Source organism: Nannobrachium achirus (assembly GCF_963921795.1).
Source record: "Nannobrachium achirus genome assembly, chromosome: 2".
NCBI lineage: Eukaryota > Metazoa > Chordata > Actinopteri > Myctophiformes > Myctophidae > Nannobrachium > Nannobrachium achirus.
In genome coordinates, this window is record NC_137811.1 from 15,543,521 (window position 1) to 15,687,699 (window position 144,179).

Consider the following 144,179-nt stretch of genomic DNA (forward strand, 5'->3'; position numbering starts at 1 on the left):
AAATGAACGGTTTTGGACAAGGTCGGTTTTCACCCAACAAAGGCGATATGATATGGACAGAGCGGCTTAAAGTGATACTAGTGGTAACCCCCACCCTTCTCTCTCTCTGTCTCTGTCTCTCGCAGTGTGCTGAGTTGCAGGGTTTCGTCCGTCCGTTGCTGGACTTGCTGAAGGGCCTCAAGAGAGGCCGTTTTGACCGCGGTGAGCATGGACCCTTTGTAAATGTACATTCTTTAGGCATTTAGCAGACGCACTTTATCCCGAGCGACTTACAGTAAGCTAGGTCAGTGTTTCTCAAATGGGGGTACGTGTACCCCTAGGGGTACGCGGAAATTGCCCCCCAAAAAAGAAAAATAGAAGTATAAATACGTACTCAATTATTTAACTATTGTTCATAGTTAAATAATTGAGTACAACTGAATTAGGAGGGGAAAAACATGTACTGTTATGTTTAATGATGACACATGGAGACATTTGATATGAGTCTGAGTTGCTAACCCAAATTACATGGTAACAGCCAGGCAACTGGGATGTGTTTTAAAGTTGTTTGAAAGTATTGAAGTTATTGATGTGAAAACCGTTTGAAACTTCACTCCATTCCTTATTTGTGATTTTATATTTTTGAAATAGCATCATATACCACTATTTATTTATATTTAATTACAGTTTTATACCACTATTTATTTATATTTAATTACAGTTTTATAAGCAAAATGTTGTTACAGGGAAAGGGGGTACTCAAGCCAAAAAAGATTGAGAAACACTGAGCTAGGTATAAACACATGCCGTCACAGTGTAGTAGCCTCAGTCAACTAGCATCACAGGTAAACCAAGAACCCAGCATCGGTCTTAACCATATAATACCCTGAGACAATAACCTGTATGTAGAAACTATTGGATGCCAGGGGAACAAATGCACCTGGCATCCTATAGTTTAAATATCCAGGGTCTTCAACAGGGGGTCCGGGACCCCTATAGGGGGTCCTCAGAGTTACTCCAAATCTTTGTGTGATAGAAACCTTTTTCTCTTTCTTCATATTAACCACGTGCACCCCAGCGTCCTTATTCTGAGAACTTTAGCCAAGAATTGCAGATCTACAAGCTCACAAATAGCAGATCTACAAGTTGTGAGCTTGTAGATCTGCTGTTTTTGGTAAAGAGGTTTGGTGTAGAGGGGGAAAAGAGCAGACTGAGTACATAGTGAAAGGTCATCTTTACAAAGTAGGCCTATTGACAATATCTGAAAACACAAATTGACATGAATCCAACATACACTGATGATTGTGCTGTCAAACAATGAAACTGTATATGGTAATCTCTGAAAAGGTTGTGGGGGTCCCTGCTTCATCTCTCTCTCTCAACTAAGTGGTCCTTGGCCTGAAAACGTTGAAGACCCCTGGTTTATATAGTCAACACACCCTGTGGCTGCTAGATAAATGGATAGACAGACAGTCAGACATTGATGTTTAGTTGATATGTCCATATGAGTTATGAGATATGAGTACAGTTAATGCATGGTGCAGTACAGTGGTGGTGTGTATTGCCCGAGAATATTGATCCAGTCTGCTGCTGCGTGCGGGAGTGTGTTGCAGGCATACACATAGCATCACTGTGTGTGCACGGCGGATACAGGAGTAGACGCTGACTCTGTGGTCTTGTGGTTGACAGGTCTGAGCAGCCTGCAGCAGACAGAGGCCATGGACCGAATCCAGAGGATAATTGGGGTCTTACAGCGACCCAACAGTGGGTAAGAACTGAACCGACCGATCGATTGACCGATCAATGAATCAGCCAATCAATCAATCAATCAACCAAGTCACTGGTGGATAGGGCTGTCACAATTATGACATTTTACATTAACTGTCACTCAAATCATTGTGATTAAAGATTTAATTGTGTTTTTTGTCGTTCACAATTTACATTTCTGTTCGGCTTGTAGGCTTTGAAGTTGCACATGGCAGATATGACACATAACTTAAATATACAAAGAAATGACTGACATATATGACAACTTTATACTTAAAAAATAACATTGATAGTGGAAATAGCCGATCTACGCGACGTGTTGTGAGCTTGTAGATCAGCCATTTCAGAAAAAAATAGAAAATATATGGACATTTTTGAACGTGTAAACGATTATTTCAAATTAATTGTGATTAGACGAGTATGTAATAATTGTGACAGCCAGGCCTACTGGTGGATTTAGCTTTTGCTCATCATGTCTCTCCGTCTGTCTGTCTGTCTGTCCATCTGTCTGTCTCTCCTGCAGAGAGAAGTACCTCAACACCATCCTGAAGGTGGAGATGATGCTGAAGAACTGGTTTCCTCAGGTGCCCACAAACTCCGCCCTCTCGGCGGCGGCGGCGGCAACCGCGCCCCCCGACCTCTCGCAGCTTGGCGGCGCCCCGGCCGACTCCGCCCCTCCTCAAACGCACAGGGACCAGCGGCACATCCCCGTCAAGGTGAGGGGAGCGCCACACTGAGCGACTGAGCGACTGACTGACACACATGAGCTGCAGGTTTTCATAGTAAATGAACAACAAAAACGACAAAGTTGACATGACGTTTTTTGTGTGTTTGTTTGTTTGCAGAAACGCAGGCTGAGCTGGACGGGAACGGACACGCCCTCCCCCTCCACCTCCCCGGTTCCCGCCAAAAAACAACCTCGCCGCCACGGAAAGGAGGACGAGGAGGACGAGGAGCATGAGGAGGTGGCGGAGGAGACGACGCGGGAGAAGAGAGAAGGAGAGACTCTGTCGTTAGGAAAGGACCCGGGCCGGGCCGGACAGACGGGCCGCACAGAGAGGACTACAAAGGAGGAGAGGACAGAGGAGAGGACAGCGGTCCCTCTATAGGCCGGTTCAGGCCGGTTCAGACTGGTTCAGGCCGGTTCAGGCCGGTTCAGGGCCTCGGAGCCCAAGTTCTCTAAGAGGCCCTGGAAGGCTCTGACACAACTGGCAAGCTGTATCAAACTCACCCCATGGTCTACAAAATGGCTGCAGTCGCACCGGAGGCAGTCAGTTGGACGCGTCCAAAACCTGACGCATTCTGAAACCTTCCGAAAACGAGTTGGAGCGACGCAGAAAGCAGAGCGTCTTATTTCTATATGCGTGTCAGTGACGCTTTCAGTGTGTCGCGGCCTTAACGCGGATCTTTGTGTCCAACCGCACTGTCTTGTCACCATACAAACACCCCCCCCACACATACACACGTCTCTACCCCTCTGCTGCTGCATTTCCACCCCTTGGCCAGCGGGGACAGTCAGTGCCATCTCCTCCACCATGGTCCCTTGTGAAGCCCCTCCTCCAAACCCACCCCCAAAAACCAAAACACGCCAATCAGGGTTGGCCAGGCCTTTGTTGTTTTTGCCGTTGTTGCCGGGCAACAAGCAGGCAGAAGGACGCCAGCCGAGAGACAACGATGCCTCAGCAAAGCATCATGTCAGGTGGGCGGAGACAGTCTCCTCCTCCTCCAATCACAATCGAGCCTTCCTGGCGGCGGGTGTTGGCCCCGCCTCCCTCTCGCAGCTGATCCGGCGGGCGGGTTGTGGACACTGTGGACAGATTTATATGGATCATGATTATTATGATTTATACCCGGGGTTCTCAAAGTGGGATCCTTGAGGGGGGTCCTGGGGGGGGTCTCCAGATTGTTAGGAAGCTAATGGAACCTTACAGGTCTGTAACTCTTTAGAGTGTACAAATGGAACCAATGGACCCGTTTGTACACTCTCGTAGAGTTATTTGGGTCCTTGGCCTAACAATGCTTACCAAATCAGGGGTGCTTAAAGTTAAAGGATTACGTCACCACTTTTCAACCTATCTTCATATAATAGGTCCTCACTAATGTTCTTAATAAAATTGCAAAAAATAATAAATAAAAGAATCTACTCGGTCCAAGTCTCTTAGGAGAGCTGTGGGAAGTTCAGAAATCCATAGTCTTGTGACATCATCAATGGGGAATCCAAGCTAATAGAAAATGCAGGCTTTCTATTCCTGAAAAGTTAAGTGGAAGCTATTGTTCTCGCGATCAATCAGTCAAACGATGATGTCACAAGACTATGGATTTCTGAACTTCCCACAGCTCTCCTAAGAGATTTGGACCGAGTAGATTTTTTTCCCCCATTTTTTTCCCCATTTTATTATGAACATTAGTGAGGACCTATTATTTGAAGATAGGTTGAAAAGTGGCAAAGTCCTCCTTTAAATAAGTTTGAGAACCACTCATTTCTACCACTATGATGTCATCCTAAGACCACATACGTAATGGTTGCTTAAAAAAACGGTTCTATAATGATAATCATCATCACCATTGTTCCATATAAACACAAAGTATTTGCACAGTGAGTTCTGGAGCTGAGAGGTCGGTGAGAAACACTTAAAGCCAAGAGACGCTGTTTACAGAAATCTATTGATCGGTCGAGTTTATCCAGTTATCTGACTTGACGATGAATAGATTTCAAACTAATATTTGAAATGAGTTTGAGGAATCAGAACATTTGTTTGGGAACATTGTAGCTGCAACTTGTTTTTAAAGGAAATACGCCTGTTCACTCTGCTTGATAATATCGCAAATTAACAATTTAATTGAACACTGATAACCATAGTAAACCTGTCCCTATTTTGGGCAGGTTTGTAACATTTTCCAAATTCTTTCAACGTTTTCCCCCTTTTTTTTGTGTGTTATTGAACTGTTTTTGGCTGTTAACTGACTGGGGGAGGGGGGCGTCGGAGTGACGACGTCACCCGGTCTGCAGATACAAACCAAGAGCGAGCGGTGACTCAGCAAAGACACTCTGACCATTTTAACAAGGAAACCGTTTGGAGAAAACAAAGATGAATGTTGTCTCGGCGTGACAAACGTCACAAACAAACACACGCACGCGCGCGTGCAAACACGCACAGACAAGCTGCGTTTCGTTCGAGGACACTGGGGAGGGTCAGGACATGACGTGACCTGAGCCGGATTCAAACCTGTGACCTGGCGTTAACGGGACGGCGCTCCTCCAAACCCAAACACTCAAGTGTACAAGAAGTAAGGGAACTTCCAAACTGACTTCAGATCTGTGCAAAAAGGATCTGTATAGGACTCACTGCGGGACCCCTGACATCTATCAGGGACCTCCTGAACGCCAACAGGCGATGGTTAATTTATTCATGTAAAATCATATTTATTACTGTTTGTATTTATTTGAACTGGCAGCTTGATGATCACCGCTGTGCACTGTAGATGATAATGTGGGTGACGGCTGTTTCATATTCACTAATATTTTACATCAGTGGTTCTCAATCTCAACCTGTGGGTCGGGACCCCCAGGGGGGTCCCCTGATGATTAACTTAATGTGCAACATTGTTTTCTCACTCAACAGTAAACAAACCAACATAAAGTTTAAGTGTAAAGAGGGTATCTACACATTTCTAAAGTGACAATTTAAGGACTTTTTTAATACCTCTAAAATGACAAAAACATTGGACAAATTGTCAAATATTAGAGGCAGAAATTGTTCTATTTTCACAATAGAACCGTCTTATACAAAATGCAATGCCTCAACTCTCCCCAGTTAAATTATGATTATTTTGGGGGTCGCGGCCTGAAAAGGTTGAGAACCACTGGTTTACATTAGCGTGGCGGGGGAAACTATACGCAGACAGGAAGTGACTTGGCCTAAATGCTGTGCCTTCTACCCAAACAGAACGTAACTTCCTCCTGCTCTGAAATGCATTCAGTTCTGATTGTATTTTGTACGCGTACGGCACGTCCCTAATAGCAAAAAAAGAAGAGTAAAGAAATGTGTTTCAAAATGTGCCCAACAATTAGGTTTCGTATGAAACCCCTGTTTATTAAGCTCTGGAAGGGAGTACTCCTTCCTATGGAAGGCGCTGTGCTCTGAGCACAGCGCCTCCCATAGGAAGGAGTACGAACTGGAAGAGCGCAAATAAACATGATTGTGTTCTGAGTGGCCAAACTTGTTTAACCACTTTCAACCTCTCATCCATATTTTGGGCATGTCGTTGTATAGGTGAACAATTTCAGGAACAAAGTCTAAAATATCAGAACTACAAGCTCTCGTGAGCTTTTGGACTGTATTTCCGCTGTTAATCGTACAACAAATTCTTGATGAATTGAGTACAAGAGTCCACAATGGGAACATTCGTGGTTAAACACAGTTTAGTCCAACATAATGTAGTTTTCGTTTGTATATTTTGAAACATATTCTCATTCTGCTGGTGTCTGTTGACACCGTTCGATTTTATACTGGTCTGTTCTTCATTGCAACCTGACTCTGCCTCGGAACCATTGGTTCATATTCCTGTAAACATCATACACCAGTTTTATTTTATATACATTACACATTGTGCTTGTTTTATATATGCTAGACATGTTTCTTTTTGTATTCCTTAATTCACTCGTCTTCTGCTGAAAAGAGGAGGAGTCTTGATCTGCACTCAACTTCTGAGAGATATACTTGAAAGAATACACGCAGGGAGTAACAAATAAGTGCATATATTAATGAACCACTTTGAACCTGGTGTCCCTCTTAAAAAGAAATATATAAAAAAATATGTAAAGTACAAAATATTGGTGCATTTGTTTCCAAAAAGGGCAAAATTGTGTAAGGAAGAAAAATATATAAAATTGTCATACTTTTCCAAGATTCTCCGAATTAGCGAAAACTCGAAGCTCACAAGGCGTCGCGTCGCCATTCTGGATATAGGGCTTAAGTGGTTAAAAGCATGCTCTCTCGTTCGGTGAATATAGTGTGGTATTACCGTATTTACCGTAATGGTAGAGCACGTTTTGAATTTTTTTGCACGAACATCATGTGCTGCTAATAGTGTGATTGAGATCTACTGTACATAAACTTTGATATGATATGTTTTATCTTTGTTTTTTGTTTTTTTTATAAACATAGTGTTGGGTTCTAGGGAGGTGATTGGAAGGAATATTTGCTATGTATAAATACATTTACACATTTGAAACTTGGAGATACAAGGTTTCTGCCCGACAGTGACGATATATGAAATAAGGGTCCTCTTCATGACATCCTGGTGTCATTAAGTATCAAGTTTATGTGCAGAATCATTGAATCAATACATTGTTTTGTTTATTTGTCTGTTTTTTTGGGTGAAGTATCCTGTTTATTCTTGACACACAGCTTCCGTTGGCTGACTTTTATTTTTTACTTTATTTTATTTTATGGATGTTTTAATTTTCTTCATGTTTTCTACTTTATTTCGACTGGATATGAAGACGATGACAATAATAATGATGATGATGATGATGATGATGATGATGATGATGATAATTATGTATGTTTAAATTTAAAATGTATTTTATCTGAACTGTCCTCCTTTCTATCCAGGCTTCCGCCATTATCTCCTCTCTCTCTCTCTCTCTCTCTCTCTCTCTCTCTCTCTCTCTCTCTCTCTCTCTCTCTCTCTCCTCTGCTGTCCTTGTCCTCTTTCCTGCATCTCTCCACACATCTCTTTTTTTTTCCATGAACAAAAAAGGCTGTTGATAAGATGTCACATTTTGTAATAAAAGAAAAGCCAAATATAAAAAAAAAGGATTATTTAAAAGCAAACAAAAGACCTTTGGTTGTTTTCGTGTGTGTGTGCGTGTGTCGTGTGTGTGACAGATGTGTGGCGCAGTGGGGTGCAGATTTGGGGTCTGTACATTGTGTAATGAGTGTGTGTGTGCCATTTTCTTTGGGGGGTGGGGAGGCTGCAGAGCCTCCATAATCTGTGTGTGTGTGTGTGTGTGTGTGTGTGTGTGTGTGTGTGTGTGTGTGTGTGTGTGTGTGTGTGTGTGTGTGTGTGTGTGTGTGTGTGTGTGAGTGTGTGTGTGTGTGTGTATGTGTGGTAGTAGTAGTATTGTTGTTGTTGTTGTTGTTGTGTGTGTGTGTGTGTGTGTGTGTGTGTGTGTGTGTGTGTGTGTGTGTGTGTGTGTGTGTGTGGTAGTAGTAGTATTGTTGTTGTTGTTGTTGTTTTTGCTGTACACACACACACTCCACGCAGCGTCACGTGGCTAAATGTTATGTAATAAAAGAACAATATGTACCGTATTTGTATAACAACATCATTGTGCAGTCATTTCGGTTGTACATTGATTGATTGAAGACTTTATTAGACCTTTGCATAGGAAAAAGTACAGTTTCATGATGGTACAGTTCACTGGTACAAGGTCTACTAAAAGGAGATCCTAGAAAAGATTATAAAGCTTATTTCCATGGGAAACCATTGAAGTATCTCATATAACATTGAATGACAGACGGATAGAACACAGTAGGCTACTATGCAGTAGATATAGTCAGGAAAAAAAGGGGAAAACAATTAAAAAATTTAAAAAATAAAAACATACAGTAGGTAAATACAACATACAGTACATGCAATACGGTAATAATGTCTAACAACAGTGGATTGTGAACGTGTTTTTCTGGAGGCTACATTTTGGGAGAGCAATAGGCTTTTAAGGATGGGTGGGGTTAACACACACACACACGCACGCACGCACGCACGCACGCACGCACGCACACACACACACACACACACACACACTGCTACTACAGCCAGCCATAAAAGCAGGCCTGCAGACACGTGCTCATCTCGAGTGCTGACTGGCTGACACACTGACTGAAACTACGGCCCAAAAACAAGACCACCTCCTCCCTCTCTCTCTCTCTCTCTCTCCCTCCCTCCCTCTCTCTCTCTCTCTCTCCCTCCCTCTACTCCCTCTCTCTCTCTGTATCCATGCAGATTTGAGCTGAGAGGAAGAGGAGCTACTTCCTCTGCCTTCCTTTCCTTTACCATGTACAGTAGAAGGACCCATTACTGTTACTACATTACTGTGCTATCTATCTACTGCATACATGGGCAACTGGTGGCCCGGGGGCCACATGCGGCCCCCACCTTCACTTAATGTGGCCCGCAGGTTAATATCGGAATACTGAATATATTATTGATTTCAGCTGTTAGAATTCCAAACATGACCTGCTTTAATTCCGTCAGCCTATCTTAGTAGCTTAATGACTAGAATAGTAGTATTAAAATGTCATTTTCTGTCCAATGTATTTGTATTTAGGTTCATAAAGTTAACATGAGTATAGAACTAAATGCGTTTGAAATTAAATCAAAATGTTACATTTCAGGATTCCAATTAAGAAATAACAAACAATAATTCGGGATTCCAATTCAAAAGAAGCAAAAATTGCCGATCTACAAGCTCAAAACACATCGCCGCGCGTGATGCATTTTGAGCTTGTAGATCTGCTATTTTTGCTTCTATTTTACGCAATACTAGAATGACAAATTCAGTAGAACGTAGCAATAAGCAATGCGGCCCTCTGGAGTGAAGGTGGAAATATAGAGGACCTCGCCATCATCAACGTTGCCCACCCCTGATCTACTGTATCTATCAATCTATTATAGGGATGGGTTGGCAAGTTACCTCACGATACCATACGTATCACGATACTTGGGTCACGATACAATTGTATCACGACATATTGCAATGCAACACATATTGCGATATATTGCGATGTATTGCAATATTCAACAGAATATACATATTGTTTTTGTAGAGCTTAAAATCCAACTTGCCACCTGGGTAGTCAATTGAGTCAAAGCCATTTAGATTTCATTAAAACCTTCCATTTTCATTTATTGAACAGCAGTGGAGTGTCAGGACTGGACTTCTACTGTTGGTTTCTATGCACGGAGACAGATTGTTTTTACTCCAAAAGTATTGCGATACTAAATGATCTATTATCTATCTACAGTATGTGTATTTCTAGCTCTAGTAGTTCTCTCACCTCCCTTATTACCCTCCATCCCTCGCTCTCCTTATATTGGCCTAGTATATCATCACTGTCGGGAAGAAACCTCCACGTTTCAAATGTGTATGTTTTTTTTTCGTAAATCAAAGCCCTGCTTCATCATTCAAAAGTGTCGCGCAAAGGTAGTGAAAATAGCAGACAGGCACACAACGCCTCACCGATGCGAGGCGTTGTGTGCTTGTAGATCGTCTATGTTCACTACTTTAACTCTGAACGGTTTTGGACATACAAGGTTTCCACCTGAAAAGCGACAATATGTACCATAAATACGCACACACACTTACTGGGGTGATAATTTGTGCATCGCCTGCTCACAATCGCATTTGCACCTTCGAGATAACGAGTGAGTTGTTAATTGAAAGGGGTGTGGCGTGGGGAGATGCAACGCTTGTTTCTCTCTCTCTGTCTCTCTGTGCAGGAACGTGCAGAGAATGTTAGAGAGGCAGGGGCTGAGATTTCTAAAAGAGCCTTTTGGTGGAAATATCAAAAATAGCAGACATCCAAGCTCACAACGTGTCGCGCTGGGACGCGCCGTGAGCTTGGAGGTCAGCTATTTTCGGTGCGTGATACCACACTGAGCTAAGAATAATCAAGTCAATACTGGAGATATGGCGTAACGGCCAGTGTTGTAGTGCTAAATTTGGAAGTGTGGGCAAGCACACACGCGCGTCGATGCGCGTGAACGCACAAAGCGTCGATGCGCGTGCACGTAACGTTTTGGGTGGGTTAAAACAGGTCCGCTAATCACTAGTGCAGGCGCGTCAATGCGCGTGCGCGCGACGTGAGAGAAGTGTGGGCACGCCGTGCCCAGCCCACGCGTGTACGCCCCACTACATCCCTGGTAACGGCATGGATTTCTACATTGGTCTGGAGAGGGCACCTTTTACAGATGGATAAAAGGGCAGGGGCTCATGCCAGTTTTGATGTCTACATAGGCCTATACGTGACTGCCCCTGCATATTTCTCTAGTAGACTACTACCACGTACAGTGGGCAGGTGTGGGACGACCCTTGTGAGTCGTGATCGATGCCCATGTTGTGTTGGCACCCCATTTCAGGCTCTTTTGGAAGAGTGTGTGTGTGTGTGTGGGGGGGGGGGGGGGGGGGATCATGGAATCAACTCTGGAGGGTGGATGGAGATTAGCCTAGCACAGATAAACTAGCCACCCATGTTAACACAAGGGAGGGATAACTGCAGTGTGAGATATAGTATGGCTACGCCAGGCTAAATGGAGATCAGTTAACCCATACATGGGCAACTGGCGGCCCGGGGGCCACATGCGGCCCCCTTGCGCCCACCTTCATTTAATGCACATCTACTAGCCCACTGTGGACCCCAGAGCGCCTCCCAGTGGGCTGGGAGGGGCTGCCTCAAACAATTGAACCACTTGAACTCCAGCATCTGTTTTCAGGCTAGGGATCATTAGCCAAGTGTACACAGGAGGGGGACAAAAGTGGTCCAAGAGAAGAGACAACTCCGGTCCAGTTTATCAAGTCATCACATCTCACTCGAAAGTGACCAAAATTCAGTCTACATGTAGGCTACATTATGCCTACATCTCAGAAAGGATTAAGAGCACAATAGGCCTACAAAGCCTTTTGAAATGCAGAATACTGTTGTATAAATAAGTATCACAATGATTTGGGTATGTGGGATCATTTTGACACAGGTGGGCCTTAGTTACAACCTCCTATACCTTCACTGCCAACCAAGTCAAACCTCACTCTGCTCAAACACGCCCTCTGCTGGATAAACTGCAGGCGGCAGGACATTTATTATAGCCAATGATGGATACTTGTTATTTAATCGATATGGATCTTTTACTCAGTCAGTGCTGTAATGTTGATATATTTGTGACACGTGTGTGTGTGTGTGTGTGTGTGTGTGTGTGTGTGTGTGTGTGTGTGTATGTATGTGTGTGTGTGTGTGTGTGTGTGTGTGTGCGTGCGTGCGTGCGTGCGTGCGTGCGTGTGAAGAACTGGTCCTTTTGTTCCACATGACTATGTCATCAGGAAAACAGAGAACTGAATCGTATCTTCAAGGACACATGTGTATCTGATGGATGTGTGTGTGTGTGTGTGTGTGTGTGCGTGCGTGCGTGCGTGCGTGCGTGCGTGCGTGCGTGCGTGCGTGCGTGCGTGCGTGCGTGCGTGCGTGCGTGCGTGCGTGCGTACGTGCGTGTACGTGCGAGATATTTGGGGCACAGTGAAGCTCACAGTCTCATTTCATCAATTTGTGTTTGGCCTCAATTTGCTACTGCTACTGAGGAGAGGAGAGGAGAGGAGAGGAGAGGAGAGGAGAGGAGAGGAGAGGAGAGGAGAGGAGAGGAGTAATTAATTTAACATATTTAGCTACATCCTTTTTTATGTCCTGCAAATCTCTGATTTGATTCAATATGAATTATACATCAAATAAATGATTCATTTGTGTAAACCTTCATGCCATACATGAATATTACAGATCATCCTGTCCAGGCGTGGGATCTAAAAAGGAAGCCTATTGGATAATAACATTTTGCTGTCTTAGAATTTGCCCATAACTGTTAGTCACTTGCCTTGAAAAACAGTGTGCATGAAATCAATGTAGGGTATGCAAGCAAGAGAACATGAGGAGGAAAAGCAGAAGTAACATTTTCATCTAGCAATCTAGTGGTTAAGATCAAACCACAAGCGGCATGCTGATTCAAACAGGACCTCTATGAAAAAGACACTGAGAGATGCAAAATACCAATAGATATAAATCTTAGCTCATGGTATCTGACATCCACATCGGTATTACCAGTAAGACGCCCTAAGGGCGAGAAGCGACCTCTCCCTAAAGGCACATGGGCGGGCAGGGACGTGCTGGGCCCCTGATTCAGCCCGGGAAAAAGAGTTGGAGAGGCCCTCATTGCGCGCTATAGAGAGAGATCTCTCTCTCTATAGAGAGAGATCACTCTCTATAGCGCTGCTGCTAAACCTTGTATGTCCAAAACCGTTTGTTTTGTATTTATCCTTTTTAAAATGATTTAAACTAGTGAAAACAGCCGATCTACAAGCACACAACGCCTCGCACCGCGAGGCGTTGTGTGCTTGTAGATCTGCTGTTTTCACTACTTTTGTGCGACGGCCTTGTATGACGAAGCAGGGCTTTACTTTGCGAAAGAACGTACAAATTTGAAACTTGGAGATACAAGGTTTCCAGCCGACAACGACGATATCCTTCTGCTGAGCTGGGATGAGGTGATGTCAGAACAGGTCAGCTACCGTATATTGTGATGTCAGAAGCGTGACAAAGAAGAGTGTCAAAGAAGAGTGACAAATTAATGAGTGATTTTGAGTGACGAGTGACAAAGAGGAGTGACAAATAAATGGTTATTAACCTGGTGTTCGGAATGGAGATGTGTCGGAATGGAAACCCGTCACCTAATAAATGAGTGATTTTGAGTGACAGACAGGATGAGGCTGGAAATGGCAGCCATGCCAGTATTTCCAGGATCCAGGTGTGTTATCTGTTTAGCAAGGCTACTATTTATTTTCATGGATGGAGAAGAACGCCCGCACACTGTATGCTCCAAAAACGTACTTTTATTAGATTAGATTAGATTAGAGTTTATTTGTCATTGTAACAATACAGTACAGGTACAGCAGGCACAGTTTCATTTGTCAACGATCAACTCATTTACAAAGAACAGTACACATACAAGTACATTCACAGTACAACGAAATGTATTTGTGCATTTAAGGGTGCACGGCTGCTGCCATTCCACGGCGCTGCCAATATAGCCCTTTCTTGCTGGAAACTGCAACGTTTCGACTTTACGTCTTCATCAGGCAAAAGTTTTGCCTGACGTAAAGTCGAAACGTTGCAGTTGCCTATAATAAAAGTGAGTTTTTGGAGCATATAAACAGTGTGCGGACGTTCTTCTCTTCCATTATCTGATACCTTGATGTCCAGCACCTGGCCTGAATATAGGCTTGAGATGTGCACACAATCTTGTCTATGTACTATTTATTTTCAACCACAACTACTGAGATGAGACAGTGGCGCAGTTCCATTCAATGAAGAAAGGGAATTTGGAAAGTCACTTTATTACAAACCATACTTAATTTGACAAGAATCAGGAATCAAGACCCTTCTCCAACCTAGAAAAATGGAACTGAAAACAACTGCAACGTGCGCAGTAACTTGGAAAGACCACATCAGACAAACAATTTGACTCGATTTTTCCGCACCGCGCGGCGTTGTGTGCTTGTAGATCTGCTGTTTTCACTACTTTTGTGCAACGGCCTTGTCTGATGAAGCAGGGCTTTGCTTTGCGAAAAAAAAATTGAAACTTGGAGATACGAGGTTTCTGTCCGACAGTGACGATTTACTTTGTTGGCCGCCCAGCCCCCAAAATGGAACAAAGGCCGACTTTTTATTTGTATTTTTTTCCTAATGGCCAGCCTGGACCGGCCGTTCGGGAGTTGTCCCGCTTTTCCCAATGGCCAGCACGTCCCTGGTGTGCCTTGCATGTTTTCCTCTGCCGTCGGTGTGTGAATGGGTGCATGTACCGGTAATGCACGCTGTATGAATGCAACAATGTTGTAATCAGCATTTATACGAAATCAGCATTTTCATATTGATGAATATCCGACCCAGTGTACGTGTCTACATCGCTCCTCCCCCTCCCCCCACCCACCCACCCACCCACACACACACACACACACACACACACACACACACACACACACACACACACACACACACACATGGTTTCCTGTAGATAAAAAAGCAGACTTAAAAGCAGTACCATTTGAGAAACGTGACATACCGATATTGCTTTAAGGCCATCCTGAATAAGGTATGCTATATCATTTCATCGCTTTTCACCTACATAACACTTTTGTTAGTTCTGTGCATAAACTTAAACATAAAGAAAATGACTTGTATAATAATATAGGGCAGGCTATGCTTTGACTAACAACTACATACAGGTACAGGACACTGCAGATGTTGCTATTATTGATAGTTATGTTACTAAGATTATTACTGTGATACTATTACTATATTTGTCTATTAGGATGTATATTTTATTTCATTTCTGGTGCACCATTTACTTTGACTAAAGTACTGAATTTGAGTAGGCCTACTTTGTCCACCACTGGTCACTGTATATCTCGCTAGTCACCTGCTGTGAAACTTCAGTACGGTGTTTTAAGTGATAGGCTTTTGAAATCTTGCTTGAAGTGTAGATAGATTGATTGATTGATAGATAACAGAAAATAAAGCAATAAAATGTGCAGTGGAAAGTAACTAAAAACATTACTTTGAGTTACTTTTACTTTACTTGAGTATTTCCATTCTTTTGATAATTTATACGTCTACCGCACTAAAGTCAGAGGCAATTGTTGTACTTTTTACGTCAATAGAAACTTCAGTTAATAGTTACTTTGCATATTTGAACTCCAGCTACCCTATAAAGGGTCATGTCACTTTGTAGAGGTTTGGGTTGTGTATTTACTTTGCCATGATGGAAAAAACAAAAGAAAGTTGCTCCATTGATTAGAAATTGATAATTCAGAATATGCTCCTAATTGACTTACATTGTACGTTGAAACAGCACTCAAAGTCATTCTTTTAGCCTGTAAACAGACACAAACAGACAGTATAAAACATCACACATTACAGTATTTTTTTTTTTTTTAAATAAAAAAAATGTTGAATTCCTGTTGATTTCACAAGTTGTGGATCCAGATCCACGGATCCATTCTGGATTTTCCTCCCAAGAAAAATAGGCAATGGGGTCCTTGACCTGTAAAACGTTAAAGACTCCTGAATTATTACATAATACTGTATATCGTCGTTGTCGGGTGGAAACCTTGTATCTCCAAGTTTCAAATGTGTACGTTCTTTTGCAAAGTAAAGCCCTGCTTCATCATACAAGGCCGTCGCACAAAAGTAGTGAAAACAGCCGATCTACAAGCACACAACGCCTCGCGGTGCGAGGTGTTGTGTGCTTGCAGATCGGCTGTTTTCACTAGTTTGAATCATTTTTAAAATGATAAATGCAAAACGAACGGTTTTGGAGGACATACATGTTTTTCACCCGACAACGACGATATAAGGAAAATATTAATTATATGAAGATAAGGCAAATGGGTGACGTACTCCTTTAAGTAAGAAATCTGAGGACTACAACCACCACTGTGTCCTGCACCACCATCAGGCCGAATTTGGCAAAAACCCATTTTTGTACACTGCTCCAACAGATTCTGGCCTAAAATCACGCAAAGCGGTACACAGTATCTCTGAAGTCATGTCATCAACATGTCCTTCCCATATTCCCTCCTGATTGACTACAATTGCCTTCTAAGGTTTGTGTATGCGACGTGACGGTCGCTTATCTCCCGATTAGGGAGTCTTACTGGTTTGAATATAAATGTAATGCTGATGTTGTTTCCACCCTTCCCTTCAGAATGCTACTGGGAGCTGGCATCCGCAGAAGCCTGGTGCTGTCTGTCTACAACGTCACCTTTGTGCTGGGCTTCCCAGCCAACGTCTTTGCCCTCTGCATCTTCCTCAAGAAGGTGAGCAGGCATGTGCAAACATAGACATCAAAGGGGGCTTGCAGCCCCTGCCCTTTTGTCAGTCTGTAAAAAGTGCCCTCTCCAGACCATGAATGTAGTTTTTTGGCCCTACTCTTATCCATACCAAACTTTGCACACACACTCCTTGGCTGGCAAACCACAACCCCCGCCCCTGATTTCTCACATGCCCCTCTTCTAACGCCACCATGAGGTTGCTTTTTGCAGACAACATTATTGTGTATACATGAGACTTGACAGTCGCTTATCTCCAGATTAGGGAGTCTTACTGGTACTATGGTGAAAGAAATGCAAATACCCTCTTTCCTTGCCATACCTGAACTCCTGAACTTGAATGCAGCATCTTATGTTGAAAGAATTGCCCTCTCTGTGAAAAAAATCAAGCGGCGAAAATAGCCGACCTCCAGGCTCACAACGCGTCACGTTGTGAGCTTGGAGGTCTGCTATTTTGGATATTAAATGTCAGCCCCTGCCTCTCTAACATTCTCTGCTCATTCTCCCTGAAGGTGAGACAGAAGGCCAAACCCATTGACGTCCTGCTCCTCAACCTGATCATCTCCGACCTCCTCTTCCTCTTCTTCCTGCCCTTCAAGATCCACGAGGCCGTGGACAACATGGAGTGGAACATGCCAAAGTTCCTGTGTCCGCTGTCCCGCTTCGTGTTCTTTGGCACCATTTACAACAGCATCTTGACTCTGACCGCCATCAGCGTCGACCGCTACCTCGCAGTGGCCTTCCCCGTCAAGTACAAGCTACGTAAACGGCCTTTGTACGCTGTGCTGGCCAGTCTGTTCTTCCTGGTCCTAATTTTCACACATGGCGGTATCGTTTACATCGTGGATTCGCGTTCTCAGTCTAACCGCACCACCGATCCAACAGATTCGATCAAGCGGGTTTGTTACAAAGGGATTTCACCACAGCGACTTGACGTATTGTTGCCCGTGCGATTGGAAATCTTCCTGGTGTTTTTTTGCGTGCCGTTTCTCACGTGCAGCTTCTGCTACATCAGCTTTGTCCGAGTGCTGTCCCGGAGGTCCAAGATCAACTCCAAGACGCGCTACCGGGCGATCGGCCTTGCCTTGGCGACGCTGGTGGAGTTTGTCGTCTGCTTCGCTCCGTACAACCTGTCCCACGCCGTGGGGTATGCACACTGGAACAACCCCTCGTGGCGTGAGCTCGCCCTCCTCACTAGCACCTTCAACGCCTGCCTGGACCCGTTTGTCATCTACTTCTCCACCACTGAACTCAGGAGAGCGTCTAGAGTCCTTCTAGAGAAGAGACTGGGGAGGCTGCGGTGTTGTCCCTAAGCTCTGCACTGCCCCTGGATGTCCAGCTCAGGACACCTAGGCAGGTGCAGTTATGAAAAAAAAAGCACCTAACCCCAAACAAATTGCAACAAAAGGTTTCTTAACTGTTTTGTGTAGTATTAGGTGTCCTTAATAACATACTAAAAGTCTACCAAAGTCTGACCACTGGAAAGGTGTCATTTTCAAGATGGCGTCCAGGACGGACAAACATTCATTAAAATACTCTAACTCCTTCATTATTTACCCTAGACAAGTATTTTTTGTGTCAAACCCTATGTTTATGTGGCCTAGGAATTCATTGGACTTGTCCAAATTGCAGAAATACAATTACATAATTCTGAAATCCAATAGTGTGTCTGTGACTATTAAAACCGTTTCAAGTGACCTAACTTAATATGTATTAAATACCATTATTTCTTTACATTTGTGTTTCACTTGAACAAGACTGAAATGTCATAGTTTCACCCCTACTGTACATACTAGATTATTTCTTTTTCTTGCAGACAAGCAAAGTGTCATCTTGTAGGGGCAAAACGTGAACAACATTAAATAGATTTTCAAAACAACTTTCTGATATATTAGGAAGGTGTGTATTCTAGGAACAGTATGAGTGTGCAAAGAGGGGTTTTGGTGAGCCTACTGCAATTGTCTACTGGGTGCCTATAGGCAGAGGTGGTGAATAAGGCCTAGGGTGCAGAGTATGGGGATGGGGCCGGGGTGGGTGAAAAGATAGGCGGGCTCTCGTCTAAGAGTTTAGTGGACCTATAAGGAGCCCTTCAGGTGGGTGTGGGCGTAAGGGTATCTTGATAGCTCCCTGGGCACTTGGAGCACTGAAGTGCAAAGTACATGAGTTCTCTCCTCCCCCATGTCAGAGGGGGAAAAACAACAACAACTGGCTCAGATATGTCCCATTGGGCTATGTAGTGGGTCACTTGGAAGCCCAGGACGAGTGCCCATAGGCGGTAAGAGAGAATGGGGCGTGTCATTTCCTGGTGGTGGTGGTGGTTCTTAGTGGTGCAATAGCCAAATGCCAATATGCAAACTTCCATCCTCACAATTGGGTTCGCTTTAAGAAACACTCCATGCTTAGCTTAACTTTGGTGAGACTACAATTAGTTATGATGTGTGAGACAGCTGGGTTGTTATGTGGAGGAGGCTCACAGCTCCTCCAAAAACAAATTAGCATTTGACACAAACCGGATCACGCTGGAGGATGGAGTGAGGAGGAGGCAAGTATGGTATTAGAATTAAGATCATGCATTTGGCCGACAGGGGTGTCACCTGGCTTATTGATAGTCCCACTGGTTCCAAGTGGCCCTTCGAGTCATGATAGGCCCTTGTGGGTGGGTATAGATAATGAGGAAGGCCGGTTCCCGGTGTTGGTGGTTGTAAAACCACCATGTGGAGCATGACTGTGTGGCAGGCTGACGGGTGTTTCCCTATTACTGGCTCACAGGAGAGTCAGTGTCTGGTTGTTTGGTATTTTTCTAAGACCATTAATATTAACAGGAGCCCAGTGACTCAGAGGGTGCTTGGCTGTTACCCTCTCCAGTTAAAAAGCTGAGGTGTATGCAGAAAGCAATGCTTGTCTGTCAGATAGCAGCAAAGACACAGCCTTGCGTTGGCCTTGAAGTTGGTTAGATGGGAAGACTTGGAGCACAGCGTGTCATGAGCTGTCCCAGCTGCACTCTTACTGCTAAAATGCTCCAGAAAAGACATTTGTGACAAGTCAATCTGAACCCTATCCGTGCCACACTCCTCAACTACTCCTGCCAAGACCCAGTAAACACCTAGGTTGTGACAGCACTGACCTCCACTCCCTCTCCAAGCCCATGATGGCCCAGCTTAGTCCTCAAGTATGGAGCTTTTCAGATAATGTAAAGGGGGTAAGGGGACATCACAGGATATCCCAGGCTTCCAGCCCCCCTCTTAACCTACACCTATCAGAACCTACCTGTACCCACCTGAGAGCCACCACATCCCCTCTACACTCCCACACTGCCCCCCTCACTGATCGTCACATCATTCACCCCTCATGCTCCCTTTTCCGCCCAATGTGCATTCTATCCCTGCTACACACATCCACTCCCCCCCGGGGGGACTCTCCAGAGGTAACAGTTTTGTGACTCTCAGTGGTTTCAGTGCAAAACTAATGCTTTTAATGAATTCATAATCATGAAGTAACTCTAGTTTGACTGATCACAAGCTACGTACTGGGGTGAGAATTACAATTCTTTAGATTTTTCCTGTATAAGGTTTCAGCACCCCAAACATTCAGCATCTGTCACAGGTTCCCCTAGGGGAGTTATATTTATTTATTTTTATTTTTTATGCGATACTAGGCACCTTATCAAACACAATGCTGAAGACATTTCTTGGTAAGGAATTTGTTCCCAAATGTGTATATTTATTAATGACTATAACACGGCCGCCCTGTTTTTATTAATTTCACAGTACCTCACAGTAATAACAAATGTATTCCTCATTGGTATCAAAATAAATCTCCTGAAAGCTTTAACACTGTTAATTATAACTGAAATCATCAATACTGGACATTATGGCACATGGAAAAAGGAGAAACGTCCAATTACATTCGGGAAATCTTCAAATTTAACATAAATATGCTTATAACCTCATTATAACCAACTGTTTTAAAATAATTGTACTGTATTTATATGCTAATTGGATTCCTAGATCATCAAAATATGAGGTTTGACACCACAAATATTTGTCTATGATGAATAATAAAGGAATAATGGTCTTTTAAGGAACTGGCGGCAGCCATCTTGAAAATATGCATTTCTAGTGGTCAGATTTTGGTAGACTTTTGATATGTTATTAAGTACACCTGATACTACAATAAACCATTAAGAAACCTTTCGTTGCAATTTTTTGGGGGTCAAACCATATCTGCACCCGGTTTTATTGGTGGATGGAGACAATATGGACAGCCCTTTAACCTACAGTATTGTGGGATTCTCTATGAATCCTTGAGGAGTAGTGTGCTTTGTGAATGGACTATGTTGTATAAAGTACAGCCCACACAGCCAGTCTTGAAATATAGCCGACATTAAACCTCAAATGCTGATGCTGATAATAATTGCATAATTTTTTACTGGTGTGGCAGTGGCTCAGGAGCTAAAGCGGGCCGCTTGGGCCCCCTCAGTGTCCTTGAGCTAGGGCATTCACCAAATATTCGAATATTCGAATATCAAAGTCGCTATTCGATTCACCAAAGTCGAATATTCGCTTATTTTTATTTTTTCATTGTTTTCTCTTTAAAAAGAATATTGTTTATAAAGCTAGTTTATAAAGACTAGAAAAAAGCCCCCTGCGGGGGCCTGGCCCCTTATGTAAAAGTCCCCTGTACTCAAGAGATGGATACAGTCCAGAGGGCAGCTAAGCAATACAAATGTAGGATAGCTCAACATTAAATATGCAGTTTGTTCCAAAATGCAAAATGGTGTAAAATGTTGAGTCTGTAAGATATATGCAATAGTTTCAGAAATACAAACCCCTCAGGTACAGGGTGGCCTGCTCTGTTTTGGCTGGGTGGGTTATAATAAGATAGAAAAAAAGCACCCCCTGGGCGTTTGTTTAGGTGGCATGGGATGTGTAGTGTAGTAGGAAAGGCAAAGTTAAATATTATGTTGAAATAAAGTGTACAATGGTAGGCCTACTGTTGAATAGTTTTTTTTTTAATTATGAAGTTGTTGTAGAACATGGAATGATTTTGGCATCGGTAGCCTAATACTTTTGTGCTTTTACTCAAGTAACACATTCGAACACACACGTTACTTGTAACAGAGTACTTTTACCTAAGTAGAAACATTTCAGTACTTTTCCACTCGCAGCGTCAACGGACGTTGCCGTGAACTATAGAAAACGGTGCCTGCGATGTTTTGATGTTTTAAATCATGTTTATGTCATTTCTACACAGATGTTGTTTGTTTTAGGTAATTTCTACACACGTTGTTGTTCATAGCCAGAGCCGTTTCTGGGCCCATGGGGGCCCTAAGCTTGATTCTGCTATGGGGCCTTCCTGCGGGCGCGAGCGTAGCGAGCGCCCGCGAAAAAATAGGCCTAATATTTTTTATCAGTTTTTAATCCATTTTATAATGGAAATATATATATATATAAAATATATATATATAAATGAATAAATAAAAAACTACAACAACAGGCAACGTATTTTTGCTATGTTTGAAAAATAATAGGCCTAATATTTTTTATAATTTTTTAATCCATTTTATAATGGAAATATATATATATAAATACAAATATATATATAAATGAATAAATAAAAAACGACAACAACAGGTAACGTATTTTTGCTATGTTTGATTTGTTCTTTTCTTATTTAAATAAAAAATTGAAAACTTCCCCATGGGGTGCTGGAACACCTGCAGCACCCCTAGTTCCCACGCACTGGCAGAGTCCTGCACAGTGGCCACTGTGCCAAATTCACTTTCACTTTCAGCGGTGTGGATGCTCGGAAGCAAAGAAAGTCACCACACTTTGATTTGATCATTCCTTAGTCAATTATGAAGGGATTTCAAAAATTAAAACGTCTCCATATTGCTTGGGAAGTCTACTTTGCAGAGAAACCGTGGCCTTTGCGATTCGCTAATCGCGGGATTTCGCATCGTGATTTCGGTTTGAAAACGATTAACCATGCAGCAGTACTTATTTTCTGCAGAAGCGCACGCCAGCGCACACACATACACATTGATTGATTGCTTGCTTGCTTTATAGTTTGCATAAAAAGCAGAAAGTACACACACGTCACACACACAGTACGGGTCCTAACAGGTCCTCTTGGGTTATATACATGATGATTACAGTCCTGTGTCCGGAGTGTTCCGAGGGAAATGCGACTATGCGCACAGAAAGACAGAGTGGAACAGTTATTGTGGGATTAATTATGACACATGTGGGCACATGACGAAATTAGATAGGTCCTTTGTTGCTAGTCATTGCAGGAAAGTCAGAAAGGGTAAAGTAGAAGGTTTAAAGCACGCTATTCCTATCATATGTTATACTGTGCCGCTGCTCTCTCTCAACTGCCCCCCCCCCCCCATCTCCTCCATCTCTGCATCTCTGCTTGCAGGCAGTGTTTGTTTACGCCCATTTGTGACGTGAATCGCGTCGTCGGTCAACTATGGCTTGTGCAATATAAGGCCCAAAAAAAATTAAACATTTTGGCATTATATGAGAAGTAGAGACACATCTGAAGGTGATAAAGTTGATGTTGGGCAAGGTACATGCGTTATTGATTTTTGTATTATGTTTTTTAGACAATTGAACAACTGCTGAACGTGGAGTTACAGATGGAAACACACACAAACACACAAACAAACACACTATTTTTTGGGGCGATTCTAATAAAGGTGTGGGATAGGAAGTCATAAGAATGAGTTGTCAATGCCCCTGGTGGATGAATTTGTTAATGCTTTATACGAGGGGTTCTCAAACCTTTATAGGCCGTGACCCCCAAAATAAACATATTTGAACTGGGGACCCCCACCCTGACAAGCATTCGGTTCCGCAGATAAATATTGTGAAAATAGCAGATCTACATGCTCACAACGCGTTGCGAGGCGTTAACACACAACTGGGCCGGGCTCACACTCACACATAGAGATGAAGCTATAGGTGCCCCATACATCCCCCCTCTCCCCCTCCCCCTTCCCTGTGGCATGTCGCATGACTTCTATATAGGAAATGAATTGAAAACGGATGCGCCTCCCCCCCACCGTGTTCGACAGGCGCCAAGTTGTTGCACGCTTATGTGTCAGTGGAAGTGGGGCCTTGCATGTTTTCCTCTGCCGTCTGTGTGTGAATGGGTGCATGTAATGCACATAAGCGCTGTATGAATGCAACAATGTTGTACTCAGCATTTATACAAATTCAGCATTTTCATAACGATGAATATCTGACCCAGTGTACGTGTCTACATCGCTCCTCCCCCCACCCACCCACCCACGCGCACGCACGCACACGCGCACACACGCACGCACGCACGCACGCACGCACGCACGCACGCACGCACGCACACACACACACACACACACACACACACACACACACACACACACACACACACACACACACACACACACACACACGGTTTCCTGTAAATACAATAGATAAAAAGCAGACTTGAAAGCAGTACCATTTGAGAGACGTGACATACCGCTATTGCTTTAAGGCCATCCTGAATAAGGTATGCTATATCATTTCATCGCTTTTCACCTATATAACATTTTTGTTACTTCTGTGCATACAGCCATACACTTGGCTGTATGCAGCCAACAATTGATTGATTGATAGATAGATAAGAAATTTGTGGCGGCAAGTAAATAAAAACATTACTATGAGGTACTTTTACTTTACTTGAGTATTTCCATTCTTTTGATAATTTATACTTCTACCACAATAAACTCAGAGGCAATTGTTGTACTTTTTACATCAATACAAGCTTCAGTTAATAGTTACTTTGCATATTTGAACTATAATACAAAATCCAAGTACCTATAAAGGGTCATGTCACTTTGCAGAGGTTTGGGTTGTGTATTTACTTTGCCATGATAAAAAAAGAAAAGTTGCTCCATTGATTAGAAATTGAAAATTCAGAATATGCTCCTAAATGACTTACATTGTACGATGAAACAGCACTCAAAGTCATTCTTTTAGCCTGTAAACAGACACAAACAGACAGTATAAAACATCAGACATTCCAGTATTTGTTTTTTTAAATAAAAATGTCGAATTCCTGTTGATTTCACAATTTGAAGTTGTGGATCCAGATCCACGGATCCATTCCAGATTTTCCTCCCAAGAAAAATAGATAATGGGGTCCTTGACTCCTGAATTATTACATAATACTGTACATTATAGGAAAATATGAATTATGTGAAGATAAGGCAAATGGGTGACGTACTCCTTAAAGTAAGAAATCTGAGGACTACAACCACCACTGTGTCCTGCAAACCCCATTTTTGGACACTGCTCCAACAGATTTTGGCCTAAAATCACGCAAAGCAGTACACAGTATCTCTGAAGTCATGTCCCATTTCCCATATTCCCTTCTGATTGACTACGATTGCCTTCTAAGGTTTGTGTATGCGACGTGACGGTCGCTTATCTCCCGATTAGGGAGTCTTACTGGTTTGAATATAAATGTAATGCTGATGTTGTTTCCACCCTTCCCTTCAGAATGCTACTGGGAGCTGGCATCCGCAGAAGCCTGGTGCTGTCTGTCTACAACGTCACCTTTGTGCTGGGCTTCCCAGCCAACGTCTTTGCCCTCTGCATCTTCCTCAAGAAGGTGAGCAGGCATGTGCAAACATAGACATCAAAGGGGGCTTGCAGCCCCTGCCCTTTTGTCAGTCTGTAAAAAGTGCCCTCTCCAGACCATGAATGTAGTTTTTTGGCCCTACTCTTATCCATACCAAACTTTGCACACACACTCCTTGGCTGGCAAACCACAACCCCCGCCCCTGATTTCTCACATGCCCCTCTTCTAACGCCACCATGAGGTTGCTTTTTGCAGACAACATTATTGTGTATACATGAGACTTGACAGTCGCTTATCTCCAGATTAGGGAGTCTTACTGGTACTATGGTGAAAGAAATGCAAATACCCTCTTTCCTTGCCATACCTGAACTCCTGAACTTGAATGCAGCATCTTATGTTGAAAGAATTGCCCTCTCTGTGAAAAAAATCAAGCGGCGAAAATAGCCGACCTCCAGGCTCACAACGCGTCACGTTGTGAGCTTGGAGGTCTGCTATTTTCGATATTTTCACCAAAAGGCCCTTTTAGAAATGTCAGCCCCTGCCTCTCTAACATTCTCTGCTCATTCTCCCTGAAGGTGAGACAGAAGGCCAAGCCCATTGACGTCCTGCTCCTCAACCTGATCATCTCCGACCTCCTCTTCCTCTTCTTCCTGCCCTTCAAGATCCACGAGGCCGTGGACAACATGGAGTGGAACATGCCAAAGTTCCTGTGTCCGCTGTCCCGCTTTGTGTTCTTTGGCACCATTTACAACAGCATCTTGACTCTGACCGCCATCAGCGTCGACCGCTACCTCGCAGTGGCCTTCCCCGTCAAGTACAAGCTACGTAAACGGCCTTTGTACGCTGTGCTGGCCAGTCTATTCTTCCTGGTTGTAATTTTCACACATGGCAGTATCATTTACATCATGGATTCGCGTTTGCAGTCTAACCGCACGACTGATCCAACAGATTCGATCAAGCGGGTTTGTTACAAGGGGTTTTCACCACAGCAACTTGATTTGTTGTTGCCCGTGCGATTAGAAATCTTCCTGGTGTTTTTTTGCGTGCCGTTTCTCACGTGCAGCTTCTGCTACATCAGCTTTGTCCGAGTGCTGTCCCGGAGGTCCAACATCAACTCCAAGATTCGCTACCGGGCGATCGGCCTTGTCTTGGCGACGCTGGTGGAGTTCGTCGTCTGCTTCGCTCCGTACAACCTGTCCCACGCCGTGGGGTATGCACATTGGAACAACCCCTCGTGGCGTGAGCTCGCCCTCCTCACTAGCACCTTCAACGCCTGCCTGGACCCGTTTGTCATCTACTTCTCCACCACTGAACTCAGGAAAGCATTTAGAGTCCTTCTACAGAAGAGACTGGGGAGGCTGCGGTGTTGTCACTGCCCCTGGATGTCCAAGGGAGGGGACCACCGAGCAACGCAGAATGCAGAAAGCTCAAATGACGTGTCGACTACTACTTTCACTTCCGTTTAGCCTACTGCAGTGGTTTTCAAATTTCAACCCTTTTTTATTTGTTATTTGAGCCACGGGGGACTCTCTCCATTCCGACATGCCAACATATCTTCTACATTCTCTAATTGTGTAGACGTAATGCAAATGTCTAACAATAATGATTGCTTCTGGGGTCCTCTGTGCATTTGGTTTCACTTAACGCTCTCAAAAGTTGAAGATCTATAAGGGTCCATTTGGTAGCCAACTCTCCATAATTTAGATGGGGACCACCTGGAACCCCCTCAAGGAACACTGGTTGAGAACCACTAAAAAAAAAAAAAAAAAAAAAACAAGCGTGAATGTATATATTATAAGATTTCTCGTGACTTTCTCCTCAGCATTCTCGGTGACGTCACCACCTCAGCAAGGCTAGTCCACAAGGTGCAAGCTGGTATATAAAGGACTGTGTCATTTCTTGTTTTATAATCAAGTACATTAATCATTGTTGTTATCATTTTACATTTTAGTTTTGATCTCTTCCTCAACTAGATGTTTGGGCCGCATAGCGATGTAGCACACCGCCAATCTGACTGATATGCCCATATATGGAGATCTCTGTATCTGTCAATTAGACACTGAGCTAGGACCACACATATGGGGTTATCGGTATCATTTGGGGGGATTAATTCTCATAGTGATTTTTGGGTAGGTATACACCTCTAGTGATAGGAAAAATGTGATAGCCTTGCATCTGTGGTAGCTTTCTCTGTGCTATCTATCCTTTTATAACAACATGCCAAAAAACTGTTTGGAATATTCTACTTCAAACTGATGGTTCTCTCTTATTATTGATCCTATCTCTTTGAAATAATATGGTTGGGATAAAGTTCAGACTATATATAGTCCAGTAAGGTGGTTAAAATTTGCATATATAGAATTGTTCTTTATTACAGGCAGTGACATATAGTGACGATATAATTATGTCATAATACTCTGAGCCAGGGCCCCACATTTGGGGTCATCGGTACCATCTGGGGGGGAATGATTCTCATAGTGACTTTTGGGAAGTTATATACATACCTAGTAGCTACTAGGAAATATGTGATAGCCTTGCATCTGGGGTAGCTTTCTGTGTTATCACTTCATTTATAACCACATGCCAAAACACAGTTTCCAAAATCCGAATGAAGCATTCAACTTCAAACTGATGATTCCCCCTTAGTATTGACCCTCTGTCTTTGAAAAATGACAAGGATAAAGCTCAGACTACATGTTTTTCATTGTACGTTGACATGCACGTCCTCAGTCATTGTAGTTCATTGTCAGACTGCATCTGTTCTACAGCTTGTTGGAAAACTTAAAGTTGCAAAAGAGAAAGATGAACGATGAATGCTTTGAAAGAATAGTGAACTAGTCTAATGCTTTAACTTCCCATTTGATGAATGCCAAGCAGCCTAACCTTAACTGATGTAACGTCAACAAATGTAAGAGGAAACTCAATACAATCACACTGGTGAATTTGCATCTATCAATGGGAAGGTCTGTTAATCATGAATAATGACTTCTTCATTTCTTACAGGTTGTTTAGGACATTATAGCCTCATTGTAAAGGTCAGGCCACACAAATAATGTTCCCCTGGAGACTGTTGTGTTGCTGCCCATGAGCAAACACAGACTGAGACAGTAGTGAAGGGAATGAGAATTAATATTGTTCTTTTCACTAAAACGTTAAGGTGTCTACAACATCAGGGGTTTTCAAAGTGGGTGACAGGGCACCCTGGGGTGCCGTGACGGCAGTCCAGGGGTGCCGCAAGATAATTTAACATGCATCCCACCGGGTTGCACAATTACAGAGCTGTTCTAGCTGATCCCAGCATACCTGCAATGTGTCAACAATTGTGTCATGTCAATCGTAAGGTGAATACTCTACATGTTGACCAGTGACCATAGCTGCTGCCTGCTTGGACACCTGGATAAGGAGTGATAAGGTGTGAGAGACCTTGACCTGACCTTTAGCACATAGGCCTAAGACTGACTGGCAATCTTATATTTACAATGGGCTTATTGCCGCATCCCACTTCCACGCCCCCTTTACATCCACTTCAATTCATAGGTAGTCGTCTAGGGCGTAAGGAATACCGCCCCTAACCCTATGCCGTCCGCTCATTCGCTAGAGAGCAAGAGAGAGAGAGAGAGAGAGAGAGAGAGAGTCTCAGGTTACAAGAGGGAAGGGGGGGGGCGCTGCACAGGGGAGAGAGAGAGAGAGAGAGAGAGAGAGAGAGAGAGAGAGAGAGAGAGAGAGAGAGACACTCAATCGCTAGCCGAGAGCCTGTATCTTACAAGAAGTTCGCGGCCCTTCGGGCCACTCACCTCTAGAGTTCACAGCAAGATACTGTCTGTCTGTCTGTCTGTCTGTCTGTCTGGCCTATTACAGTAACAATAATAACACAATTAGGCCAAAACTTTTTTTTATTCAAAAAAAAAAAAAAAATTATTCAAATTTTCTTTTTTTTTTTTTTCAAAAAACATTTTTTTTTAAACTTTTTTTTTTAATTAAAAAAAAAAAGCGGGCGTGGACTCTATATGTGAGCGGCCCGAAGGGCCGCGAACCTCTAGTTGAATATATAACATTAGAAATAGATTCTACACCTATGAACCCCCCCCCCCCCCCAGGTCCCCATATGAATCACGATAAGTTCACAGATTCCCTCACACAACTGCAATACAATTGGTTGTTTTTACATAATTTAGTACAATGGATCATCGCAATACAATGGATTTTACAATAAATAACTATTAAGACACTGCAGGGCGACATGCAACCGGCGAGGTCGCGCCATGTCTTGGCCATATAGCCAGTGATGTATATCAGACCAGTTACCCATATATGGAGACTCCTGGTACCCATATATGGAGATCCATGTACTGTATATGGAGATATGCTGTGAGAGCCCAAACATGCTTACTCAGTTATTCGTTATGTGAAAGTCCTATGACGTCTATGACATCTGACATCATACATACAATCCCTTTTATGCTCATACATGGAGATCCCTGTCTGTAGAACCAGCCACACAGATATGGGCTGTCTTGGCCATATATGGATTCTGTTGGTGTGGTATGTGGCTGATGTGGCCTCCATACATGGGCATTCCCATATGAAGTCCTGTTAGATATGGGCTTAATATTGATGACATTAGGGATCTCCATATGAGCATAAAAAGGATTACGTTAGTGGTTCCCCTGACATCACAGTGATGTCAGAGCATGATGTCAGGGCGACAGACCCATAGACCTGTGACACACAGTGATGTGTCAGGGGAACCACAGTGTCAGGCGTGAGTTACGGACAAGATGTGCCGGTTTTCATAGTTAACTGCGACCTACGGTCGCAATAACTGATGGTAATTTCACTAATTCAGACACATTCCTTGAACCCTAAAACCTCGGGTTAGATAACCAATACCACCTTTCTATATTTGAACAGCATCATAACGCTAAGCTCCAGTCAGCTATCTTGGATGCATCTTGAAAATGATGGCTTTATAAGTCATATAAATTCCTACATTTTTAGTATGTTCTTAAGCATGCCTAGAGGTCCCAGAAGTAGTTGAATAACATTTGTATAGGGGGGTTAAGTAGTATGTTTTCATATAATGACCCATGTAATTTTTGCCTATAAAAATAAAATGCATGATAGCACCCATAAAGCTAGCACTGGTGCAAGGCTATCACATATTTTCTAACTCTAGACATGTATACAGTACCATGACAAAAATCACTATGAGCATTAATCCCCTCAGTTGATACCGACCAACCCCAGTGGCTCACCAGATCAGATCATCAAACTCAAGTCATAATTCTTGTACATAATCTAGTCTATACTGTATCCTTGTTTATGTATGTCTGTTGCAACATGAATTGCCCATTTGGGACATAATAATAAACTTGACCTTGACAAAGCGATGCAACATGAGCTTGTAGATCAGCTATTTAAACTGTTTTTGAAACAATTAAAACATTTTGACTATTGACTATTTGTGACAATATTCTTATTTTTTTAAACTTTAATAGATGTATGACAACTTGACAAGTTGGACTGCATCTCAAACAGAAAAGGCATTTGACACTGAGTGCACCTTTTACATTCTTTCTTTTCCTTATTTCCTTTTTAGCAATTGATCTTTTTCTTCTTATTCACCCGTTTTAGTGCCATTTTAGTTGTCTCACATTGAGGGGTAGGATCGGGGGCCATCACACCCGCAACAACTGCTTAACAAACACTGCTCCAGGACCAAGAATTGAGCCGGAAAGCAGGGGCGTCAATTGGTGGGTATGGCAGGGGTATGCAGCTGCCATACCCTGGGTCCAGGGGGGGAAATAAAAGTTACTTTTCCATGAATGTCTCTTTGTCTATCTGTGCTGGTTATTATAAATTATTATTATAAAATAACTACAAATGCAAAATTTAACAAAATGGTCACTTTAACAAAGTATTATAATTATATTCTCCACACTCGTATTCTCCCCATCTTGACAAAATGGTATATTCCCAGGTTCTGCAGGTCAGCTGCATAGGTGCAATGCATTATTGTTAATTGTGGCACGTTTACTAACAAGTTTAGCTGCACTTGAACAACCGTTCCAGGCCAACATCCAGGCTGCCATATACAGCCCAAGAAACTGTAGAAACGGGGGGGAAAGAATGTACTTCTTAACATAAATGTATCATGCCTGTTGCTAAGGTATGGCAACATGACTGGTGTCTTGCACGCGCGCAACACCAGTCATGTTGCCATACCTTAGCTTTTTCTGAACTGACGCCACTGCCGGAAAGATCACTGACTCCTCTTACTCCGATCAGCACCTCTTCCAAAATAGCTTCCAGCAAGAGGTATTCATCAATCAAGACTGCTTCCCAGTGGCAGTGAGGCTCACAAACAAGCTGCTAATGCCCCACACTGACAAACCCTTCATTCAGCTTCAAAATGATCACTTAATTCAAAAAGAATCGGGTTTAGTTCAACAAGAATCAGGTTTTACCGTGTGTGCTGGTTTCCCAATTGGTCTTGGGCCTTAAAGTCGAAAACCACCCATTTTCAATATTGAACTATGTCATTAATATACCTTAGAGCAGGGGTTCCCAAACTTTTTTGGCTCAGGGCATCCCTACAAATACCTTTTTCATCCGAGGCACTCCTACATCATCTTAATGAATGTAGGGCTTGCCTTTTCACTCCTGACACCTTATATGTGTGTCAAACAGTGATAGCTGAGTGGTTAGTGTCCACACCTAGGACTCCGGAGGCCCCAGAGGCCGCAGGTACGATTCCCCGCTCCAGCTATCACTGCTCCCCTTCCCCCTTGCGCTCCTTGTGGGCATCACTGGGTTGAGTTCAGCTGGGTTAAAGCTGATAAAAAAAAAAAAGCAGCTGGGTTGGGCTGTGATATCTGAATTTCCCCTGCGGGATAATATAGGTAAGTAAGCAATTTACCCCGAGTGAGAGGACATTATGCTCTGATAATGTCCTGTGTGAGGGGGTGATCGGACGAGGCGAAGCCGAGTCCGATAACACCCTCACACAGGACATTATCAGAGCATAATGTCCGACCCCGAGTGGTAAATAGCTTTTCTACCACTTTTTCCCTTATACATGAAAGAAAACACATAGTTGTAACTTGCAAGGATCTTAAGTTACAATCATTATTGCCTATAAAACTTCCGTGAGACAGCAGATAGTTCCACCAACAACATCTTCTACTCACCAACAGATGGCGCCAACTCCATACTAATCCATGCGTCTAGCTTACAGCTAAGCTAACGTCAGTTAGAAGTACCGTTCCGGCCGTAAATAGAGGCTGTTCGCTTCCAGAAAGGCATAGGTTCAGAGAAAAGGGGCTTTAAAGTTGGCGGATTGCATTGGATCCAAATAAATCGGCGACTATAGCATGCACGTTAGTAAACATAGGACCGTTGCCACGGTCATTTGTTGGTTGGGGGAAAGGTGTTCCGACTACCTCCTGAAGTCCCCGGATGTACACTGAGGCGCATTGATCTCGGACAAGTCCTCACACAACTTTGCGGCAGTTGTTCTGTCATAACCTCCGGAATTTAGCCAATCAGAATCCAGTATTTGAACACGTGACTCGAAAAAGTGGTAGAACTATCATTATCATATCATATGTATGGCACATTTTAGCAAGGAAAACATTAAGATAATGTCTATTTTGGTTAGAACTGACTGAAGATTTAAAATTCAAGTTTAAAATGACCCTTAATAGTTGTTTTTAATTTGTCCAAATAAATTCCAAATATTATCAAATGATCTCGCGGCACCCCTGGACTGCCGTCACGGCAGGGTGCCCCGCCCCGTCACCCACTTTGAAAACCCCTGCCTTAGAGGAGTTGTGTGGAAATACAAAAAAAGTCCCCCCCCTTCTGTGTTGCCTAGAACTGGAGGATTGATTTTGGGTATTGTACATAAGTACACCATGATGATATCACACCGATGATATCACACAAGTGGTTTTCCCCTTTAAGCTAGATGCAGAATAGACCCACATTTTTAACTTATTCTTTTTTTTAAAAACATTTTTAACTAAACTCTTTGCTTCTGGGGTCCTAGGAAAAAAATATTTTGAAATGGGATCCACTGCCAAATACATATAATTTTTGACTTTTTGTTTGAGTGGTTAACGACCCCCAAAATGATATGTATTTGGCCGAAGAACCCCACTATTTTGTTCCAGGGACCCCCAGAAGCAAATATTTGCATTATAAATGTTCACTCTGAATTTGGGTCTTGCATTAAAGGAGTAGTTCACCCCCAAAATGTTGCCATGGAGACTTGAGTTCAATAATATTTTTTTGTATTCGTTGCATTCTTAAGACAAAGTATTGATTATAGTAAATTGCATTTGAGTCCCCATTCAGGCCCATGCATTTGTGTCCCCATTCAGAATCAATGGGGGTATAATCAGTTTTTTTAACTTTTTTGTCTTAAGGGTTAGGGTTAGGGTTAGACAAAATGCAACAAATACAAAAAATATTATTGAACTCAAGTCTCCATGGCATGACTAATCAATAGGAAAAAAAAACATTTTGGGGGTGAACTACTCCTTTAAGCTAGATGCAGTAGTAGATACACGCAGCTCAGACCTGTTGGCAAACAAAAGGTTGCGGTTTTACCTCCTGCTTCTTCTGCCAGAAGATTATCAGTAAGATTAGGACCAATAGCAGGATGACACCAATGGCCACGGGCAGTAGAGGGATGTTGGAAAACAGTGAGAGGTTTAAAAGCAGCGTTCTCATCTTTGACGCGGACTCATCATCGATCGTTCCCATCAGATTGACAAACATTACAGGGAAGATTGTCTCTTTGATGTCTTTCGTGTCGGGGAAGTCTTCCATTCTCTTCAGGAGGATGTTGACCTGGCCTCTAACACCGGCACGGATCGGAATCCCCGTCGTCGGCTGAAGGTCAACGTACGTCCCATGCTCCTCCTTGCTGGGGTTCATCCCTTCAACGGCGTCAACGTATTTGGTATCCGCCTGATAGAAATGGGGCCACGACATCACGACGGGAACGCCTTTCTGACAACCGCTTACTTTGAGCACGCCGTTGCCCAGGCAGTCGCCGGCGGGCACGCAGAAGCCCTCGTTGGCGGGGTTGTCTTTGGCGTTCATCAGCATGTCCGCTGGCGGGGAAAAGCGGTAAGCGTGGATGCCTTTCACCTCCACGTCTTCCACGTAGCCCAGATGGATGGACCTGCAGAGGTCTGCAGCGAAGACGTGGAGCAGCTCGTTCCTGGAAACCAGCGGGTGGAAGAGCGAGCCGTCCGTGCCATTGATCATGTTGCTCTGTTTGGACGACCAGCACGACATCTCCCTCTTGCCGTTCCACGTGTCAATCTTGGCAAAATCCATGTAGTCGCGCTCCCCGGTGTGGAAGACAAACTCTCCCTCAAGAGTTCCATTTCTCTTCCACATCAGGCCAAAATGGTCGTCCACCTGAGGCTTCACGGTGCGGATACGAGACAGCAGGGGGTCCTTGTAGCCCCACAGCATCTCATGGACGGTACGTGAAGTGAAGAGGTCGATGTCCATCCTGTTCATCCCAAAGGACACTAACTTACGGAGAAGGTAGGGGTAGGAATCTAGCTTATTCATCACAGCCACGTAGGGGATGTTGACAGTCCTGACAATGTCAACCTCTGGGTCACCGGACGACTTCTCAGGGACAAAGACATAGTTGTCGCGGATATGGGTGGAAATCTTGCCGTTCTCCAGGAACTTCATGTTCTCCTTCTGACTGTATACTCTGTAAGTATAGGGCCCGATCTGCCGGACAGCTGCCTTCCCACCAGCTGCGAACACCTCAGGATTGGTCACGTCGAAGAAGTAATGCTCCTTGTATACTGCAGATTCCTCAGGCATGTTCTTCCACGACTCAAACACTTGGCTCTTTTCCGTCAGAGTTATTTCCTTTTTTACACGGTTGTGTATCATTGTCTGGACGACTTGTGTTCGAAGCAGAGTGATCCCCACACTCAGGAAGATGGCACACAATATCCCAGTGGTGGAAATGGCACATGCTCTCCAAGCCATGATGTCTCCTTGAACTAGAAAGGTGCAATTCTTGGAAATTGTGAGTGTGGTTGCCTATTTATAGGCTATACGTGATGTCACCGTGATGTCACACCAGTACTTGATGGCTATACGTGATGTCACCTTGACAAGCTTACACCACTCAAACATAATGGACTCAGGGCGACAAGCGACCTCGCCCTTTCGGGCAACAGTGATGTGGACTTCAGGGCTGTGGACATCAGGGATGTGGACATCCGGGATCTCCATATATGGGCATAAAAGGGATTTGTTCCCCTGGCATCACAAGGATCTCCAAATCTCCATATATGGGCATAAAAGGAATTTGGTCCCTCTGGCATCACAGGGATCTCTCTAATAGGGCATCATTAATATTGATGACATCAGGGAACTCCATATATGGGCATAAAAAGGATTCTGTTAGTGTGACATCACAGTGAAGCCAGAGCGTGATGTCAGAGCGGCAAACCCATTCTGGTAGAGTGGTTCCCCTGAGGGCGAGGTCGCGCCACAGTGATGTGGACATCAGAGATGTGGACATCATGGCATGTGGACATCAGGGATCTCCATATATGTGGGCATAAAAGGGATTTGTTCCCCTGGCATCACATGGATCTCCATATCTCCATATATGGGCATAAAAGGGATTTGTTCCCCCTGGCATCACAGGGATCTCTCTAACAGGGCATCATTAATATCAATGACATCAGGGAACTCCATATATAAAAGGGATTCTGTTAGTGTAACATGACAGTGAAGCCAGAGTGTGATGTCAGAGCGGCAAACCCAATCTGGTAGAGTGGTTCCCCTGACATCACAGTGACATCAGAGCATGATGACATCATGAGGACACATTTTTACGGTCTATGGGTTTGCCCATAGACCCTATACATGTCTACACGCGAACAAGCTGTGACGCTTCTCATGGTAAACTGCGACCTTCGGTCACAATAAAGTCTTGTACCATTCCTCCATTGAACTCAATGGACTGATGGCTGGATGGCTATACGATAGGATGATCACACAATAGACACGAACTGGTCTGATGTCATACACATTACATACTGTTACCATGCATGCCTAACAACACCAATTTGTGCAGGCGTCTTTGCAGTTTGTCCAATGTTCGTTAGCAGTGAGACAGTGGTTCTGTGCCGTCCTGGAGAACTTGTCTTCTGTCCTCTTTGCCATCCTTCTTTAAACTACTTGGGAACGATGCAAGTTGGAAACGATGCGAGTTGGGGCAATGCAAGTTGGAAATGCACGCCCCACCCAGTTATGCAATACTCGTAAACATTGTCAAAGTACCTGTTGTACTCGTCTGTGAGTCCATGTAACGTTTATGCCCGTATATGGAGATGTCAGTATTTGTCTGTCTTTCCCTATTATACCCAGACACATCCCTGATGTCATCAAATTCAGTATTATGCCCATATATGGGCATCGTAGGACTAAGTCTGTGCGTGTCAGTGTGACGTAAATCGCATATGTGCCCACTGCCCATATATGGAGATCTCTGTATCTGTCAGTCCTTGGCCCTTTTATGCCCATATATGGAGATCCCTGATGGCATCAGTAGGATGGGCATATTGGTTGGATTGGCGGTTCTCCAAAAAAAAAGAATAATAAAAGAAAAAGAAAAGTTTCGTACAACTGCACATACTGTCATATACCCATAGGCATATATAGTATACTATACGGGCACATCGCGAGGTTCTGGACAATCGGTCTATGCCTAGATAGGGACATCCCTAAGAGACGCCGAGACCCATGTAGGCCAATAGGGTCTTACAGCACATGCAAGGCTGGTTCTACAGACTCCCACTTTTGCACACGGATAGCTCAGATTTGTGCCTTCTTAGCTGCTTGCCCTGTTGTTACTGTACTTGCACAATGTACAGTTGTACGAAACATTTTTATTTCTTATTTTTTTGTAGAACCGCCGATCCCACCAATATGCCCATATTGGGCAAATAGTCCTATACTACTGATGCCATCAGGGATCTCCATATATGGGCATAAAGGGGACAAGGACTAGCAGATACAGAGATCTCCATATATTTACGACACACTGACACGCACAGATCCTACGATCCAACCATATGCCCATATTGGGCATATAGTCCTACTGATGCCATCAGGGATCTCCATATATGGGCATAAAAGGGACAAGGACTGACAGATACAGAGAGATATCCATATATGGACTGATGGGAACATACAGTATGCGACTTGCGTCACACTGACACACACAGACTTTCACATAAATGGCCGTTTATGGTCGTATTTACAAATTATTTAGGAGGTTTCGTCCCAAGCACTTTTTACTACTTTCCATTGGTTCAATATTATTTTAACCAACACTCAGCTGTAAAGGGTGTTCACTGTTCAATAGCCCTGATTTAGCCAAAATCAAAAACCTCAAAAATGGTGTCTGTTGGCCAGACACTAGACAGTGACGATATCCACCTATATGCGGCAGTCATGAGCAAAACACACACAAACCCACAGTCTTGTCTGTCAAAAAGAAGACTCGTGTTGTTGTTCATTTCCGCTTCCGGGTAGCTGGTGTGAATGTGTGTAAAACGTCGTGGTAACGAAAGAGAGCCAAAAGTTTGTGACAAGAACTTATTCACTTTTTGAGTTTATTGTTTTAAACCTCTCAAAGCAACGACATTCAGCTCCATGTTTATGAACAGCTGAACGTCGAGACACCTTAACACACCGTCTGCAGGGTGAGTGCAGTAACAGTTATCTGCTGGTGTTAGTTAGCAGCGCCCTGCTAAGGCGTTAGCATGAGGCGTCAATTGGGTATGGCAAGCTATGGCAGCTGCCATACCTTGGCTACAGGGGAAAATAATAACATGTACTTTACGCGCGCGCAAGACACCAGTCATGTTGCCATACCTTAGCTTTTTCCGAACTGACGCCGCTGCAAGTTAGCATGCTGTGGAGCTTGGTTTGGCTAACAGGCTAGCTTTGGACAAAACAACAAACTCATTATGGACGTTTACTGTAATTGTCGTTGTCGTTGGTGTTTGTTTACTGTTTGCTGTCGTTGTTACACCATTTGGCACCTTTAATAGCCTCAGCAGCGTGAACTTGTCTCTCTTTGTGGTTTAGCTCTGGAATGTCTGATATTCCATACATGGAATGTAAACACATCCATAGAGCGCTGGTTCTCAAACCTGTTCATGCCAAGGAGGACCCCCATTTGAAAAGATATGCCAGGGACCCCCATACAAGATGATGTTAAGGCTCTAGCAGTGATTCATTTCTAAACAATTTAAAATTTCAAGGACCCCCAGTTGATATGCATTAGGCTACCTACGGACTCCTAGTTCTATCTCTGATACACCAATTTATATTGTAATAAAATCAATGTTAATTTAACCCTAAGAGTGTAAAGGGGTCCATTTGGTTCCATTTGTGCCCTCTCAGTTAGACCCATATGGTCCATTTGGTTCCTAGCTATCTATCATTTAGCTGGGGACCCCCTGGAACTCCCTCGAGGGCCCCAGGGGGGTATTCCATTTCCCACTTTGGGAACCACTGGTTCATTATCCCTCGAATGTCTGTGATATTCCATACATAGAATGTAAACACATCATGCATTTCTGTATGATGATGATTTTAAGTATGGACCCCCAATAACTCTCAAGAGTGTACACAGTGGAACCAAAAATGAACCTGCATTACATGATCTGCATTACATGTGTGAGTTGTTTCAGAAAATGTTGCTAGACTACTGCTGTTATGAATTTACTGCATCTCAGTTCTCACTTTATCAGATTTAACCGCCACATGTGCCACACTATGAAACATCCTTATTACTATTGATTAATTTACATCATAATCTGATCCTGAATGAAAAAAACAAGTTATGAATAAGATAAGAAATAAACAATGTTTTCATTCAGGAATCAGATTATAAACGATATCGACTGTCGGGTGGAAACTGTCCAAAACTGTGACTTTTCTGGATTCAAATTCATCCCGCCACGCTTTGAGCTTGTAGATCTGGTACTTTTGATGCTTTTGTGATGCTTAGTTAAGTATGATCTGTCAGGCAGAGGTTTATGCCTGACTGACAGCTACGATAACTTTTCATTCAGGATCAGATTATAACACTGTTTTTGTTCAGCATCGGATTATAAATTCTTGTTTTGGTTCAGGATCAGATCATGACATAAAGTGAATATGTTTTGGTTCAGGATCTGAGGATGTCCCTGCCGAAGCGAGAGGTGGAGGAGCTGAGGCCGTGGGTGGAGCGCACAGTGAAGAAGGTCCTGGGCTTCTCGGAGCCCACCGTGGTCACTGCAGCTCTACACTGTGTGGGAAAGGGTCTGGACAAGAGGAAAACCACAGGTCAGTGGCTCTGTTTTCTCTAGTTCACTGGGTCAGTGGTTCTCAACCTGTGCCCGGGTTATTTTGGGGGGTCCACAGGCCCAGATGCTTAATGTGCAACATTGTTTCCTCACTCAACAGTAAACCAACATGCATTATTTTTAAGTGTATACAGGGTATCTGCAGTTTCTGCACATTTCTAAAGTGACAATTTAAATAATTAAGACATTTTTAGTGCATCAAAACAAAGAGAACATTAACGCCTCGTTATGAGCTTGTAGATCTGCTATTTTCACATTATATATTGGTGGAACCGAGGCAAGCAAAATGTTATGCTCCAACTCCTGCCATTCCAAGTGCTTGTCGGTGTGGGGGTCCCCAGTTCAAATATGATTATGCGGGGGGTCGTGGCCTGAAAAAAATGAGAACCACTGCACTTGGTGGCTGTGGCGTGCACTGACACTGAACCTCCAAGTGCTGCAGATGAGCAAGTTGCTGTCTTGTATGGTTTCCTCCATCGTTGTGTTGAATGTGTAATCAATGCGCATTGTAAAGTGCTTTGGATGGATATGTGTCATATTATATAAATACCGTCCGTTGGAAAGTGCTGGCACGGGTGGACTTGCCGATTCATCATCATCACGCATCCACGTGCACACAATAGTGATCCCTTAACATGGAAGCCAACGGTCTTTCTCATCTTTGATGTCCATTTTCTCCAAAAAACACTTTTGATGCCAAGGATGGCATTGGATTCTCGCTAAAATAGTACAAGCTGAAAGGCATCGATCCGCCATTACTGTTTACGCTTTGGACGACAAGACTTCCGGGTAAATCTCAAAATCAAGTAGGAATTGTGAGCGCAATCTACTTCCGGCCTTCAAAATAAGAGACTGGCCGCGGACGGAGCAGGCGAACGGCAGCTTGGACTTTTAACCCTTTCATGTCTGGAGCACTAAATGGGTTAAGCCAAGGACATTAACCCATTAAGACCTGAGGCTGATTATACAAATGCCTTCTAAACCAGTAGTTCTGACACTTTTTCGTGCCAAACACTTTCAAGATTTTATCAAAAACAGCAGATACACTGTACAAGCTTGCAGCGCGGCACAAAGTGACTCACCATGAGCTTGTATATGTTTTCATTGAAACCAAACCCCACTCTAACTCCATGTCACTGGTTGTTTATCATCTTCTTTTTTACCTTTCTCACCTCCAGACCAGCTCCGTCCGTTCCTGGACGACTCAGCAGGAGGGTTTGTAGAGCGGCTGTTCGAGGCCCTGGAGGAGAGCCGTGGTGCCCGTGGCAACCGAGGAGCCGGAGACAAGAACCGCAAGAGAGACCTGAAGGTAAACACCCATCGCCACGGTAACCACAGTGGATGAGGACCTCAATGTAAAAATCACAGAGCGATCGATGAACAAATGTTATTGGCCGGAGTGATACTCTGGCTAGTGTATCCATGCTGAGCCATGGACTGCTAGCGCTTGCTCAGGGTATTCCTATACCGATACCAGTGTCGGAAAAGCTGCCAATACTGATATGTGATTTAGTGGTTAGATCAGGACCCCCATAACTCTGAGCGTGTACAAATTGTACACTCCCCTCAAGGAACCTATATACATACATAGGTAGAGGCCTCGTATAAGCCCTTTGGGCTTCTTGCCTCCTCCTAGCACTTTAATAGTTTTTCTGTTTTGGTGGAATATTGTATTGTTTAAAAAAAATGTGCTGAATAGAATAAAATAAAATAAAATAAAACCCAGGGAGTCTCTGAACCTCACTCTGAGAACCACTGTGTCCTAGATGTTTTTAATTACACACTGGTATCGCTACATCTCTAGTAATAAGTACAAGGATCAGATCCTAGATCAGCGACAGTACACTCCACCAATGGTACAGAATGTAAGTTTGAGTAATGTTTTCTTGCCTTTGTTGAGGATGTTTTCGGAGACGACGCTGAGCTGGGCTCGGTGAAGGAGGCCCCTGCAGAGGCCAGCGACCCGCCGGTGACCAAGAGGAAACGGGTGCCTCGCTTCGAGGAGGTGGAGGAGCCGGAGGTCATCCCCGGACCCCCCACGGAGAGCCCCGGAATGCTCACCAAGATGCAGGTAAACACACACACCTGAACCTAATACAGCCCCCGAGTGAATCACTGGTCTTTAGATTTAGTCGTGCCACTATTAGGGCTGTCACGATTACAATATTTGTTGACGTTTAATTGTCTTACAAATAATAGAGGGTATGCGCGTGACATCATCATACCAGGAAGTTATGCAGGAACGCCTACTGAGTGGCAAAAAACTACTTTCTGGCCTTGACAGCTCATACATCCAAACAGAAAGTCATTATCTGATTATATTAAACAACATTAAATGACGTTAAACTCATTTTGCTACTCACTTTGCCACTCGATTTGCCACTCGATATGCCATTCACTTTATGCATGCGCATACCCTCTATTGAGTTTGAACGACCTTAATTGTGTTTTGGGCATTGAACATAAAAATAACATTTGCATTTGCCGTTTAGGCTTTGTAATAAAACATTGCACAGGACATTTGAAAATGTATTCACATGTTTCAACACGGAAACGACGATTATGCAAAATAATTGTAATTAGACGATTATGTAGTAATTGTGACAGGCCTAGCCTCTACTGATGTAGCCTGTCAGTTTAGACCATGCGTTGTTTTATTGTTGTGGCACAAATATGGGGAAAAAATCCCTGTTTAACTTGGTGCTGCTGGCTGGGGTTGGGGACATGGAGTGCATCTCTCCACTCCGACATGTCTCCTTTCCGACATGTCTCCATTCCGACACTAACCCTATCTCTAACCCTAACCCTAAACCTAACACATATGGGAGTGTCGCCACTCCGACAATAAGAAGTCAATTTCGGAGTGGCGACATGTCGGAATGGAGAGAGCCTCCCGGGGACATGGGGTGCATTTTTAAAACATTCTCAGTTGAATAAGGATCTTAGTGCGGTGTGAATGTCCGGTGCTGAATGTTTGACTTCCATCATAAGACGTTCCTCTCTGTGTTCAGATCAAACAGATGATGGAAGCGGCGACCAAACAGATCGAAGAGAGGAAGAAACAGCTCAGCTTCCAGGCTCCTGCTCCTCCGGTATGCACTGCTCTCATGGATTCACGTGTTCAGGTGCCACGAGTCCACGGCTGATTTCAGTCACAGATCCTTCTCAAAAAATTAGAATATTTTGTAAAAGTAAATTCTCTTGAAACTTTCATATATTTCTTGAAACTTTCATATATTCTAGATACATTGGACATTCAGTGAATTATTCCAAACCTTTTTTTTTGTTAAAAATTTGATTTTTTTTATGGCATACATCTCATGAATATCAAAAGTCCATATTTCAAAATACTACAATATTACACGAGACCACTCAAAACAAGGATTTATAATAGAGAAATGTCAGCCTTCTGAAGTCAGAGTAGCTTGAAGTTCAGTGGGAAGTTTCCGAAGTCGGTTATGACTTGGGGTGCTATAGCATCTGCAATGCTTTTTCACACAATATTCTAATTTTTCGAGAAGGATCTGTATATTGGGGTTACCTGGGGTTAACCCTGTTAATAAACACGCAGCTGTGAGTTACGATCAGATGAAGCGATGTACAGAGGGGGCAGAAACTTTTGTTTTGTTTTGGAATTTCGTCTCTTGTCTCTCCTCTCTTCCTTTTGTCTCCCCTATCCTCCTCGTCTCTCCTGTCTCCTTTCTCTCTCACCTCCTCTTAGATAGATAGATACCTTTATTATCCCACAGGGGAAATTCAGTTGCCCAGAGGCAGCACAGCAGTTTAAGGTTACAAGTTACAAAGAAGTAAGAAAAAGAAAGAGTGCTGTAGTGTACAGTCCAAAGAGCAAGCACAAAAAAAGAAAAACCTAAAGTGTCGAAAAGCTATTGCAAAAAAAGGAGAATATATACTTAAAGTGACCACGAAACATTCAACGCTCATAAGTGACACGTCACACACACAAAAAGCAATACTCAAAGCTCTTTTCATCAGGCCTCATCATAAAACAACTGAACGTATTAAAGGTGCTTCATCAACAACGGAACTCAACGTATTAAAGGTGATACACCATGCATTTAAAAAGTATTTTTGTCATATTGTTTATGTCCCAAAAACGTTTTTCAAAAGGTTTGAGGCTAAATTACCACTCCTGAATAGAGAGCCTCTCTCATTTTTGAATGGCTCTCAAAGCATTTCAGCTGCAGTACCACCTTTGGCCTGAACTGCGCCACACCCCCAAAATCTTCTTGAAAAAAACATTTTTTTTTGGGAATTTTTTTTTTGAAGAAAAAAAAATAATATATATATATATTTTTTTATTTATGATGACGTCACAATCGGCAGATGACGTCACAATCGGCAGCAAATCTGGATAGCCTGTTATGAGAACCCGTGGGATACTTTTAACCTTCGCCTTCTCAAAACCAGAGAAAGACACAATGGTCAGAAATGGGACTTTGTGAGGATAGAAGGTGCTAGTGGGACCCCAAAAAAAGGTTTTAAAATAGGAAAAGTGAAATTTCATGGTGTATCACCTTTAAAGGTGCTTTGTCAACAACGGTTAACATGCCTCTAACAACAATGTCATCGGCTCTCCCACAGCAGCGGCTGCCCCTGCCCACCCCGCATCCCATGATGGACGCGCCCCCCGTCTCCAGGCTCCTCCCCCCTCCCTCGGGCGGCCCGCCCGGGGCCGGGGCTCTGTCCATCGCGCCGTCGCAGGCGGCCACGTTCATGAACGACGCCATCGAGAAGGCCCGCAAGGCGGCCGAGCTGCAGGCGCGCATCCAGTCCCAGCTGGCCATGAAGCCCGGCATCCTGGGAGCGCTGGGCAACACTGGACCGCACAACCTGGTGGCCCTCGCCAACCTCCACGCCATGGGCATCGCCCCACCGTACGTATGCCCTATAGCAGGTGTTTTCAAACTGGGGTGCCGCAAGATAATTTGATCATATTCATATTTGGAATTTATTTGGACACTTAAAAGCATATCGTCACTGTCGGGTGGAAACCTTGTATGTCCAAAACCGTTTGTTTTGTATTTATCATTTTAAAAATGATTTAAACTAGTGAAAACAGACGACCTACAAGCACACAACGCCTCGCACCGCGAGGCGTTGTGTGCTTGTAGATCTGCTGTTTTCACTACTTTTGTGAGACGGCCTTGTATGATGAAGCAGGGCTTTACTTTGCGAAAGAACGTACAGGTTTGAAACTTGAAGATACAAGGTTTCCGCCCGACAACGACGATATTTAGTATCATTTTAAACTTGAAGTACAAAGTTATTTTCAGTCAGTTCTATCCAAAATGGCTGTTTTCCTTGCAAAAAAATAAGGCATAAATATAAGGTGTTGGGAGTGAAAATTATGAATATATTGTAGGGGTGCCTCAGATGAAAATAATATTTATAGGGGTGCCCTGAGCCAAAAAAGTTTGGGAACCCCTGCCCGATAGCAGTGTTTCTCAAACTTTCACATTTCAAGCTCTCCCCTTAACTCTGACAGTGTACAAATTTGGTTCCATGTGTACACTGTCAGAGTTACAGACTTGCATGGGTCAATTTGAGAACGACTGCCCTATAGGACTAGCTTAAACAGAGTTAGAAAGACACTAATCATGCCTATTTGATATAGAACATGCATACTTAAATGATTAAAGTATGCATGCTGTGACAATAAAGTTGTCATAACACCGTCACAGGTAAATGTGCGGTGAAGCTCTTAGTTATGAAAGCTTTCACGTTACAGATGCAATTTCTATAGATTGTAAATCTACAGATGAACCTTCTAGAGCATATTAAACATACAGATAAGCATTCATTAGAGATGAATCTGCTATAGTAATTAAAAGTACAAACCTTGTAGATTAAACAAAATAAACTAGGGGTTAAATTTAAACCTTGTATAGAGATTAGAGACTAGATAGTTACTAATCATAAAGATATCGCTGTTATAGAGCGTATAGGAGCAGATAAACCCTTCTATGAACATAGATGGGTTAGCATGAATAGACAGGGCCTTTGTTTAAAGTTGGGTTTGGTCAGATTGTGATTGTGAACTTTCAATGGCTGCATGTGCAGGTATATTCCACTTGCATTCTCATTCAGAATGAAAATGCTCATGTAAACACCTCAGAATGGAGTAGAATATCCATTCCGAATGAATTTTCATTTGGTTTTGGAGGGGCGGTATATACAGTTTGAATCAGAATAGACTTTTGTTCAGGTTCCATGTAAACGTTTGGTACTATGAATCTCTATTCGGAATGAGCTTATTCTGAATGAATACATGTTGTGCATGTAAACGCAGCCAAAGAATATGACAACATTGTAATCAGAATAACCTCTGGGTGTGTGTGTGTGTGTGTGTAGTAAAGTGGAGATAAAGGAGGTGAATAAACCAGCTCCTCTCATCCTGGATGAGTTGGGACGGACAGTCGACGCCAGCGGCAACGAAGTGGAACTCACGCATCGCATGCCCACGCTTAAAGGTACACGCAAACAGACGCACGCACACACACACACACACACACACACACACACACACCCCTCAAGTTCAACGCTTTGTTGTCCATGGTGTAATTAACCCATTTAGAACGGGTACACATTATAGTGTATCATTATTTTATGCTTTAACTATTGAAAAATAGCAGATATACAAGCTCACAGCGCCGCGCTGCGAGCTTGTAGATCTGCTATTTTTGAAAAATCGTGAAAATTAGAATTTTGACCCGATTCTATTAAGTGTCTTTTGAATCCTTCTAAGGTTTATTGAAAAAGCTATGTTTCTATGTCAGCAATCTGGCAAGCCATCGTCAAAGAAAAGGTCCTTTTCACTTAAATGGAGCTCAGTTAGTCTGTTCTTGAGAGACTACTATGTCAGTGGTTCTCAAACCTTTTCATGTGAAGGACCCCCAAAATGATATTTATTCGGCCACGTATACATATATTCAATACATATATTGAAAGATTTGCACACATTTTCACGACTTTTTCAAAAATAGCAGATCTACAAGCTCGCAGCTTGTGAGCTTGTATATCTGCTATTTTTCACTGGTTAAAGCATTCAATAATTCTTGGCCTAAATGGGTTAATGTGTGTATGTGTGTGTAGCTAACATCCGTGCGGTGAAGAGAGAGCAGTTCCGCCAGCAGCTGAAGGAGAAGCCGGGGGAGGACCTGGAGTCGACGTCGTACTTTGACGGGCGCGTGTTCATCACCCCCGCCCAGCGGCCGCGCAAGGCCTTCAAGTTCCACGAGCAGGGGCGCTTTGAGAAGATCGCACAGAGGATCCGAACCAAGGTTAGATACCTAGAACGTGTCTGTGACGCTGCTTTCTGAGCCCCATGGTGTTTTGTACTCGGTGCGGGGCAGCAACCAGAAGCCAATGAAGGGAACACAGAACGGAGGGGGAAACTTAAAAATCAAGAGAGGTTGAAGACCAGTATTCAAAATTAGGGTTGAGATCCTATAGAATTTTAACGATTCTGGTTCCTTATCCGTCCAATTCCTTAACACTTCCTTCATTTAAATAAGAATATATAATTTTGGCCTTATATTATAATTTTTGATGAACACAAATTCAATCAATACATATAGTAGTGCATACATGTTATTGAAGTGAATATAGATATAGATATTTATTAGTAGTGAGTTCCATGGACCCTCTGGCTTACTTATGGACCCTTACAAGTCTGTAACTCTGAGAGCATAAAAATGGAACCAAATGGACCCGTAAGGTGGTCCTTGAAATAAAAAGAAAAAAAAAGAAAATCGCCTGTATTGTAATTGAATTTGCAGACGCGAAGTCCACAAACCAGCTCCTGACAGTGATAAAATTTGTTCCGGAGGTTCCAAATGTGATGGAAGTGATTCCTTTTTCCTCAATGTTGGATGAACTTGGATCCAGGTTCCTCCGGAGCTGGATCCCACTACCCCGATTGAAATGTTAAATGTCTTCCAATCTAAATTGTGCGTTCTCAGGCCCAGTTGGAGAAGCTCCAGACAGAGATCGCTCAGGCTGCCAAGAAGACGGGCATCCAGGCCTCCACCAAGCTGGCTCTGATCGCCCCAAAGAAGGAGCTGGGAGACGGGATGGTCCCCGACATGGAATGGTGGGACTCCTACATCGTGCCCTCCAATGTAGAAATGTAAGACCATCTCATGGATGAAAGCTCTCAGTCACCACAAATGATTTCAGTCATTTTCCATAGAAGCCAGCATGGAAGGATGTTTGCGCAGCGAAAATAGCCATATCTACAAGATCACACATTGCATCACTTAGTCCTCACCACTGTCTACCAACATTTTGACTGATATTTCCTTTGAAAAGGTGCCAAACCTTGAAGAGATATTAATGATTTCGTGCTTGTGGGGCTTTTCCGCCTTTTATTGATGGTACAGTTGGTAGACAGAAAACGGAGAGAGACGGGGAGCTACTGGTATCCCTCAAACCACCGGTGCTCATGAAAGGGAATACAATTAGCAAAAGAGGACAAAATGTGCCACAGAGGCACAAAATGTGGTATGCGCCTGGACCGCTAGGGAAGTCTGTTTGGCAAGCAACACCATGGTTTGGTGTGTACTGATTGAGTGTAATGGTTTTCCGTGTTGAATGTCTCCTGAACAGAAACTCTGAGACTTCATTTGTTGACCTGGAGCTGCATGGAGTCACCAACCTGGTGGAACACCCTGCTCAGATGAGCCCCCCTGGTAACACACACACACACACACACACACACACACACACACACACACACACAGAGGGTGTGTAACACAGCATATCGTCGTTGTCGGGTGGAAACCTTGTATGTCCAAAACCGTTCATTTTGTATTTATCATTTAAAAAAATAACAAACTAGTGAAAACAGCCGATCTACAAGCACCCACCGCCTCGTGTTCACTACTTTTGTGCGACAGCCTTGTATGATGAAGCAGGGCTTTACTTTACGGAAAAAAACATACACATTTGAAACTTGGAGATACAAGGTTTCTGGCCGACAGTGACGATATGCATAGTCTACTTTAATTAAGTTTTGTGTGTCCACTTTAAATAACCGTCATTACCGTCGTCAACCAGTAGGTGTCCTACTAGACACACAGACACGGTGCATTGCATTATACAAGTGAACAGATCCAATCCAGTGCTAGGGTATGCAGCCTGATGCAAACAGGAAAAAAAGCAGAAAGATTGGTGAGCACAGGGTCTGTAGCAGCGGTAGCCTGACACTCAGCCTGAATTAACATTTCGTTTCACTTCATTATTCAGTCTGAACTCGGTTCCGCCTACGGCGTTTGCAGGGATGGGCGTTGCCAAAAAGAGGCAGTCTTCAGCGATTGGTTCACCGACCAACACATGACATAGTGTTGTTATGTGTGACTGGCTAGTGGCTAGCCTGTTGCTTGCTAGTGCTACTTGCTAACCAAAGAAACAGTCAGAATAGGAGCACTACGAACTAGTAATCAAACACAACATAACATGCCTGCTACTGGTGTTTCATAGCGAGATCGATACGATCGCATTTTACCGCAATTTACCGCATTTTATCGCGACGCGATGCGCAGTACGGTACGGCGGCGGCGCTGGTGTACTTGGAAACACACATGAGTTCTGGGAAACCCCCACCCACGCTGATCACAAGACGCTGATTCACGGCGCTGATTCGCCGATCGGATTTTCAACCGAGGCAGGCCCTCCTCAATGAGAGCGATAGACCTGAATCGCCAAACAAAAAAAATAAAGGGGTGTGGCTAGCGATTCAGGGTCTGGAACTAGGCTATAGCAGCGGTACTCGGACTGAAAAAGATTTTTGGGTTCCCCCCCTGATGATTTGCTTAACTCGACAGTAAACGAACCTACATACAGTATAGGAGTATACAGGGTGTCTGCACATTGCACAATTTAAGACCTTTTTGTATACCTCTAAAATAAATGAAAAGACCATTACTGCATCAAAAGTAATCAACAAACTATTCTTTGAAAAATGGGTAAACATTGGCCAGTTTGTGAAATATTACATTAAAAGGCAAAGAATTAGAAAATAGCAGAACTACAAGCTCACAATATTTATCTGTGGAACCAAGTCAAATGAAATGTAATGCCTCAACTCCTATGATTCCAAGTGTTTCCCCTATTCAAGTGATTACTTTGGGTGGTCACAACCTGAAATGTTCAAGGAAGCAATACGGGTAATACTGTAAAGTTTGTTTCTGTTTGACATTACTTGGACAGTATGGTGAAGAAACATGCAGAGCAGGTTGTATAATGCTTTTGTACAGTAATAAGTTTAACAGAAGATGGGGGATGTAACGGATGTAATTCCATCCGTGTACATTGATGTGTTGTTGTGTGTTGTTGTGCAGTGGACACAGACGTGCCGGGGGGTGTCACTCTGGGGGTCTACCTGACCAAGAAGGAACAGAAGAAACTGCGGAGGCAAACCAGGAGAGAAGCACAGAAAGAGCTGCAGGAGAAGGTCAGACTGGGCCTGATGCCTCCTCCTGAACCCAAAGGTACGCATGCACATAACTAGGGGTGGATATTGGCAAGAATCTCGCGATGCAATACGTATCACGATACTTGGGACACGATGCAATAGTATCACGATAAATTGCAAATCTTTGCGATATGATACTATTGCGATATATCACCTGCTCTAATGTTGTTTTTTCGTCATTCGCAACGATTTTCTCGAGAGACCTCACTCACTGAACCATGGGAAGGGAAGTAGCTACGTACAGCGACATCTAGAGGCAGAAGAGTGTCAGGACCGGACTTCTACCATTGGTTCCTATGCAGGGGAACATATTCTATTTCCCTCAAAGTATTGCGATACTATGGCCTGAAGTATCGATACAGTATTGGCAAATAAACTATGGCGATGTATTGCCATATCGATTATATTGCCCACCCCTACACATAACTGTACACGTGCACACGTCATCCATAGCTGGAAGGTATGCACGTACATACAGTACACTCGTAACTCAATATGCATACACACCAGTGTTGTATATCAAACCTTTGTCATGATTACAACTAATGAATGATTAAGAAAAATAATGTTGTGGAAAATAGCCGGTCTTCAAGCTATGTGGTGTGTTATGAGCTTGTTGATCGGCTATTGGCACAATCTTTGCAAGTATTATAAAGGGTTAAGTGGTTAATCAGAATAAAGGTCCATTCCCACTGGGCCAGATAACAGATAAAAAAAATCTTTCTCCACATAATTTTTCCATTCAAGTGGGTGGTAGATACAGATAAAAAAAATATCTATCACAGATAAAAAAGAATATCAGTGATGGATTTCTTTTTTATCTGTATCTATCATCCACTTAAATGGAAAAATATCTGGAGAAAGAGATTTTTATCTGTTATCTGGCCCAGTGGGAATTGGCCTTAATCCTTTTAGGTGTGTTTAAAATAAGAACATTGTATAGAATTGTTTCGACGACACGTCAGAAAAAAAATAATACTTTCTTCTCGATTATTCTCTGTAAGTCTGTTATTATCTATTTTTTGTTTTGATATATTTTCCGTTAATTGTCCAGCCCTAAATCACACACACTGAACACATGATGACATGATGTTGATGTTTTCTCATGTGTCGTCAGTGCGTATCTCCAACCTGATGAGGGTCCTGGGAACGGAGGCGGTGCAAGACCCCACCAAGGTGGAGGCTCACGTCCGAGCGCAGATGGCCAAGAGACAGAAGTCAGTTCCTAATAATTAACCCATTTAGGCCTAGAATTATTGAATGCTTTAACCAGTGAAAAATAGCAGATATACAAGCTCACAGCGCGGCACCGAGTGCCGCGCTGCGAGCTTGTAGATCTGCTATTTTTGAAAAAGTCGTGAAAATGTGTGCACATCTTTGAATATGTGTATTTTCAAAGCAAACGTTTGTAACTCAAAGTTTGCGTCTGGGTGGTCCCTGGAACTAAATATTTTGAGATGGGGGCCAAATAAATATCATTTTGGGGTCCTTCACATGAAAAGGTTTGAGAACCACTGACATAGTAGTATCTCTAGAACAGACCAACTGAGCTCCATTTAAGTGAAAATTACCTTTTCTTTGACGATTGCTGGCCAGATTGCTGACATAGAAACATAGGTTTTTCAAAAAATCTTAGAAGGATTCAAAAGACACTTATAGAATCGGGTCAAAATTCGAATTTTCACGATTAAAAAAAATAGCAGATCTACAAGTTCGCTGTGAGCTTGTATATCTGCTATTTTTCAATAGTTAAAGCATAAAATAATGATACACAATAATGTGTACCCGTTCTAAACGGGTTCAAGCAATGTTACACAAGAGGGCGTGCGTTAACGCCATTATTGGCATGACACGTGATGAGGTCAGGATCGAGGCGGAGCATCACTGAAGTGCCAATAATCAGGATAAAGCTACCCCTGAGTGTAATATTGCTATTATACAACTGTTACCATCAAAATAAAACATATTGTCGTTGTCGGGTGGAAACCTTGTATGTCCAAAACCTTCCCTTTTTGTTATTTAAAAATGTTTTAAAATACTGAAAATAGTCGAGGCGTTGTGTGCTTGTAGATCTGCTATTTTCACTACTTTTGTGTGACACTTTTGTATGAAACCTTCCCTTTTTGTAATTTAAAAATGTTTTAAAAAACTGAAAATAGTCAAGGCGTTGTGTGCTTGTAGATCTGCTATTTTCACTACTTTTTGACTCTTTTGTATGATGAAGTAGGGCTTTAATTTACCCAAAGACATACACATTTGAAATTTGGAGATGCAGGGTTTCTGCCTGACAGTGACGAATATACAAATGTATTCATATTCATGTATTGATAAAACAAAGATTGAAATTCCTTTTGGAATGACCAAACCTGCCTACAAATGATCTCATTGGAGACACTGCAATGGTACCATCTTTATACTATAGACTGAACATGGGTAAAGCGCTGATTTATTTCATTGTTGACTTCCATAACCTTCCATAATGTTGTATCATGGTCCCGCCAGGGCTCACGAGGAGGCCAACGCAGCTCGTAAACTGACCTCGGAACAGCGCAAGGAGAAGAAGGTGAAGAAGCTAAAGGAAGACCTGACGCATGGGGTTCACATCGCTGTCTACAGGTCAGTCCATTGACATCTCATCTGGGTGCGTTCAGGCGCTCATGTGCGTGAACACACGCTCATCTCTGTGTGTGTGTGTGTGTGTGTGTGTGTCACTGTTGTTTTTGACAGCAAATTTTGATTTAGTTTTAGTCATAGTCTTTTGAATAAAATGTCATTTAATTTTAGTCATAATTTAGTCATCTGAAAAGTTTTAGTTAGTCTAATTTTAGTCGACTAAATCTACAGTTGATTTAGTCAACTAAAATGTATTTTGGCAGGCCTTGATGGCATCGTAATGACTGATTTTACACTTGATTGCGTGCTGAAAATAGCCGATCTACAAGCTCACAACGCGTCGCAGCGCGACGCGTTGTGAGCTTGTAGATCTGCTATTTTCAGCATGCAACACCTGAGAGAAAATGACTCTCTTCAGAATGAGTCCCTCCCTAACGTTTTAGTCTAGTTTTTATTTTGTTGACGAAATTGTCAATATATTCAGTCTTAGATTAAGTCATCACAGCTTAGTTTTTATTTCGTTTTTATTTAGTTTTCGTCAGTGAAAAAAAAAACTCAGTCGACAAACATTTTTCGTCATAGTTTTAGTCGACAAAATCAACATTTGTGTTTGTGTCTCTCTGTCTCTCCAGGATTCGTAACCTTCATAATCCCGCTAAGAAGTTTAAGGTGGAGGCCAACGCCAACCAGTTGTACCTGACGGGAACCGTGGTTTTACACAAAGACGTTAACATCGTGGTGGTGGAGGGAGGTGAGTTATTATCAATGTATGAACATGTGAAATTGTGAACATGTCACTCGTCTCTTCATTAAGTGGACTTTATATCATTAAGTGGACTTTATAATCTATGAACACACAAAACTGTGAACACGTGAAATTATTAACATGAATCTATCGCATGAAACCGACTATGAACACATAAATCTCTTGATACATGAAACGCGTATATTCGAGTGATACAGTAATACATTAAAGTTGTTAAAAGTAATCTACTGATGTTAGATTACACTAGTCAGTCGTATAGATAGACGCATACATAAATAAATGTAGCCGTTAGTTTAATGTGCGATTGTTTTTGTCTGAAGGTCCCAAATCACAGAAGAAGTTTAAGAGGTTGATGTTACATAGAATCAAATGGCCGGAACACACCTCAAAAAGAGATGGTAAGTCTTTAATATAATTTATCCATTCATTATGTTTTAGTATTTTAGTTGATGTCCATAATTGATTTATTAATTCGTTTTTTAGCTGCTTGCAAAGCACTTTGTAAATATTTAAGAAGTCCTGTACAAATGTGTGTGTGTGTGTGTGTGTTTTTCAGATCCAGACGCCTACGATGAAACCAAGAGAAACAACAAATGCTGGTTGATTTGGGAGGTGAGAGGAGACGTGCACGTACAAACACACACACGTGACACCACACATACATACGTGCATACGTGCATATTTACATACTATGTTGTCGCTTGTCATGTGGAAACCTTGCATGTCTGACCGAAATGTTTAAAGGACAACTCCGCCCTAAATCACTTCTAGGCAAATTTTCCTACTTATATTGATCCCAAAAGACAAAAGGTCTATTAGGCCTAATAGACCCCATGGACAGTCTTTTGGGATCAATATAAGTAGGAAAATTAAACTAGAGGTGATTTAGGGCGGAGTTGTCCTTTAATTGCTTCACTTTCTTTTTTATTTCTAAAATACACACATTGTGAGCATGCATATGAGCCATTGTTTTACTACTTTTGTGCGACACTGGAGTATGACAAAGTAGGTCATTGATTTACTAACAGACAGAAAAATGTGTAAATAATGGAGATACAACTTTTCTGCCTGATAAAGGCTATTACAAGTACAACATTTACGTTGACAATTGCCATTCAAATCATTGTAATTATCGATTTGTTTTTATCGAACATTGGGACATTTGTCTTAATCAAAGTGCACAATGCAGATATGACAAATAATTATTCACACATTTAATCATTTATACTTTACAATTGTTTTAAATAGCGGAAATGGCTGATCTACAAGCTTACAGCATGTTGTATTTTATTGGGAAACGTATTTACATTTTTAAACATGGTAACCATTATGATGAAATAATTGCGATTACCTCAAATAATTGCGATTAGGCAATCATGTAATAATACATGTACACATGTATTATTATATTAACTGTGTGTGTTGGGTTGGGTTTTTCCTCCCCAGGGAACAGCCAAGGAGCGCAGCTTCAGTGGAGAGATGAAGTTCAAGCAGTGTCCCACAGAGAACATGGCCAGAGAACATTTTAAGAAACACGGAACGGAACACTACTGGGACCTGGCTCTGAGCCAGAGCGTCCTGGAGGGCACCGACGACTGACGACTTCCCCCCACCCCCACCCCCGTCAAACCACACCCCCTCCAGCCGCACCCCGACGCTCAACCAAACGTTCACCCCCTGCACCAACACACGCCGGACACCTTCCACTGAAAACCACCCTCGTCCTGTTAACCCATTCAGAACGGGTACACATTATTGTGTATCATTATTTTATGCTTTATCTATTGAAAAATAGCAGATATACAAGCTCACAGCGCGGCACCGAGTGCCGCGCTGCGAGCTTGTAGATCTGCTATTTTTCACTGGTTAAAGCATTCAATAATTCTAGGCCTAAATGGGTTAAACCCAGAGTTATCCTTGGGTGCACGTGGCTCGTCTCGCACGGAAGATAGACACGAGGCGGCGCAACGGCTTGTAGATCGTCTGTTTTACGTGCACAGCCCAAGGCACGCAGCCACGTATAAATCAGTCATTAGTCTGCAGCATAGTCCAAAACAAAGTCAAACTTTCTTTTTATTTAGGGCTGCCTATTTTCGTACTATTTTATCGATTTGTTTTGATTATTTGAATAATCAAGAAGCATGTTTCTCTTATTATGTTTTATATCAACAGCTTAACTATTCTCTCCCCCCCATTTTCAGCAGGACTTGCCGAAACGAACAAAGTTCCCTGTGGACAGAACTGTTCTCTAGTCGCTGTGGCTCACCTCGAGTTCTGAACCACTGTATACGATGCTGAAAGAGTGATTTTTACCACAGCTCTCCTCTTACATCAACCTCCTTGATTGATTACTTTATTAACAATTATGCATGAAGCAATACTAAAAGGATAAAACACAAAAAAAGCCTTGATGGCTTGATTCCATTGTGGACCTCCAACTGAATTAACGGGTTTAATGCATCTGCTTCATTGTTTCATGTGGTTAATTGCCTTTTAGGTTGTGTTTGCAGTCACATGGAGTGTGTACAAATGTAACCAAGTGGGCCCTCCCTCCCTCACAGGTCCATTTGGTTCCATTTGTGCACTCAGAGTTATGGGGGTCCTAGAAAAAAATTGACAACTTCAAAACTGTCCGCATTGAGAGCCTCTGCGGTGGTGTTCAAGTTACTCAGAACATCTCTGAGGCGACACATTTGTCGTTTTGGTTCATATTGACCTGCCAGAGACGGAAACCGTTTGACTTGTGTTTTGGAGTATGCTGCAGCCATTAGTCTGCAGACGGGCACACAGACGTATGGCGAATCACAAAGCACTGGCCAACGATCGATGCATATAAAACTGCATATAGAATACAGCACCCCACCCTCCCACCGTGGCTCCTGGAAGCGTTGGTGCGTCTGTAGCTTCCACCTGCAGTCCCACAGACTGACGATACATAGGAAGACGTGTGTATAAATGCTCGTGTGTGTGTGTGTGTGTGTGCGTGCGTGCGTGAGAGCGAGAGAGGCAGGCAGGGTAGTTTATTTTTCAGCTGCTTTGCGTCTATTTTTTCCAATATAACTAAGCCTGACAGGTTGTTGTAAAATTGCTTCGTCATGAGTCATGACTGTTGATGAAAACCACACTGCCCTGTCTGTGTGGAAAACGACTATTATTATTAGCACTGTTTCTTTTGTTATGTTGAGGTTTATAGCTGCAATCCACAACTTTTTAAAATGTGGGTACATTGGTCATGGTGTTTTTATATCGTGCAACTGCGGTGGCTGTAGTTGGTCTACCTGCTCTTCAAAGTGTATAGCCTGTGATTGGGTACGACCACTACTGGTTGACTAGTGTTATTGCACAAAGCTCAAAATACAACATCCTCTGCCCAAACGGGCTTCGCGCAGCAATGGAATTCTCCGTACTCGTGTGGGTGGGGTAATCAGGGTTCGAATACCAGGTTGGACATCAAAAAAAGGTTGCAGATTGCAGCTTTAACATAACATCACGTATAGGCCTGTATTAACAGATATCGAATAGGGAAAGAAGTGGAGCAGTGTTTTGCATTTTATCGAAACGCAACCATAAAAAAAAGAAAAAAACCTTTTTGAATTTGTTTAATATAATTTGACACCATAGAAATGAGACTTGGTGATCTTTGAGTTACAATACATGAGAGGTCTTCTGTCAGGCAAACAGTGCATTTTGTCCCTTTGATGTATTCGCTGTATGTTGATACGTCTCCAATAAACACTTACAGAAGAGAACAAACTCCTTTTCATGTTTTTATGTGGCAGGGTGCGTTATGATGATGTAATGATTTAATGAATGATGTCAATTTCATTTTTTCCCCCCCACATGGAATCACAATGAGTTGTGACCTTGTAGATCGACTACTTAAGTATATAGGCTATGGGGCTTAAGTGTGTTTTAAAACAAATGTCTCAAAATTCAATGGAAGGATTGCCATTCAAACTTGAGTGTAAAGGGTGTGGGCTTACACATGCATGTGTAATGCCCATAGACTGTAGAAGTTAATGATATGAGTAAGCCCACAACCTATCCTTTAGCACCACCTGTAGGCCAAAGTCTCTACTTGATCGTCCTGCAGTTGAGAGCTTTTTGATGTGTTGTATATCACTTCAAGGGATTTAAATATTTGTAGGCCTTATGCATTTTTCTGTGGTTGAATCTTCACCTGTGGTGGCAGAAGTAAAGTGCTAAGTACAAGTAGCAATACCACAAATGTAGAAATTCTCTGTTACTAGTACAAATAAATTGGCATCACAATGGTACCTACAACACCAAATGTAAAAGTTGTGCAGAATGGTACTTTTAAAAATCATATTCACTGGATTGTTATAGTAATGCATTAATGTGTTCCTCACCTTAATGGTGCATCAGGTAGGCCTAAATATGGGCCTAGTTTTAATTGTGTTGCATATATATTCTACATATTTTACTTTGATGCTGTGTGTTTTCCCAGATGGATCTGCTTCATTTGTTTTCTCACTCAACAGTAAACAAACCAGCATACAGTATACTAGTGGATACAGGGTATTTGCAACAGTAACAATGTAGGGACTATGCTTAAAAAATAGAAGGTGTTGACATTGTCAACACTTTTTTTAATTTTTTATATCAAGTACAAACAATTGTTTAAAAAACGAATTAACTAAACAATTGTTTAGTTAATAGGCTAATGCTATAGTTAATTAATATAGCATAAAAGCAGAGTTGAGGGGTCGATCTGGAAGGAAACCCCCCTCAACTCGAACCACTGCTTGTTGTAAACACGGGGGGTCGCCATAGAGTTATGGGGGTCGCCCGTCCATAGATATATATAAGAAGGCGCCCGTCTACTACTATTACTCTTCCACTCCCGCTCCGTCCCGGACATTATCGCGGGACTTCCCTGCCACAGACATTAGAGATGGGATTTATGGTTCTTTGGAGTGAGCCGGATCTCTGGGATCTGTTCCTTTCAAAGAGCCGTTCCAAAAGACTTGCTCATTCTAGTTAGTTACTAGTTTAATACTTTGTAGATTTACATTATAATTACAAATTCACTTCAACCCTATACGTTTCAGCTATATAGGCTACATTTCCGCCATTTGTTGCGACACATTGTGAGCTTGTAGATCTGCTATTTTCAAATTATTATTCTACATTTTTTTCTACATTGGGCACTAACGGTGAAATGGGACATTCTGCATATTTTCTACTATTGGTAGACTATAGTATTTTGGGTGCATTTTGATACCGATACTCTTGTACTTTTACTCAAGTAGGCTACATTGTAATTCCAAACTTCTACTTGTGGCAGAGTATTTCCACGTTGCAGTATTGACACGTTTACATAAGTAAAGAATGTTTTGTACTTATTCCACAACTGTTAATTTACAAAATGAACGGCTCTCTACTGCGAAGTGCGAACCCATCGTTCATTTCAAAGAGCCGTTCAAAAGACTCGATTCGTTCGCGAACGTCCCACCTATAACAGACATTCACCCCAACAGAACGGTCGCCTCAACTCAAGCAAGCCAGCCAGTGAGCCAGAGTAGAGCCAGCCAGGCTAAAACAGAAAGATGGCTGCCGGTTCTGGAGCAGCAGCTGCGGCGGCCGCCTCGATCGGCCCCGCCGGTGCAGCAGCAGCAGCATCGGGGCCCCGGAGCGGCGGAGGCACCGCGGCCCTGGAGGCGTCGCTGGACCGACGGCTGCAGGGGGTCTCCAACACCATGGAGTCCATCCAGGGCCTGTCCACCTGGTGCATCGAGAACAAGAAGCACCACGGCCTCATCGTCCGACACTGGATGAAGTGGATCAAGAAATGTAAGTCCCGATCATAGAGTATATACCGATCGCTCTCTCTCTCTCTCTCTCTCTCTCTGCCGTGATGCTAACATGCTAACGGCGGCTAGCTGCGTGGGATAAAAAATAGCCGATCTACATGCGCAGAGCTCTGGTTCATGGACCAGAGCTCTGGGCTTGTAGATCGGCTATTTCTTCCTACCCCAGCCTGGCGCTTTTAGCTAACGGAGCTAACCCACACGCATATATAAACACAGACATTTAAAATAAACGCCTAGCTAATTATATTGTGTTATAATGACTTTATAGAAACGTATTAAACGTGGCCTCTAGTCTGGGACCTCTTAATAATCCTCAAAGGAAAGGCGATCAGAGCAACATATTAATTAAAGAAAAAATCTCCCGCAATTATTTTGATATGTATTCATTACCAGATCAGTCGATCAATAAATCAATCGACCTTAATAGCGCTGTCATTAAACCATTGCAGCATGCAGACTGCAGAATAGACGTAGACGATTCAATGCAATAACAAACAACACTATTAGGAGCTAGGATCAAGACTATTTACAAATAATACAAGACTGTATTTTGATCGAGGCTGACTAACTTTTGTATTTGACTATGCCTATGATAGATTCTGCTCATTTTAAAATAAATATATAAAAATACAGCTATAGTCTTGATCCGAGTCTAATTTAGAGCATGATGCGATGGATGTTATGAAATTTGCTGAGGAAGGGGGCGGGGTAAGGTGATGTTTATCACTTTGACCCACTGACCGTGGCAGATGACTACAACAAGATCATATTTACTAGTGTGATGTTGACACACGCACACACACACACACACACACACACACACACACACACACACACACACACACACACACACACACACACACACACACACACACTTTCACTCTCTATGCTGGAATTGTAGGTGGTAAGTTACACTTTAATACATGCCTACATGGTACTAGTTAAGCTGTTATTGTAATAGTGTTAGGGGTACATGGTGATGGTATAAGGTTTTATTGTAATGGTGTTACATGGTAAATAGCAGGGTGGCAGTGTTGCTGGTATGTTGTGATTGTGGTTGGTTGGTAAGCTTGTCTATGATTACCAGCCACTTTCACTTTGGGAGATGTAAATAGATATTTTTTACACACAGTGTCACTGTGTTTCTGATTTCACCGTTTATGCAGAAATGTGTTGGGTTGGGTATTAGACACATTACAAACTCAAAGTCAGTTATTGCTGGATGGCTTCTTGAAACAGCATTTACGGTGGAAGACACTTTGTTTGCGTGTTTGCAGCTGACACAGTTTGCTCTGATAGAAGAGGCCAGAGCCAGCCATGCAAAAAGAGTGTGTTAATAATATCCTCATTATCCTGTATAGATTTGCTCAGTGCTTCAGATAAGGAAATAGTTTGCAGCCTCTATCTTTCTTTCAACTCTGTATAATGCCTGCATATCTCCACCTTCCTCTCTTTCTGTCTAGGAAGCAAACACGCAAGTGCACATATCACACGCGCACATCGCACACACACACACACACACACACACACACACACACACACACACACACACACACACACACACACACACACACACACAGCATTCTTCCAATTTGACCATTATGTACTGTAGATATATTGCAGGGAAATGTATTGGGCAAATTGCAAACCCTTGCATTAATTGCAGGATTTGTATTATTTTGCAGAAGGTAAATGTGGCACACAATACGAGAGAGATGGTTTATGGGTGATATGGGTCTGTTTTCTGTTCTGGTCTAGTTTGAATATCGATTGTGTACAGACACGGTTGAGGTAGTTCATGTAAAAGTTGTTTTTGCCGGTATGACTTTGCAAGTTGAGTTGTCTATAAGAGGGGAGGGGTGGTCTGGGTGTGTGTGACTGTGTGTGTGTGTGTGTGTGTGTGTGTGTGTGTGTCTGTGTCTGTCTGTCACTAATCTCTCAAACGGATGGATCAGGCTGTCAGTAGGCCAAGTCTTAATAAAACTAATTTCTTTAAAGGACAACTTTGTTTTTTTTAGGCTGCATATTTTAGATTGTAATCAGAGAAAAGAAAATATGAATGAAATGTTTGCATTTACGGCTTTCTATTGTTTTAGCAATAAAACAATTATTAATGTTCAAGGACAGATGTGACTTATGGGGGCTAGTAGTGTTATACTGTAAATAGTAATAAAGAAATCGCCAGCTTATAGTGTCTAAAAGACATATTTAACCACTTGTATGCATGCTCCCAACAACAACATTTTTTTTAACTCTTCTTGATTTTTCTCTAATTACAATCTAAAATATGAACCCTTGTTGTTAAAAAACAAAGTTGTCATTTAACCTTTTTAGTGGGAGTCAATGGGACTAAACCTTGCAAACCTCGCCCAAAGTTGACATTATCTTGTCTTCATAACCTCATGATGTCATAATAATCTCTAATGAAGACTGTGGTTGTACTGGTCAGCTTCTAGTGACCAACAGACAGTAGTAGACTGTGCTTGTACTGGTCATCTCCCAGTACAACAGTAGAAGACTGTGGTTGTACTTGTCAGCTCCCTGTACAACAGTAGAAGATTGGTTTTGCTCTCAGTACAACAGTAGAAGACTGTGGTTGTACAAACAGTGGTCTGTAGGATCATTTTCTAAGAACACAATCAATAGTTGAAGCCCTAGTCCACAGTTCAGTTCAGATGTTGTCTCTTCTTTGGAATTAACTTTCTAGTTGCATGAGTGAAGCTGATTTGGTTTTGGTAAAACGTGGATGACATTTGGTATTGTATTCCTGAAAATGTACCCCCCCAGTGAGACCCCTGTTACTAAACAATATAGAGTGATCTCAGAACATAGAGCTAGTTGGTATTTATCACTTATTCTTTTGAACACAACCACTTTAAAACATTGAATTGGAATAAATATCTGGTGCTGGCAAAATCTTCTGGTAAAACTAGTGGCACCCAAGTGCAAACACGGAGCATCACCGGTACATGGCAGTCATGACTCATCATGACAGTGCGTCTCGACTATAAACAAGCTGCTGTTCTATCAACCAAATGCCTAAAAAGCTCTTGTATGCGTTCTGGTGGAGAAAGACAGAACTTTGTATTGGGTGAGAGACTGTAGGTCATTATAGCAAGAGGGAGAGAGTATGTGTTGTTGAACAAACTGCTTCAGAGCAATGTTGATGAGAAACTAAGAGAAAGGTGAAATAAATATATATTTATTGCGTGGAAATGGAGTGTCCAACTATGATGGAAGTTAAAGTGGTATATCATTGCATGATTATTGCAACATTATAATCAAAGTTGTACTATAGGTGGAGCCTGCTACTGCCTAATGAATGGTAAACACTGTGTGAGAGAGAGAGAAACTGTGACAGCCCACACAGGCTGGCAGGTTGTTTGTCCCAAAAATACACATTTAGGTACCTCCAAAAGTTGACATGCTTATAGACACCTCGTGTGATCATTCATTATGTAGCGGTATATATGAACGACTCTCCCACTGCCTGTGCAGGCATGTTATGTTAACAATTTTGCTGCCATTTTAAACATAGCTGTAGTAAGCAGCTGCCAAATTGTCCTTACCTTTTAATGTGGGCACGTGCACGCATAGTGCATGATCTGTGCGCGACTCATGTAGTAGATCGGTAGACAAGATGACCGCTTTCGAATAAAAAGAAATCCATTGGAATAGACAAATCCGTTGCCAGGCTGTTACCCCTGCTGTATCCGCCGGTGTTGCATAAGAAAACATTGGAAACGGCCAGTTGTGCGCTATGGTAACACGTGGACACGTAAGCGCACATAGCAGACGATATGTGCGCGGATCATATGCCAGGCGGGCACAATAATCAAACAGCTATCAAATAAATAAAAAACGCGTTGTAAACAGATGGAACGGAAGCTATGATTGGGCCTTGGACAGGATACGGAAACCTAGATCCGGTCAGAACCGGAAATACGGCAGGATACAGTTAGGAGGCGGGCCTAAGACTCCGAAACGGCTATATACAGCGATCATACTTTTAATTGTTTCATAATGATTAAAGCTAATTACATTTCCGGGAACGACGGGCATCGCAGCGTGGTACAGCGGGAAATCAACGGTTTCGACAGGGATCGCGGGAAATGAGTTAATGTATCCTGGCTTTACTGAATAAACATTCTATGGCAGGGGTCGCAACACTTGTTCTCCTATAGCCAGAACGGTGTGATTGAGGCGACATGCCCCTAGGTGAGTAGGTGTACACAACACAAAATGACATATAGGCTGCAAGAGCAGCAAGAATAAGAGGAAGGATTATAAGGAGGTAATTTGCATTCAGAGATGTGAGGGGACCTAAATTAACTGACTACAAATTTAAACCATGTTCTAAAATGTCTCTCTCACACTTATTGTCAATTTAAAAAAAAGTTGATAGTTAAAAGAATGTTTCTGGAACTCTGTGACAGACCTTGCCTGGTTCCAGACCATAGACCCCGCCCACTCTCAGAGTGGACTCTTTCTCTGGTCTGGAGCTGAGTACAGGAATCGGCTTTAGCAACCCAAAAATTCGGCTGCTCCAATGAGCGCGGGGGTTGGGGGGTGGGGGGTGGGTCTAACGAATATCCAATCAGCGCAGCAGTTGAAACGATTTCAAACGAAGTTCACACACGACAGGCACACGCACACATACACACACACACACACACACACACGCACGCGCTGAGTTCACAAGCTGTTAATGTTGATTACATGTTTCTGGTCGCAGTTCTGTGTGGAAGCAGTCACTGGCACAGACAGAGACACACACACAAACACATACACCGCGGCCGTGCATCGCGATCACCGTGTGTCGCGAGCACGATGCGTCGCGATCACTCGCGCGCGGTCACGCACGCGCACGCTCGCAAAGTCCCTCCCCCGTAAATCATTTAGAATAGGGCACAGCTTCAGACTAAAGCGTGAGCTGAGTCTGAAATCAGGCTATGACAGACCGCCTTACGGCTATACATTTGTGGGAGATGCAGAGAATGAGCAAAACTAATTTTGCTGAGCTGTAACAACATTTCTTCCTGGCCGGGTTGATGGCTAGTAGCTACACTACGTGTTCAGCCTGCTTGAGTGAGCTAAACATTTACCCTGCATTTGGTTCCATTTGTACACTCTCTGAGAGTTGGTTTTAGCTTGGCTGTTCATTTTTTTTAAATCTTGAAATATTTTAATTTTTTCAACACAACTCTTCTCTTCCTGGGGTCCTTGGCACAATACATTTTCAGATGGGGGTTTGCAAATCTATATCAATTTGTACACGAAACAGTTTGAGAACTACTGCTTTAGAAGCAAGAGAAATGGCACTCCAAAAGTCTAAAGAGGAATGACGTCTGTGTTCTAATGTCCAGTCTGTGTATATGGTGGTGGTATTCTTTTTGATTTTTCTATTGATGTGTCTGTTAGTGTCATGCTATATGCATAGCAGCCATATTGGAGGGAAGTTGGGTCTCTTCTCAGTTCTAGGGCTTCTCTACACACCCTTTAGGGGTCATTTGGAACCCCCAAGAACCATGAGGGTCCCTGGACCACACTTTGAGACCCACTGGTGTAGCAGAGTGTTTCCAGTGAGCCAACATGCACAATATCAGCACCCTGACTCTGTTTGACCAGAATGGAACAGCGCCTTCATTAGTATTATAGAGGGTATGCAGATACTATGCACGTGACATCATCATCATACCCGGAAGTAGGAGCACCTATTGAGTGGCAAAAAACTACTTTCTGGCTTTGACAGCCCATACATCCAAACAGAAAAGTCCTATCTGATTGCATTAAACTATGTTAAACGACGTTAAACTCACTTGGCCTCTCGATGTGCCATTCACTTTATGCATGTGCATACCCTCTATAGGTGATACCTGTAGGAACTGAGAACAATAGACCTGACTTCTTTCCAAAACGGCTGCTGTGCATATACCCTAAAATATATTTCTCCCCAGAGCAAGCAGGCCCTGTTAGCTCAGTGGTTAGAATTCCAGCACTTGTGCAGGAGGAGACCTGGGTTTGAACCCGGGGTAGAACGTGAAAGTTACAGAGTGCAGCTTCTAAAGCCCCTTTTCCACTGACATGGCCCAACACCACACCACTCCACACCGCCCACTTGTGCCAGGTTTTACACAACATGGACCTGGGTAGAGTGGTGTGAAAGTGGTACTAAACGTGGTACTAAAAAGTATCCAATCCAGAGTAGGTCTGAGCTAGGCCAAACAGGGCCAAACACTTCATAATGACTGATCACTCACTGACTTTTCATTTAGACCACCCAGGATATAGTTGTAATACATGATGATAGATTATATTGTGTTAAAATCACTGTTATAATCTATTATAATTATCATGGTAATGCATTATAATAATTTATAATGTATCATAATCACAGTTATAATCCATTATAGTGTATTATAATTACAGTAATTGCTGTACTATAAGCCGCACCTGAATATAAGCCGCACCAGCTAAATTAAATTAAAAAAAAAGTTTACATATATAAGCCGCACCTGACTATAAGCCGCAGGTGTCCCTCCTGCTTCCCACTAGAGCGCCCCTGGTGGCTGTTAGCCATATGAATCTATATATAAATCCTTGTTAAAGACCATTGTAAAACTAACTAACTGGCCGTTAGCTGTAAAAATCGTTATATAAGCCGCACCGTTGTATAAGCCGCAGGGTTCAAAACATGGGGAAAAAGCTGCGGCTTATAGTCCGGCAATTACGGGTAGGATAGTTGTAATACAAATTTATATTTTATTATAATCACAGTTAAAAGGGTCAATTTGTTTCTTACCGATAGGGGTACTTTTGTTTTGTGTAATGGTGTTGTGTAGTGTGGTGCTAAAGCTGCAGTGGAAAGGGGGCTTTAAGAGGAATGGACAGCAAACTGTGTTCATCCTACCTGGCTATAACAGTGCAAAGCCACTGTGTCGTGGTGACAACTGCTGTGCATCCCTTGTCTATAATGCATTATATAAGCATACTTAGAATGCACTGTAACACTGTAAAATTGTACAAGAACTCCTAAATACTCCTAGTGATTTTAGCCGTAATCATAACACATTACTTTAGAGTTATGAGTTGTGACGTTTTATAATCATAATTGCTATAGGCTCACAGACTTGTTTTTGGCGAGGATCGTTGTGTATTATAATTATCATGGTAATGGTATACATTATAATCATGATATTATTTATAATGTATTATCACTATTTTAATACATGTTAGTGTGATTATAAGTCGCTATAAGTGGTCAGAGTGTGTGTGCTTTAAAGGACCACTTCACCTCTGGGACAACCAGATCTTATTTTATTGTTGTTTGGGACGCGATCAACACAATCCTGAGTTATGTTTTATGTTCAATCTGTGATTTTAGTATTTTAGTAAAAAATGTATTATTTCAGCATGTAACAACTGGTCATATGATGCATTTTGCATCATATGACCAGTTGTTGCATGCTGAAATACTAAAATATCTAAAAACACTGATTGAACACAAAACATAACTTAGGATTGTGTGGATCGTGTCCCAAACAACAATAAAATAAGATCTGGTTGTCCCAGAGGTGAAGTGTTCCTTTAAGTAATTGCATTCTTGGAGCCAAGGTGTGTGTTGTTCTTGCACAAGAAAGGCTATTTATTTTACTTATGGTAATTATGCAGTGTTATAAGCAGATAACATTGCATTAAAGTATGTTTATAATGCATTATAGACATTGGATGCATAGCAAGTGTATACTTTTCGATGGCACAACGAGACGAAGCATGGCACCTTCGAAGTGGCCCTTCCACCTAAAGGGCCATTTATAGTTACGTATGGTTGATTTTGTGTACGTTTTGGGTGAGGAACTACGTACGGTAACTGCGGCGCCATTCATAGTAGACATGCACGTTATTTATGTGCCGACCCGCTCTCCGCTCCAATTCTGCTCCCGTTTGCGTCCGCGCGCCACATGAAGGTGGTTCTCACAGTGTAAAAACCGATGCATTTAGCCAAAATATGTAGAACCACAGATTTTTGACCCGCCGTGATGTTTGGTACAGTATAAATACGTGGTAACAGTCTGGACTGGATCTGCTGTCGGCAACATTATCGCGGTAAATGCAGGGCACACATTTAACCACATGGATGCGGACCCGGAGTAGGCTAATTATAACAAAACACACGTACACACCCGCTCATATATTGAACATAATTCCCAAGTAATAAATGAGCCGCATCATCATCTCTTCTTGTGACTTGTGTGCCTCGCTGTCTGTGCTCAGCTGATGACTGTTGATGCGTGATGAGTGAGGAGTAGAGGCGTCCTCTTCAAGTGGTTGTGTAACGACCTTTTTTCCCGTTTCTTGATAAAATATATTTATTATTGGAACCGCTGTCATAGAGCAGAGGAAAAGTAATTTTCCTCACTACTGCGCCTATGTTTGACAACGGTGGCCGTGGGTACTTCTTGCTACGGATACATCTTCAGTCCGTTCAGTCCGTTCAGTTGGGTGCTGTCCGTAAGCGTCCGTATACAGAGATAAATCATCCGGAGTGTTACGTACTGGGAGTCAAACCGGACCAAACAGAGTAAAGTTCTCTCCCCCTCCGTTTCTTGTGTATTCCTGCGGTCCTTATGTACGACTATGCATGGTACTTTAGACTAACCTCGCTTCACCAGACTTTCTCAGGGGAAAGCCTGGTGTTCGTTTACAGCGCACAGGCCGTTTTCCGGGTCTAGGCGGAAACCACAAGCCGAAGAAGCTGCGTCGCTTTGTTTTGGTTCCCCCCGTTTGTTTCCCCAATCCCTATTAAAAACCCATTTAGGCCTAAAATTATTGAATGCTTTAACCATTGAAAAATCGCAGATATACAGAGCTTGTAGATCTGCTGTTTTTGAAAAATCGTGAAAATTCGAATTTTGACACGATTCTATAAGTGTCTTTTGAATCCTTCTAAGTTTTTTTTGGAAAAAAAACATGTTTCTATGTCAGCAATCTGGCCAGCCATCGTCAAAGAAAAGGTCTTTTTCACTTAACTGGAGCTCAGTTAGTCTGTTCTTGAGAGACTACTATGTCAGTGGTTCTCAAACCTTTTCATGTGAAGGACCCCCAAAATGATATGTATTTGACCACGGACCGCCATCTCAAAATATTTAGTTCCAGGGACCCACCCAGAAGCAAAATTTGACACTGATCTAGTGTGTGTTTGTTTGTCCCTCAGCTGACACCAACCATCGCCTGAACCTCTTCTACGTGGCCAATGACGTCATCCAGAACTGTAAGAGGAGGAACGCCGCCGTGTTCCGCCCCGCCTTCGCCGAGGTGCTGCCCAACGCCGCGCACATGATCAGGTGAGCGTGCACGTGTCATCATGAACCATTCGGTCAAATGGATGTCAACGTTGTAGGACAAATACCCCCCTCCCCACTAGGGATGGGACGATAAGCGATGTTATCATTTATCGTGATAATAACACTCACGATAATCGTATTGTGGAGATTTAATTTATCGTGATATCGTCCTCTGTCATGCACCGGGTTCAATTCACCTTTTATTTGCTGAGCTGCATATCCGTTACCACTTAAACCCTCTATAATTGGTAAAAGGTACTTATAATATACATACTTGATACTAAGGCTGCCAAATTAATATTCGAATATCGAATACACCTCGAATTTGGAAAAAATATGTACATTCGAATATGACAATATTCAAATTATTATTATTAAATGTAAGCTTACCATAATCACAGTAATCAACTTAATCATTTTCAATCATATTGGGGGGGCCTTCCTCCCATTCTGTATGGAATTGGTACAGTAGGTTTTTGGTTCTATGGTTTGCACATTTTTACATAACTTTATAACACTATGCACTCTTGAAAACAAAGCATTGCTTTGCGTACTTCTATAGAAGCAGTGAAGGGAGCTGACAGGCCCTTCTTGATGTCAATCAAGTCATCTTAACTCACTTAGCGCCGAGCGACTTTCGGGGCGACTAACTAATGATGGCGTTTAGTGCCGAGCGACTCGGAGCGACTTTTATATAAAAGCATTGTTTAAGCTTTTAATTTGGGTTGATAGACGGAGCGGAACGGTTAGCTTACCTTCGACTAGCATACAGATGAAAACCGTGAAAAAAAAGGATACGATTATGACGTCACCTTTAAGCCATAGCTTCCTGTTTACGTAGGCCTCTGTTAGCCGCTAGGCTCAATGCAAACCATCCGACCCTCACGTAGCTTCACTAGGTCGGATTTTGATTCGGAAACTTTCTGTGTGGCATCTATATACGTTCCGATGCCCATACCATTGGTGGTTTGAGAAGATCAAGCACAAATTGAGCAGTATTGAGCTCAAATGGCGGCCCGCGGCCTGTCCATTGAATGTCAATGGAGAGCATGTCATTGTACCATCCTGTTATGTCATGAACGTAAGCAATTTACCCCGAGTGAGAGGACATTATGCTCTCATAATGTCCGCAGTGAGGGTGTTATCGGACGAGGCGCAGCCGAGTCCGATAACACCCTCACTCAGGACATTATGAGAGCATAATGTCCGACCCCGAGTGGTAAATAGCTTTTCTACCACTTTTTCCCGTATACATGAAAGAAAACACATAGTTGTAACTTGCAAGGATCTTAAGTTACAATCATTATTGCCTATAAAACTTCCGCGAGACAGCAGATAGTTCCACCAACAACATCTTCTACTCACCAACAGATGGCGCCAACTCCATACTAATCCATGCGTCTAGCTTACAGCTAAGCTAACGTCAGTTAAAAGCACCGTTCCGGCCGTAAATAGAGGCTGTTCGCTTCCAGAAAGGCATAGGTTCAGAGAAAAGGGGCTTTAAAGTTGGCGGATTGCATTGGATCCAAATAAATCGGCGACGATAGTACGCACGTTAGTAAACATAGGACCGCTGCGACCTTCATTTGTTGGTTGGGGGAAAGGTGTTCCGACTACCTCCTGAAGTCCCCGGATGTACACTGAGGCGCATTGATCTCCTCACACAACTTTGCGGCAGTTGTCCTCTCATAACCTCCGGAATTTAGCCAATCAGAATCCAGTATTTGAACACGTGACTCGAAAAAGTGGTAGAACTTGTTTTTTATTCTGACTTAACATGGGACCATGGAAAGTCTATGAGCTATGGCTCACTCTAGTGGTCATCTTGTGGCATCCGCAGGCACGTGTACCTGTTTATGTAATGTGATTTTGGGGATTCAATATAGCTATTTCCTGGCGTTATAAGCGCAGATTCATATTGAAATCTGGCTCGCTCGGCGCTAAGTGAGTTAAATCCAAGTGGCAACGACAAAAAGAGGAGGAGTTTTATTTATAAATATATTTCTAAATGTTTTAATTATAATTCTTTGGGAGCCTATCATGTGTTCTACCTGCACAGCCCTTGTGATCTGCTGGTAGATTGCCACCTACCTTTTGGGCACCCCTGGTATAGACGGGATTAGACGCCTGGGAAAAACCACTGTGATTTCAAACCCCCAGACTCCGCGGTGCTAGGCAACTACTTTACCACTGTGCCACCCAAGCACCTCAGCCAAATGTACTGAGGTTTACACCCTGAAGAAGGCCGTGGGGTCACTACGCGCGGCTGGTAATTCCCTGTCCACAGCTTTTACATTTTTCACCCCGAAGAGTACCTTGTTTTTTCCCCCCTTTGTTAGGACTTAGGCTGTGCTTAGACTTGAGACATTCCGATTAGTTTCTCAACTGTTCTTTAGTACTGACCGTCCTCACTGTTAACTCTTTGAGTGCCAGCGCCCTCTAGGGGCCAAAGAATGCCAGCGCATCTCTCATAGGCGAGCGCTTTAGCTTCCAGGACTTCAGCTTCCAGGACCTGACGTGCTCACGTTCATGCACGGCATTGAAATGTCCCGGATGAAGATGCTAACAGAATGGCTATTCCCATTTTGTCATCTAAAAGATCATTTTTGGGCGATTTTGCCATAAATAAACCTCGCGCCGCTTCCCTAAAACACAAAAAAGAGATATAAGCCTTTAAAGATGCGGTCTTTCATTGGATTAGGCGGAGATTGGCGATTGCGTTCGCAAATTACGGCCGGCCATGACGTTGTTAGCTTTCGGCTAGTAGCTACAAAAATCAAGCCAGGCTTCAGAAGGCCTCTTATCATTTTATTCATTTAATTAAATAAAGCCGAACTACTTCGGGATCGGCACACTCGTGTACTCATCGGAAGCGGCGCCGAACATCGGGTGAACATTGGGGAGCTCAAAAATGTATTTTAAACCATTTTTAATGGAATATATCGTCGGACAGAGTAGAACGGCTAGCTGGCTAGCGAGCCAGGACCACCCACGACTCTACAAGCAGCTCGGGGTAAGTGAATTAATAAAAAAAAAGATTGTATTGGATTGAAATAAAGCCGAACTAGTTCGGGATCGGCACCAGATGAGTTAAGTTGCAAGTGATCAGATTTGTGTATTCAGGTAGCGTCGACATATTGGCATTGGTTGCTGTGGTAACGATGCTAAGACGGAGGCTTGAGTAATGCTAACCACTTAAACCCTTCTAGCTGACCGGGGACCCCCAGGGCTCTACTAGGTCCACTAGTATTTCCCTCTACACCAAATCCCTTCGCTGAAAATATCCACACTCACAACGTATCCCAAAATGTTCTGAGCTTGTACATCGGCTATTTTTGCTGAATGTTCGATGATGTCTTAATATACACATCTTATCACTCGCAAGTAGGCCTGTCACGATTATAACGTTTTACATGACGATTAATTGTCACTCAGATAATTCCGATTAGCGATTTAATTGTGTTTTTGTCATTGACAATTTTTGTTTGGCTTGTAGGCTTTGAAGTGGCACATGGCAGATATGACACATAACCTAAATATACAAAGAAATGATTGACCTTAATACCTAAAAAAAAGAACAATGATAGTGGAAATATCAGATCTACAAGCATTGTGAGCGATGTGACACATTGTGAGCTTGTAGATTGGGTATTTATACTATCATTGTCCATTTTTTGTTTTGTTTGGAAATATACAGATGTGCCGTTTCCACATTTTTCAACTTGTAAGCGATTATGATGATTATGACAAAAGAATTGCTTACTATGTCAAATAATTGCGATTATGTAAAATAATTGCGATTATGTCAAATAATTGCAATTATGTCAAATAATTGCGATTAGACAATTATTATGTAATAAGGTCAGTCCTAAAGATAACATCTGAGAAGCGAGTTGAATTTCCCTGCAATGTGATCAATGCCCAAAACGTGTCATTAACTCTCAAATACCTGCAACGCGCCCGAGTCGCGTTAGATTTTAAACACTTTAACCATTATTTTATGCTTTAACTATTGAAAAATAGCAGATATACAAGCTCGCAGTGCGGCACCGAGTGCCGCGCTGCGAGCTTGTAGATCTGCTATTTTTGAAAAATCGTGAAAATGTGTGCAAGTCTTTGAATATCTTTGACCCGATCTTTGACCCGACTTCTAAATCCTTCCCCTAAATCATGTTGTTCTCAAACCTTTTCATGTCAAGGACCCTCAAAATTACAGGTATTTGGCCACGGACCCCCATCTCAAAATATGTTGTTCCAGGGACCACCCAGAAGCAAATATTTGAGTTACAAATGTTCGCTTTCAAATAGATATATTCAAAGACTTGCAAAGTAAAATCATGATTTTTCAAAAATAGCAGATCTGCAAGCTCGCAGCGCGGCACTCGGTGCCGCACTGTGAGCTTGTATATCTGCTATTTTTCAATAGTTAAAGCAGTCAATAATCCTAGGCCTAAATGGGTTAATTTGCAGCCCACTGATCGTTTGTGTGTGGTCGTGTTTGTCTTTCAGAGACGGTAAAGTCCAGAAGTCGGTGGAGAGGATCTTCACCATCTGGGAGGAGAGGAGCATCTATCCAGAGGAGCTGATCGCTCAGTTTAAGTCCAGCCTCAGCAAGAAGGACCGGGAGCGCGAGAGAGAGAGGGAGAGAGAGAGAGAGCGACAGAAAGAGAAGGAGAGAGAGAAGGAGAAGGAGAAAGAGAAGGAGCCGCCGCCTCCTACAGGTTAGTCTGATTTGACGCTTACTTCGTGTGTGTGTTTGTGTGTGTGCACGCCTTACCAATCTGGGAACCCATTTGGTAAAAGAAAATCACACCAAGTGTGAAGTGAGCAGAGCTATTTGTGAGTTAATTTCATTAAGCGTCCTGTGAAGTACAACAAACTTTGAGCGCTTTGTGCCAAGATGTAGGCCATATAATGTAGGCCACACTAGGCCCGGACAAAGCCAGATGTTGGAGCTTAAGCACTGCTCAAAATATAAGGGAAATATGTCTTTGCCTCTGGCGGGAATCATCTCCTTTTTTTTGTGTAGAAACGTGAACTTGGTTTGTCTCAGATGTCAGACGGTTCAGATGTCACTGTTCCTATTGAAACACTGGCCAGTTCAGCAGTCTTTGTGACTGAAGCTCCTGCCATGCCCCAATACTGTAATGGACGCATGCACTCTTTTACTGTAATGTAGATATATTTTCTCTTGCCAGTTTGATCCAAAAATGAGGTCAAATGCTGTGCATTCGTATACACGCTAAAGAGCATGATGAGATGTTAATTGCTTAATTACATACAACGTTTGGTGGTGATCGGTCCTGCGGTTTGTGAGATTAGATCTTTATAGGGGGAGATTTACGCACTGACATGCACACGCACGCACGCACGCACGCACGCGCGCGCGCGCGCACACACGGACAGACCATAGATGGCTAGTCTCACACACACTCTTACACACGCGTGCGTGCGTGCGTGCGTGCGTGTACCGTATGTGATATATTTGTTTGATATAAAATGTGATGTCTTATGTAACCTAATATGTGATATTGCATATCATCACTGTCTGGCCAAAACCTCTTAACTCCATTTTTGAGGTTTTAGATTTTTTTGGCATAAATCAAGGCTATTGAACATCCTTTACATCTGAGTGTTGGTTAAAATAATATTGAACCAATGGAACCAATGGCAGTTTTGACCTTTCGGTCAAAACTTCCTAACTCTACTTTTCCAGAAAATGTACATTTTGGAGTTAGGAGGTTTCGGCCCGACAGCAGAGATATGACACATGAGCGGTGTAGGTCTGGGCAACATATTGATATTAAATCAACGTAGAGAAATTGATTTTAGGTATGAGGCACTATTTTTCGTCCATGCTAAACACTATAAACCCCTAAACGACTTTGCCTTTCTTTTTATTTTGCTAACCATTTTTAAATAGGTCAAATAGCTGATCAAGGTCACAACATGTCGATGTACGTAGATCGGCTACTTGAAGTATTTTAAAAAGTTTTTTCTAAATATGAATAAAAGGCAAAGAAGTTTAGGGTTTAGCTTGGCGAAAATAGTGCCCCATGGTATTAGATCGTGGCATAAGTGTTTTTAGGTTTTAATCACGGAAGTCCTGTGTTTTGTGCTGACAGTAGGTGCCCGGGTCACGGGTGCCGTGTAGCATGGAGAATTGGAGATGGACAGAGTGGTGTTCTTTCTGTGTGGTCTAACTAGGCCTGTCACTATTATTGCACAATCACAATTATTTGCAACAATTTTTTAAAATCTATAATGTGTCATACATTTTTTTATACAGGCCATTTCTCATATCTGCCCTGTGCATTGATTTATTTTTTAATTTATTTTTTAATAAAATACATTTGTATTCGTATTTTTCAATGTCCAAAACACAATTAGGCCTACATTGTAAATCCATCACAGTTATTGCCCATGCATCATTCTGCTGACAGCAGAATGTGTCGGCACCACTGCCCTAAACCTGTAGTGTTGTTGTTGGTAGGACTAAACAAAGGAGCGGCCAGGAGGAGGTGGACTAAGAAAGGGGAGGAGCCAAGTCGATTTCCTGTTTCTACACTAAAAAGGAGGTGGTGCCCCCAGAGGCAAAAACAACAAAGTAAAACCAAAAAAAAAAAGTATTTCTTTTACCGAATTTGTTCCCAGATTGATGGTCAAGCAAAAAGTGATTGTGACATCAATAGATCTCGCTGTGTCAGAAAAGATATGTTTGCAAGTATTTTCAAGTTAAGACATTAGACAAGTTGATTGTGGAGACAAACGTTGTGATGAGAGGCCGAGCTGGTCCATGTGAGTGTGCACTGAAAGTGTGTGTGCGTGCGTCGATGTCCGAGCTGTTAGGGCAACGTACGGCTGGTACGTGAATGATATCGATGATATCGGGAGGGTGTGGTTGTAGGGGAGGGTGTATCACCTTTGCTGTTACTTTACATTGTGTTTGCATCGGTCCAATGCACCATTTACCATTCACCACTTTGGTTGTTGAGTTCACCCTCACCTACAACCACACTCTCCCCTGGATGATGATGCGTACGTCCAGAGGCAAATGAACCCACTTTTCTGAGCCTAGTAATTAAAAAACTACAGATTACAGAAAAAACACTGAATGTTGAAAGTTCAGTTTTCTTGGTGTAATTGAGGTCAGGAAACATTAAAAATAAATAAATACATAATAATAATTACATTTGATGTCATAAGACCTTTTAATTCTGATAGTCATTGGTATAGTGTTCAATAACGGGGACTCTGCAGCTCTTCAGAAAATAAATGTTCAGGTCGGGACAGACAACATTGGAACTGGAACACTATCTTTGTGCAGTTCTCTCTCCTGGTTTGATAAAACAAACATGCATGCTTGCTCAGTGTGGGCTGTGGGGGAGCACAACGCTGAGTCACTGAGTCACTGTCCAATACGTATTGCATATTTGTCTTAAAAGAACTTGTGATTCGGCCCTATGCAGCAGTTCTCTAACTTCTTCAGGTCAAGGACCCCCCAAATTTATACTTATTAGCCCCCGGACCCCCATTTGAATAGATATGCCAGGGACCCCCATAAGAGAATATTGTTTTGGCTCTAGCAGTGATTCTCTGGCATTTTAATTTCAAGGACCCCAAGTTTGACATGGGTCCCCATTAAATGGCACTTTTTTAATATGTTGGTGCTCATTACATTGTTGTGGGTGCTCCTGCACTTTGGAAGTTAGGAGCACCAGTGCTAGTTAAAAGAAAAGGCTACATTTCCAAACCTGGCCAGTTGTACATGGATTCCTGTCACATACAGTATGTATTTTAGACGTACGTCTATATATGTATGCATTTGTGATGTACTGTATGAATGCATGTGATATACAATACATTTTTGGAGTGTTTTATGTTATCGTGGTTAACCGCAGCGAGACGTCATATTTAGAAAAAAAAAACATTGTATTACTGTGCATATCGTGAACCTTGAACAAGGTTACTGCCTGTACCATTTAAGCAGGGGCGTCAATTGGGTATGGCAGGGGTATGCAGCTGCCATACCCTGGGTTTAATAACTAACTTTTAGTTAGTTATTTAGAACTAACTAAAAGTTAGTTCTAAATAAATCCATGAATGTCTCTTTGTCTATCTGTGCTGGTTATTATGTTGTTAAATCTACAGTAAAATAACTACAAATGCAACATTTAACAAAATAGTCACTTTAACAAGGTAGGCTATTATAATTATATTCTCCACAGACACTTGTATTCTCCCCATCTTGACAAAGTGGCATATTCCCAGCTGCACAGGTGCAATGCATTATTGTTAATTGTGGCACAAACATGCCAAGTTTAGCTGCACTTGAACAACCGTTCCAGGCTGCCATATCCAGCCCAAGAAACCGTAGAAACGGGGGGAAAAGTAAAATGTACTTCTTAAATTAAATGTACACCAGTCATGTTGCCATACCTTAGCTTTTTCTGAACTGACGCCACTGCATTTAAGTATCATGTTTGAGCACAATTTAGTGTATCATAGTCTATGTAGCATAACTCAAGTTGGTATACTTGAATGAAGTCTGATGAGTAATTATGGACAGTGTACAACAGGGTTCCCCAATAGGCGGCCCGTGGGCCATTTGCGCCCCGTGGGGGGCTACTGTCTGGCTCCCACCAACCCCAGTAATAATGGTGGTATAAGAGCATCGACAACACTAGTATATCGTCGTTGTCGGGTGGAAACCTCGTATTTCCAAAGTTGTACGTTCTTTCGCAAAGTAAAGCCCTGCTTCATCATACAAGGCCGTCTCACAAAAGTAGTGAAAACAGCAGATCTACAAGCGTTGTGTGCTTGTAGATCGGCTGTTTTCACTAGTTTAAATCATTTTTTAAACAATAAATGCAAAACGATTTTGGACATACAAGATTTTCACCCGACAATGACGATATCTGAACTGTCGCTGGAGTAGCGGGAACGCCACCGTTGCCCCCTGCAATGTTGTGGCCCTCGGCTTGGTACCCCAGACATAATTCGGCCCTTGGGGAAACCTAATTGGGGAACCCTGGTGTACAAGGTGAGAGTGTCCTTGTAAAGATAAACAGAGCCAGTTAAGAGTACATCCAACATAAATAAGTTGACCTGGGTTCAAATCCCACCCGAGGTTCATTGCTGCATGTCATATTCTATTGAAGAATATCCATCCATTATTTCCATTCGCGGTGTTGTTTAAGAGACACCCGTAAGAAAAGCAGACGGCCGCGAATCTCCAGTACAGAGATGGAGCCAGTGGAATGTGCCTCGCTTTCACCCAAACTCAACACTGAAGCAGAGAAAAGTAGACCCAGGGCCTCGAAAACGAAACCGAAAGGAAATAAACCTGCATGTGTGTGTTTGCGTGGAACATGACTTCAGGTGCACGTACCCGGGCAGGTTACCAGGACACCCCATTTGACGAGCACTCGCCGTGGCAGTGAGCGGCACGTGACGAGCGCTGGTCATAGGCAGGAAAAGAGTTAACAGCTCCACTATTTAACTAAAATAATTCCCAATCCCCCTCGGCCCGAACACCAACCATGTAACAGACTCGGCCCCAAGTGTATGATCACATATAGCTTGATGTTTTATTTTTCTCTTACAGAAATTGATCCGTTTGAGATTATACATTAAACGGGTTTGTTTGTTTTGTCTTTCAGCCGAGTCCAACCCCAACAAGGCGGCTGCTGCTCTCAAGTCAAAGATCGTTGCAGAGTTCACGGTGAGTCTACATCAATTTACAATTTACAATTTAGGCATTTAGCAGACGCTTTTAATCCAAAGCGACATACAATAAGCAGGTAATACACATCACTATAATTAGCAAGATAATATGTCAGCACATCAACAATATAAGAAATTCATAGGAATATCGATCTAGAAAAACAATGACATAAGTAGACCAAAAAAACGGGGGGAAAAAGTTTCTAAAAAAAGAAAAAAAAAACGCTAACTAGCTTCATGTGTGGTCATTGAGGGAAGGAGAGTGTTACAGTAGTGCTATGGGTTTATATTAGGTGGAGTCTGAAGAGGTGAGTCTTCAGTCCACTGCGGAAGCTAGGGAGTTAGCCTGTAGTTCTAAGTGCGACAGGGAGTTTATCCCACAGTTTCGGGGCCAGGAGGGCAAACTGTCTAGGATGAGTGGATTTTTGTCCTGGGGTTTTTATTAGCGAGGGTTCTGTCAGCATCCATGTGTTGGCTGATCTGAGTGAAGCACGGGTTGTAGGGGTTGATCAGGTTCTGAATAGCTCAGAGGGGTCCTTCCTTCCTTGAGGGGGTTTGCAGGGCGTCCCCAGCTAAATTACCTGAGTTTTAGCTGAGGGAACAAATGATGTGACTCAGAGAGGGTGCAAAGGGTCCACTTGGCTCCATTTGTACACTCCGTTCACTCCACACGTTTCTCCCTGCCCTGGACTTAATACAAGATATCTTAAAGGAGTAGTTCACCCCAAAATTATTATTTTTTCCTCTATTGATTACTCATGCCATGGAGACTTGAGTTCAATAATAATTTGATTAAAATAAATGTACCCCTTTTGATTCCGGATGCATTTGGGTCCCCTCCCCATCCGGAATCAATGGGGGTACATTTACTATAATATATATGGTATATTCTTTTGTCTTAGAAATGCAAAAAATATAAAAAAAAAGAAAATAAATATATATATATGTTACAGGATGTTTGGGTAACGCAGGACGTTCATTGTAAGAGCGCTTGTTTTGTCGTTCACCACACACTAATCACCACCAGGTGGCGACGACAGCCATTCACTCGACAGCCATTCACTCGCATTCACTAGTGAAGGCGCTGACGTCACTCGTTTGCGACTGTATTTACTAGCCTAGCCTAGCCTAGCCTAGCCTAGCCTAGCCTAGCTTAGCCATTAGCTCCATTGTAGTCACTTGGACAGGGTGTTTATCGTGGGCTTGCCCAGGCCTTACGGCCTGGGCATAAATATAACTATTGCATTCACCACGGCTTCGTAACTCGCGCGGCGCTCCGCCGGCCGCGCGGCCCTGGCCCGCTCTTCGCGGCCACTCGCACCTGCGGTGCTCGGGGGCGAAGAGCAGGACCAAGGTCCGCTGGCCTGCGCGCCGCTTGCAATGTCGTGGACAATCGAGCGGGCGCGGCTCCGCCTGGAGGATGTTGCTGTGGGCGACCGCTTGTTCCGCCCCGTGCTGCACACCGAGTGCTCCGTTTCTCGACCGTCCTGTTTCTCTTTAAAACCGTGACATATATATATATATATATATATATATATATATATAGTATTGAACTCAAGTCTCCATGGCGTGAGTAATGAATAGAAGAAAAAAACACATTTTGGGGGTGAACTACTCTTTTAAATCCAGATATTTTAACTCGAAAATAATAATACAAAGGAACAGTTTGGGGGAAATGAGGTTTCCACCTGACACATATCTATGATCCATTCACAGTTCAACCCCGATATTAATTTCTCCATCTCTCTCTCTCTGTGTCTCTTGTCTCTCCCTCTCTCCCTGTGTCTCTGGGTGTCTCTCTCCCCCAGCCTCAGTGTCTCATAGACCAGCTGAGTGCGTACCACAGGGCATCAGAGGAGCAGGCTCTGAGGGAGAAGCATCTGTCCACTCTGAGGCTGGACTGCTGCACCACCGAGGCCCTGAAGAGACTCAAAGGTCAGCGCTCACTCACCACGTCCTTACACAGTGGTTCTCAACCTCTTCAGGGCCACGACCCCCAAAATAATCATGTTTTACCTGGGGACCCCACACCCTGACTAGCACTTGGAGTTGAGGCATTACATTTGGATTAAAACGGTTCTATCCGATCTACATGCTCACAATGCCTCGCGTTGCGAGCATGTAGATCGGCTATTTCCACAATTTCTGCCTCAATGTTTGACAAGTTGGCCAATGTTCAATTTTTCATTTTAGAGGTGTTAACAAACAACCAAACAACCAATTTAAAAAGTCCTTAAATTGTCACTTTAGAAATTCAATTACTTAAACTTTATGATGGTTTGTTTACTGTTGAGAGAGAAAACAATGTTGCACGTTAATCATCTGGGGACCCCCCAAAATAATTTGCGGTTCTCAAACCCCAGGTTCAGAACCGCTGTCCTTATACACCTGGGGTTGGCATCAGGAACCGGATTCCAACTTTGAGGAACCGGAATTCCGGTTCCATTGGGAGGAGTTTTAATTTCAAGGACCATCTTCCATATATGGATATAGCTGACCTGTTCTGATGTCACAGTGATGACTCAACCAGCTCAGCATAAGGGTATACATGCCAAAGTGCCCATATATTTAATAGGGCTGTCCAGTTGACGTGACTTGACAGTTGACTTGATCGGATTACGATATGCTCTTATTTTGAAATCCACCGTTTTGAGAGGAAATACCTCTGCTTGTTGCAGCTACCGGAAAGCTACTATGATGCTGTTCAGATGTAAACAAACGTCATGTGAATCACAGGCAATATTTTGGTTTAAGTTCATGTTTAAAGACCCAGTGAAATGGCTATTTTGGGTATTTTATTTTGAAGTTTCAGCCTGAAAAGGAAGCCTGTGTGTTTCTGAACCAATCAGAAGGGACCAGCCCTTCAGGCGATTTCTGAAATAATTAAGAATGGCCTATTTAGGGACCTTTTATATAAAAAAGACACAAAAAGTGTTTATTTTCTACTAGTGTTAGGAATGCCCATATGATTACCACGGATAAGCTCTAAAAATGTGAAAAACGTATTTTTCATTCACTGGGTCTTTAAATAATGTACACTGAATTAGGTGAGTGGTGGTGTTACGGTAATTATCTCATGCTGCAAAGTTAAGGGTGAATTGAGACGTCATTGTTTTTAACACATCGCCTACCAGGCATTAATTAATGAATTTATCGGCCACTGCCAGGTTTATATTACTATTGCATTGTTGTTGTTTTTTTTTTTTTCTTTTTAAGATTTGTTTTTCGGCTTTTTGCATTTATTGACAGGACAGTAAACTGACAGGAAATGGGGAGAGAGAGGCAAAAGTTGTCGCGTACACGACACGCTGTCAGGAATCAGTGCCTATGTGGTATGTGCCCGGACCACTGGGCCAGCGGGCGCCCCTGCATTGTATTATGTTGACGTGGTTTTAAACAGTATATACTGTATGTATACAGTATACAGTGTATATGTATAAAACAACAAAGCAACAGAAAAAAACAAAAGCAGACCTAATCCCTTCACCTTTGCAAACTTTTCTTCCTTGCGAGCTTTTCTTCTAGCCTTTCTTTCTGCTTTGTGATAGTCCCCTCTGGACAGCACGGTCATCTTGTTGTCCTTAAACGATTTGACGTCTGAGCGTTCCATGAATCGCTTGGATGACTCCTCTGTGTCAAAATACAGGAACGCTGAACCCTTACATTGCAGCTGCAGGGTTTTCCTCACCTTAATTGATTCCACGGGGCCTTTCCCATCCAGCCACTCCTGGATCTCATCAAGGGTCGTCTCTATTGGAAAACCTTCGACGTACACACATTTGCGTCTGACGGCATCTTTGTATTCGTCATTTAGTTCCGGTAAGGGTTTATCAGGAGACCTCCTGACTTTAGTCTTGTCATCGCTGACTTCCAGAAGTCCGGTGTTTGACTTTTGAAGAGCTGACGCGATCACATCGGGGTCTGTGGTTAAACACTGAAGTCTGTTAAACTTGAGCATGGTTTCCAAAGTCACCCAGCCGTCATCGAGCTGCAGCTGCTCCTTGAGAAACCTGTCTCTCGGAAGGTTGTGGTCGCCGAAGTAGTACTCGATCTGCCGAGCCACTTTCTTCTCAACTGAAGACATCTCTTCTTGGGTTGCTGCCATGGTTGTTTGTTGACGATCACTTGGTTGATTCTAACAACTTCTAACAACAACTGTTCACTTCTCACCCGTTCGTGTCTGGACGTTCCATGCACTAGAAAGCCTGTGGCATGCTACAGAACACAACGAGGATCAAATCTAAAACGGATGGCTTTTAAACCACGTCAACCATCAATGACATCAGTTGTCGATGACATACCTGACTTATCACTCCAAATTCGGGCAAGATTACATCAATATGACATCACAGTGCTGATGTCATTAACCTCATTGGCCTGGACTCCATATTTGGGCAATCAATGTACACCGTTTAGAAGTGTGTTCAGCCATTTGAACCTCAGCTGAATTAGGTGAATGCTGGGAACAAGACCTCAGGAAAAGACAACAAGTGACCACGGCGATGTGCCATGACAACCTCGGTGGCAAAACGCGCACCGGAAGTTGGCAGTGAATGAAGCCGGCTAGATCAGCTCATGAACAAACACTATTTATGAACATCTGAGACCTTTGTCATATAATCGGTTCAGGAATATTAGAGAAGAAATATCACTGGTATTTTTATATTCACTTGCTTTTTGATGTGCACATCACATCATTTTATTGAGGGATCTAAACAGCGGCAGGGATCGTTTCTGTCTCGGAGGTATCGCGAGATTTTGTTTCCAGACGGGAAATGGAGGACAGTCTCACGATACTAGCTAGATAAGACAGAAACATACTTTGTGCTCTTTAGATACCTCAATAAAATTATACAGTGTACACACTGAAAAGCAACACAGCTGTGTGACATGTTTTATTTTATTTTCCTGAGCCGAGTATCTTATAAAGGTCTCTGAGCCGAGTATCTTATAAAGGTCTCTGAGCCGAGTATCTTATAAAGGTCTCTATCGTTCAGAAATAGTGTTTGCTCATAAGCTGTCCTAGACTCCAATGTTATTCACAGAACTTCCGGTGTGAGTTCGTCACCGAATCTGCCAGCTGGACTCGAGGGGTAGAGATAATGACGTCATGGTGTCTTTTCCTTTCGTCTTGTTCCTAGGGTGAGTGGTGGTGTTAATTCACCCTTTGTCAAGTCCCGCCCATTGTCCTGCCCCTCTCCACACCCATTGGTTGCTGTGTCTTGGTGGGACATTCAGTGGGACATTCCATCCACTGCCATGTTAATTCAGTTGCTTCATATTGTTATTCTGTGGGCTCAATTCTAATTTCAAACTTTGTTTCAGTCAATTGGAGCTGCTCAGTGGTAGCATAGTGAATCAGCATGTTTTTAAATGTTTTTATTTCTCCAAAAATTATGTTTTAGCTAATTCAACATAAAAAAGGCGGAACCAGGGCGGGACAAGGCAGATAGAGCCTGCTGGTTCGTCAGTCGGGGACCAACCAGGAGGCTAACAAAGGGTGAATTATCTCATGCTACAAAGTAACGGGCGAATTGAGACGTCCCCACAGCAGTAGTTCTGATAAAGTTGTGTCAGGTACACAACATTTCGGTCTTTTCTCGTTACTGTTATTTATTTTGTCTTGGCACCAGCGACCACTTGGTCTGCAACATTAATACAGCTGCATTGTGCTACGATCAGATGTCATCAGACTTTTAATCCTCCCAATGAAAATAAGCAGTCTGCCATCATTTAGTTAACGGATTCATTGTTTTTAACACATCGCCTACCAGGTATTAATTAAAGGGATATTTGTTGTTATCAGGCCCTCCAGACCCAGGGCCTCTCCCCATACACATCCATTGTAACTTCAAACTCCATTTTTACCATGATAGATTCACTAAAAAACACCCATTATTTTTTTCTGGTGACTCATAATACCCTCCTAATACATGAGCAGGCCATGTTTTTTCGATAACCCTTTTCATTTATTTTTAATAATTCATTTTTGTATTACATTTTTTCCATTTTCCCAGAGAATTATTAAAAATCAATGAAAAAAGCTATCGAAAAAACACAGCCTGCTCACGTATTAGGAGGGTATTATGAGTCACCAGAAAAGAATAATGTGTGTTTTTAATGAATCTATCCTAGTTAAAATGGAGTTTGAAGTTACAATGGGTGTGTATGGTGAGCGACCGTGGAGGAAAAGGGCCTGATAACAGTCACATCAAATATCTAAATATTGAATCAAGCAACTTAAAAACTGTTCAGGGTGTTCATAAAAGCCTGATGAGACAATAAAATGACCAAAAGTTTTTTTTTTAAAGTGAAATATCCCTTTAATGAATTTATCGTCCACTGCCAGGTTTCATATTACTATTGCATTGTATTGTTTTTTATTTTCTTTTTCTTTCCTTCTTTTTTTTAAGATTTGTTTTGGGGCTTTTTGCATTTATTTATAGGACCGTAGACTGACAGGAAATGGCGAGAGAGAGGTCGTTGCGATCGCGACACGCTGTCAGGCATCAGATATTTTGTGGTATGCTACCGGGCACCCCTGGTTAACGTGGTTTTTAAAGCAGCACTTGAAAAGAATCCTTTTTTTTATATAACGACTCGTCGAGAAGTCACTTTCAACTCCCGACTCGACTTCGACTACATAAATCCTGAGTCGGAGACAGTTATAATATTTAACCAATGAAATATAATATTAACAAGATGCTTTATACTGTAAATATAATGTATCAGTTAGTTATGTCGCCCATATAATATGGAGAGCTTTTGAAATTGTAGTATAATTTTGTACTTTTTTTCTCTCTTTTTGTAACCTCATGGCTATGATCCATTTTCCCTGGTGAGTAGCCGAAACGTGTCAGTTTGTCATGACTGCTGCTGCGCTAAAGAAAGGACTGCAAAAGAGAATTCGCCTTTTGAGTGCAGACTGTTTCTATAGACTGTTCGCTGAGACTCTGCACCCCCCTGTCCTTCTCTTAATCAGTTGACAGTAGATCACACTCAGCTCGGGCCTCCTGTCCCCTGGTATCTTGAAAAGGACAGTCTTCGCTCTTCACAACCTTTGCCACCGGGAAATCATCGTTTCCTTCTAGCAATCGCTTCTTTGGGCGTGGCAGTGCATCCTCCTCCTCACCATTTTCCTTGGCCACTGGGAAATCATCATTTCCTTCTAGCAATCGCTTCTTTGGTCTTGACGGGGCGTCCTTCACCTCGTCGCTTTCAAACGTAGCCTTCTTGCCGCGGTACCGCGTTCTCGTGTCAGAATCTCTGCCAGCCCTTCCCTTTTGGCCTCTTCTTCCTCGGCCACTTCCTCTTCCTCTACCGCTTCCTCCTTTATTCCTTCTGCTGGACATCTCCTGCTGGGCCTCGATTATCTTCCTCAACGCTTCTTTCTGCTCATCTCCCTCGAGTACCTGCCACACAACCTCACTGCCCTTTACCTGCAAAGTCCCTCCGTTTGCTTCCTTTGCCTTATCAAAAGCCTCCTTTGCGTTGCCGTCGAAGAGGAGGGTGCCCTCCTTGGAACCCCTCACAAAATCGACCCATCTAACCGTCCCGTGGCCGGAGAACAGTTCCTTGAAATCCTCTCTTGAAAGCTGCCCAAGTTCTCCTGAGAACTTCAGTAAGCTAAACGTCTGTGCATCCAAAAGCAGACTTAACTCCTTCCCCTCTACGTGCTTTTCTTCCTTCTCCTGTCTAGTTCTAGCATTCTTTTCTGCTTTGTGCTGTTGTCGCTCCTCTGTTTTCTTTGCGTGATAGTCTCCTCTGGACAGCACGAACATCTCGTTGTCCTTAAACGATTTGACGTCTGAACGTTCTATGAATCTTTTGGATGACTCCTCTGTGTCAAAAAACAGGAACACTGAACCCTTAAATTGCCCCTGCAGGGTTCTCCTCATCTTAATTGATTGCACGGGGCCTTTCCCATCCAGCCACTCCTGGATCTCATCGAGGGTCGTCTCTAATGGAAAGCCTTTGACGTACACAGATTTGTGTCGGACGGCTTCATTGTATTCGTCATTTAGTTCCGGTAAGGGTTTATCAGGAGACCTCCTGACTTTAGTCTTGTCATCGCTGACCTCCAGAAGCCCGGTGTTTGACTTTTGAAGAGCTGACGCGATCACATCGGGGTCTGTGGTTAAACACTGAAGTCTGTTAAACTTGAGCAAGGTTTCCAAAGTCACCCAGCCGTCATCGAGCTGCAGCTGCTCCTTGAGAAACCTGTCTCTCGGAAGGTTGTTGTCACTGAAGTAGTACTCGATCTGCCGAGCCACTTTCTTCTCAACTGAAGACATCTCTTCTTGGGTTGCTGCCATGGTTGTTTGTTGACGATCGCGACTCTCAGAAACTTGGTTGATTCTAACCAAATGTTCACTTCTCACCTGTGCGTGTCTGGACGTCTTGCTAGGTATCCCGCAGCATGTTACAGAACACAATGAGGATCCAATCTAAAACGGATAGCTTTTAAGCGTCAACCATCAATGACATCAGTTGTCGATGACATATATCTGACTTATGACTTCAAATTCGGGCTAGATTACATCAATATGTCATCACAGTGCTGATTCATTAACCTCCGTGGCTTGGACTCCATATTTGGGCAATCCTGACATGGAACTCCATAAATGAGCATAAAAGGAACACAAACAAGGGAATTAATTTCCTTGGCCTACTGGCAGTGTGCACAAGACACGATATTTGGCAATGATCGGTCCAGTGGGGTGTGACACGCGCACAAACAATAATTGATTGTGATTTTGTTAGTGGTGTTTTTAGTATCTTAGTATTCATTTATAAATCATAAGTAGTTTTAGATTTAGTTTTAAGAAATGTTGTTAATTTGTGCATTTTATTCACGTTTTGTTGAATGACAACAAAAGCTATCTTGTCCAGAACCACCAATCTGACCGATATGCCCATATGGGCATGTCCATAATGCCCACATATGGGCATAATATGCCCATTTATGGGCATTATGGACATACGGTATATGAAGATCCTTGATGTCATGAGTGTATTATACTCATGACATCAAGGATCTTCATACATAAAGGGATCTCCATATATGGGCACACAAGTTCTATGACGTTAGTCTTGTGTGACCGCAGCTTTTGCTACTGCATACATAGGGACAGTAGTGTCGGTACTGCATATATAGGGACAGTAGTGTTAGTACTGCATACATAGGGACATACACACCAAGTCAAGCGTAGGAGCAGTTAGTACCACTCAAAGAATCACAACCAGTGTGAAGTGAGCGGTGCTATTTATGAGTTCATTAAGCGTCTCTCGAAGCTTGGCCCATGTGGGATGGGGTGGAACATACATAAATACAGACAGACGTGGAACATATGTACACACAGACAAAGCCAGATGTAGGACCGGTCAGCACCGCTCAAAAAACAGTTGTACAATCAATTGTTTCAATATGAAACTTGCAACTACTAATAAAAATCACACCCGTGTGAAGTGAGCGGTGATGATGATGATAGACCTAAATTACTTCACAGGATAGGGACATACGACATCAGTGTCTGTATTCCATCCTTTCTCTAGTTATGATCCGCTGAAAAAAGCTCCCTTTGATGAAAACGCAATGTGGGAGTAGAATCCTAGATATATCAATTGTTCAGAATTTGCCATCATTGGTCTTGCCGGACAAACAATTTACAGATGAGTTAGGCCTAAGTCCGATAAAAAAAAAAAGCCTAAAAAAATTAAGTGGGGCGAATTTGAGCGGCAGTGGAGCACCCTTCACCAATTAAAACGGGATTGTTCCCGACGTTGACGTGACACTCAACGCGCCCGCCGGAGCCGGGGGGTAATATAACCAATTTGAAAATTACCCCTAAAACGTAAGGTTTTTCTGGAAAACATATTACTCAGCCTTTGTAGCTGCTAGAAACTAAATTGCAAATCTATTTGATAGCTTAAACCTTTGGCTTTCATAGAAAACTCTCAGAAAACTTGAAAAAAAAAAGAAATGTTGCTACATACTGTACATGTACTGTTCTACACAAAAATTAGTCCCTGATGAGTCCCACACAAAAATGAGTCCCTGCGTCACTCGCGGGTGCAGGAGACCGCAGTCTGCAACTAGAACTGCACTCTGTCAAGGTGCCAACTTGCGCCTTGTGCACAAGTAGGCCACGTGTGGCCTACTTGTGCGCCAGCAGAGCGTGCCATGAGGTGCGCTCATCACTGGCATCACCAGGAATGCTGGTCCCTCATTGGCTGTTAATGATGATGTTGCCAGAAATGCTGGTCCCTGATTGGGCTACGGGCTTAAACACACACAGCTATACCTACCTACCTACACAGGCGAACGCAGTACTTGCACGCTCTGCTGGCGCAAGTAATAAAGCAATGAAAAGACCAATTGACGTGTTATGGGGTCAATGGTGGCCAAAAGTAAAACTCCACACCTCATCTTGTGTGTGTGTGTTGTGTGTGTGTGTCCGTCCAGACAAGGCCGGCGGGAACACGTTTGCGAAGGACTTTGAGGAGGGGAGTGTGAAACTGCAGGAGTTGGTCGGCTTCCTGGAGACGGAGTTGACGACGAGACCCCCCCTGCTGGAAGCGCTGGGAAATGCAGACATCTTCTACGAGGCGCAGTACAAGGAGGTGAAGATTGTAGCCAATGTGAGTACAACTATTAATGTTCCTCTGACACGTCAGAATCTTTAGGTCTAGAATTATTGAATGCTTTAACCAGTGAAAAATAGCAGATATACAAGCTCACAGCGCGGCACAGAGTGCCGTTCTGCGAGCTTGTAGATCTGCTATTTTTGAAAAAGTCGTGAAAATGTGTGCAAATCTTTGAATGTATGTATTTTCAAAGCGAACGTTTGTAACTCAAATTTTGCTTCTGGGGGGGGGGGGTCCCTGGTACTAAATACGTGGCCAAATACATATCATTTTGGGGGTCCTTCACATGAAAAGGTTTGAGAACCACTGACATTGTAGTCTCTCAAGAACAGACTAACTGAGCTCATTTAAGTGAAAAACACCTTTTATTTGACTATGGCTGGTCAGATGACATAGAAACATAGATTTTTCAAAAATAGCAGATCTACAAGCTCGCAGCGCGGCACTCGGTGCTGCGCTGTGAGCTTGTATATCTGCTATTTTTCAATAGTTAAAGCATGAAATAATAATACACTATAATGTGTACCCGTTCTAAACGGGTTAATGTGGTGTTGAGCAGAGCCAGACCCATACGTCGACCATTATTTGAATTACTTTTAAGTCCAGCGTCCCTATTTTGGACATGTCATTATGACAGAGTGCTCAAAAATACAAGCTCAACATGTCACATTGTGATGTGTTGTGTGCTTGTAGATCTGCTATTTGTGCTTTTTAACTAGAGGTTCAGGCTGCTATAAGGCCTTCACACCGCCGTTCCGACCGATATGTCTTGATTAATTGTGTCTGGGGCTTTTTTGTACCAGTTATACCCGTCTTGTGTGTGTCCTTTTTGTGCCCATATATGGAGATATCTGTTTCTGTCTACCCATGTTCCTTTTTAGACGCATTATTATATGGAGATACCTGATTAGTATATGCCCATACGCCTAGGTATATTGGCATGCCCAAATATGGGTGTATTGGTTGACTCTGGACAACACCATATCCCAACGACTTGGCAGCGGGCAGCTGCACTCTCTCGAGTCCTTGCCGATGTCCGCACCGAGTTTGAAGTCGTCTGTCCCATATATGGTCATAGCGTATTGGATCTGTGACTCTGGATAATGGATATATATATATATATATATATATATATATATATATATATATATATATGGACATATCGGGTAGGTTAATGGTTTTGTCTGAGTCAGAGTGACAAGCCTATATATGGGCATATCGGGTTTGTTTATGGTTATGTTTGAGTCAATGACAATCCTATATATGGGCATATCGAGTTTGTTTATGGTTTTGCCTGAGTCAGAGTGGCGTGGCCGTGGTCCACAGGCCGCTACTCCCAGTAGCACATGTTCTATGTAGAATAATGTTGTTCTGGGAATCTCCAAAATCAGGATCAGACACAAAAATCAGGTGTCTGTCAGTGTTCAGTCAAACCTCGATACTTATTTAAACTGTCTATGTCTTGTTCAGGCTGTGTCTGTCTATGGGCATACTGTTTGACAAGATTATGTCTGTCTATGACCAGGCAGGCTACTGTATGTCTGTCTATAACCTGGCCATGTCTGTCTATCACACCAGTGCAGGGGTTCTCAATCTTTTTGAACAAAATGCCTCAAATCATGAACACAGCTTGCGTTTATCATGAAACTTTGCATGCACATTCCCACCAGGTCAACCCTTTTTACATTGGCCTGTTACAGAGCCACCAGCAGGTCCACTTTTGCTAAACGGATTGTTTTGTAGAATTTGCCTCAAATCATGCATGCAGCGTCCGATTGCCGTGAAAGGCCGAAGAAGACATGGCACCCCTTTCATATTGGCCTATTATAGAGGGTATGCATGTGACATCATCATACTCGGAAGTTATACGGGAACGCCTACTGAGTGGCAAAAAACTACTTTCTGGCCTTGACAGCCCATAGACGGGTTTCTTGTTTACAAACATTGAGACTAAATGCACAGGTGACTGTATCATGTAATCAATTCCGTCCAATCCCCAAACCTGTTGTTTTGGGGAGCGCTGGTTTCATTGGCTAATTTTGGTTTGATGAATTCCTAAATGTTAACCTGAAATTTGTACCATCATTCTAGCATTTATCATTCTGACTTTTCCATTTGGTACCTTTTGGATTTTATAATGACATCTACATGCTGGAATGCGGCAGTGATGTGTTTTGAGCTGATAGATCTGCTGCTTTTGCTATAAAAAAAAAAAAAAAAAAAAAAAAAGAATCCTGAAAAGTAACAGTTGTTTTCTTTCTTTCTTTCGGGTCTGAAAGTGATTGTTGTTGTTGCCTGATAGCGCTTTGGCTTCTCATACTTTCCTTCCATTTATAGCATCTTGTGTTTCTAATCCTTTGTGACTCTGTTTAGACTGTGGTTTTGCTATGGTCTGACAGGGGTGTTGGTGGGATGACCCTAGGGCTGTCACAATTATTACATAATTGTCTAATCGCAATTATTTGACATAATCGCAATTATTTTGTGATAATCGTCATAATCGTTTACATGTTGAAAAATGTTTATGTTCAAACATTAAAAAAGCAGATCTACAAGCTCACAACGTGTCGCGATGCGACGCGTTGTGAGCTTGTAGATAGGCTGTTTTCTATAACAATGTCCTTTTTTAAAGTGCGAAGTTGTCAAATATGTCCTCAATTTCTTTGTATGTTTATTTATTTATGTCATAGTTGCCATGTGCAAACTTCAAAAGCCTACAAGCCAAACAGAAATGTAATTGTCAATGAAAAAACACAATTAAATCGTTAATCGCAATTATTTGAGTGACAATTAAGCATCATGTAAAATGTCATAATCGTAACAGCCCTACACAATACGTTTCGGCCCGTGGGCCTTCCTCAGCGTTTAACTGTCCGTGGACAAATACATATCCTTTTGGGGGTCCTTGACATGCCAACGTTTGAGAACCACTGATATAGCAACGTATGTTTTTCAGAAAACTGATTTAGAAGCCTATTATTTGGGGTCTTGCCTCATGCTAGAATGCAGAATAGATACAGACCTCCTGGTAGGCTCGTGTCTCCCTGCATTTGCAAAACAGTCAATGGAAGCCCGTGGACCAGCTCATGAACACTATTTCTTGACTGATGACCTTTGTAAAGTAATCACTTCTGGAAAATCAAAGAAGACACTAGGACTGACCTTGATTAGTCGACTAATCGATCGAAATGGGTCTTAGTCGACTAACAATCTTAGTCGAATAATGTATTTATTTTTTTCTTCTTTTTTTGCATGATTCAACTGAGAGATTGGCCTAATTTGGTTGGGAAAAATAGTAAAGAAATAGGGTATATCTCCCGATTTATATCCTATTACCAGTAATCTAATACACACTATTCATGTAAAGGTGCTTAATTTCTGTGCAACAACAGTAGGCCTATAGATGCTTTCTTGTTTAGAGCCAACCTAGCACATCTTTTTCTGCGTTTTTGGCACTAAATGTGTCAATCGCTCTCTCTCTCTCTCAGGCCTACAACGCCTTCGCCAACCGCGTGGCGAGTCTGAAGAGGAAGTTGGACATCTTGAAGGACTCTCTCCCGGGGCCAGAGGACTCGCCCATCCCCTCCCCCTCCGAGGACGCCCCGTCCCCGACCGGCTCCGACTCGCCCTACCTGGGCCTGGGCTCCGCCGGGCGCGACGTGGAACTGGACCCCGAGCTGGACGGCAAGGCCATGGACGACGGGGACGTCCCCAGCAGAGACACAGAGGACATGGACATGTCCGACGAGGACGCCGACAGCTTCGGCCTTCCAGGTGAGCCACACACACGTTTCTTGTAAAAAATGTCAAGTGTCAATTAGGGCATTCAGAACGGGTACACACTTTTGTGTATCATTATTTTATGTTTTATCTATTGAAAAATAGCAGATGTGCCGCGATGCAAGCTTGTAGATCTGCTATTTTTGAAAAATAGTGAAAATTTGAATTTTGACCCGATTCTATAAGTGTCTTTTGAATCCTTCTTAGATTTTTTGAAAAACCTATGTTTCTATGTCAGCAATCTGGCCAGCCATCTTCAAAGAAAAAGTCCTTTTCACTTAACTGGAGCTCAGCATTATTTTGGGGGGGTCCCCAGATGATTAACTTAATGTGCAACATTTTCTCACTCAACAGTAAACACACCACCATCATAACGTTTAAGTGTATAGAGGGTATCTGCACATTTCTAAAGTGACAATTTGAGGGCTTTTTAATACCTCTAAATGACAAATTAAATATTGGTCAAATTGTCAAATATTAGAGAGAAATTGTGAAAATAGCCGATCTACAGTACATGCTCACAACGCCTGTAGATCTGCTATTTTCACAATAGAACCGTATTATACAAAATGTAATGTCTCAACTCTTAGTGTTCGTCAGGGAAGGGGGTCCCCAGTTAAAATATGATTATTTTGGGGGTCGCGGCCTGAAAAGGTTGAGGAGCACTGAATTAGGGGTACAGGAAAAAATCGATCCGAACTCGCATTTCTAACATGGTAAGATTCAGAATCGATTCTCATTTTCCAAAAATCAATATTAGATATTATGATTTTTATGATTTTTTTTTTTTATGATTTTTTTATTACAATTTTTTTATTAGATATTATGTTGTGTTTGTACAAGTTAAAAAAAATGTGTGCACGCATGAATAAATCAGACATTGTTGTCTTGGATTTACCTTTGTGTGTTTACAATAATTGCAATAAGTCGATGAAACCTTTATAAAAGATACGTAAATGTACTCTGCTTTCATGCCAGCAGACTGGAGTAGATCCTGATATCCTATGAATTGAATACAGAATCATTTTGAATCGATAATCGTTTTTAAAATCGGAAAATAATCGTTTCTGAATCTAATCGAATTCTGTTCGCCCAGTTGTCACGTTTTATAATGAGAGTATCGAAGTCGATTGTTTGTTTTTGGAACGTGGTTGTTTATATGCCACGATGCTATTGAGACCCCTATGGCTGGAGGTCTTCAACCGGGGGTCCGGGACCCCAAGGGGTTCCTCAGAGCTGCTACAGAGTTAAAGGGGAAGACCACCCATTTTCAATATTGAACTATGTCATTAATATACCTTAGAGGAGTTGTGTGGAAATAGAAAAAAGTTCCCCCCCCCTTCTGTGTTGCCTAGAACTGGAGGATTGATTTTGGGGTTTGTATTGTAGTACAAGTACAACGGTGTGATGTCATCACATTGTACTTTACAATACAATAGAGAAAAGAAAAGATGAGTGTTAAAATGTTTTCAATTACTGCTTTCTATTGTTTTAGCGATTTTACTATTTTGATTTCAGTGGTTGGGGGCATGCGTACAAGTGGCTAAATATGACACAATAAGCTGGCAATTTCTTTATTACTGTTTACACCAGCCCCCATAAGTCACATCTGACCATGAAAGATTGCAGTGTATCATGGGAAATGGTCTTATTATGTCCAAAAAGACATATTTAGCCACTTGCATGCATGCCCCCAACCTGGGGGCATGCATGCAAATCAAAATCGTTAAAACCACAAAAAAGCTAGAAAGAAGTAAGTGAAAACATTTTAACGCTCATCTTTTCTTTTCTCTAATGATTATGTAAAATATGAACCCTTGTTGTAAAAAAAACTAAAGTTGTCCTTTAACATCAACGTGTCCTTCTCAACAGCGGAGGACAAAAAGGACAAGATGGCCGCTGCCACCGCCGTTTCCAAGGCGACTGCGGCGGCAAAGCTACTGGGCGTGTCCTCCAAGCTGACGCTGCCGGCCACGCCCATCCGGGTTCCCAAAGCCTCCAGCTCCTCCTCCACCCCCCCGCCCCCCTCCCCCAGCCCCTCCCCCTCCACACTCAACCCCGCCTCCCTGGGCGTCAACCTGGCCAACGTGGACCTGGGCAAGATCAGCTCCATCCTCAGCTCCATCACCTCCGCCATGAAGAACACGGGTATGGATTGGACGGGACGGTTTTGAAGTGTTTTTTTTACAACAGAATCTTCTCTTCCGGGGGTCCCTGGCATGACACTTTTCCAGATTGGGGTCCGCGGCAAAATGCATGTATCAACTCATTCACTGCCGAGAATTTCCCATTTTTTTGTATCTTTTTAACATGCAGCTTTTTTTGTCCGTGTTCGAGATCAGACCGGATCTTACTAGAGATAGGCTGTGACCACTTTTAATGTTTGATCAGTCTTGCCTCTTTCTCTTCGCCCCAGCAGGTAGCCCAGCCCCCCGCCCCTCCCCCGGAACGCCCACCACCCCCTCTGGCCAATCGGCAGCCTCCAAAGGGGCCCCGCCCAGTCCCGCCCTGGCCAGCATCCTCTCGCGAGTGGACATCTCGCGTGAAGGGCTCCTCAGTGCCCTGTCCAAGACCCACACACCTGGTGAGACGCGCGCGCGCGCGCGCACACACACACACACACACACACACACACACACACACACACACACACACACACACACTTAAAGGGATATTTCACTTTCAAAAAAACGTTTGGTCATCAGACCTTTTTGAACACCCTGGACAGATTTGAATTTGCTTGATTCAATATTTAGATATTTGATGTAAATGTGTATGGGCAGGTCCTCTGCCCATACACACCATTGTAACTTCAAACTTCATTTTAACCAGGATAGATTCATTAAAAACATCCATTATTTTTTTCTGGTGACTCATACTACCACTTCCAAGCCCCGGCAGAACCCCCTGAACCCCGGTACTGCCGTGCAATCAGCGTTTTATTTACAAACATGTTTTAAAAAACAAACACACCAAATGATAAACAACGCGCGCGGGTCGTTCAGTGCAAGCCAGCAGGACGTGCACACACTACGTGTTTGGGCGGCCACTTACTTAGAAGCTGCTGCTGGCTGTATTTCTGCCGTTCATTTGCATGGAGCGAGATGGGGTAATCCGCGAGAAAAAACAGCGTTCGAAAGTACATTACGTCCTCGTCGCACGCACATCGATCTAATTCCATGTATTCCACTCATTCCGAAGCCTTGATTTCGCCTGTCGTCTGGTCGAAAAAGACGAGGGGATGGGCTAAGCCAGGCTGCCGCACACACAGTGCAAAGGAACGTAATGGCCGCTCGTGGAGCCAGTGGCAGAGCCAGCCGATGACGTCATCACGTTTCTGACGTGATCCTATTGCACAACGTCTCTTAAAGAGACAGAGCACGACCTGCGACTGTATTTTTCAAAAAATTATGATTAATTTCATAAATTACGGGAAAGTACGGGAATAGACGAACGGCTAATTGGAGGTCGAGGCAAGTACGGGCAAGTGCGGACGGCTTTGAAGGTGTTAATAATGTTTTATTAGTGGCCAAGGCCACGAAGTGGCAAATGGCCACTCATTGATATTGGACTTCATCATTACTATTATTATTATTATTCTTCCACCACTTTTGCTCTAGCGGCTAGACCGTGCAGTCGCTTTTTACGAAACTCGGCAGTATGGCAGAGGACTATGCCAAACGGCTAAAACGCGAAGCTCGCAACAATCGGCCAAAGGGTGGCGCTGTAGGAAGCCTTCGAAAGTGCAAACTTTGAACTGGTGTAGCTCATGCCCTGTTTCAGGTACAGCAATGAAACCTGTATACACTTATGCGTCTCCTCATGCCGAACAACTTTTACGCTCTGACTTTTGACCTCTGACCTTTACCTCTCCCACAATTTTGAATTATATGAAAAACAGTCAAAATCTATCTCCTCCTGGGATTTTCGCGTAACGTGCGCGAAACTTTTTTTACATGAACTTTGGACCAACACGGTCATCGCACAGCGGCCGGATTTTCTTTAAAGCGAAACATTATGTTTTAATAATTCACTCAATGTTGCAGTTTTATGCAAATTATTCTTCTGCCTCTAAATCATACATGCAAAGTGACACGTTCATGGCATTTGGCAAATATGTAGAGAGTTAGTCCAAATATCACTGAAAGCAATCTTACTCCAATTGGCCAAAGGGGGGGCGCTATACGAAGCGTTTGAAAACTCAAACTTTAAAGGGGCATAAGTCATGCCTCGTTTCGTTTAAAGACATGCAACTTGGTTACACACGTGCCTTGACTCAAGCGGAAGCCATCCGTGTCTTTGTTAAGTAAGCTTCGTCCATAGATTTTCCGCCATTTTGAGCAGTTTGTAAAACACTTAAACCCGCTTTTATTCCGGAACTTTCGCGTCACGTGCACAGAACTTTTTTTACATGAACTTTGGACCAACATCTAAAGATCTGTCAGATCGGATTTTTTAAAAATTGAAACATGCATTTTTAATAATTTAATCAATATTGCAAGTTGTATGCAAATTATTCTTCTGCCTCTAAAACAAACATTTAAAGTAATATTTTCTCACTGTGCAGAGCTGTGCATAGCTCACCTGGTAAGGCCTTTGTCTATCATTCCAGAAGTCCCCTGTTCAAGCCTTACCTCATGCATTTAAAATACATTTTACAACATTTTGCCGTGAAAACCCTGGTACTGCAACTGAACATGGCAACCCGACCAAACATGGCAACCTTCTTAAGCAAGGGTATAAATAGTGGTTGAGTTGAGGCCACTCCCCCCCTCTCAGATTGTTTGGAAGCCGCATGGTGCTGGTGGTTGCTGCTACTCACTGCTACATTATGCAGCAGCTGCAGGTCTGTACACTGTTCATTATTCCAACAACTATTCCAATTTCTAACAGTTTCATTCATTATACTTACCCATACTATAATTTGGCTTTTAGATTTACCTCACCTGACCATACCTACCTGATCCACTCGATACACTGGCTGTGTGTGATGGAGGAACAATGTGACTTGGTAAGCTGACCATGTGCTCTGAAATGTTATGTTGTTTTTGGTTTTGGGATCTAAATGTTAAACGATTTCTTTTGGAATGTAATGCTTGTATGTTAGCTGCAACGTTGATTATTGAATTGATGTATTTTGAGTTTAATGCCAATGCCTAGTTGGGCAGATTAATGGAATTATTTTGTTTCAAGCCTGTAGTGCAGCAGATTATTTGAATTTGTTGTTTTTCTATTCATTTGGCCTTTTTCTTTGATCCAGGCCAGGTTTATTGCCTAGAACTGAATCTGAAAGATGGCGAGCCTGCAGAAAGACTGACACAATCCTGTCTGACCTATGGTTATGGGTAGGAAAAAGCAGCCGCAGTGACACTCATTCCTAGTTTGATTTGATTTTGAAGTAATGACTTTGAGTTTCTTTATAAATAATGATGTTTGAGTGCATTCATTTATTCATTTATTGTTTCAAACCATGCAGGGGAAGCTCAGCCTCACACCTGAAGCCCATCTGACAATCAGCTGACAATCAGTACCAGCTCCCAGATTGCTTCATTGAAGCCAAAGAAAGGCAGTGTAAGTGGGTTCATTATTCTGAACTGTGTGGAACGGGCAGATTGAACACCTCTTCTCTACCTTGTGGCTCAACTGTAATTATTCTGAAGCTCACCTCATTTCTCTCTCCCTCCCCCACCTAGGCTGGCTGGGTTCCAACACCCCCCAATTGGAATCCATAGTCTGCTCTGCCCACAGGACAGCAGCCCTATGTGAGCCCCTAAAGTTCCAAGTTTTGACCCCCAGCCGCCTTCCCCTCAACGTTTTTCAATAAAAACAATTTAAGTTTAGTTAAGTCTGACTCTGCTAGGCACTTACAGAAAATAATGCTGCTACAATATTTTGCAATTGCAAATCCTTTGTGTAAATAAACTGAAATTCATACTATTGCATGACTATTTCTTTATCATGTTTCACAAGCATCTGGGTCTACAATGCCAGTGGTGTAAAAGTAACTGAGTACATTTACTCAAATACTATCCTTAGTATAATTTTGAGGTATTTTATACTTCACTTGTATACTCTTACTTCTAGGCTACTCCAGTAAATGCTCATGCGTTGCATTGCATTGTGAGCTTGTAGATCTGCTATTTAAAAAAAATGTCAAGTTGATGCCAATACCTTTGTACTTTCATTCAGTATTATCTCTATATATTCATGTTATTCCTGGCACCGCCCCTGTTATCCTGTTCATATCCTGAAAGAGGCGGAGGCTGAAAAAGACGTACTGAAAAACATAATTTGGTTTCCTGTTGTCCTTGCATTAAAGTGTCAGTAGTTGGCGCTCTGGGCTCTGAATGTACCTGGGTTGCCATGTATGCTTATAATAAGCAATTTGTGTCTAAAATACTATAGTTGCTTATTGGGCATTCTAATATTTTTAAACCAGTGTGTGAAGTTGGCTGATGGCCTAGGCTCTAAAAAACGGCTTAAGAGGGGTGTTTTAAGATTTTCATTTATCCAGCCGCCTCCATGCAATTTTGTAGCCTACAATGAAACCCAAAATTAAAAAATAGCAAAAATAAACTTTGACAAAAATAGAACTCAGGAACAAAAGGCAAAACTCAAGATAAAGGAAAAATAATAAACACAGCCCATGGATAGGGCCTTGCAGCTCTCTCGCTGTGTGGCGTGCGTGCATGCGTGTGCGTGCAATATCTTTAAGCAGAGTGCATATGTCTATAGGGCACAGGCGGCTAGACCGAGCCTCCAATATGGCCTCCAATATGGGGTCACGTGCACAAGAAAATATGATCACTCGAAAATTTCAGAAATACTCAGATTACATTTACTCAGATTGATTTCACCCAAGCCTCCAAAATATGAAGAAAAAGAAAATCAATAAAATCAAGGCACTCAGCCTACATAGAACTTTTTTTTTTCTTGTTTTTAAAACAAACATGGTTAACAGATGCTGTGGCTGTCTAGTGTAGTGGTCAGGGCATGTGCCTTTCATGCAGAAGGACGTTGGATCGAATCCCGCTTGGGGTTGATATAAGCTTAAAATCATGACATTTGGTAGACTTTACAGTTTGGATCCTTGATCCTTGAACAATGTCTGATATGGAGCCTTCCCAATAATAATAATATCCGCCATTACTAAATAATGTAGTTTGCATCATAACTCCTGAACCAAGCATTATAATACAAACTGTGATGTCTACACCTATGTTGTGATCACCAAGGATTTCAATGATATCATGTACCAGCTCAGTGGCCTAGTGGTTTCAGTGTCTGCCCTGAGACTGGGAGATCCGGGTTCAAACCCGGGTCGTGTCATACAAAATGGGACCCAGTGCATCCTGCTTGGCACTCAGCATCAAGGGTTGGTTTGGGGGTAAGTCCCTGCGACATACTAGTGTCATGTCCAGGGGTGTACTTGTACATCAAGCTGCCTCATGCTACATAAACAGGAGATGAGCCTCATGGCTCGGCCGAGTCATATGGTCTTCATGGCTTGGCAAGGCTTACTATGTACATTAGCAAACTGGGTGAATAGTATCTGGGTGAATAGTATCACAGTATTTTATGTCTGTTGCATATAGTATTTTGCATACATGTTGTGTAAAGGTCAATTTGTGCTTTTACCTATAACTCCCCCGATTAGTGTAAAACTTTGTATGCACACTTCCCAGAGGCCAAGGAAAAACCTGTGCCCTGCATTTTTCACATCTGCCACCAGAAGGCCGAAAACACATTCTTCGATATTACTCCTTCAGATTTTATCAGAAAATCCCACAAATCAGTACACACAGTATCTCTACAGTGATGTAATAATGACGGATTTGTCCGATATCATATTCTATCTAATTGGCTAACATTGAATTCCAAGGTTTGCAGGATTGCTCCTTTTTGAACAAAATGTCTCAAATCATGAACGTAGCCTGCTATGCGTGTGAGATTTTGCACACACATTCCCACTAGGCCAAGGAACAGATGCCACCCTTCTCACATTGGCCTGTTATAGCGCCACCAGCGGGTCAACTTTAGCAAAACACATTTTTGGAACAAAATGCCTCAAATCCTGCATGCAACGTACGATTGCCGTGAAAGGCCCAAGAACGCATGGCACCCTTTTCACTTTGGCCTATTATAGAGTCACCACTAGGCCGAAAAAACCTACCTGACCTGCCGAAGTCCTGTTCGGAAGAACACTGCTTCTAGTTTTTCTTTGATGTCTTCTTTGCTTTCCCTTGATGCCTTTTTGCTTTCCTGCTATTTATGCCTTGGCCACTTTATCGCTGCTTGCAGCTATATTTGTATTTACTTTTTTCCATTTTCCCAAAGAATTATTAAAAATAAATGAAAAAAGTTATCGAAAAAACACAACCTGCTCATGTATTAGGGGGGTATTATGAGTCACCAGAAAAAATGGAGTTTGAAGTTACAATGGTTGTGTATGGGGAGAGGCCCTGGACCTGGAGGGCCTGATAACATTTACATCAAATATCTAAATATTGAATCAAGCAAATTAAAATCTGTCCAGGGTGTTCCAGAAAGCCTGATTAGACGATAAAATGACCAATTTTTTTTTTTAAGTGAAATACCCCTTTAACTCAGCGGGTGCCCAAGCGTCAAACTCTTTGATGTCGCTGGAGGCCCACGACGCGTTTGCCGCGTTTACTGTATTTACAGTAACAATCACCGTAAGGTCGGGGCTACGCCTGGATGTAACCCGTTCAGCGCTGGTTGCTTCGAATGGACGCTGAGAGCATCGCGCGGCCGTTTTTCTCCATATACTCCAATGCATTTCCCCTTTAACGCCCTTTATCTCTGATGTATTTTTCTGTGTCTGTGGAATGTAAAATCAGAGCACTGTTGACCTATAATGTGCTGTTTTCACTGTTTCTACACTTAAAATATAAGTGTGAACCCATAGTCATATTCGTAGCTATATACTGTAGGGTATTTGGCATACAAATTGAGATTTGAGATATGACATTTTCTTTATTGCACAAAAAATTAAGTGTTAAATTGAACAGTAATTCAATGGATTTACTTTTGGGGCAAGTGGGCATGACCTTTGGGCAAGTAGAACATGACCTGTACTTGCCCGACGGGCAAATACCTCTGAGACCTTAGTGTCAACCCCTGCGAGGTGCTGTAAATAATGTAGTTAGCTGATTTTGGACACATATCCATTACCCACACAGCAACCTCTTTGTCATATTTGGCGGCTACCAATAATAGAAGAGATTGCATTTTTGGCATCCCAAGCTAGCCTGATCTCAGACTCGGCTCACGCAGTAGTCTGAAACTGTGCCCTATTCTGAGCGATTTACGGGGGAGGGACTTTTTTGCGAGCGTGCACGCAGAAACATGTAATCAACATTAACAGCTTGGTGAAATCAGCGCACACGCGCGCGTGTGTGTGTGTGTGCCTTCCTCAGCCTGCCTGTGTGTGAGAACTTCGTTTGAATCGCTTCAACAGCTGCGCGGATTGGATATTCATTAGACCCACCGCCACCCCCCGCGCTCATTGGAGCAGTCGGGAAAAAAAAACTGATTCATGTACTCAGCTCCAGACCAGAGAAAGAGTCCACTCTGAGAGTGGGCGGGGTCTATGGTCTGGAAGCAGGCTAATCCCAAGCATCTTAAACCAACCTATGTACATGTCCTAGGCTGCCAAAGATGAACATGAGTAGAGTGCACCTATAGCTTAGCTCTGTGGTGGTTTGGAGGAGCGACTGGTATTTAATGACATCGGTCATAAAGGCTTCCTCTAAACTAGAATCAACGGTACAGGCCACTTCAACAATGAAAACAGATTTCTCTCCTTCATTGACAACAACAACATTTGGTGTATTAGCAGAAACATGTGCAAAGATTTCAGGATTTTCATTACATGGAAGGTTTGACACAGTTTTTTACAGTCTCACAGACAGTACACCATGTTTAGATATGTCTTTTGTTATGAGATCAACTATTCTGTAGTGGCGTGCCATGTAGAGCATAGCATCCATTCAGATTGTGTGACATGGTTTCTGTAACAAGCCCTGTGGTGTGACGCAAACAATGAGGTGCATGGGTGGAGGGGAACCAGAGGGAAAGGTTGAGTCGGGTGGGAAGGACCTGTAACCTGGCTTTTACTGTAAAGGTGATAATGTCCTCATTGAGAGCAGTGTTCCTGAGAAATGAATGGGAGACAGAGTGATCAGCATAGGGAAATCATGCAAGTTGTCCCTGGAGTTTTTAGCCCAGTCCAGTGTTGTTGTTGTGGATGTTGGAACAGATCCAACAGGGTCCTCCGAGCACCTGAGATGTCAACAGGTGAGTGTGTCCACAAGGGATTCTGTTAGAGTGGTTCCCATGACATCACAACATACAATATCGTTCATGCCCATACATGGAGATTCCTATCTGAACCAGCCACACAGATATAGGCCATGTCTTGGCCATCTTGCCAGTGATATATATCGATGACATCAGGGATCTTCATTTATGGGCATGAAAGGGATTCTGGAGAAAACCCATATATGGACTTTTACATAGGTAATGTCACCTGTGATATCACCTGTGATGTCACAGTGATGTGTTAAGGGAACCAGGCGTGACCTTCAGAGATATACAGATACATGGACAAGATGTGCCGGACATCACAGTGACATCAGAGCATGATGTCAATCTGTACTGTTTCTCATAGTAAAACAAAAATCTATATTTCATTATGACTACCGATACAGTACGGCAAGGCAAAATATCACGATACTCAAGTACGTGCGTACTCTCTTATATAATGTCAGTGTTTCTCAACCTTTTTTCTGCACGGGCACACTTTTCATGTCCCAAGAATCCATGGGCACGCCAACATAATACAGGGGTGTATGAATGAATGAATGAATGAATGAATTTTTATTTTCGTGTCATGTCTTTACAGACCCATCCCTTACGGGATTATTAGACACCAAAAAAAGAATAAACAATACCACATTCCACACTGTCACAACAATACAAAGAAAAGAAAATGCCAAAACAAAAATAAATACACCTTAAACATATGTTGTCTTTGTCCGTTTGTCCCATGCTTTCTCTAAATATTCTGCCAGTGCAAATATCTTGTGTTCAAAAATCCAGTGAAGCCTCTCTGCGTCACTTAACCATATCAAATCCGAGTTTCCACACTTATTAAACAGTCTTTGACGTAATTCATGATACAAAGGGCAGTAGAACATAAAGTGGAACTCATTCTCAATATCATTTATGTCACAATAAATACAAACCCTCTCTTCCTCCACTACCCCTCTATATCTACCAGTTTCAAGGTGCAGGGGCAAGATCCCAGAACGGAGTTGGGCACATAAAGACCTTTGTCTTTTGGATAATGGGGCACAGACGTACTTTTCACAGGCATAACTGCTTTTCATCATAACAAACGTTCTCAATTTTGGCTTGTGCAATATATCCTGTGACCATTTGTTCTGATATATACTAATAAGTGTTTCTTTGACCATAGAGATATTTACAATACTGTTATTCTGGAAACTACCGGTTAACCCCGTTCTTATAAGTATCTCCTCCACCGAACTTGCCCATGCACCTTTTATTGATACATCCCAAATAAATATGTGCTTGGCAACTCGATTCTCTGGCATTCTGATTAATCTATTCCATAATGCCAACATGCTGCCCTTCCACCTTACTTCACACGGTTCCCATCCCATATCTCCTGTTATTGCTAATACCGGGGCAAATTTATGCACACCTAAGAAATACCGAATTGCTCTAGTTTGGACCATCTGCCCTTTCATATTTATATTGGAGCCCCATACACCTGCCATATAATCCATGACAGGGCAAACACACGTGTGAAATAGTTTGGAGTAAGCTGCGTATCCTAGATCACCCAGCTGTTTAGTTTTTGCTATTATGCCACCCAGAGCCCTACCAGCAGAACCTGCCAGCACCGATGTACCGTATTCAAAATGTAAATGCTCATCCAGATTAAGACCTAGATATTTGTAGTTTGTGTAAATATCGTCACTGTCGGGAAGAAACCTTGTATCTCCAAGTTTCAAATTTGTACGTTTCTTCACAAAGTAAAGCCCTGCTTCATCATACAAGGCTGTCGCACAACAGTAGTGAAAACAGCAGATCTACAAGCACACAATGCCTCGCACCGCGAGGCGTTGTGTGCTTGTAGATCTGCTGTTTTCACTAGTTTAATTCATTTTTAAAATGATAAATACAATGCTGGCTTTCAAGCCGTTTCAAGGGGCACACTTGACCCTTCTCCACACCAAAGGTCCCCAGGCACAGCGGTTGAGAAACACTGACGTACGTAACGACGTCTCTCTCTCTCTCTCTCCCTCCCTCCAGGTCTGTCCTCTCTGCTCCACAGCGTGACTAACCCCTCCTCCTCCTCTGCCCCTCCCACCCGCCCCTCCCCCGAGGCGACGGCGGCAGCCGCCAAAACCCCGCCCAAAACCCCCACCACGCCCATGTCCAAGGCCAAGCAGCTGGTGGTGGGCGCTCTGGGCACCAACAGCCTGAAGCGGACCACCTCGTCCGCCACCACGCCCACCCGGGACTGGCTGCTGCGGGACAGGTCCCCTCCCCCGCCTCCCGCTAGCTCCACCCCTTCCCCTCGGCCGCGCGCCGTGGCCTCCTCCCCCAGCCTGGAGTCCAAGATAAACAGCTTCCTGCAGGTAGGATGTGATTAAAAAAAAAAAACACTCACAATGTATCGTATCGTGGAGATTTAAATTCATCGTGAAGTTGTCCTCCGTCATGCACTGGGATCAATTCACCTTTTATTTGCCGAGCTGCATATCCGGTACCATTAAAATTCTCTATAATTAAAGGGCCATTTCACCTCTGGGACAACCAGATCTTATTTTATTGTTGTTTGGGACACGATCAACACAATCCTGAGTTATTTTTTGTGTTCAATCTGTGTTTTGAGATATTTTAGTATTTCAACATGATGACTCATATGATGCAAAATGCAAAACCCTTATTGTATTCCGCCATACTTAATGATCACCATCACCAACATTTGGCACGTAATAACTTCCGCACGATTTACACCACCCCCGCAATATATACATCAAGAAGTGCGGCTTGGCCGGGAATGGTGTTGATACCATGGCGACGTAATTCGCCAAAAAACCCCATTGACTTTCAGTGGGCGAAAACAAAAAAAAACAGAAACTTTGCCGCCACACTAAGGGGGTTCCAGACGATACGCGGTCTCTGCCTCCTAGTAATTCATTTTCAATGGGAAGCGGGCGGCTATTTCGGCCGCGCAGCGAAGTTTAGAGGCGGCAAGACGAGCGGGCGTGAAAATCCCCGCGAGCGTGCTTGTTGGTGCATGCGTACGCGGGCGGTGAGAGATGGATTGTGTTAATTTTTGTGAAATACCGCGCAGCGTTTACTCGCTGAGCGAGTGTGTTTGTGTATCACCGTGGCGCGGTCCCCGCAGATCCAAGCAGGAGCCCCTTCCTATTGGTGAGCTTTAAAGATCCATATCTCCAGTTTTCAGCATGGTACCATCTCGAAACTTGGTGTGTGTACTTAGACGGCCAATAGGGACATGCTGCAAGTCCCCTCTGTCTTTCTATTGGCTGGGCTTTAAACATCCATAACTCCAGTTCGCAGCATGGTACCATCTCGAAATTTGGTTTCTGGACTTAGACGGCCAATAGGGACAAGCTGTAATTGCTTAAGCCCCGCCCCCTCTGTCTACCTATTGGCTGGACTTTAAACGGCCATAACTCTAGATAACAGCATGGTACTATCTCGAAACTTGGTGTGTGTACTGAGACGGCCAATAGAGAAGAGCTGTAATTGCTGAAGCCCCGCCCCCTCTGTCTTCCTATTGGCTGAGCTTTAAAGAGCCTTAACTCCTGTTTGCAGCATGGCACCGTCTCGAAACTTGGTGTGTGTACTTAGGCGGCCAATAGGGATGATCTGTAATTGCTTAAGACCCGCCCCTCTGTCTTCCTATTGGCTGGGCTTTAAACATCCATAACTCCAATTCACAGCATGGTACCATCTTGAAATTTGGTTTCTGGACTTAGACGGCCAATAGGGACAAGCTGTAATTGCTTAAGCCCCGCCCCCTCTGTCTTCCTATTGGATGAGCTTTAAACAGCCATAAGTCTAGTTCCCAACATGTTACTGGTCCCAAACTCGATTGTAAAATCAAATTTTATTTGGTCACAATAATCGTGATGTGAAATTTTGTCCCATCCCTTCCTGCAGGGCAACCTAGGCTTCAGCCTGGGCCTGGGCGACGGCAGCCCTGACGGCGCGGTAGACGGCACTCCGGTCAGGGACGAGGCGGCCGGGACGCCCACCCAGGATGAGATCATGGACACGACGCCCCCACATGGGGGCGTCTCGCCCACGGCGTACCGGAGCGAGCCCTGGGACGCTGTCATCACCCCGACGGGGAGCAACAACAACGCCACGTCGGACAACAAGGACTTCTTAGCATCGTCTTCCCGGTACGGCCCGACGGCGAAGCAGCAGAAGAGCGCCCCCTCCAGGCCGAAGGACTCGGAGGCCGCGGAGCCGCCCGCGGTGAAGAAGGCCAAGAGAGACGGAGGGCGATCATCGACGGAGGGGGGAGGAGGAGTAGGAGGTGGGGGGAAGGGGGAGGAGCCGAAGCCTAAAGCCGCCCCGGAGGGCGGGGGAGAGGAGGCCCGCTACCACCGCATCGAGACGCTGGTGTCGCCCTGCTCCAACCGCCCGCCGTCGGCCGCGGCCGGCGAGCGCATCCAGACGGTGGAGGGCATCCACCGCGTGCTGGGCGGCCGCGGGCCTCGGCGGGGCAGCGGCGCGGGCGGGGGCTCGGCGGGGGGCGGGGGGCCGCCCATGTGGTACGAGGAGGAGGAGGAGTACATGGAGAGCCAGTGCATGGAGGCCCACGCCGCCCCCCCCCTCGCCCGCCGCCGAGCGACCGCCGCCTGACGACATGGCCGCCCCTCCCCCCTCTCACCCCCCGCCCCCCCAGCAGCAGCACCACCTCCCCCCTCCCCTGCCCCACCACCACCACCACCCCCACCACCACCTGCTGCCCCCTCCGCCCGCCCCGCCTCAGTTCCACCACCAGCAGCACCCCCCCGCCGCCGCCTCGCCCTTCTTCGGCGCCGCGCCGCCCATCCCCCGCCCCCCTCCCCCTCCCATGATGCCCCAGCAGGGCGCCCCTCCTCCCCCCCTCCCGCACCCGCGTCCCCAGCACCCCCAACACCCCCACCTGCGTCCCCAGCACCCCCAACACCCCCACCCGCGTCCCCAGCACCCCCAACACCCCCACCCCCACCAGCAGCAGCAGCACCCCCCCCTCCACCCCCACCCCTTCCCGGGCCCTCCCCTGTCCACCGTCATGGTGGGCGGGGTGGCGGTCCCCGTCGACCGCGCGCTGCCCCCCCTTCCCCCCGCGAGGGTGGAGGGAGGGGGCGGAGGCAGGGGGGCCGGCGGCGGAGGAGGGCCGGGTAAGGCGGGGGGCCCCCCTCCGCTGATGGCCTCGTTGCTCGGGGAGCCGCCCAAGCTGCCCCACCCCCACAACCTCCCCATGCCCCACCCCCGTCCCCATCCCCACCCCCGGCCCGGCACGGTCAAAGAACCCCCACCCCTGCGCCCCCCCCACCACGCCCCGCCCCTCCACCGCCCCGGGGCGCCCGGCGCCCCCCCACCACTCCTCGGCCGGGTCAAGGAGCCCCCCCTCCCTCCTCCCGATAATAATAAACCCCCGGCCAATAATAAACCCCCGGCCTCCTCCACAAGCTCCTCCCCCTCCACCCCCACCACTCCCACCACTCCCTCTGCCGACTCCGCCCCCCCTCCCCGCTCGCCGTCGTCTCTCCAGAAGCCCCCCCCGGCGGCTGCGGCCGCCAAGCCGGCCGCTCAGGCCGCCAAGCCGGCCGCTCAGGCCGCCAAACCGGCCGCGCAGGCCGCCGCCCCCCCTGCCCGCTCCCCCGCCTCTTTGCTGCGCCTGCCCACCCCGCGGCCTCCCATCCTGTCCGTGCCCATCCCCCAGAGCCCCTTGCTGCAGCACCGCGGCGGCGGCCGCCCCCCCCACCACCACCACCACCTACACCACCAGCAGCAGCTCCACCTGCACCGGCCCCTGCCCCCTCCGCCCCCCCGCGGAGGGAATAAGCGCCCCGGGCCCCCGTTTGGCGGAGGGTCCTTCCACCACCACGCCACCAAGAGACCCTTCATGCCCCCCCGCTACTGATGGGCGGCTTAAACCAAGAGCTACAGTAGTGTAAAAGCTTTTTGCTGGTATGAGCCCGGTTCCTACTCCTTATGTTCGCTTAAAACCCATTTAGAACGGTTACACATTATTGTGTATTGTTATTTTATGCTTTAACTATTGAAAAATAGCAGATACACAAGCTCACAGTGCGGCACCGAGTGCCACGCTGCGTGCTTGTAGATCTGCTATTTTTGAAAAATCGTGAGAATTAGAATTTTGACCCGATTCTATAAGTGTCTTTTGAATCCTTCTAAGTTTTTTTTTTTAAAAACCCATGTTTCTATGTCAGCAATCTGGCCAGCCATCGTCAAAGAAAAGGTCCTTTTCGCTTAACTGGAGCTCAGTTAGTCTGTTCTTACAAGAACAATGTCAGTGGTTCTCAAACCTTTTCATGTGAAGGACCCCCAAAATGATATGTATTTGGCCATGGACCCCCATCTCAAAATATTTTGCTCCAGGGACCACCCAGACGCAAAATTTGAGTTACAAACGTTCGCTTTGAAAATACATATATTCAAAGATTTGCACACATTTTCACGACTTTTTCAAAAATAGCAGATCTACAAGCTCGCAGCGCGGCACTCGGTGCCGCGCTGTGAGCTTGTATATCTGCTATTTTTCACTGGTTAAAGCATTCAATAATTCTAGGCCTAAATGGGTTAACAACAGCCTCGCGTATGTCCAGTTTAATCTCAAGCTAGCTAGCTAGGCTCGGTTTATGCTATAGCTGTGTGTCGCGCACTGATAAATGGCTCGACCCGTTTCAAGACGCACGCAGCTATGTATAAATCGCCCTTCATGTCCGAGTTAGTTGTGCGCATGGCGTCAGCACAACGAAAATATCTTTCGGGTACGTGACACCTGCGCACAACTGAGTATGACTCGGGCTCTTAGTGTGCTAGAACCTCAACCAGTTAGCCTGTTTAGCTCGTCAGTCAATCAGCAGCTTAGCAGGCGTAGAATGTAAACATTTCATTTCGAACGGCTCTAAAAGCTAAGTGTAGTTTGCTTCTGAACGGAGGAAAGTTAAAGAGGAACCAACAAACCGACCGCCGTCTAAAATGGTCAAAAAGCATGTTAAGTGGACTGCTGGTGCCAGGTGAGGTCACTATCAGCACACCTGGCACCGACGGCAGACGATAGCAGAAGAGCAGGTCAGTAGCCTGCCTTTCGATGTCAGATGTCAGGCTCTTTTTTTTTTTCTTTTTTTTACACAGATTTGGTTTCGTTGGTTTTGGTTCCCTTTAAACACCTTTGAGTGGTTTACATGCTCCGTTGTCCCGCCTAACATCACAATATTTCCAGGGACTTAAAGGGATATTTCACTTTCAAACATGTTTGGGGTCATTGTAACGTCTGTTCAGGCTTTTGTGAGCAGTGAGCACCCCAAACTGTTTTTTTTTTAAGTTGCTTGATTAAGTATTTGGATGTTAATTTGATCGACACGTGGTTCCTATTCAAAACCATTGTAAATTCAAATTCAAAAACACCAGTCCATGGTTCTGGTGACTCGTATTGTCCTTCTAATACCTAAGTGGGCAGTGTTTTCATTTATTTTATTTCTGTATTATTATTATAAAATGTTAAAAAAAAAGAAAAGTCTAACATGGTTAAAATGGAGTTTGAAATTGCAATGGGTTTATATAGGTGTGTCTGTAAAATGAATATCAAATATCTAAATACTGAATCAAGCAACTTAATAACAGTTCGGGGCTGCTCACAAACTCTCTGAGTATAGACAGTGTTTCGGGGTCGAAATGACCCCGAAACATGCTTGAAAGTGAGATATCCCTTTCAATCTCTTGTCATCATAAGACGAGGTTGGTTACTGGCATCACGTGTGGTGCAGTCATGGACAGCATGTTGACCTCTGTGAGCGTCAGGCAAGCCTTGAGGTCAATCTAGGAGGAGAAGGCGAGGGGAATAAAGCAGTTTGAATCTAGTATCTGCCTTCTCCATGAGGGAGCTGTGGTCTATGAGAGAGAGAGAGAGAGAGAGAGAGGTGGGGGTCTGGGTGGGGTGGGGTGGGCTCGTCATACGAGTGGCCGATTGAGTGTATCATATTGTAAATAATGTCTCCCACACGCTTTTCTTCTTCAGACCTGTTCTTCTCTCGTGTGTTTTTTCCTTTACGCTTTTTTTTTTTTAATATCTAGACTGAAGGAGTCGATCAAGTCACCGCTGGAAACCACACCACTAGATTCAGATTACGTGTGTGTGTGTGTGTGTGTGTGTGTGTGTGTGTGTGTGTGTGTGTGTGTGTGTGTGTGTGTGTGTGTGTGTGTGTGTGTGTGTGTGTGTGTGTGTGTGTGTGTGTGTGTGTGTGTGTGTGTGTGTGTGTGTGTGTGTGACCATATAAAGTTATTCTTGGTAGTTTAAGGGGGGGAGGGGTGTTCAGTTTTACCTTTGAGCCGCGCTAAGCTTTGCTGCCATGAATAAAATCGTCAAGTGTTGAATTGAAGCGTGCGGATCACCTTATCAACTGAATGCAGAGCAGATTGTCATGCAGAGTTCTTTATTTTCCCCCGCTGTCATTACTGAGACCTTTTTTTCCCCCCTCTTCTCTTAAGAGGTGGGGGGGGAGGGGTCGATTTAGTAGAATTACTGATTCTTCTTCCATGTTTCTGCTCCTGCTCCTCAAGCACATGAAGGTGTTAACCGATCTCGTGTAAACAGGCGATTGGAAATCTCTAACTACTGATGATGACACCTGGGTACATTCAACGTTAAGGGTGGAAACCATTTGGAAACCCAATAGGCTCCTATGCACTGCAGCCATATTGGAAATGAAATCGGGCCTCGTCCAGTTAGGGCTGTCACAATTATTACATAATCGTCTAATCGTGATTATTTGACATTATCGCAATTATTTTGTCATAATCGTCATAATCGTGAATGTTCAAAAATGTCAGAAAAAGTGGAAATAGCAGATCTACAAGCTCACAACGTGTCGCGAGCTTGTAGATCGGCTATTTCCACTATCAAAGTTATGTTTTAAGTAGTAAGTTGTCAAATATGTCAGTAATTTCTTTGTATATTTAGGTTATGTGTCATATCTAACATGTACAACTTCAAAGCCTAAAAGCCAAACAGAAATGTAATTATCAACGACAAAAACACAATTAAATCGTTAATCGCCAATTATTTGAGTGACAATTAATCGTCATGTAAAATGTCATATCGTGACAGCCCTGGTGCATGTTGGCTCACTGGAAACACTCTGCTACACCAGTGGGTCCCAAAGTGTGGTCTAGGGACCCTCATGGTTGAGGGGGTTCCAATAGTACCCCATGGGTGTGTAATTCTGAATGTACAAATGGAACACTCGGTTCGGTTCCATTTGTACACTCTCAGAATTACGGGTTAGGGTTAAGTTTGAGGACCACTTGTACTGCACTAAATGGAACAGAGCCGTCATTGAAATTAGTTCTCAACGGGCCTGAGAATTAAGGCCCGGCCAGACTAATTGGCATATATTTTAGGCCCTACCCTGCCCAGAAACGTTGGTTCGGTCGGGGTTCGGGGAGAATTTGAGAACTCTAATTGGAATCCCTGTTAACAACCTGTGAAGGAAGCGAGGAAGAGACCTAATTTATTTCCAATATGGCTGCTGTACGTAGAGTCCATTTCTTTGTGGTTGTCCAAGGTTCCCCAATTAGTTTTCCCCAAGGGCTGAATCATGTCTAGGGTACCAAGCCGAGGGCCACAGCATTGCAGGGGACGACGGTGGTGTTCCCGCTACTCCAGTGACAGTTCAGATATCGTCGTTGTCGGGTGAAAATCTTTTATGTCCAAAACTGTTTGTTTTGCATTTATCATTTTAAAAATGATTTAAACTAGTGAAAACAGCAGATCTACAAGCACACAACGCCTCGCGGTTGCTTGTAGATCTGCTGTTTTCACTACTTTTGTGAGACGGCCTTGAATGATGAAGTAGGGCTTTACTTTGCGAAAGAACGTACAAATGTGGAGATACGAGGTATCCACCTGACAACGACGATATACTAGTGTTGTTGCTGCTCTTATACCACCATTATTACTGGGGTTGGTGGGGGCCTGACAGTAGCCCCCCGCGGGCCCCAAATGGCCCACGGGCCGCCTATTGGGAAACCCTGTGGTAGTCCATTGTCAGTGGATGTCGCCAGCCAGTCAGTAGGCGGGAGACCGCCGAGAACTCCAACCGTCTGGCTTACACAAAAACTAACTCGCACACACGAAGATGTTATGGGGGGCAGGAAATGTCGTCGTCAGTCGTTCTCTCTCAAGCCTGTGTGATGTTAGTGTTCTGAGCGCACATGTACATTACCCTTTTAAAAAATATATATATGAAGTTATGCTCCGGAGTAACGCCTTACGAAGGAGTGTAAATTACATTTAAAGGAAGTTCTGAACGCGGTCCTGCTTTTCTGCGTTTAATGGCCGGACCGACGTCGCTACCTTACAGCTAGCTATAAGGTTTCACCACCAGCTCCCTGTCTGTGTTTTGAAATTGGGTTATTTGCATAGCACTCAGTCAAATTTTGATCTAAAACTCTTGGGCGGTAATCTTTGGGTGAAAATTTAAAAAAATTGGGGCCCATTTTTTATAAATGCTAAAAGGTGAGATGAGACCTCCAAGCCTGATTTATGCTTTGCTGTTCGAAGGTATCATGTGGCAAAAATAGCCAATTAACTATCTCACAATGTGTCACATTTGCGACGCATTGAGAGATGGAAAATTGCCTGTTTGTGGCCCGTGACAGTTATCGTAACACGAAGCATACATTAAACCAATTGGTTCTCAAAGTGGAATCTAGGGGCTCTGTGGGTTCCTTTAGAGGGGTCTAAATTGACCCATTCAAGTCTGTAACTCTTAACAGTGTACAAATGGAAACAAATGGACCCGTTATGGTCCATTTGGTTCCATTTGTACACTTGTCAGAGTTGAGGGGAGACCTTGACATTTAAAAGTTGGAGAAACACTGCATTAAACCGTCTAGCTTTAAGGTGGTGACTTGTTCATGTCTCATCTCCACACCGAGACCAGCTGTGTTCAACGGCCTCCAGTCTTTACCTTGGCCTTCATTACCTTGGCCTTCATTTCTCTCTATATTAACTGGTTCTACAACACCTTGTGAAGCCATTTCCCCCCTCTGTATTTGCAACATGTGACGTCATTTGGCGTGCAAGTGTCCGCAGAGACTCTGTGTGCAAGGTTTATGATGAGTGGAGACGAAAGCAGTGCAAAAAACCCGAAGAAGGATCCGAAGTAAATTCTCCTTACTTTTTTTTTTGCAACGATTTACTGATCTGTAAAAAAAAATGACATTGTGTGTGTCTGTGTGTGCATTCAGACCGTGGAGCAGTGAACAAATCTTGATAAAAGGTTTGCCTTGTTCGTTCAGCTAACATGTTGACTTGTGTAAATAGCCGCAACATAGATTTGTATTCTTCAGCTCGAGGGAGTGTTTTTTTTTTTCTTCTTTTCCTTTACTTGTTTTTTTTTTGTTTTTTTTTGTTTTTGAAAACCTTTTTAGTTTGATGTTTGCTGAAGAAGTGAGCAAGCTGATGTGTGTAAATTGTTCTTTGATTAGTTGCATTATTATTATTGCTACTACTGCTGTTCTTCATCAATGATGATACATCACTGGTGTTTGAGTGTCCAATCTTTTCAGGTGTGACTGTTTTTCCTCTCTGTAACCGGCACATCATTTACAGTCGCTTTAATATCACACTCATTACTCATTACCTAGATTAGAAGTGTTTTATCTCAATATGCACACACTCTGAGACAGCGGACACCTTATACCTCATGTACAGTATGTCTGTTTTGGTTTTGTTTTATTTTATTTTGACAAACACGAACACAATCTGCTTAGAGCCTGACCGATGCCGCATTTTTGGGGTCCGATCCCTATTTTGGGGCGTCCTAGACCGCCGATGTTTTGATATGTATACATTTTATGGGGGAAGGATGTTTTAGAAACATAAGCTAACACGTTTAGCAACATAAGCCATACGTTGAGAGAAAAAAAAAAGAAAAACAATAAAATAATGGGTCTATAAGCTCAAAATGCATCGCAACACATTTTGAGCTTGTAGAGCTATGGAAGCTTTTCGCTCCTGATTGGTAGTTGTTAGGAATCCGGACACATCCGCTGCATATTTGCCGATAAAGAAAAAATGGCTGACATATCGGTCGGGCTCTAGAACCACTTTATCACAAGAAACTGTTATGTAAGGACACATTGAACACTCATTTCTGAATATATTGTCCTGCAAGCACACAGCAATGAACATAGCAATGAACATAACTCAATGAACATAACTCAATGTTTTATACTTGTTATGTTTTGGCAGAGTGGTATTTTCTACCCAACCGGGGTGCTAAATTGAAACTTTATTTATTTAAAAGAGTTTTCATTACAAGGGAACATTGAAACTTGGACATTATGGGACTACATTATGAGACTTATCTGGACGAGGCCGTTTGGAAATCAAAAGCAAGACACTTAGCCCATACAGGGACTACTTCCTGGCTGCTGTATTACTAGTTATAGTCCATGGGCCATACGAGATGTCGGTATCGGAAAGGTGGCAAAGGTTATCATGCATTTTTTCCATTGCAAACATCTGTTTTGCATAAAAGAACATTCCTTGGGCTAAAACAGACCCCCAAAAGTGATGAAAAGTGATGATTCATCACTTTTCATCACTAAACCATAGTCTTGTTGGGCTGTTTTTTAGCCCAAGGAATGTTTTTTGTGCAAAACAGATGCTTGCAATGGATTCAGAATCATGAAAAAACCCTAGTTTGACCCCTCATATGCTATTTAAAGCAGATTATTTTTTAGCTTTTTTCTCCTGCAATGTAAAGTTAATGGGATACCAACTCTAGCAGCTGATAACACCAATTTAGCTGTGTCTCAGAAAGGGTTATCATACCAAAATATAAAATACAGATATAGAGCTTTTATAAAATGCACGATAACCTTTGCCACCTATACCGACATCTCGTATGGCCCATGGACTATTATGATGGGTATTAATGGCATCCACTCTTCCTAATAGTTAGGATTGTGTTAAATGCAGAGGACACATTTCATGTACTCTATGTAGTGTACAGTGACCTATATCTCAACACAACAACATTGACATACTACATGATGGCCATGATGGCATTATGAGAAGTATAAGAGAAGATGTTTCATCACTTTTCCTACAGAACCGATTATGAACAGTCCTCGACGACCGCTTTTTTTTATTTTGTTCTTTAACAAACACATTTTCTATCGTCCCCTTGTTCAATATGATACACATGAAGTTGAGATATCGTCATATCAGTACATGCATTCAGTTCACTTGCAACACGATGGACTTGTGTACCTTTTCAACCGACCTTAAATACACAGTACATACTGCACAGTACTACACGGAGCACACAGTACATAAAGGACACGGTATATTGACCAGTGGTTCTCAAAAATGTTTCTTGTCAAGGACCCCCACATTGACACACATCAGCCTGCAGACCCCCATTTGAAAAAACATGCTAGGGACAGTTTTAGCAGTGATTCTGAACCTTTTTCATTTCCAAGGACCCCCAGTTTGATATGCATTAGACCATGGGCCCAAATTTGATACAATTTTGATCAAATTCCATGTGTACGCTCTTGAGTTATAGACCCCGTAAGGGTCCATTTGACTATCAATCAATTGGCCCTCAAGGACCCCACTTTGAGAACCACTGATATAGACAGTTGTACACGCTGCATACAGCAGGTCAAACGGCATCACAAAGGCAAACTAACCAAGTACAAAGGTCGGCTTAGAATTGTGTAATCTGCAATAAGTATAACCCAGTAATTCTATAAATGATGCAGTATGTGATCGTTTTGGAACAACAGGAGATGACGCTAATATGGGTTTCATTGTATATTTTGATACTGCAGTTGAGTCTTGTAGTCTAGAAGTTAGGTTGAGTGCACACATTGAGTGCACACATAGAGTTGGTTCTTCATATACTTACTACTATACTTCATATACTTACTACTATACTACTATACTATACTCTACATCTAATAACTTAGGGCTTAAACCTTGCATCGCAATGGAAAAAGTGGTCCGTTCCAACGGTATTTATCGTCAAGTCACAAACTCACTAAAGGTGATGTTTTTGGTTAAGGTTTTTGTTAAGTGAAATCCCTATATTGATTGGCATTGCCATATATCAGATTTCTCCAACCACAAAGAACATTTACGAGATCAGTTTTGTTCCAGCTCTCTTAATTTTATTTTCTATCATCGCTTTCCACTTTCATTCACTTGTTTATCCTGTATATGAGATCAAATTGCTATCCTGGCCTGAACATGTATTTTCAGTATTTTCAGTTTGAACTTGAGACTGAGAGACTCCTCTTACACTGAACACTATAGCAATGATTAGCATCAGAATTATCAGAAGGTCCTGTATTCCACTTAACTTAACACAACCAAACTTCATATACACCCCAAACAAAGGGAAGGTATTAAATGATATTAAATTATTATAGAATACAAATACAAAATGGTATGAAAACCACAAACTAATTTAAATCTGCCATCCCTATTTTGGGCATGTCATTATTGATGAACATTTTGATATATATAGTAGCTTATAACAGAAAGATAACAATTTAAATACAAAGTTTCATATATATCCTCTAAACCATGTTATGAACTCTGCTCTAAATAGGCTATGTGTTTATCATCCAATATGGTTGAATCTATGATGATCTGGTCAGTGTAATGACCTATACTGTAATCCAAGTGCTTGATAAATCGCTCTTTCACTAAGTAGGATTACCGTTGGTTCATGTTATGAACTAATTAGATCAACATTTGCGCAACAGTAGTCTACTTGATGCTGCGTGCTCTTTAATTCAACATGGTTGATTGTCATCACATGTTAACGGCCCCGTGGCCCTCTTAAGGAGCAGCAGCGCCTCTTGGTGGTCATTTAGTGGTACTGCAGATTTAATAACTGAACTGGATTGTCTCATCCGCCATACAGTCAGCATCACCTACATATATTTATTAACCCTCAACAACTTGCGTAATGCTTAAAGACAACTGTAGAACAGCAGGAAATATTCTCCAATAGCCTGCCCTAGTTACTAGGCTACTATATAGGCTAATTAGCATCTTGCATTTTTCTTCCAGCTGTACAAACACGCGATAGACGATAATGGTAGGCCAATATAAAAAGCTGGCGAGGATAATTTGACTAAACGGGTTATTAATGACCCCTGCAATTACATGTCAACATATTTTGCAAAGAAACAATCTTAACCTGTTAAGGAAGTAGCCCAAAAAAACAAAACAAATCCGCAATTCTGGATAATTGCGTAATTTGCGTTCGGAATTGCTCGTATTAGTTTGTATTGGCCAGTGCGCTCAGACAGTGCGGGATATCCAAAGCATCCTCATACTCTGTCGTTGGACGATGTCGCCGACACCGTCCTACGACGGAGTATAGGCCTACACAGTGGTGGAAAGTGCATTTAAAGGAGTAGTTCACCCCCAAAATGACACTTTTTCTTCCCCTTTCTATTAATTACTCACGCCATGGAGACTTGAGTTCAATAAAAAAAAAATGTATTTGTCCTAAGACAACAAATCTTATATAGGCTACATTCTTATAATATAGTACATTTACCCCCCATTGATTCCGGAAGGGAACCCAAATGCATACTCCACTGTAATTATTTGAGAGCTTATATCCAATCTTTTTTTCTCTGTAAATAATTGTAACATTGGATATTCTGCAGAGTAGCACATTTCTACATTGCTATTGCTGCTACTTCCACCACTGTTAAATCACAGACACTTGTAGCTATGTAATTATTTGTTGCAATGGTTCTCAAAATGGGGTCCTTGAGGGAATTGCAGGGGGTCCCCAGAAAAATGAGTTAATACACTTATAGCTTCAAATTAGTTTAAAGGCATAGTTCATCACCAAAATGACTTTTTCTTCCTCTATAATTTACTCACCCATGGAGATGTTTTGTTTTTTGTCCCATCTGATCCAATATTACAATAATTGATTAATTGAAGTAGTTAGCCAAGCTTAAAAATGTCTTACAATAACCTCCACAGTGGCAGTCCTCCCTGGATCACAATCAGAGAGATGTAGAGTTTAAGTGTTGCTTTGGCCTGCTATTTACTCCATTTCATCAAATATTGGAAAATTGGATCAGGATGTGACAAAAAATATAACAATTTCCATGAAGTCAGTGCTTCCTGGGGTGTGTAGGCTATGAGAGAGAGAGAGGGGAGGGTCGTTTTGGGAATGAACTTCGCCTACTACCATCCCATTTGGAGAGGAAAATAGCAGATCTACAAGCTCACAGCTCATCGCAATGCGACCTGCTGTGAGCTTGTCGATCTGCTATAACAATTAAAAATAAATAAAAAGTATCTTGTATGGGGGACCTTGGCACAAAATACTTTTAGAAGGGGGTCCGCGGCCAGATACATCTGAATTCGGGGGTCCTAGACATGAATAAGTTTCCACTGCTCTCTAGTCTCCATCCATCCATCCACTGCAGATCGTCTCCTCCTGTGTCTGCGTGCACGCGCACCCCTCCCAGACGCCCAGGCACGCGCACGCAGGGCGTTAAGTCCCGCCCCTTTCCTCTAGTCTGACCAATGAGCGCCAGCAGCGTCGGCGTGAGCTGTTCCGGTGTCATGGCGCATCCCAGTGGCGGAGGAGGACACTGCTGAGATGATGTTGTGACACTATTATTATTGTTGATGATAATGTTATTATAGGATGGTTGCCATGGCAGAGGGTCCGCTCAGGACGCTCGCGACGGTTCTGTTTAGATGTAACGCGCACGGGACGCTGGTGCGCGTGCACAGAGCCTACAGCCAGGTGACGCATGCTGGGTTTTCATAATGGCCATGATATAATGCTAGATGTTTCATGACTGACGTGTGGCTACTTTGTGTATTAAAGCACTGTGTGGCTGTGCGGATTGAGAGTGCAATAGTATTGCAGGGACATTTTGCAGAGAGAGAGACTGTGTGTGTGTGTGTGTGTGTGCGCGCGCGCGCGTGAGAGGTAGTAGGCCTATATGTTTCAGGACTGTGTGAGTGTGTATAATGCTAGTGCTTCAGAATCGTGTGTGAGAGAGAGGGTGTGTTTGAGAGAGAATGTATAATGCTTCAGGACACTGTCTCTATTTGTTTGTAATGTAAGTGCTTTGCATTATGGGATGGCAGCCAGGTGAAAATGAACAGCTGAAATATTAATATATTTAATTCTGTTCCTGGTGTGGTCAGGATTTCTAGAAACACTCCTGAACAACTGCTGCTCGTGTGTGTGTGTGTGTGTGTGTGTGTGTGTGTTAGGCTTGTCACAATACTGTATTTCTAACTTCGATACGATATTTTGAAAAATGTCAATACTCGATAACATTTTCGATACCACGCAACCACAGTGATTTTAGTGCCATTTTATTTTTATTTTAAGAAAAATGCAGAACTTCTTGAGGTAGATGGTAGTGCACTTTCTAAAGCTAGGAATGAGCCAAAGTAGGAAGGATACACATAAAAGTAATGTTGGTGTAAACCAACAAGAGAGTTTTTACCTCTCTTGTTTTTACCTGAGTATTGATATTATCGATACTATGGAAAAGTCATATTGAAATCAATACTATATTCAAAATCGATACTTTTCGATAAATCAATATTTTTGTCAACACTGTGTGTGTGTGTGTGTGTGTGTGTGTGTGTGTGTGTGTGTGTGTGTGTGTGTGTGTGTGTGTGTGTGTGTGTGTGTGTAACAGGGTTGTAACATGAGGGTTGTAACATGATGGGATGTGACATTGATGGAGACATACAGACCCTCAGTCCCCTCGTACCAACTCTCTCTCTCTCTGCTTGTATATCGTTGCTGTCGGGCAGAAACCTCTTATTCTCCATATAAATATATATGTCCTCCTGTAAAGTATCGCCCTACTTGATCATATTAGTACAGTGTCACATGCAAGTACCAAAGTTAGAAGATTTACAAGCTCGAAGTTTGTTTTGAGCTTGCAGATCTAATGCTTTTGAATACGTTCCGTTTTGGAACAGTTATTTTCCTGTAATGACATGGCCAAGAAAGGGATACAACAGGTTAAAGTGGTTCGTAAATGGAAGGTTTTCATGGTGTTAATTCTGACAGATCTCTCTCAATCCTCCACTCCCCCTCCCAATATGCCTCCCCTCCCCTCTCCTCTCCAGTTGCAGGAGTCCTCTGTTGCGTCTGATCGTCTGCGGCTCTTCGAGTCTCTCAGGGAGAGGCACGGCAACAAGACGAGGTGCGGAGCTACAGAGAGGCCCCTCAGTATCCGATTGGCCGACGGCAGGACGGTGGAGGGCAGAGCCGGTGTGACCACGCCCCTTCTCGTGGCGCAGAGCACACGGTGAGATCCCGTCTCGTACAGGCCAATCTTTGTATCTTTTTTTATTCGTCAGACAGTAGGACAGCTGAGAGAGAGACAGACAGTAGGACAGCTGAGAGGGAGACAGACAGTAGGACAGCTGAGAGGGAGACAGACAGTAGGACAGCTGAGAGGGAGACAGACAGTAGGACAGCTGAGAGGGAGACAGTGTAGGAGAGACAGACAGTAGGACAGCTGAGAGGGAGACAGACAGTAGGACAGCTGAGAGGGAGACAGACAGTAGGACAGCTGAGAGGGAGACAGTGTAGGAGAGACAGACAGTAGGACAGCTGAGAGGGAGACAGTGTAGGAGAGACAGACAGTATGACAGCTGAGAGGGAGACAGTGTAGGAGAGACAGACAGACAGTAGGACAGCTGAGAGGGAGACAGACAGTAGGACAGCTGAGAGGGAGACAGTGTAGGAGAGACAGACAGTAGGACAGCTGAGAGGGAGACAGACAGTAGGACAGCTGAGAGGGAGACAGACAGTAGGACAGCTGAGAGGGAGACAGTGTAGGAGAGACAGACAGACAGTAGGACAGCTGAGAGGGAGACAGTGTAGGAGAGACAGACAGTATGACAGCTGAGAGGGAGACAGTGTAGGAGAGACAGACAGACAGTAGGACAGCTGAGAGGGAGACAGACAGTAGGACAGCTGAGAGGGAGACAGTGTAGGAGAGACAGACAGTAGGACAGCTGAGAGGGAGACAGTGTAGGAGAGACAGACAGTAGGACAGCTGAGAGGGAGACAGACAGTAGGACAGCTGAGAGGGAGACAGTGTAGGAGAGACAGACAGTAGGACAGCTGAGAGGGAGACAGTGTAGGAGAGACAGACAGACAGTAGGACAGCTGAGAGGGAGACAGTGTAGGAGAGACAGACAGTAGGACAGCTGAGAGGGAGACAGTGTAGGAGAGACAGACAGTAGGACAGCTGAGAGGGAGACAGACAGTAGGACAGCTGAGAGGGAGACAGTGTAGGAGAGACAGACAGTAGGACAGCTGAGAGGGAGACAGTGTAGGAGAGACAGACAGTAGGACAGCTGAGAGGGAGACAGTGTAGGAGAGACAGACAGTAGGACAGCTGAGAGGGAGACAGACAGTAGGTAACCTGAGAGACGGATAATAGAGGCGAGAAAGACAATAGGACAGCTGAGAGGGAGACAGTGTAGGAGAGACAGACAGTAGGACAGCTGAGAGGGAGACAGTGTAGGAGAGACAGACAGTAGGACAGCTGAGAGGGAGACAGTGTAGGAGAGACAGACAGTAGGACAGCTGAGAGGGAGACAGTGTAGGAGAGACAGACAGTAGGACAGCTGAGAGGGAGACAGTGTAGGAGAGACAGACAGTAGGACAGCTGAGAGGGAGACAGTGTAGGAGAGACAGACAGTAGGACAGCTGAGAGGGAGACAGTGTAGGAGAGACAGACAGTAGGACAGCTGAGAGGGAGACAGTGTAGGAGAGACAGACAATAGGACAGCTGAGAGGGAGACAGTGTAGGAGAGACAGACAGTAGGACAGCTGAGAGGGAGACAGTGTAGGAGAGACAGACAGGGGAGAGGGAGACAATGTAGGAGACAGACAGTAGGACAGCTGAGAGGGAGACAATGTAGGAGAGACATTCAATTGAAAAGCTGAGGGAATATAGGTGAGAGTTTTTTTTTTAATCTGTATCTGCACTCAGTCACAGTAATAGTCACAGTAATAACAGATGCATTGTGAACCCTACTGGTGGAATCTGGTATTGCAACATCAGTATTGATATTGGTGATGTGACCATGGAATTCAAGTCAAATTACGTTAAATGTTGGTCTCTTGACATATTTAAGAAACTGAGTCAGCTCTCTGCGTCTCTCTGTTGTGTTGACCTTGACCAATGACCACAGACCCCATAGGCTGTGGGGACTGCGACTATAGATCCCATAGCCCAGTGTTACATTTCAAGGTCTCCCCTTAACTTTGACAGCATACAAATGGACCCTAACGGGTCCATTTGGTGCCATTTGTATACTGTTAGAGTTACAGACTTGGAATCCACTTTGAGAACCACTGCCATAGCCTATTGTGAAAATAAGTGTATATAGTAGGTTCTGGTTAACACAGTAGTTATTCCACCTCTGACCTGCAGGGTGAAAGGATCACTGGTGAGCAGAGTGAATGGCGAACTGTGTGGTCTACTGCGCCCTCTGGAGGAAGACTGTGAACTGCAGCTTCTGGACTACAACACAATTGAGGGCAAACAGGTATTTCATCTTTTCACCTCTACATAGAAATGGAAATGTATTCAGTTTCGATGTATACGTTTGACAGCTTATTGCTCCAAAGGTCCAATAGGTCAGACAGCGCACATTATAACCAAGCCTAACCATGACTTTAAATTAAACCACCACTAGCCTAACATTGTTCAGACTATTTGGATGTCTGAATAATGGGCCATCAAACTTATGGGCAGCCCCCGAGATGAATATCTCCTCTAGCTTCAGCTCAGGTAGTACTTAATCTACTGTAGGAGTGGAACTTGCAACCTTTAACTTTAGAGTGGATGTGCGGCGTGTGTGCTTGTTTACGTCTCTTACTTTATCCAACCTTCTATATTAACCCATTTGGACCTAGAATTATTGAATGCTTTAACTATTGAAAAATAGCAGATATACAAGCTCACAGCGCGGCACCGAGTGCCGTGCTGCGAGCTTGTAGATCTGCTATTTTTGAAAAATCGTGATTTTGTTTTTGAAAATATCTTTTTAAAAACTAACATTTTTAACTCAAATATTTGCTTCTGGGTGGTCCCTGGAACTAAATATTTTGAGATGGGGGTCCTTCGCATGAAAAAGTTTGAGAACCACTGACATTGAAACATATTTTTTTTTCTTCAAAAAGTAGAAGGATTCAAAAGACACTTATAGAATCGGATTGCCACATTTACTAATAATGAAGACTCCACCAGGAAATCCGGTACACTTCCTTTTCTTGAACTTCCAATTCCCTTTTCTGTGGAATTTCTTGACCTCCACAGTGACGTGTCGTCATAGGTCACCAGGTCATTTAGTGCACCGTTTCTCAACCAGCGTGGTCCACGCGGTTACTGAATGCATGGTCAGTGGGGACCACATGCAATACCTTCACGTAGGGGTGGGCGATATGGTGATAATTATCGTTGAGACGATACAATGTCTCCACGATATGCCTTTTCAGAGGTATCGTATATATCGTGATACAATTGAGGGAGCCTTGTAAGAAATCCTGTTGAATCGTTAAAACAGAGATTCATTGCAGAATTCAATTTAAACCTGCATTTTGGTCTAAATCAGTAGCTCTCAAACTTTAAAATGTCAAGGTCTCCTCTTAACTCTGACAGTATAGAAATGAAACCAAATGGACCCGTAAGGTATTGAACTTGTAAAGTTCAAATTAGACCTCCCAAAGGGAACCCAGAGAGTCTAGTTTTTGTCAAGTAACTTGAAAAATAACCATAAAATCGTGTATCGTGATACAGCTTGGGAAAATATCGTGATATTGTATTTTTCCATATCGCCCACCCCTACCTTCACATACGACCAGTTGAAAAACCCCTGCACTATTTTATCAGACTGCAGACACACATGCGTCAGGATGTGACAACGTGTTGTGAACTTGTATATCTGCTATTTTCAAAAGAGTTTTATGCAGAGTTTTTATTGAAATGGGACATTCTGCATAATGAGTACTTTCTACTTTTGGTACTTTGAACCAGTGTTTCTCAAATGGGGGTACTTGTACCACTAGGGGTACGCGAGGGTACTGCAGGGGGTACAGGAGAACATGGGTATTTATTTACTATGGTAATGACAAAACATTGACAGTCTGTGTGTGAACCTGCTCAACTGTAAATTGTTAAATCAAATTACATCAATACCTTGACTAGTACAACTGTTATACAATAGAAAGCGATGTTTATTTGCCATTATTTTGAACATATTGGCATTGGAACAGGACTTTTAATGTCAATTTTATAAGCAAAATGCTGTGGTTAGTGGAAGGGGGTACTTGGCTTCAGAAATCAGTTTAAGGGGGTACTGCAGCCAAAAAGGTTGAGAACCACTGCTTTAAACCATTTTGGGCAGGAACCCCTTATGGTGTTTTTACCCTTCAGGGCGGGAACCCCTTTTGTGGTTCTTGTTGCTATGTATGCAGCATAATGTTTTTGTAATTTTTGAATAAATAGTTTTTTTTCCCACCACTGTTCAGAACTACCAGGTCTGTCCTGGTCTGTAAAACCAGAGAAGGTAACGTTGAGGTTTGTGCTCTTCTCCCAGGCGTTGTGGAGGACGGCAGGCTGCGTGCTGGGAGGGGTGCTGGAGGCGGGGCTGGGGGCGGAGCTATGCCGAGAGGGAGTGACGGAGTTCGGCCTCTACTGTGACCATCGGCTGGAGAACAGGTGAGCAGCTTCACAGTGCTCATGTTTGTATTGTTTACTTTGGATTGAGCCTTTTACAGGGTTCCCACGGTCATGAAATTCCTGGAAATATTTTGAAATTAGAAAAAAAAAATTTTCCTGTACTGGAAAAGTTTTGGAATTGATCAAGGGGTCCTGGAAGGTCCTGGAGAAAATAACTATGCATTGTCTTGGGTTATTGATTTTGTTAATACCTCTGAAATTACAAATTAAACATTGGCCAAATTGTCAAATATTAGAGGCAGAAATTGGGAAAATATTTTCACAATAGAAACGTGTTATACAAAATTCCTCTACTCTTAGTGCTCGTCAGGGTGCCGGGTCCCCAGTTCAAATATGATTATTTCGGGGGTCACAGCCTGAAAAGGTTGAGAACCACTGGCATACACTACCTGTTTTTGGGCATTGCACATGGGGTAAGCGACTTGTTATTGAGCTGAATTATTGTTATATAGTCCTGGAAATTGGGTTAAATATTCTGGAAAGGTTTTGGAAATTAATTGGTAAAAATGTGTGGGCTTTTATGATTTATTTTTTGGGCAATTGGGGGGTGGGGATGTTTTATGTCGGCAAGTGGCTAGGAAAAGGTAGTTCTTATTCTTTTTGTATATCAGTACATGGAGATTTCTGACTTCTGAACAGCAGAGAAAAGGAGAAAGAAGGAGAAAAATAAGAAAACTATTGAACACTTTCGGCACAAAGTCACCTGCTGTGAGCTTGTAGATCTGCAATTTTTGAGAGCTATTGTTCTACATCCAGTAGATAGCTAAAGCCTAACATTACACAGATGCTTACCCCGTATTATAAACGGTTAGCAGGAGTTTAATTGCTGCAGCAGTAATAAAAAAAATAAACATTTAATGTTTTGCTATCAAATCCAAAATAATGACTGTGAATGAGTGATTTCAGTAAACAAACCCCCCGTTGAACTCAGCGTTTGTGGTTTCTAAGCATGAAAATGCAGAGCTGTAAAAAATAACCACAACTCTCAATCACAGTTTTATTGCAACGCGGCCCCTGAAATGGAGCCCATATCACAATATTAACAACTCTATATCGCCACTGTCGTATCGGGCTGAAACCCTGTATGTCCAAAACCTTTGCTTTTCAGGAAATGGAAAACAAAAAATAACCTGAGTTCCAATAGCTCAAATGTACAGATCCATCTAAAAAAATCATTTGAATATTTTGTGAAAAAGCATGCAGATTCCATAGCACCCCTAATCATCATCACTGACTGCGGACACTTCAAGCAACTCTGGCAACTCTGACTTCAGACTTCACATTTCTGTATTATAAATCCTTGTTTTGAGTAGTCTTGTGTAATATTTTAATATTTTGAGAGATGGACTTTTTATATTCATGAGCTGAACAAAAAAGGTTTTGAATAGTTCACTGAATGTGCAATGTATCAAGAATATATGCAAGTTTAAATGTTTTAAATGATAGTACAGAAGAAAATGAACTTTTACACAATATTCTATTTTCTTTAGATCAGGGGTCTTCAACAGGGGGTCCGCGACCGCTAGGGGGTCCGCGGAGGTACTGCAGGGGGTCCGCGAAATTATTGCTTAAAAAAAAAAAAAAAAAAAAAAAAGATTTCAAAAAATGTATTTTTTTTGGCCATTTTTCACATTTATGTTAAATAATAAATCATGATTCTATCCATTTTGAATAGCATGAATACATGATTACTATGCAATTGACAGATTGGTAGTGGTACGGCCCACCCTGCTCGCTGTAACTTATACATGTTTAAAATAAAAAATATGTCGTAGCCCCGACCCCCCCACCCTACGAGGTGGTAGGGGGTCCCTGCTCCATCTCCCCATCAGTTTGGGGGTCCTCGGCCTGAAAACGTTGAAGACCCCTGCTTTAGATGTATCTGTAGTTATTTAGTCACATTCTCGTGTTAATACTTTACATTGGTTCCCAGCGACCCGTTGTGAGCTTGTAGATGAGCTATTTTAGCTACTTTTTTGTGACATTAGTTGGGAGTTCGTTTATGGCAAAAAAGTTAAAATATGGAGATATAATTTGCCCAACAGCAATGATATGCTGCTCAACCTACAGACTGACATGTTGGAGATGTTTTTAGAGCTCAACCAATATATCAGTCTGACAGATGTATCGTCCATTATTCTACTTTTTGGACAACATCAATGTCTGCTTTTTATGCAGACGAAATGTTGGAATGTTATGAAAGAGATTAAAAAGAAAAGAAAACATTGACGTGTTAAAAATCTGCTATAAATAAAATAAAGTTCAGTTTGTGTGTATTTTACATTTACTTGTTGTTTCTCGTTCATTGTGTAATGAAAGTTAAATGTTCTTTTCATGAAGTTTAACCCATTTAGGCCTGAGATTGCCGCGCTGAGATTGCCGCGCTGCAAGCTTGTAGATCTGCTATTCTTGAAAAAGTCGTGAAAATCTTTGACTTGTATCTGTATTTTTAAAGCGAACATTTGTATTTTTAGATGGGGGTCCGTGGCCAAATACATATCATTTTGGGGGTCCTTCACATGAAAAGGTTTGAGAACCACTGACATGGTAGTCTCTCAAGAACAGACTGAGCTCCAGTTAAGTGAAAAGGACCTTTTCTTTGACGATGGCTATAGCCAGATTGCTGACATAGAAACATAGTTTTTTCAAAAAACCTTAGAAGGATTCAAAAGGCACTTATAGAATCGGGTCAAAATTCAAATTTTCATGATTTTTTCAAAAATAGCAGATCTACAAGCTCGCAGCCCGGCACGCGCTGTGAGCTTGTATATCTGCTATTTTTCAATAGTTAACCCTGCAAGACCCGAATTAATTTCTACTGGCCAAAAAAAAAAAAAAAAAAAAAATCAGATGGTGTTGTAGGAGTCCTAATCACAGGAAAATGTAATGTTAAAAAATGTATAATGTTTTTGTAAGGTTTTATAGCCATAAATCATAAATCATGCTCTAATTTGCATTTTGGGGATATTTTTCACAATATTAACATATGCACATGTTCTAGACATTCTAATGATCACGAGAAAAAAAAATTACAGGCATTTTACTTATGTTTTAGTGAGGAATAGCTTCAGTTAAAAAGTGAGATGTTGTTCGTCCAGACGCTGGAATTTCAACTTCTCTGGGAGGTGTGAATGTCAGCCTCTGTGGGGGGTATTTATATGCAAATATCCTGGCCAATGGCATTGTAATACTAAACAATAGGATTTAATGGTGATGTTAATGTGAAAAAAGAACAGGAAAACTAACTATAACGTTTTTTTTTAAATGATTTAAAAAATGTTGCCAAAAAGCAACGCTGGGCCTTGCAGGGTTAAAGCATAAAATAATGATACACAATAATGTGTACCCGTTCTAAATGGGTTCACATTCTCTGCAACGTCCCTGATGTTGTCTGTCTCCTGTCTCTCCACAGCTCCTTGTCTCTGGTGGAGGTGGAGGACAGATGCAAGGAGGCAGCGTCCCTCAGACCCGTCCTCTCCACCCTGGAGCTGCAGACGCAGGACGTCCAACAACTGTTCCAGGTCAGTCAGGACCAGAAGATCCGCTTCCGTTCTTTACCACTGTCCCAGTCCTAGAGCAGTGGGTTCTCCTCCTTTTCAGGCCACGACCCTCAAAATAATCATCAAAATAATAATCATATTTTAGCTGGGGACCGCCCCAACCTACGAGCACTAAGAGTCGAGGCATTACATTAGTATAACACGGTTCTATTGTGAAAACGGCTGATCTACATGCTCACAACGCCTCGCAACGAGGCGTTGTGAGCATGTAGATCGGCCGTTTTCACAATTTCTGCCTCTGATATTTGACAATTTGACCAATATTTAATTTGTCATTTTAGAGGTATTAAAAAGTCCTTAAATTGTCACTTTAGAAATGTGCCGATACCCTCTCTATATACTTAGGAGAACTTTTTTTTTTTTTACAACAAGAGTTCATGTTTTCGATTGTAATTAGAGAAAAGAAAACATGAGTTTTGAAATGTTTTCATTTACTGTTTTCTATCGTTTTAGCGATTTTAGTGATTTCGATTTCAGTGGGTGGGGGCATGCGTACAAGTGGTTAAATATGTCTTCTTAGACACAATAAGCCCATTCCCAAGATCTTTCATGGGCAGATGTGACTTATGGGGGTGTTACTGTAAATGGTAATAAAGAAATTGAATAAAGGTCGTCGGACGTTACAGACGGCGTGTGTTTATCTTATGGTCACATGGTGCGTTCCGTGGGTCGCAACGCAGCGCGAAGATCTGCTAATTTCAGTAGTTTGGGCAAACGTCTGATTTCCCTTTTGGGCCTTGAGCTAAAAAGTTTGGGAACCACTCACTGTCCTAGAAAATAAAATCCATACAGCGTAGACTAGGATAAACAAGTGATGATAAATGAGCAGACAGAATGGGAAGGGGATCATTATAACGTTTAAGCTGATGAATGATTATCACTGTGGTTGTGCTGGTTTGTGTTAAACTGACTGAGTGTCAGTCAGGGTGTGATGACTGTTTGTTCTGCTGCAGAGCAACAGGCTGAGACTGCAGCTCATTGAGGAGCAGAGGACCGGGCCCACTGTGACCGTGTACAGGCAAGTACACACATCTCATATTAAAGGAGTAGTTCTCCTAGTTACACACCCCATGAAGCCTTGGATCCGTGGAGATTTATAGTTTTCATTGCATTCCTCAGCCGATAATTTGATGATGCTCAGTAGGAGACTGATGAGCAGCCAGCCGGTCATCAAATCATGTGCTCAGGAATGCAACGAAAACAAAAATAAATCTCCATCAACTCATGGGTTGAGTAACTGATAGGAAATAAGTCATTTTTCAACCACACGTCTCACATTAACAATACCTCAGATTAAAAACATGTCGTTAACAGGTGGAAAGTGTAGTGACATCCCAACGTAGTTTTATTACTCACTCACTCACTCACTCACTCACGTGCACGCACGTGCGCACGCATTGCTTGGAAATACACCTAAATGCTGCTGTTCATCTCAAGACATAGTGGCCCTCATTTATCAATGGAGTGTACAAACCGGCTTAGTTTTTACCCCAGATTTCGACTTCAGGTGAGGTGTATAAAGCGATCATATACAGCCAATCCTAGCGTACGTTTGGTCTGTCCTTTGATAAATCTCACGGCTGAAACCGACCATAATTTAAAGAACTTGAAACGCCCCAATGTTATGACCTGAACAACCGGAACACGACCAAGCGGCGTAACAACGAATGGAATGATAAATGCTGACAATTGCGGTGATCTCGCCTTAACGTCTTTTTTTGGGGGGGGGGTCTACACCACTTTGATAAATGAGGGCCACTGTGTTCACCACGTCTAAGCCATGTCATGCTTACTGTGTGTGTGTGTGTGTGTGTGTGTGTGTGTGTGTGTGTGTGTGTGTGTGTGTGTGTGTGTGTGTGTGTGTGTGTGTGTGTGTGTGTGTGTGTGTGTGTGTGTGTGTGTGTGTGTGTGTGTGTGTGTGTGTCCAGATGTGGAGACAGCGTAGGAGTGTGCAATGGACCTCTTATTCCTCACACAGGCCTCATCAAGTTCTTCAAAATGTTACAGGTACGTGTGTGTGTGTGTGTGTGTAATTACTGACGTACATCCCGAATATACATTTTGTTGTGTTATTTTTCACTTTTTTGTGAATTCATAATCTCTTGTCCACCGTCGCTCCATATTTGGGCCAGACTGAAGCCATCAATATGACGTCAGCGACGCGTGTCTGTCTGTGGGCTAAACTCTCAAACCACTGAGAGATGTAACAACACTATTTTCTCCTTCCTGATGCCGATTACATAACTTGTATATCGGATAGATAGTAAGAATTATTGGCATATTGCATGGGTATTCAACTGGCGGCCCGCGGGCCAAATGCGGCCCGCGGGGACCTTCCTTGTGGCCCCTGGAGTAATTTTGAAAAAAAAAAAAAAAAAAAAAAAGATTTTGAAAAAAAATATATATATCCAAAATCGTTTTTTTTTTTTTTTAGACGAATGAACGTTATAGGTATGGTTTGCGCGATATGAAACGTGAGCTTCATCTTACCATAATCACAGTAATCCCTAATCATATTCCATCATATTCAAGTGAAGAGACTCCAGTCTGAGCACTGCAGCAGAGTGGAGTGTGTGTGTGTGTGTGTGTCTGCGACCCACCTGATCCTCGTTGAGCATCGTTAAAGCTTCAAAGAAGGCAATTGTGTGTGCTGTGCACTGCAATAAGGTCGACATCTAGCATCGAAGCCAGGTTGGCCATCACTAGTGTGATGTAGTTAGCACTAGGTTTTAAACAAGAAAGCATGTGTACAGTAACAGTTGTCAACTTGTTGAACAAAAATTAAGCACATTAACATGAAAAGTATTCTACTTGAAAGGTATTCTGCTTTGCAATGTAGTTAGATGAAAATGTGGTTGTTTGTGAAAGTGTAGTAGTGAAAATGTGGTCGTGCCCGTTGTTTCAAGTGTTCATTAGATTAATAGCTGGGGGTGGGGGGGGGGGGGGGGGGGGGACGTTAGTGCGGCCCCCGGCCCCTTGGGTTTCTGTCAATGTGGCCCCCTGGACAATTTTGTTGAATACCCCTGGCATATTGTCATTATTCAAAATAAAGCCCTACTTCATCATACAAGACTGTTGCACAAAAGTAGTGAAAATAGCCGGTCTACAAGTGTGCTATTTTAACTCATTCCCTGCTAGGCCCGATAGTCCCGAGAATATTTTAATGTCTCTACCTGCCAGGCCCGATAGTCCAGAGAATTTCCCGTTTTTGAAAAAAAAAAAATGTATTAGGCATGATAGCAATCGCGAAATTGCATGTTTAACCCCCATAGCAACCCCATCTTTCAAACATGGCAGCCATCTTTGTTTACATTTTAGGAAAACATAATGGCTGCTATCTCATGAATGCCTGAACGGATTTCCATTCTGATTTTTTTGTTTGAAAGCTGTGAGCAATGTGGACACACGTGGTGCATGATCTAGGCATGGGTGTGCATGATCCGTGCACTATGAGTACGAACTACGAAGGTATTCTTAAAAGACGGGAATGTGTTAAATCGTTTTTAAAATGATAACAATAAAAGGAAGGTTTGGACATAGACAACGACGATTACACTGTAATAAACCACCGATCATGTCCCATCCAGGTGTCCCCGGTGACCTTATCCAATCAGCCGCAGACGTCGGGTGTGATGCGCTTGCTGGGCGTGGCGTTTCCAGGAGAGCGGGAGTGGAGGGAGTGGGAGGAGCAGAAGGAGGAGGCGAGGAGGAGAGACCACAGGCGCATCGGCACGGTGATTATGTCACGATGATGTTGTAGAAGATCAGTGCTTCTCAACCTTTTCAGGCCGGGACCCCCAAAATAATCCTATATTAACTCATCTACTGCCATTTAAATATGCCGCCTTTGGGATTTCCCCGCCAGAAGTCTCCATAGACTTCCATGTAATTTATAGTGCACAGATCATGCACGCCCATGCACAGATCATGCACCATGTTTGTGCAGTTTGTTCACAGCTTTCAAACAAAAAAATCCGATTGGAAATCCGTTCAGGCATTCTTGAGATAATAATAGCCATTATGTTTTACATGTTATGTAAGCAAAGATGGCTGCCTGTATGAAAGATGGGGTTGTATGGGGGTGGAACATGCAAAATCGCGATTGAAATCATGTTTACTAGATTTAATGGGGTCCAAAAATATTTTTTCAAAAAAACAATTTTTTTTTACTTGTCATAAGCAGAGTTGACACATAAATATAACTCGTCAAACTAGTCATAAGCATTAGATGAGTTAACCAGGGACCCCGCCACCCTACGAGCACCAAGAAATTGTGAAAATAGCCGATCTACATGCTCACAACTCCTCGCAACGCAATTTCACAATTTCTGGCTCTAATGTTTGACAATTTGGCCAATGTTTAACCCATTCAGACCGGGTACACATTTTATTGTATGGGAGGGGCTTACATGTACAGTATGTTGCAACATATTTGTTTTTGTTGGCTAAATTCTGATTTAGGCCTAACTATAGGTTAGGCCTAAATGGGTTAATCAGTCATTTTAGAGGTATTAAAAAGTACAGGTAGGGACTCCCCCACCCTGACGAGCACTAAGAGTCGAGGCATTGCCTTTTGTATAACACGGTTCTATTGTAAAAATAGCCGATAACAATGTTTCACATTAAGCTAATCATCTGGGGGCCCCCCCAAAATCATTTGGGGACCCAACTGGGGGTCCCGACCCACAGGTTGAGAAACATTGTAGTAGATCTCGTAGCTGTCGAGCTGGAACCTTGAATCTCTATATTTCATCTTTTTTTTCATGGCGTGGCTCGGCAAGTAGCTATACTGTAGCCCAGTGTTTCTCAACCTTTTTTCTGCATGGGCACACTTTTCATGTCCCAAGAATCCATGGGCACGCCAACATAATACGGGGGTGTAAATATCATCACTGTCGGGAAGAAACCTTGTATCTCCAAGTTTCAAATGTGTATGATTCTTTGCAAAGTAAAGCCCTGCTTCATCATACAAGGCTGTCGCACAACAGTAGTGAAAACAGCTGATCTACAAGTGCGAGGCGTTGTGTGCTTGTAGATCGGCTGTTTTCACTAGTTTAAATCATTTTTAAAATGATAAATACAATACTGGCTTTCAAGCAGTTTCAAGGGGCACACTTGACCCTTCTCAGGGGCACACCAAAGGTCCCTATAGGCACAGTGGTTGAGAACCACTGCTGTAGCCCTGTGTGTGTGTGTGTGTGTGTGTGTGTGTGTGTGTGTGTGTGTGTGTGTGTGTGTGTGTGTGTGTGTGTGTGTGTGTGTGTGTGTGTGTGTGTGTGTGTGTGTGTGTGTGTGTGTGTGTGTGTGTGTGTGTGTGTGTGTGTGTGTGTGTGTGTGTGTGTGGGACAGGGAATTGCTACTTTGTGGGGACCTCATGTCCCCACAAAGATAGTACAATCGGAGGAAAAAAACAAGTGGGGACAAATTAATACGTCCCCACAAGGTGTTTAGGGGTTAAGGGTTAGGGTTGGGGTTAGGGTTAAAAATGAATGGAATGTCCCCACAAAGATAGTAGACTATGTGTAATTTTGTGGGTGTGTGTGTGTGTGTGTGTGTGTGTGTGTGTGTGTGTGTGTGTGTGTGTGTGTGTGTGTGTGTGTGGTGCTAACCTCACAAAATGCTGGACCGATGGGCGACAAACCTTGTATGCACACACTGCCAGTAGGCCACGGAATACCACTGACTAGTTTTTATTTACAAGGTTCCCAGGGTCATGAAATCTCCTGGAAATGTAACGTTTCCTGAAGTTACTGGAAATAAAAAGTTAGAAAGTTTTCCAAGCTTGTAATGATTTTTTTTTTTTTTTCAAAGGTAGTTCTGAGCTGCACAAGCCGTGTGAGCTCGGCCTAATATATACGTGATGAAAAGAATAGATCTGAAAAAGATGATTGCTATAGGCCTGGAAATAGGGTAAAATAATGTGGTAAATACAGGGAACCCTGTATTTTTTATATTATATTTCATGCATGTTAAATAATTGTAACTGTTGTGTTGTGTTTACAGGACCAAGATCTGTTCTTCTTCAATGACGTCAGTCCTGGAAGCTGCTTCTTTCTGCCCAAAGGAGCTCACATTTACAACACACTGACTGACCTGATGAAGGTACACACACACACACACACACACACACACACACACACACACGTGCACACATAGACATGAAAGGGGGCTTGAGCCCCTGCCCTTTTATCCGTCTGTAAAAAAGTGCCCTCTCCAGACCATGAATGTAGTTTTTACTATGGTGAAAGAAATGCAAATGCCCCACTTTCCATGCCATACCTGAAGGCAGCATTCTAGAGAATGTTCTTGTCCAATCTCTCCTGAACTTGAATGCAGCATCTTATGTTGAAAGAATTGCCCTCTCTGTGTAGAAGCCAAGCATCGAAAATGGCCGACCTCCAAGCTCACAACACATCGCGCTGCGACGCGTTGTGAGCTTGGAGGTCTGTTATTTTCGATATTTTCACCAAAAGGCCCTTTTAGAAATGTCAGCCCCTGCCTCTCTGCATGTCCCTGCACACACACACACACACACACACACACACACACACACACACACACACACACACACACACACACACTATCAACGAATACACATCACGTCAGTCTTCATTCCATCTGTCTCCCCCTCTCTTTTTATGTCTGTCTCTCAGAAAGTTTGTAGTATTTTATTTTTTAGGATACAATTTTTAACAACATGAACCATATTGAATCCCAATGTCTTTATAGATTAGCTTGTAGATCGTCTATTCTATCCAAACAATATTATATGACGAAGTTAGGGCTGTCACGATTATGACATTTTACACAACTTTTAATTGTCACTCAAATGATTGCGATTAACGCAACATTCAACTTTGACAACATTCTGATTATAGATTTAGCTCAAATGGCCATTCATTTAAGGTCATTAGCTATGTCACATAATGATGTCATCACGCGACATCGTTATTATTACATCAGATGTAATTGTCCTTTTAATTGCCGTTATTGTATTTTCAAGCACAACACCATTCAGCAACTTCTGGGAACATATTGAACTACCTTCTGACAACCTCTATTGTAAATTAGTGGAACTGATTCGCAGTGGTGCTGATGTGTGAAATGATTCACTGGACGATACATCTGAAAGGAGGACCTAAGGATTCCTACCCTTCTGCTGTGGTAGTCAGATACAAGCTGTACTCATTTGGAGGATACGACAACTACCTGGACAACCCTGATCAGATTGAAGTCCACATCTTCAACACAGTGTCTTTGCGTTGGAGGAAGTTGCCCCCAGTGACAAATGGAAGAGTACAAAGTCCCATTGAGGTTCCTTCCGGGCGCTTTGGCCACACAGCTGTGGTCGTAGAATAAATTGTCTACATCTGGGGAGGCGATCCTTACTGCATTGCGCTTTATGCCTTTGATGTTGACACCCACAGCTGGTTCAAACCCAATGTTTCTGGGACTATTCCAGGAGCAAGGTGCCATCACTCAGCCTGTGTCCTGGAGAAGGTCATGTATGTGTATGGAGGAAACACAGAGATGATTGAATATACTAATGACATCTACAAGTTGGACACCACCATTATGGTATGGTCTTTAATTAACACCAGTGGAACTCCACAACCTGCTTCATACGGTCACTCTGCCACCATCATCGGGACAAAGATGTTTGTATTTGGAGGCTTTGGGGGCGGCTACTACAACACCATCAGAGTGTTTGACACAGAGACCAACTGCTGGCTGAGCAAGCCTTCTGGACGCCTTATCCCAGGTGAACGTAATTTTCATGCAGCCTTTGCCTACAGTGGAGAGCTGTACGTATTTGGTGGCTGGAACGGGACCCAGCTCTTCAATGATCTGTGGAAATTCAGTCCAGAGACCTTTTTCTGGAAGCAGGTTGAGCCCAAGGGCAAAGACCCCTATAGGATGGAAGGGATGTGCTGTTGCATGGTGGGAGATACTATCATCCTCCATGGCAGATACAAAGAGGACATCCTCACTTCTGTTGGCCTGTACATCCTAGACTTGAATCCCAGCCTGAAGACGTTATGCAAGCTAGCAGTCACTCAGCACGGTCTGGATGAGTCTGAACTACCACATGACATCAGGTGGGAACTGGCAGCCATGACTACCAACAGCAACAGAGACAAATGATGACACCCCAGGGTGGGGGTCCCCTGTTCAAATATATTTATTTTGGGGGTCACGGCCTAAACAGGTTTGAGAAGCCCTGGTATAGAGCATTAACAAATTCATTCACCAGGGGCATTGACAACTCATTGTTATGACTTCCTATCTAGCCACGCATTATAAAAGATATATATTTTAAAGAGAAAACAATAAAATAAAATAAAAGATAAAGCGAATATTCGACTTCGGTGAACAACGTCGAATAGTAGTCCAGTAGCCAGCCCATAGAGCCCCATTGTGAACCCGGACATTTTGAGTACCCTAAAGTTTTATGTTAGAAATGTTGAGTATGGGTCCCCAGCAGTTAGAAACTGCCGGATGCTAACTTGCATATTTTGGGCAATTTTCATAATTAGCATAATTATATTAAATTAGCATAATCACCTATAATAATGGAAAATATGTCAAAAACTGATTGGACGATTTGAACAATATTGGAGTGGTTTTGGGGGTTATTGAGGATGCTGAATCCATTTTTGACATTTTCTAAATTCAAAACGGCCGTTTTAAACCAGAAATAGCCATATACCAACTTAAATTGGGATGATTTTGATACTTTTTTGTTGATTTTGATTATGAATTAAATTATAAATGTGGTTATTTATATGCTTATAGATTATCTGCATTTCAAAAGCAAAATATAGACAATTCACACAAATTATTAGTACAATGACTGCCACAATAGCCTATCAAAAATAGTCACTTCATCATTTGGAAAATTAACAAAAAAGTATCAAAATCATCCCAATTTAAGTTGGTATATGGCCATTTCCGGTTCAAAACGGCCATTTTGAATTTAGAAAATGTCAGAAATGGATTCAGCATCCTCAATAACCCCCAAAACCACTCCAATATTGTTCAAATCGGCCAATCAGTTTTTGACATATTTTTCATTATTATAGGTGATTATGCTAATTAAAGCTAATTATGCTAATTATGAAAATTGCCCAACATATGCAAGTTAGCATCCGGCAGTTTTTAACTGCTGGGGACCCATACTCAACATTTCTAACATAAAACTTTAGGGTACTCAAAATGTCCAGGTTCACTTTCTGGCTACTAGACTATAGTGACTTTGATATTTGAATATTTGGTGAATGCCCTACCGTTTACTCCAGTCAGCCTCAGATGAACTGCAGTGTGCTCTCAGTTTACACAGAACATGTTAAACTCATTGCTTTCATTTCATTTCCTACAAAGTGTTTCCCCCCCTTTATCATCTGTCCATCTCTTATCCTCATATCTCTGCACTACAGTAGGAAGGATTGTTGTAATGGATGGAACATGGAGGCAGCCGGTGTATGTTTAGTCAAACACTTAAGCCCATTACACGCGTGTGTGGGTGTGGGTTTGGGTCTGGGTGCTGTACTGTATTTGTCAGGGGTCTTCAACGTTTTCAGGCCAAGGTCCCCTTAGTTGAGAGAGAGAGATGAAGCAAGGACTCCCATAACCTTTTCATAGATTCCATATAGTTTCATCGTTTAACAGCACGATCATCAGTGTATTTTGGATTCATGTCAGTTTGTGTTTTCAGATATTTAACCACTTGAACCGTCAATACTTAAAACTAAACTTGACCGTTCACTTTTTTTAGTATTAACTCATCTAGTGCCTTTCGCGTGATGTCACGCGATAAGTACTAGAGTACGTATAGTGCCGAATGCGTGATGTCGCGCGAAAAGTAATATATTACTGTAACGGCGAGTAAAAATACCTAGTACAATGGCCGACGCTCCGGAGACGAAATCCGCGCTGATTTGTCATCATCACGGCTCCACGAGCACACAATAGTCATCCCATAACATTGAGGTGGACGGCCGATCTCATCTTTAATGTCCATTATCTCAAAACAACACTTTAGAAGCGAAGATGGAGGCAGATGCTCGCTTATAAAACACATGTATAAACGCTCCTATGCAATCCAGCATGGCACCACGTAAACAATGTTCGGTTCCGTCGCAGGATCCGATGACGTCAGACCGGAAGTACTTCCGGTCTAGACTTCTGGCCTTCAAAATAAGACAATGGCCGTTAATGGGGCCGGGAGGGGGCACTCTGGACCCCCTAATCCGTTAATGTCCTGGGCTCTGGATGAGTTAATTTTATGGTTGTTTGGTCATTATTTTCTTTTGTCTCCACCAGGCCAAAGGCATGGCTTTCTTCTTTTTTCTGACAAAATTATTAAAATAGAAATACTATTTGAAAATAAATGAATTCAAAATACTGGCACAGCTAAACATATCCACATGGGCTTCTTTCAGCCAATGTTCACTTCAGAATAGGGACCAAGAGCTGTATTTTGATTGTCTTAACTCATTGAGTGCCAGCCTATCACCACTAGAGGGCGCCCAGTGACCAGAGAATAATAGAGATATGCTGGTAATGCATGCCCAAGCCCTGGAGCCATGACTTGCCTGAACACTTTCCTTTGTGCATGTACAGGAAGAGGATGAAGTTAGCTTGAAGTTAGCTATTGGCTACCAAGCATTTTAGAAGCCTTATTTTCGTCAACTTAGCCATGATTAAACCTTGCACACCTCATGCATGGGAAAAAAACAGAGAAGAATGAGCTCTAAAAAATCCAATGCAATCCTGGATTGCATTGGAGTGGATTTGTGCAGTTTGTTCACAGCTTTCAAACAAAAAAATCCGATTGGAAATCCGTTCAGGCATTCTTGAGATAATCGCCATTATGTTTTACATGTAATGTAAACAAAAATGGCTGCCCTGTATGTTAGATGGGGTTGTATGGGGGTGGAACATGCAAAATCGCGATTGAAATCATGTTCACCAGATTTGATGGGGTCAAAAAAAAAAAAAAAAAAAATCAAAAAAAAAAATTTCAAAAAAAAAAAAAAAAAAAAAAATTTTTTTTAAAAGCCGAACTTGTTCGGGATCGGCACTCTACGATACGCTAATAAAGCCGAACTAGTTCGGGATTGGCACTCAAAGAGTTAAGTACCAGCTCTTATGCCTTAACTTAAAGGCCTGTCCATACTGTTTCAGACCACCAAACGTTTCGCCAGAGAGTTCCGACTTTCAGACGTGCAGCTTTCCGAACTCTAATTTGGGTTAATGCTTTTCAGAAGATGCAAGAGACTTCATCTTGTAGTTGAACCGGACCTTTCTGACGAAAAGTTTGGTGGTCGGAGACAATATGAACAGGCCTTGAAGTTAAGGCACAAGAGCTGGTACTTAAAGGGCCACTTCACCTCTGGTACAACCAGATCTTATTTTCTTGTTGTTTGGGACACAATCAACACAATCCTGAGTTATTCTTTCTGTTCAATCTGTGTTTTGAGATATTTTAGTATTTCAGCTGTGCTAGTGATGCAAAATGCATCATATGATGCAAAATGCATGACTAGCACAGCTGAAATACTAAAATATCTCAAAACACAGATTGAATACAAAAAATAACTCAGGATTGTGTTGATTGTGTCCCAAACAACAATAAAATAAGATCTAGTTGTCCCAGAGGTGAAGTGGCCCTTTAAGACAATCAAAATAGAGCCCACTGTATCATAAAATAATGGGTGATATTGCATTAAATCATCGACAGGAACAGAGAGACCAATATAGTTATACCTCACATAGAATATAAATATTGTAATGTAATGTTTTCTGATTTGTCCCTAGAGTGAATATAAGAGGCGGGGCTTCCAGGAGGTCGTGACCCCGACCCTGTACAGCAAGGCATTGTGGGAGCGTTCAGGCCACTGGGAGCATTACTGTGACAACATGTTCACCGTGGCAACCGAGGACTGTACCACCTACGCTCTGAAACCCATGAACTGTCCTGCTCACTGGTACACACACACACACACACACACACACACACACACACACACACACACACACACACTTATGTTCATGCTGTCACACATGTGTGTCAGTACCCAACAATCAGTGTTGCTTGGGTAATCTCTTGGAACAAATTGGATCTCGTAACATACACATACATACTGTACATGCACGAGCGCGCTCACACTTACATGCACACACTGTTGCCATTCTCTAGATCGGGGTATTCAATGTTTTCAGGCCAAGGACCCCTTAGTTGAGAGAGAGAGATGAAGCAGGGACCCCCAGATTCCATATAGTTTCATTGTTTGACAGCACAATCATCAGTGTATTTTGGATTCATGTCAATTTGCATTTTCAGATATTTAACCACTTGAACTGTCAATACTTAATTAACTTGATCTTTCACTCTGTACTTAGTCTGCTCTTTTTCCCCTCTACACCAAAGCTCTTTGCCAAAAATAGATGATCAACAAGCTCACAACGCCTGTGAGCTTGTAGATCTACTATTTTTGGCTAAAGTTCTCAGAATATGGACGCTAGGGTTCAAGTGGTTAATATAAAAAAGGAGAAAATAAAGTCTCTATCACTCAACGATTTGGAGGGACCCCCTGTAGTAACTCTGGAGGTCCCGGATCCCCTGTTGAAGAGCACTGCTCTAGATTCAAATGAGTTTTTGCTAATTCTTGGTGTGTGTGTTTGCGTGCGTGCGTGCGTGTGTGTGTGTGTGTGTGTGCGTGCGTGCAGTGTGATGTTTGAGCAGGCAGTGAGGTCGTGGAGGGAGCTTCCTCTCCGCTGGGCAGACTTCGGGGTCCTCCACAGGAACGAGCTGTCCGGGGCGCTGAGTGGCCTTACGCGCGTCCGCAGGTTCTGTCAGGACGATGCACACATCTTCTGCAGGCCAGAGCAGGTACACACGCACGCACGCACACACACACACACACACAGGGCTGTCACGATTATGGCATTTTACATGACGATTAATTGTGCTTCCGTAGGTTGACAAGCTTTATGAAGATGATGATTTCCTTTAGCCAGAAGCACTTTGCACCTGCCCACAGAGCCAAAACTACAGTAACTGGTGTAGTGACCATGGTATTACTGGGCTTAACTGACCAGCAAACTGGCCTGACCTGAACCCCACAGAGAATCTGTGTTGTGTTGTCAATAGGAATATGAGTGACACCAGACTCAACCACACAGATGAGCTTAAGGCCTCTATCAAAGCAAACCTGGGCTTCCATAACACCTCAGCAGTACCACAGGCTGATCACCTTCATGCCACGTCCCATTGATGAAGACATTTGTTCAAAAGTGTTCTGTACCAAGTAGTGAGTGCATAAACCTTTCAGAAGTTAGACATTTCTGTATTATAAATCCTTCTTTTGAGTGGTTGTGTGGAATATTCTAATATTTTGAGATGCATGCCATACAAATCAAAATGTTAACAAAAAAAGCTTTTGAATATTTCACTGCATGCACAGTGAACCTAAAGTATATGAAAGTTTAAAAATAATAATTATATTACAGAAGAAAATTTACTTTTACACAATATTCAAATTTTATGAGAAGGATCTGTCTGGAACTACACCTCCCAAAATCTGAGAAAGGAAGCAGTCTTCTTTTCGTCATTTCTGTTTAACTCATTGAGTGCCAGCGCCCTCTAGGGGCCAAAGAATGCCAGCGCATCTCTCATAGGCGAGCGCTTTAGCTTCCAGAACTTCACCTTCCAGGACCTGACGTGCTCACGTTCATGCACGGCATGGAAATGTCCCGAATGAAGATGCTAACAGAATGGCTATTCCCATTTTGTCATCTAAAAGATCATTTTTGGGCGATTTCGCCGTAAATAAACCTCGCGCCGCTTCCCTATGACACAATCCAGAGATATAAGCCTTTAAAGATGTGGTCTTTCATTGGATTAGGCGGAGATTGGCGATTGCGTTCGCAAATAACGTCCGGCCGGGACGTTGCTAGCTTTCGGCTAGTAGCTACAAAAATCAGGCCAGGCTTCAGAAGGCCTCTTATCATTTTTATTCATTTCATTAAATATCCCGGACTAGTTCGGGATAGGCACCCTGGAATACGTCGCGCCGCCTACAATGAACATTGGGTGAACATTGGGGGGGTCTAAACTTTATTTTAAACCATTTTCAATGGAATATATCGTCGGACAGAGTAGAATGGCTTGCTGGCTAGCGGCTAGCGAGCCGGGACCACCCACGTTGCTCCAAGCAGCTCGGGGTAAGTAAAATAGCAAATAAAAAATTGTTTTTGATCCCGAATATCCCGAACTAGTCCGGGATAGGCACTGTATGAGTTAAAATACAACATATTTTTTTAATTCCCTTTTCTCAGCTATTACGCTTCCAGCCTTCCACCATTCATGATTACTGAACATCCTATCGTGTTTTTGCAAATTTTGCCACTGGCGATATCCTCATGGCCTGCCAGCGGTCCCCGGCCCATAGTTTGGGAGACATTTCCGTAGATGCCTTTGACAACACTGTTTTTGTTCTTTTAAAAAGAGAGGGGGAAATGACTGTGGCCAGAACAAAAGGCTCTCAGCCCGACTCCGCTGAATAAATAAGTTAGTAAGTCAGTTAGTAATAAAGAATAAATGAGGGTTACAATAAAGAGACCGGAACAGAGTTAACCCATTTAGGCCTAGAATTATTGAATGCTTTAACCCGTGAAAAATAGCAGATATACAAGCTCACAGCGCGGCACCGAGTGCCGCACTGCGAGCTGGTAGATCTGCTATTTTTAAAAAAGTCGTGAAAATGTGTGCAAATCTTTGAATATGTATTTTCAAAGCGAACATTTGTAACTCAAATTTTGCTTCTGGGGGGTCCC

General features: G+C 43.1%; 8 protein-coding genes across 9 annotated transcripts in view; 6 read left to right on the forward strand and 2 right to left on the reverse strand.

The window, feature by feature from the left end:
* Window positions 1–7,547, forward strand: part of LOC308301633 (uncharacterized protein) — a 14,064-nt gene extending 6,517 nt beyond the window's left edge. For both annotated transcript variants that reach the window (XM_080745687.1, XM_080745686.1), the window contains exons 3-6: window positions 126–201; window positions 1,669–1,747; window positions 2,270–2,462; window positions 2,592–7,547. In XM_080745687.1, the coding sequence (XP_080601813.1) occupies window positions 126–201; window positions 1,669–1,747; window positions 2,270–2,462; window positions 2,592–2,855 (612 nt within the window). In that variant the 3' untranslated portion in view covers window positions 2,856–7,547. The remainder of the gene's footprint in view (window positions 1–125; window positions 202–1,668; window positions 1,748–2,269; window positions 2,463–2,591) is intronic.
* An 8,729-nt stretch (window positions 7,548–16,276) lies between these two features.
* LOC308296642 (free fatty acid receptor 2-like) lies at window positions 16,277–17,712 on the forward strand (the record flags this gene model as incomplete). The annotated part of the gene is made up of 2 exons (XM_080739970.1): window positions 16,277–16,387; window positions 16,912–17,712. The coding sequence occupies 2 exons, from the start codon at window positions 16,277–16,279 to the stop codon at window positions 17,710–17,712; spliced, it is 912 nt and encodes a 303-aa protein (XP_080596096.1).
* Window positions 17,713–24,931: 7,219 nt separating this feature from the next.
* Window positions 24,932–26,478, forward strand: LOC308296653 (free fatty acid receptor 2-like; the record flags this gene model as incomplete). The annotated part of the gene is made up of 2 exons (XM_080739981.1): window positions 24,932–25,042; window positions 25,588–26,478. 2 exons carry the CDS (start codon window positions 24,932–24,934, stop codon window positions 26,476–26,478), a joined length of 1,002 nt encoding a protein of 333 aa, XP_080596107.1.
* Window positions 26,479–33,589: 7,111 nt separating this feature from the next.
* On the reverse strand, window positions 33,590–35,044 carry LOC308296664 (lysosome membrane protein 2-like; the record flags this gene model as incomplete). The annotated part of the gene is made up of 1 exon (XM_080739992.1): window positions 33,590–35,044. One exon carries the CDS (start codon window positions 35,042–35,044, stop codon window positions 33,590–33,592), a length of 1,455 nt encoding a protein of 484 aa, XP_080596118.1.
* A 2,567-nt stretch (window positions 35,045–37,611) lies between these two features.
* Window positions 37,612–57,028, forward strand: prpf3 (PRP3 pre-mRNA processing factor 3 homolog (yeast)). The gene is made up of 17 exons (XM_080747396.1): window positions 37,612–37,779; window positions 39,259–39,412; window positions 40,611–40,741; window positions 41,333–41,503; window positions 42,444–42,524; window positions 44,035–44,327; window positions 45,805–45,923; window positions 46,546–46,733; window positions 47,415–47,581; window positions 48,061–48,143; window positions 49,794–49,943; window positions 51,045–51,144; window positions 52,430–52,543; window positions 53,173–53,291; window positions 53,627–53,704; window positions 53,863–53,918; window positions 54,753–57,028. Exons 2-17 carry the CDS (start codon window positions 39,268–39,270, stop codon window positions 54,903–54,905), a joined length of 2,148 nt encoding a protein of 715 aa, XP_080603522.1. The 5' UTR covers window positions 37,612–37,779; window positions 39,259–39,267; the 3' UTR covers window positions 54,906–57,028.
* Window positions 57,029–58,858: 1,830 nt separating this feature from the next.
* rprd2b (regulation of nuclear pre-mRNA domain containing 2b) lies at window positions 58,859–121,275 on the forward strand. The gene is given in 14 exon segments (XM_080740003.1): window positions 58,859–59,120; window positions 68,355–68,484; window positions 72,994–73,205; window positions 78,147–78,208; window positions 80,019–80,145; window positions 88,676–88,851; window positions 92,346–92,631; window positions 94,510–94,785; window positions 95,057–95,221; window positions 105,004–105,332; window positions 106,891–107,598; window positions 107,602–107,604; window positions 107,606–108,918; window positions 121,142–121,275. Coding segments are annotated over 13 exon segments (3,984 nt in total). The 5' UTR covers window positions 58,859–58,876; the 3' UTR covers window positions 108,872–108,918; window positions 121,142–121,275.
* On the reverse strand, window positions 85,185–86,525 carry LOC308307914 (lupus La protein homolog; the record flags this gene model as incomplete). Its single annotated transcript, XM_080753245.1, has 1 exon — window positions 85,185–86,525. The coding sequence occupies one exon, from the start codon at window positions 86,523–86,525 to the stop codon at window positions 85,185–85,187; it is 1,341 nt and encodes a 446-aa protein (XP_080609371.1).
* Window positions 121,276–131,257: 9,982 nt separating the features above from the next.
* The window catches only part of tars2 (threonyl-tRNA synthetase 2, mitochondrial), a 40,924-nt gene continuing 28,002 nt past the window's right edge, over window positions 131,258–144,179 (forward strand). Inside the window, exons 1-5 of the mRNA XM_080750221.1 lie at window positions 131,258–131,345; window positions 132,926–133,072; window positions 135,342–135,440; window positions 141,159–141,328; window positions 142,071–142,233. Of these exons, the coding sequence (XP_080606347.1) occupies window positions 131,337–131,345; window positions 132,926–133,072; window positions 135,342–135,440; window positions 141,159–141,328; window positions 142,071–142,233 (588 nt within the window). The 5' untranslated portion in view covers window positions 131,258–131,336. The remainder of the gene's footprint in view (window positions 131,346–132,925; window positions 133,073–135,341; window positions 135,441–141,158; window positions 141,329–142,070; window positions 142,234–144,179) is intronic.

Excerpts from the sequence above, each read along its gene's own strand:
- prpf3 (XM_080747396.1), top strand. The coding sequence starts at position 39,268 with ATGTCCCTGCCGAAGCGAGAGGTGGAGGAGCTGAGGCCGTGGGTGGAG. Across the intron at positions 51,145-52,429 it reads CAGATGGCCAAGAGACAGAA|GGCTCACGAGGAGGCCAACG; the intron begins GTCAGTTCCTAA and ends TGGTCCCGCCAG. Across the intron at positions 53,919-54,752 it reads AATGCTGGTTGATTTGGGAG|GGAACAGCCAAGGAGCGCAG; the intron begins GTGAGAGGAGAC and ends TTTCCTCCCCAG.